The sequence below is a fragment of the Anopheles cruzii genome, chromosome 2, assembly GCF_943734635.1.
Source record: "Anopheles cruzii chromosome 2, idAnoCruzAS_RS32_06, whole genome shotgun sequence".
NCBI lineage: Eukaryota > Metazoa > Arthropoda > Insecta > Diptera > Culicidae > Anopheles > Anopheles cruzii.
Genome location: NC_069144.1, coordinates 12989257 through 13127336, shown reverse-complemented (window position 1 = coordinate 13127336; position 138080 = coordinate 12989257). Strand labels below are relative to the sequence as shown.

The window sequence follows — 138080 nt, the reverse complement described above, 5'->3', positions numbered from 1 at the left end:
AGGCGCCTGGTTGTCCTGGATTCCCGACCCGACCCCGCCCGGCACGGCACAACTTTAAATCGTGACGGGACCACGGGGAGACCACCGACCACTGCTGCGATTGCTATGTCGGGCCGATGGTATCTTTCTCGCCAGTCGCCCATAAGCAAGATAAAGGCTTTAATCTAATTAACCCACAAAACCACTGCTCCACAGCGGGAGCCGGCCGTGCGCCGTTGTTCCAGATTCTTAATTAAAAAATACTACACACACTAACTCCACTTCACGGCGTGACGATGCGCATGTTGATGATCGCCAGGCGGACGATGCCGAAACTAGGACATCTGCCGCCTGGAGCTGGAATGGAATAATCAATTTTGCTCCCACGTTTCAATGTTATCAGTGCTTCCCGCTTCCTGTCCCGCTCTGGGTACCAGGCTCTTCGCCGTACAATGTCACGGCTTGGCTCTACAGGTCCACCGGGCCAGTCGTTATGGCGTGTCTATTGCTTAATTATTTGCGGTGGAATGATTAATGGATTTTTGGGAAGATTTTGGTCGGGCAAATGGGACTGCGATGGGCGAGCGAGGATCCGGGACGGGCCCCCGGATAAGGACATTCTATAGATAGCTCCCAACGAACTTCTGGAGCCGGATGTCCTTCGAATGCTTTTACTATGCCCGACCCGGGGTGCATATGTCGATTGCAAAGCTCTGCGCTGCGCTTGACAGACGGCACGGGTTCGGGATGAGCGATCAATCTCTTCATTGCCGTGTGTGTGGCCCCGGATTTGTGCCGACTCGTGGTCATGCTGCTTTTGGTTCCGAGTACCGCCCAATCACGACCACGAACTGCGTTGTGGGGAAAACTTTTCTCCCACAGCGAAAGATATGCGCATGAATTAGTGCGTCGCTCGCGGTCGGAGGCAAAACTGTCACGTCATACATTTATTCATCGACCACTCGGAGCTCCGATTTGAGTCGGAGTCACGTCGTTCTGGCATGTTGTTGTCAAGGGATTACTCGATGCTCGAAGTTAGTTTTTCGAAGTGCGGAGCGAATGAATGCGATCTGCCTCCTCATAAATTGACCATCCACGAGAGTTATTGACTTGAACGACCCGTAGTTGCGCTTGAATGGGTTTTGTCTAAGCACTTGAGACCACATGACATACCTTTAGGCATTCACTGGGTGCGATACCATCAAGGAACAGCAATCCGTGGGATGCTTCAGTTTCAAAGGAAACCACAGAATCGCTCATCGCGTATTGTCTGTTAGTTTGGTTTAATGAATGTTAGTTTAGCCTAATGAATTCAATTAGTAGAGTTTACTTCGCCGGCGGGTTTGCTTCCAATTATTACGCCACAAAATGGGTTTAGGCGTTTACTTCAAACTAATTGTTTTGCATTCGAAGTTAGCTACGAGGTGCAAAGGTTAGAACATGATCCCTGGCTTGCTCAATCGAAATGGCTGCCACAGTTCACCACAATTGTGATAGCAATTCGAATAATGTTGTGTAATATGAGCGAGTGCGCAATACAACATCGTTTCCGAAAAACGAATTAATTTTCATCCCATACAGAACAGTGCCCGGCGGCTTCGGTTGGCTTCCGTCTGTTGGTTTAATGTAAATTTAAATTGAGTTATAACGTACACAGTGCGGACCGGCCGGGCCCGGTAGACCACTGTTTACCCCTCCGATGGTGATGAGTTTGAAGTAAAAATCTAAAAAACAGAACCAACTGCGGGACCCGAGGGCTATTTCGTATCGTACGGTTTTCCTTTCCCCGTACACGTGTGTGTGTATTTCAAGCTGAAAGCTCCCTTTCTCGGTTTCAACTGTGGGCACGAAGTGTACGTGAAAAAGTGACTGGTTTTTTCCACCGACCTCGCCCAGACACGTCTCGGTGCCCGGCGTGGAAATGTTATTTCACTTTTCGCAACGTTTGCTTTTTCTACCTTCAAAATAGGTCCTCGCTGGCGCAGGTTCTCACAAGAACCGGCACCGGGTTGGTTACGGGGTAGGAACGAAAATCAAATAACCCGTTGGCCTCGCTAGGGGTAAGACAAGAACATGGAAAAAATGAGCAAATTCATCGCTATTCCCAGGCAGATGGATTGGGTGCAAAAATTGTGACTCCTGGCCGGGCCTGCAGTTCTGCTACGAGCTGCGCAAAACCGGGCTCCCAGTGGGGTCAGAAAACTGCAGGGCGACTGCATTTAACTCAGCATAAATCAACCGTGCAGGGACCCCACCCCCAAAACTCGGAAGTAGCACCGGACAGTAATCACTTTTTTGTGTGCGATGATTTATTATTTGCTCCGAACCTCCGGCTCCACGACACAAATGTCACGCCGTTCAATCGTGCCGTGTTGTGCTCCCACCCGGAAGGAACCGCTGGGCGAAAACGAGCCACCTCTAAACCCCCAACAAACAGATGACACCGTTCCGCGGTTCGGCACAAAAAGCGTTCAATTCGTTTGACTCGCGAAAGCGTGCTGTAGTGTAAGTGAAAAAGTGGGAATTCGTATGTTGGCCGAAAACAAAAAAGAAAGTGGCACACACCCGGATATAGATCCGGACACACGAACACGCCACTTAAGATTCTGCCATTGAGATAAGTGCTTCGTGGGAAGTGCTCGAATATTGGTTCGAGGCCGCAAAGCTCGGCAAAAACTCGTATGCTCCTGTTCCGGTTTTGCCTTGAGCGGCTTTTCTCGGCCACTCAGGCAAGGATAAGGAGGCCGGCCCAACCCGCCCGGTGGGTGGCTGGAAAAAGGACACACTCGATTTAATAGATTGCTACCACCGGTGGCAATGGCGCGCTATTTGTTTGGTCTCCGGCGTTCTAATTTCAATACCCCGCATGTGGGGCCCAACGCGTTCTTGGAAAAGCCAAGCCGAGAAGCTTCCGCCCCGTGGTGGGGGCCTATCGGGAAAAACGGCTCAAGTACGGTCCGCAGCTCAGGAACGGTTTGTCGGTTTGTTTTGTTGCCGATCGACAAAAAAGGCGAGCCGCCGAGGTCAAATATTCGATTGGCAGGCCGGCGGTGTTGTCCCTTTATGGTGGCCGCCACAACCTTGACATTGATTTATGGGGAAAAGCCAATCAAAAACCGGGCACCGGGAACTGAGGCCAGTATTTTATTTTCCCAAAACGTCCCTCGCTCAAGGTTCTGTCATTGTGAGTATTTCCGGTTTTTTTCTGTCTGGACTGGGTTCGTGTTCAGGAAACCCCTCAAACAACGGAATCGGAATCGAAAGAGCCCGAAGAGGTCTTTATTTAAATAGAATGAATTAATTTTATTCCTCCACGAACATGTCACAATGTGGGGCACTTGAAGGGATTGCACGAAAATTCACTGGTGCAAACCACTGTCAATCGGCTTATGCTGAATCGATGCCATTAGAAAATGGACAGCTTCAAAAAATATTTATATAATAACCAATATTGTCTGCCAATTATTTAACCTAAATCACGCTCCTGTGGTATGGCAACACCGAAAAGCCCGGCGTTAAAATGACCGCCCCCTGCAAATAGGGGATTAAGAGCGATGAATTTGATAAAAATTTAAATAATTTTAATCTTTCACGCCATTGCCTTCGGACCGAGCCCCGGGCCAGACAAATTAATCTTCCATCAATCTCATACCGTGAGGGGATTTTTTTGGGTGCTCTCTTCACCGTCTCATCTCCAAATTTTTATATCCTGACACCGATTGTTTTCACGGACAATTTACGGCTTCATTTATGCCGGGCTGAGTACCCTCCGGAACGGAAGCGCACATAAAATATGCAGCCATTACCGCCCTTGAGCTCATCCTGAAAAAAGCACGTCACGTACGAGCATTTATTATTGTTGGGCACCCCCCCTGTACTGGCTGGCTTGTTAACTCCTGCCGAAGAGTAGCCTCTTTGTGTCCGGGACAGACCCGGGTAGCATATAGCGTCTCGGAGGCGCAGCATGATACAACATACTCGCACCCAGCAGGAACATAAACCGGTGTCTAGACAGTTTCTACAATTAAATTCAAATTTCGATACCTTTTTATTTCCTCGCGCCCCGCACGTCGTCGTCGTCGATGTTTGTTTCGATCGTCCCGCGGGGGTTTCTTCTATAATTTGGACCGCTTTATCTTGCGCCCCGTCGGGAACTGCATCCGGTACCGGAACGGAAGTCGAGACGTTCACAGCGAGATCTCCGGCGGGAGACGGTGCCGTCTGCCGATAGCAGGTGGTTGCATTCCCAATTCCGCTGCCGACACGACCCACGGCAATCACGGACTTGGGCGGCATTGGGCATCATCATCGAGCGCGGAATGTTCTTTCTACGATCCCATCCCAGCATCCAAAGTTCACCGGGAGCTTTTATCGTGCCATCGTGTGAACCCGGTGACCATAAAAGCAGCGGCAGACGGTAAGCACACCGCGATGGTAAGTACCGGACCGGATTTTCGCGAGGGCACAAATATGGCGAAGCGCTTCTAGAAGTTTTCGCGCCAACATGGTTGTGCGAAAAATCTAGATTCCAAAATGGTTCCCTATTCCATTGGTCCCACGCAGAACGTTTTGAATGTGCCTTGCCATGGCACCGGAGCACCGGAAATGATGCCGGCTCGAGGCTCAAAGTTTTGGTGCAATTTTGGCGCGACTCGGTTTGAATTTTGTACGGAAGCTGTGAGAATTTTCCGCCCCGGGCACGAAACTCATTTGAATAAATGAGAAAACATTACGAAACGGAAGCAGCGTCACGTTTTTGGCTAATTTTTGGGGTTGATTAGTTTCAAATTTTAAACCTCATTCGGATGCAAGGATGCAATAAGGATGTAATTTGGAGTTTCGTCACATTATCTCCTACCATGTTCATATGTTTGAATTCATAATTTGTTTGGATAGACCAATGCTGTGTTCCTTTACAAAACTAAAAAGTAAACATATCGATTGCCTGGTACCGTGTGACTTACCACTTTGGGTTGCTCCCATCTTGAAGAAACGCAAATTTCCGACTTACGTTGGATCCTTCGGCTGCCTGGCGGCATCATCAAAGCGCCATCAGATCAAAGCCAAAGGCTTCGGTGTTTCAGTTCCAGCTCCCAACAGCGCTTCAAGCGAGTGAATCGATTTTTCCGTGACGCCGGACCGGACTTGCGAAGCTTAGTTTACCGTATTCGCCTTCTCCTGGGGTGCTCTCTGGCTCCGGCGATGGTCGAATATTTACGCCGAATGCACGACGAACGATGACGATTCTGTTACGATGCGGAACAAAAACATTCGCGTCCGACGCAATCCATCATTTCCGGAAAACGGGTTTTACGCTCGCCATCCTCCGGGGATTGCCCGGCAATCCACTATGTCCCCTTATCGCTTGGTCGCCGATACAGGTGGAAGGATCTTGTTTACTTCGGGTTGTTTTTACGGGCTATATTCTGCAACTAGCGAGACATGGTTAGGCATTCCGGTTCGGTCTATTTGGCCAGCCACTAACAACTCTTAGTTATTCAAACAGAATCATTCGAAAAATTCCTTATTTCCTAGTATTTCTTAAAACATTAAGTCCTCGTTATGAGTCATTTACGTGCCGCATCTCTCTTTTCTTGTTTGGATGTCCGAAGCAGAACGCTTCTCGCCGCCCATTGTCTCGCTAGAAAATTGCCAACAAAAGTGACACCAGCATTATGTCGTTTATTATCCTGTCCTCTCCAGGGCAAGATTGTTGGCAGAGAGGCCCTAGAGGGCGCCACCCGCGATGAAAGGAATGAAGCCGGCCGTCCATCCTCTCCGCAAAGTGCCCGCGGAGGCAAATTGTTCCGCGAAATCGAAATTGTTCACCGAAATTGAATTCACCTGACTAAGGGGCAATCTGGGTGTGCCTTTCAAACGCCGAACGCATGCCAAAGACAAGATATTAAATTTGCCAAAATCATCCTTCAAAGGGGCATAGACTGGGCCCATTTCTTGCGCGCAATTTAGCCAAACAGGCGCGCCACATCCTGAGATTTCAATATTCGATTTGTGTGATGTTCCAAAGGAAAATTGGCCCACTTTTCTACTACGGTGGCGATGGCCGGCTCCTTGGCAACCCACTGGGATCGGCATCAGAAACCGGCAAGGGGGCCTCCTTGTGAGTCTTGCGAATAATTATGCCAAACGATTGATGCCGAGCGCGCACACCAAGTTCGGAGAAAATGATCGAGCGAATCAGGCGGAACCATTTACCGTGGGCCGCCGGCGTTGCCAGCGGGGCCCACAATCTGGGCCACCAATATTCATCTGCGGGGTCTTTGAACTTTGCTTTTCCCGAAGAGGCCGCTGCCGTTTTCCCAGCTGACCGCCGTCGATGATTCATCGAGTTTCCTCCTCGGGGGTGACCAAAGCAACGGCCACAGACGTCCTCTAGTCAGCCTCGGGAGTCTATCGGGGCAGGAGGAGTCTCTCACCGAGGAGGACGTTAATTTTAGTGTCCCTCCTGTGTATGTGTGATTAATTGGTGTTGGCCAAATTTATCGGGAAATTAATCATTTTTCTCTCGTGTTTTTTTCCTCCGAAGCGCCACCAAAGAGAGATGATGGATGAGACGGGAAATTTAATGGCCACTTGCCACTTGATGCCACACCACGCATAATCGCACCGGAGCCGATCAAACAAATGGACAAACTTTGCGAAAGAAACGCACATTTTTGCCAACAAATTTGCAGCAAAATCGTCGGAGTTATTTTTGGGACGCGTGGCGGCGTCTTTGTTGGCGGGGCGCTATGCGGGCCGCGGCCGGTAGCCACGAGGAGAGTCTTATGATTTTTGTAAATTATTTTTACTTACCAAACTCTCGCCAAGTGCTCCCGCCTTCGGCGTATACCTTTTTGTTTATCTTTGCCCCATCGCGTTCGGTAAAGATAATTAAATAAAGTTGTTTCTATCACGGCGTACGACGACGACGACGACGACGAGGACGAAAGTTTTATGTTGCTCTTCCCATGGCTTCGTGCCCGACGCCAAAAGCGGAGGGCACCCTTTGTAAGGTAGGACTTTTACAGCTAGTAACGGAAGTGTTTGGAGTGTTTCGAGTCTTTGTTTCCCTTCTGAGCCGATGACGAAGACAAGACAGAGAGCCAACTACAGGACTACAGGAGATATGTTCATTTATCCTGTTTTTGTGCTGCACGCCATGTTGATTCCTTGTGTGTTTCGTGTTGTTATCACTTTGCGAAAGTGTCATCTGCTGTTGTGCTGTGGTAAGTAGCTGACTCCGTAGGACACGAACTGCATTGCCTTAGTGAAGGACGGTACATTGTAAGTGCAAAATTGCTCAATTGAAAGGTAACATTCTGCAACAAAGCCCAAGAACTGTCTACCAACTTTCACAAGAAACCGGGTGCTCAGTTTCCACAGCAACCAGAGCCCGGGCATGCAATTTCCTGTCGGTAAACATCCTTGTTGGTACACGAATTTTCACGCACGAAAGCCTCCCAATTTACTATTAATAGTCTCTTTCCGCCTCCCACAACGATCAGCTTTCCTCAAATAAGCCAATCAATCGCGGAACGCGAACCCCCGTCCGTGGAAAGGTCCCCAGCACAAAAGCTTTAAAAGAAAATCGGTCGGAATAAAAAATAAACAAACCGTTCGGAACAGAAACGATCGGAAATGTTGCCACCGAGCCCCGACATACTCGATAATTGAACAACGGAAGTCACGCCACCGGAATCGCGGCGGCCATTTCTGGACCAACATTTGCTATCACTTAATGCGTATCCTAGAACCTCCATTTGTTGATCTTTCCGATTATGTACTTCTACCGAAGTCTGCCGGACGAAAATAGGACGAAAGCCACCAGAATGGGCCTCTTCCAGGTTATCGGTGTCACCCAGAACCGGATCTGGGTGTATGAAATAAACATCCAATGTTTTGTGTAACGACCACCACTCTTGCCCGTTCCGTCCTCAATGATGCTGATGGATTGACTTGGGCAAATTTAATCCAATTACAGCGATAATGTTTGGCTACGCTCGTGCACCATGTAACATATTTTTGGGCGTCTCGTCCGCGACAGCTAATCGCCAGCGACACCACATTTCTCTCTATCTCTCTGGGAGGAGGGAATCGATCGATCGATCGGGGCACTCAGTGGGCGTTTAAGATATTAGCATGGCACACGAGAATGGCGCGCGAGTTCTGCGAACCAAGTGAAGCCCGTTTGCTGATTCCCGTCTACATTGCGATGATTGATTGAAATTGGTTTTGCTGGAAAGAAATAAGGACCCCGGCGTGTGTGTGTGACGAAATTTCGTTCCGTAAATCGATTCCGCGCCCTTTCTGGAAGTACGAAAATATCCCGGCCCCGTGTGTAGTGTTGCCCGATGGCAGTAGGAGGGATTTAGTTTTACTTCCTTCGCCACACCAAACAAAACGAGGCTGAAACTTAATCCCCCTATACATCCTTTGCCGTCGGCAACCCAACTGAAGTCCTGATAGTCGTAGTCGAGTAGAGTATTCGGCGGGAAAAGAACGGACCAACGAAAGGCTCCCATTCCGGGAAGGTCCCACAAGCATTCCAAGCATACTATGCTAACACCCCGGAGGACCCGACACCAAACGGACGGCGGTGGCTGAAATGCGGACTGAGCTTTCACCAATCCGGATCCCAGGAATCACACCCGGATTGAATGTCCCCGGAACCCCGGCCAGAAACGGGAGCACTGATGAATTTTCCAATCCGGGACCCCAAAAGATTACTGTCGGCGTTCGTGAAATCGTATTAACGCGTCAAGTGACGTCAAGCGTTTGTAGTGTGAAGCTTTGTGCCGGTAAGTTATATTATTTAAACAAAATAGTTAGTTAAGTGAATGGACTTTATGTATTGGAAAAGCACAATCCTTTTCGGTAGTTGTTGAAATAACTTTCATCATAAGCCTCGCCACTGGTGCACACACGATTCCAGTCATTAATCCCTTTTGGTTCATCATATTTCACCTTCATTTTGCAATAACTTTGGATAATATTAACCCAGAGGTGAATCGCATTGCGAAAGCAATAACTCAGCATTTCGCGAGCAGCACCGGGGACCGGACTGCAAATAAGGATTGCGCCCCGTGAACGGGGTGATGCGTCGACTCGTTCTTATTTGCACACTGGTGCTTCAAAGTCCTTGTCTTTAGGCGAGGCCATTAAACTAACGCCCCGCTGCTCATCCTGAGCCTTCCATTAACCTCCGACCGCTCACTCGTTGCAACCCACCTCGTAACGAAGTGATAATGATGACGGCGATCGCCGGCCGAGACCACGTGATTGTTCCGGTTGCACCATTTTGCACCGTCGCGATGAGTCCCGCGTCGAGAAGGATTCGACACACCAGAAGGTCCTCTGGTCTCCTCGATAAGGGACGGTGAGTGAGCTTATCGAGACAGTTTGCGCTGATGGCGTGCCGAGCACACGCCCTTTCGCAATGTCAACACGGACAAGAAAAACGTTATCCGCGCGAAGTCAAACAGTTGGCGATTTCTCTTCCGAGAAACTCACTAAACATAATTTCAGTTTGCGAAATAGTGTAACCCGGTTGCCGTCGTGGCGGACAACAATGTACGCTGCTCAATGTTGGCTGCTTTCGATCAATCTAATCACTTCGCAACCCCCCCTGGGACCACGGGTTGTTTGTGAGTCCCACCGCCTTCCCGGGGCATCCCGATATCCCGGACACGATGCAGCCCGTGTCGAAGCACGTGCAAATCATTCTGCTTTCAATTAACCCATCAGACGGAGCGAAATGGAGCCGGCACCAAACTAAACAACCTCTGCCGGCTGCGTCGCCACAAACGACGTCGTCCACGTCCAACACGATAGTTGATTCTCGGCGATGATTATGTTCGTTCTTCGAGCTTCCCAGTTGCGTGATGGGTTCCTCAACAGGCTGTCAAGAAGCAAGGGGCTCCAAAGAGCATTTAACTGCTGCCGTGGGCCATCGCCATGGCCCCTTTAGCCTTTCTACACCTTTAGCCTTTCTCGTGGCTAGAATGTATTTGTACGCTGAAAATTGGAAAAGAGCAATAAAATTAATGGTTATAATTCACGATTCACACGCACGTGTCTTATCCACGTCGAATCAGACACTCGCCACATTCAATCAGCGCAACGAGAAAAATGTGAAAAGTTTGCCATTATCGCCCTCTTTTTCAACTCGCCTCGGAGTCTCGGAGCCGACAGCGAAAAGAAAAATAATTCCCAAAAAAAATCATCGAGCGATATTTGTGCTTCCGTTCGGGCTCCCCAAACACCGGCTGCTAACAAGATTTGGGTGGCCCCCAGCAGTCCTTTGCGAGCCAAAGACCGCGATCTCCGCTGGCTTTTCTACTGATTTGAGTTTAATTAAAAACTAATAGACTAGCCCATTGACCATTACACGGCACGCCGGTCATCCGGACGTTGGTGTCGGGTGCCGGAAAAACGGAAGCTTAGGGAAAAAAGGCCAAAGAATTAGCACATAAAACGGAAATTCACAAGATGGACCTGAAGGCGGAATACCATCTCCTCTCAGCTCGGTATTTCATTTCAACCGGCCCCCCGGGCCCGAGGTGAGTGTATTCCGGTTCCGGTCCCCGGCGTTGCCTCGGTAGCGTACGGAAAACTTTTTCACCGCTCCTGGCAGTGGTACTACGCCACGACGAAAGCGCGGTTTAGAGCCTTCGGAGAAGGCTCCCTTTGGCCTTCTTAAAGTCTTACCGCGGACATTACCGGTCGACTACAGCTTGAAGAACTGCGGGCTCGAAGATCCGAGCGACGGCGAACGGGGAAGGACGAAAAACTTTACTTCTCCCGACAAAAGCATTCCTGTGGCGGGGCGTCGTCGTTGCACGTTGCACGGTGGCCCAGAGTAATGTGCAGTTTGCGGTGCCAACGGGTACCGGTGTCGAGTTTGCAAACTCTCCCTACAGAGTTCTCATTCCGTTCCGATTGTCGGGCGCGCGAATGGGTTTGGAGGGCGTTGTGTCTGTCCCTAGTCTGTCTAGTCTGGTTTATCGATTTTCCCGGCATTCGCCCACCGGTAGGACGGAAGCGGTTCCCCGGATGTTACGGCGGGAAGTGACACGTGAACTTCCAGAAGATTTACTTTCCCAACAACGTCGTGGCGCCGTGAGTGTCGAGTACCATTTCGATTGGCCGGATGAGTCGTTTCGGTAGTCACATTCCTGTGGCCCACTTTGCGGCCGCCACTGCCAGTGTTCGTGTGTGTGTTTATGGGTGCTAGTGCATCCAATCGGTCGGTTGAGATTTGAAAGTTTCCCCAAACGGAATCTATCCTGCGAGTGTGCAATACGAGCACTGTGTGGGAATTGTAATGCAAGCTTTCAGTATTAACCGGTGAGGCATTTAGGGACAACACCACAAGGGAAATTTTTGCATACCTTACCCTTTTTATTGGACTTCCGTTTTTATTCCGTACACTTCTAAAGGTGGCTCAAAGCTCCGCTTTCCGTTGCCCAATGTAAACTTACACCACAGAAAGAGGACCTCTGCGGTGGATCCGTGATTCCCGGGCATGGCGTACAGTTCGAAGCGCAGCGCAAGGTGAAGCATTGAAAAAGAGTAGAAAAGGTATGAAAAGGTTTCCACCTAATACCACGAATACGAGCCACGGGTACCGGGGATAACGAACGCGCAACCGGATGACGACAGTTGATGGTTAAAATTATGAAGCGAAAATTGCTTTTATCCTGAATCAATTTTATGTGAAACCGCGCAACCGCTTCCCTTTATTGGCCCCGTCTGCTGCCGCCAGTCGGTGCCGCAGTGTGTGCGAGTTTCCAAATCCCGTTCGCTCGGGTCGGTCGCACCAGAAATACCATTGTCTGAAGGTGTATCCTCGCGGAAGGAAAAAAGGACTTCAAGTGGGTGGATACCAGCATGAGATACTTCCTCGGTAGCTGCTCGCTCCGGCGTGTGTGGTAAGCGGACGGATTATGGACGGTGCTACTCGGATTCATTTTGGCACGACGGTTGGCCATCATCCTTCGACGATTGTGTTCTCATAATCATAAATCAATCGTCCATTACATGCCGTTGCTGGTTGCTTTTTTGCGTTGGTTCGTTCTGCTTTAACTTCTGCTTCTATTGAGCTACCGTTTTACGACGTGAGGTGACATAAAACAGGCACCGAGCATCGGGAACTCTGATCTCGGCTGAGGCTGAGGCGAGCGATCTATCGAATATTCGGCTTACGGTACTTTTAATATTGAATGATAAATTTTTATTACTATTTCATGGGGCGTAAGTAGTTCATTATGCTTCTCACGGACTGTTGCGTCTTGCAAAATAATATAATAATTAATATTTCATATTTTTTCTACCATCGAATGATACTCAAAACAGAAGTGCCCGAAGGCAATGGGACGGCCGAACAAACATTCATAAGCTTCTCTCTGTGGCAATGTAAAGAGAGATAGAAAAGATCATTTTTCAGGCTTATTCATCATTGGAATGAAAAGTAAAAATGGCCACTCAGAATGTCTCATGTGATTAGGTGCGCAGAATATTGTAGCAAAGCTGATTACCTAACTTCTCCGCTCATATTTCATCTGAATTTAAAAGGCGACCCAGCAGAGACGTGCCCCCAACATTCGTTACGTGTAAATAAAGTCGGATGGAGCGCGCGAACCATGTTCCACTCGAGACATTTTTTCAATTGCGCTCTCCCATGCGCTATGCCGACACTATGCGTTGACTAATGTTTTTCTTCCGTCGCTGAAATGTAACATCATTTGGTGCTTCCACGAAACCGTTCCGGCCACCCCAATGGAGCCCTAGACTTGAAGTACAGAGGTCGCGTTAGCTGCTGAATGTGAGCAAAGAAGGATGCGACCGTTATCATCGCCTCACATTTAGCCGCACAAGCAACTGGTGTTTGCCGAGCGCCTTAAAGGGCAATTTCCGACGTTACTTTTCGCTCTCCGAAATGAATCAATCATTAAAGTAGCTGTAATGGGCGGAATAAAAACACATCAAAAAGCCATCATCTACGAACCTTTCCCAAGTGAAGAAAATTGCCGCCTCGCTCAAAACTCATAGTGAAAATTGTGAAAAAGAAAACTTAGAGCGGACCCACTTCACGTACCGTTCGCTGCCATGGCAACCGATTGACTGGTTTGCACTTCGTCCCAAAAACCGGAATCCTGCCCATCGACGCCAGGATATTGAACGTAAACATACCCGGCGGTCGGCGGAGAAAATGGTCACCTCCGACGGGTAGATTCTGCGCCGTGCATCACTTTCTCCATCCAAAAACTTTTCACGACGACGACGACCACAACGACGACGAAACGCTGGGCTTAGAGAACTCCTTTTTTTACTTTCTGCCCATTACACTTCTTTGTCCGCCACTTATCAGCACCACCATCAAAACAATGGAAAAGTGGCCACCGGGATGGTGCAAAGCAATAAAAACATGTCACATTAAAACAGTTAGCGTCTCGCATTACATAAAGTAGTAGCATAAAGTAGTAGTCCCGAACGTAGCAGCCTTTGTGTTTGAGTCCCGCGTGCTTTTGGGCTGTGTTAAGTAAATAAACACAATTCAAATCCCGAACCTGTGTAAAAAACCGTTACGATGAGCCCAACCTTCAAACATCCTTTGCACCTGACCTGCTCTCTGAAGCGGTTCCTCCTCCGTAGACCTTCTTTGTGGAATACACAAAGCGAACACGGGGATCAAAACCGAACGGTATCCAACGGCGAGCTGATTCCATTCAATGTCTATTGGTTTTCCGCCGTCCATCGGGCCGGGTGACCTTGACAGCGGACCAGGACGAGCATTAATAATTCATAAGCCGGAATATTCAACAGCAACAGCAGGTTGCCATTATCCGATGCGATCCACCCGGGTAGCATCCACAGACATGCAGCCAGAAAAACACGTGAACCAACCGTTGTTGGCGGCCCGGTTTATGCACTTCTCTTGTCGGCAGGACCTTTCCCAACACCTGGCTTCCCGCCGCCGTAGTAGTTTGGGTGGCGCCCTTATTTATCACAAAGGTGTTCCGGATACGAACGAACTCACCGTTGCGTGGCCCCGTCATCGTCTGTCGGAAGCATGTTCATTCCGAAATCGACATTTGCTTCGATTGCTTTTCGCCCGCTTCGGCATCCGCTTTGAAGAAAGACGACGGAGCTTGATTAAAAAAGTTGCCTTTCACGGGGAGTGGAACTGCATCCTACGCAACCTACATTTCCGTCGTAGTAATTCCGGAACAGGGCGCAGAAGAAGAAAACCGTAAAGCACAACTACAATCGCTCCGAAGGCGTCCTTCACGGTGAAAACAGGGCTAAGGGAGCCAAAAAAATGGAGAGAAAAATTCAAATACGAATGCAGTTTGGCTTCAGCGTTTTAATTAGACCACATCCACAGGTGGATGGATAAGCTGGGGATGGATGCAGAAACATTAAGGGACTAGCACCGATGCACCGGTTCAGTTCGGTCGCGCTAATTAGAGCGGGGACGTAATTAGTTTTCTTATAAGGCACAGCACAACTCCGTACGACGTTACGTGTCTTTGTGTTTTCTAATGTCAGTCAAGGGGCCAGGTTTTAACACGGTAACCCAAGTGAAAGACGGTGGTGGAAGGCTGCTCCAGAAAAGTGTCACGAACAGAGGAGACAGAAGTTAAATTAATTAAATAATATGTGGAACCACCATTAATCGATCGGACGGGACAGGTCTAGGGACCGTCTATTAAAGTGGTATTAAATAATGCATTTCTATTAAGTATCTCAAAGTATTTCGGAAATCGATCTACATCGTTGTGAAATTGTCTATTGAAAATTAGTAGCAACAGCGATCGTACGGGTCTGAAAATCAGAAACCATTAGCGTACACTCGCACATAAGTTAATTGTTCTTTCAAAGTGCACTGAAGGAACGAACGCAAAACCTGTTCTTGTGTATAATCGCTGCGCAAGGCTCGCTTCCACCGTAATTAATCTCGGGCTCTGTATTCATTTATTAACCATTTGCCCCCCGACCCAATAAGTCACTGGATTTAAAACTATAGCTACTGGCCGCATGCTACGTTGTCACACACGGGACACCACCGTTTAAGTCGAGACCTGCACTGCTAAAACACTGACCACAGGTTCATCGCGATCGACGGCATCGCGATGCCAGTTATAATGCAAGATATGAGATTCACGCTATGATTGTCCAAAATCCGCACGCCACTAATGTGCTGCACGTTCTTACCGGGTCGCTCCACCACGAAACCCTGCTCGGTGTACCCGGAGTACTGCAGCGTGGCGCCCAGCAGCGAATCGACGAGTGATCCAAGCAACCCGGCAATCCCACCAAACACGATCAGTGGCCACTGGTTGGGGCTTCGCTCGTAAACGCTTGCCTCCACCGTGTAGCGCACTGTGAGGAAGTACACCAGGCCGACCAGTGTGCCGCCGAGAAAACTAGCCACCAGACCCACGAACGAAACGGCACCATTGGTACCGCGTGGCACACGCTTTCGGGTGGTGATAAGGAACGGATCGCCACTTCCAATCACAGTCCCCAGCTCGCTGGCCCACGTGTCTCCGTTGCAACAGGCAAATGAACCCATAATGCCCACCCCGAGCCAACTGGATCGGTATAGGCGCACGAAATCGATTGGCCGCTCGCCATAGCCACAATCGAGGAGGTACAGCAGCGCCAACTGTGTCGCCATTCCGGCGTTACAAATTACCTGTGCCCAATTCCGTTGGCCACCGTCGCGAAAGTCTTCCTCGATCTTGCGCTTCAAATGGCCCCGAAACTTGGTGGCACGGCTGGAGCTAAAAAAGAATGCAGCCAGACAGGCAAGAAAGGCGTGCGATGAAATGGAAAGTATGATGGCGCATAGCAACCCCAGCACAGCGCCGGAACGGTTTACGCCTTTCCGTCGCAACCCGTAAACCATCAGCAGAACCGGAACGAGCACGGAAAATAGCCAGCGTGTCGGTGGAACGACGCCATCTGGAAGCAAGGAGATGGTGAGAGTTATATCTTGACGCTTTTCGGCCGTGAACGTTCAGACTCACTTTCTCCGTCACTAGTAATCTTCGAGTATGCCACATTGCCGATCCACATAAACATGGACAGGGGCACCGACAGCCCGCACAGCAGCACGGGCAGGACTTTGTAGAATGGACTTTCTTGCATGTTACAATTTTAAAACAAGAACACCTGAAAATAAAAGAGAGATTAGTGCCTGCCAACGGTAAGGGAGTGGTTTTGCGCAGCTTACTTAGTGGGCGGGTTGTTAGAAATCGAGCGTCGAAAATCAACACCGAAAAGCTGTTAAGTAGACGCACCGCCGAAGTACACACGCAACTTACTTACGCGCGTTAACTAATTGCTTTCTCTTTAACGTTTTCTCTACACTCTACTCACATGCAACGGAAAATGGTTTATTTACCTTTGCGGTCATGTTTTGTTGTGTTTTCGTGTTGCATTTTGTTGGACTTTCACCCGTAGGTGTCAAATCCGCATTAAGGGGGTCTTCTAATGGTTATTGGGTGCTTGAAACATTTCAGTGGGGCAAAGCTACCTAAACTACTAGGAGAGTTAATACGTATGATTTTGCGCTTGAACAAAAAAACTAAGATTGTTTTATCCCCAAAACTACAATTTGCCTCCATTACGGTTTGTTGTTGCAATAGAATACCAATTTTCCCCCCTACGCCGCACGTACAGTGAAATATTTCACCACATTTGACAGCCTCAGCAATTTGAGTGACGTTTCATCTTGACGTTGTGAAAACTTTTGTAAATAAGAATTTCGTGTACAAAAGCCAACACTTCACACGGAACCAGCTGGAAAGGGGTTTGCTATCCCCCAGGAGAATTACGGACACAGATAGGGATAAGGGCGCTCCCCGAGGGCTATTCCACGATAGCACATTCCATCCGTCGCCAGCCACCACCGAGACAAAGTGGCGAACTTTGGCGGAAGCAGTGGCAGCAGCAGTGGAAAGATGCGCCGTTCGCAGGGCTACAACTACCAGCCCTTGCCCCAGCAGCCGCCGCCCGGGACCAGTGGGCAGGCCAGTGGCGATGCACTCGAGGAGGAAAACGAACGGATGGCCGAGGAGCTGAAGGGCAAAATCGGTGCCCTCAAATCGCTGACGATCGACATTGGAAACGAGGTAAATTATAATAAGTTATATTAATAAAATTAATTATCATAAAAAATTATCATCAAGGTACGCTACCAAGATCGGTTGCTGCGTGGCATGGACGAAGACATGGACCGGACCGGGGGCTTCATGTCCAACACGATCAATCGGGTGGTGCGGCTGGGGAAAGGCAGTCACCGTAACTACATGTGCTACATGTTTCTGTTCGTACTGGCCGTGTTCTTCGTGCTGTATCTCATCCTAAAACTGCGATAATAGTGAATTCCAGACTAGCTAACCACCCCATAATCGTCCCCGTTATGTATAAACACCCCACTTTTTGAGTATGTGTACCCCCGCGGAGTGTCCTTTGCCAATCGTGCTCGGTATTAAAGTTTTAAAAAATGTGAACTACCAAAAAACCCACCCAAGTGTTTTTCATACCATCGCCCAATGGCCACTTTTAATGTTTTGCAGCATTTATTTTCAACATTTCATCATTCGTCGTTTTTTTCCTAACCACACAACCGGCACTGCAGATAGAATTATTTTTACAAACGTGCCCTCGGGGGTTTGTGTTAGAAATCCTTTTACTAAACGATCCTGACTATTTCTTGACACACGGTGGCGCTTACAGTTCTACGAATTAAAAGTTACAAAAAGTAAAAACTTATCGCTCAATTGCATACTGCTTGCTACCTTCCCGACAGCAACTGTATCACGATATATTGCTGCACTTTCCACAATATCGCCCTTAAAATAGCCATTCTCTCTCTCTATTTCTCTTAAACCTAGGGTCTTAAACATTCCTTTTTTTAGTATTCGAAAAGGAGAAATCCAAAGACAACGTTTGTTTGGACTTTGCTCATAAATTGTTTTGTAAAAATAAGAAAAAGCTTTGTTATTCTTAACGTTAACTTTATACACAAGGGGCCAATTGCATTGCTGCGTTGAAAGTAAGGAAAGAACTCCTCTAGTCGCCAGATGCAGTTCCCAAGAAGAAAACCCCCCGCTACAATCGAAGGTTCATCCTTGTGAGCAGGGTATGACACAAAAAGGAGGGTCTTAAAACGTACCCTTCACCCTTATCACTGACCAACCGAAGATCCAAGGGCGAATCAGTCCTTTTCTAAAATCACATCCTGCCTATCTGTGTACAGAGAGTAGTCATTACTCGAGCTGGTGAGCTACTAACAATGGACTCAAAACTTAAAAGTTACTGCGTTACTCTGCGTGTGGGCTCTTCCCCTTAGCTACCTGTGCAAACCCCAATAATACTAACCACGGGCGGCCACCTAAAAACTGTTTGAATGAATGATTCATCTGCTCCGCGGCGCTGCCCTCCAAACGCAGTGATGCAGAATGGTGTTAAAATTTGAGCTATTCCGGCACCGTTTACGTTTTTTCTCGCTTCTTGAAGTTCCGCTTCGACGCGCACCGCAGAATGATGTCGGACACGCGCGGTTTGTGGTCGAAGATTTTCATGATCTGCGTGCGGGCCTCGTTAATGCCGTCCATCACGATCTTGCTGCGTTGCATGTTGCCCTGTGCCGGATGGAAAAGGACAGCGAGTTAATATGGGTGCGAACTAGCGCATCATTCACGACGCGACGCGGCGCCCTTACCTTCAGCAGATCGTTGATTCGTTCGATGTCGGTTGAAGACGACTTAATGGAACTGACACTACCGCTCGCTGAGCTGCTACTGCTGCTGCTGCCGCTCCCGCTCGCTTCCATCGAGCGTAGCATCTGCGCCAGCTTACCGTACGCCTGAGATTCCAAATCGCACTAGAAAGGCCAAGACGAAACGTGTTGAATGGCATGCTTCCCCCCCGCAAGACGGGCTCAGCAACTTACCAGCTCTTCAATCTGCGCGCTCAGATGATAGATCTTCCAGCCGTTCACCTTCTGCAGGATGTGCGATTGGTTCGCAATGTCCATCACGGTCGGTCGGCGCTCCTCGCGCTGCTTCACATCGGTGTATCGCTGAAAGTGGTTGTTGGCCGCTTTCCACGTTTGTTTGTACGACTAAGAAAGAGGGAGAAGGATGCGAATAATGACTGACCGAAGGGTGGCCACCGGGACGGGCTAGTACCAACCTGCAGTAAACTAACGTTATTCGTCTTTCTCGATGAGCTGACGATCGGTTTCGTGGATGGCACAGAACCACCACCGGGTTGCGGTGCTGGTGCCGCTCCAGCATCTTGCTGCTGCTGCTGCTGTTGGCCACTCGCCGCGGTCGGTGGTTCTAGTTTAACGTTGTTATGGAGACTGCTGCTACTATTACTACTGCCGGCACCACCAATCGGCTTCGGTACCGCTCCGGACACACTATTATGCTTATGACTACCGGTGGCCAGATGGTGCTGTGCACCGCCGGTCGTAAGTATGACGATTCCTGGCCCAGCCGTACTCATGGCGTACGATGAACCATCTGCACCGATCGTAACACCATCGACGTGATCTTGTGCCATAAACACTTGCTGCTGTTGCTGCGAGGACGTTTGTCCTGTGGCCATACCGGTGGTGGCGGCCGAGGAAGATGAAGACGATGAAGAGGAACTCGATTTCATCAAAGAACCGCCGGCAGCGCCAACCGTTCCGCTGTCGCCCATTGGTTGAAGCAGCTGTTTGCGCGCCTTCTTGCGCGCCGATGACTGTTCGTAGCTGCTACCGTTTCCAGCGGCACTGCTGCTGCCAACTGCCGCCATATGGTTCACAATCTGAGTGACCGTTTGCGCACTGCTGCTGGCAGCGCTCTGTGTTGTGATGAAGCCTTCCCCATGATGGTGATGGTGAGGGTAAGCTAGTTCCCGAGGCAGATGGTGTTGTTGCTGCTGCTGGAAGTGTGGCAGTTCTTCCTGAACCGGTTTAAAGTGTCCTCCATCGAGAACCAGAGCCGTCGATGTACCGCCGTGACTGTTGCGAAACGGTATCGGTCGCATTTCGCCATCCTCCTGATCATCCAGCCCCGGGGTGGACGTTGCACTGACCGTGGTGGACCCATCGCTGGACGGTGGCCTCGAGGGCGACATCGGAGAACCAATCAGCTCGCCACGCAGCTCCATCGGTTGGTGTTGCAGTGCCGAGTGTTGTTGCAACAGTTGGAGCGTGAGCTCCTGTTGCTGCTGCTGCTTCTCGACCGCTATCAGTGCCTGCGTGAGATCTCTACCCGCGGCCGGTGTGGCCAGCGTCTTCAGTGTCCCCTCGAGGGCCCGCTTGCGAAGGATGCTCGATTGGGGCGATTCCACCTGGTGCTGCTTGCTACCAGCGCCGGTCGTGCTTGTGCTGGTCACGTTAATCGACGTGGCGTTCACCGGTATCAAAGGGACAATATTCGTGGCCGTGCTTCCTCCCCCCGGTCCAGCGGAACTCGAGACAATGATCTGCTGCGCCTGGTGATGGCCACTAGCGTCGACCAGCAGCTGAGGATGGAAGCGAATCGGAACGATCTGTGTCGTTGTCGTAGTGCCACCGGTGGTTCCACCGCCGCCGCCACCGGCACCACCACTTCCCCCAACCACAACCGCTGCCGAAGGGTCCCGGGAAACCGAGACGATGCTTCCGCCGACGGTCGTACTGACGACGTTTCCACCGGCACCACCAGCACTGGCCAGCGAGGCCGGTACGAGGCCATGGATCGGTCCACTCGTGAGTGTAGCTCTTCCACCCTGGCCACCACCGGGCGCCGCTTGGACGATCGCAAACGAACCAGACGCTCCGTAGCTCGTCAGCGAAGACACAACCGAATGGTGGGGGCCACCGGATTGGCTCTGGATGGCGGAACTGACGGAACTATTGCTATTGCTGGCACTGCTGCTGATCACGCTCGAGGAAGAAGAGATCGAAAACACGGGCCCACTTATGGTACTCGTCGTGGTGATGGCCGTCGAAGAGGAGAGCGTTACGGCCGAGCCGGAAGTGCCACCGACGCCACTTGTGGCCGCCGCAATCGAGACAGGGCCCGCGGCAGGCGAAGAAGTTAACCGTTCGTAGTAGAAGGTCGAAGTGGGCAGGAACGTTGTGGCCGAAGCACCTGCACCGGAAGTGCCACCTCCAGTGCCACCTCCCGTTCCCGTCGATGACACTACACTGAGGGTCGCTCCAGCGGGGCCCTTTGGCACTCCGACACTACCGCTCGTGGCTACCGTCATTGTACCGCCCGATGCCACACCGGGCCGCGTTTGGATGTACAATGATGGGCCAGCTCCGACCACACCACTGGCGACCGAGTAATGGAGTGCCGCCGCCGCCGTGTTCGGGACATTCGTTTCGACTAAGCTCGTCACGAGGGGCTGTTGCTGCTGTTGGGGCGTCACCTTTGCTATGGGCAGAACGGACGCGATCGAAGTGGCCGTTCCGGTACCTACAACACCGGAGGTGCCACCGGTTCGCACGATTCCGCCTAATGACGCACCGCCCGTCGGTCCAGTCACGATACTGAGTGGACTATGGCCACTGGTCGCACCTACGGTCGCTTGACGGGCACCGGTCAGGGCGAGCGGGATCGGAATGACCGTCGTTGCCGTTCCAGCACCCCCGGCACCAACCGCACCGGCCGCTCCGGCACCCGTGGCCACCGAAACCACGGTCGGTGCGTTCATCCCTACGATTTGGTGCGTAATTTGTCCTCCATGATGCGTCGTGCCTCCACTTCCGATCAGATTGCCCGCTATCAGTGTGGCCGCAGGCGATGCACCTCCACCGGGGCCCGTAGTACTGACGACGATCTGTTGTCCGGAAGCCGTCTGCAAGGTGGCCGTAGCCGCCGATGTCGTTATCGGATCATTGCCCGCACCAGTGGCCACCTGTGTCAGCTTGCCAACCTGTGCGATCGTGAGGCCCGCTGCCGGCTGCAAACCTCCACCAGTTCCCGCTGGCCCAGCGCCAGCGAGGCGATTTTGGCTGCTCACAATCAGGGGCTGAATGTTGAGCAGATTGGTCTGTATCCGTCCGTTCACTATCTGCGCCGTTCCGGCCGTTCCGCTGGCGGGATTTTGCACCTGAATAATGCGCGCCGGAATGGCGTTCGAAATGTTCGGCGCCACGACGGTCCCGGTGGCCACCGTCCGTTGCTGTTGCAGCTGCTGTTGCCCGGCGGACTGGGAGGAATTAGTGACCGTTCCGGAAACGCCCGGAACACCGGAGGCGATCGTCGTGAGGACGGTGGTTGAAGCGAGCCCCGGTGGCCGGAAGTTACTCACGCGAATGCCGGCCGTCGGAAGGCGTTGTATCGTCGGACGGATGCCTCCCGTACCCGGGGTACTCAACCCGACGCCACCCAGCGTGGTGGGTCGCTGTGGCGACAGGGTGGTGGTGGCCAGCGCCAACCGGTGCTGCTGCTGCTGATTCGGACCGATCGTGTACTGCTGCGTGGCACTGTTGTTGGTGTACACGAGGGTCGAAACTTGACGCGGTGCCTGCAGGACGGTGGACAGGGTGGCGACAAACGCTTGGGGCGACGTGTTGCTCACGGCCACACCCGTCTGTTGTCCTCCGCCGCCACCGACCCCCTGTGAGCCGCCGACGGTTGGTGTCGAACTGTTTACCACGGCCAATGGGGTTGCCGTGCCTCCGCTGGCCACCACCACCGGATGGTGGTTGGTGGGTATGGTGGTTTGCGTCACAACACGTGCCCTCGGCACGCCTCCTCCCACGCCGGCAGCCCCACCGCCCGTCACGGCCACCGTTCCTGCGCCGGTGGCTCGTATAAGCTGGGCGGACATTTGAAAGTTTGGCACGAGCGTCGTCGTCGTGCTGTTGTTGTGGTTGCTTTGCGAGATAATGGTGGCCGTGGTTGCTGCTGCCGCCGCCTGCGCACTACTCCGTGCCGGCAACACATTCGGCGGCATCCGGACGTAGGTCGTGCTGCCTCCGGTGCTAACGACACCGGCACTGGTGCCACTGTTTGCGCCGCTAGCGCTATTGTTGGTGGCCACCTGAATCGGTGGCGTTGAGATACGGATCGGCCCGTTGATGGTCGTCGCCCGGACCGCTCCCGGGGGCAGGTTGGCCGTCACGATCGGTGTCGCCGGCACGCAGCGGTTCGAGACGTGATACGAAACGGTGGTCGGTGTGGTCGTTTGTGCCCGGGACACGGTCAGCGAAGCGGTCTGCGTGACGACGGTACGAGCCGCCGACAGGGCACTGATCTGTGTCCGATTTGTCGTCGTATCTGGAGCGGGTGGTGGATCGAGAAAAAAACGATTAATGCTTAATCCGCTGGCTTTTCTCTCTTTCTCTCTCTTTATTTACCTTGCTTAATGTTTGCCGGTTGCCGGTAGTACGTCTGCTGCGCTGCACTGCTCGGAATGACCACACGCATCTGGTTGCCGGGTGCGGAACCGATTCTAGAAGAAGAAAAAAATTGAAATAACTATTTTCGAACAAAGTCCTTCCCACGTCGAAGCTGAGTGATGATTCGAAAACGAACATAAAAAAACCACCGAACCAGGGGGAGTGCTGAATTATTCTCCCAAAAAGGAAATCGAACCAACGTCGAGATGGCCGCCGAGATCATCGAGAGCCGATCTGCACCTTTGCACCGCACACCTTGAAGTGTGGAAGGATGTTGGATTTTTCTTTTTGCGCAACGAGAAAAGTCTTGGCCACACAAAGAAACGTCGCAGAGAACAGGAGACAGCCCCCACCGGGGGAGCGGGGACACGACTCGTAGGCAAGAGAAAAAATATTTCCGCTACTACGCGGTTCGCGTTTGAAGCAAATTTTTCAACCGCCGCGCAGCAGCAAATAAAAAAACAGTAATAATAAAAATAAACCCGTGATAAGAGAAACTTTCGCTACGAGCACCTCTCTTTCGTACGCGATCGCACACACACACATGCACATTTACGAGAGCCAATCTCTCTGGCAGAGGGAAATCCATCGCCTAAAAGGCAACACAAAACCCGCGAATGGTGAGTCGCATCACGCATACACGCAATACGCCGTGTGCTTCTCACTTATTATGTTGCTGCCGCACGCTGCTTCTGGTATGCATTCTCGCTCTCACGCACACAGTGACCACAAGCGCGCTCGTATACGGCCTAAACATTGCGGGGCCCATCGCGTTGTCATCTCCTAGCACTCTTTCGTAACACATCACTCTGCCCTAACCGTAACCGGACGAGCAATGCAACCCACTCTCTCTCTCCCTCCCTCTCTCAATCGCGATTCCATTTTTCATCAAAGCAGCCTCACGCACACACACACACTTATCTCGTCATCAGCGCGCATACGAACCTGTACGTCGTTGTGGGCATCGTTGTTTTATCGGTGCGCACCAAAACTTTGGATGCCGAGGCCAAATCGATCGGTATCGTCGTAGTGGCCGCCGCCGCCACCGTTGCCGCACTCACACCAACTGCTCCCGCACCGCCAGCAACAGCCAGGGTGCCACTCAGCTGGCCAGCAGCAACGGATGTGCCGCCGCCACCACCACCGGATGACACCGGTTTGCCACCTCCACCGCCGACCGAGGACGAAGCTGAGGACGATTTATCCCCAATACCACCACCACCGGTACCCTCCGGTGCACTCATGACGCACCCCTTATAGTGTCTCTGCTCGTCCCTCTGTTGATTTTTCACCCGTTGGCGGCTCGGTTTGGTGTAGAGAAACACACGTTCGTTCGCGGGACACTCTGGACACGATTGGACGCGTTCGATTCAATTTTTCGTTTGCCACATTCGCCACCCAGCAGCGCGACACGCACCGCACCGCACACACCACTACACGCACTCGGTGCTGGTAAATAAAGAGGCAATTCTATCCCCCCAGAAGAGCGGGAGAAACAGTTCCACACGGCACGGCACTAACACACAACCGCTCACTCGTGTGCGAGCTTTGGCAACCGATTACTTTCTCGAAATTTATTTACGCGCCCTCTCACACACACTCACTCCGCCCGCGACATCGCACACACTCGTTTTCTCACTTGCTCAGTCACTAGGGCACTCCGGCTCACCTTCCACGTACCACACCGCCGAGGCCTGCTGTGAGCCCTCTCACTCTCGCCTGTGCTAATTTGCGAACACAAAGCCGCTCACCGTTCAAAAATGCAAACCTTCTTTCTGTGGCCTCCTCTGCACCCCGCCCTGTCGCTGCCCCGCGCGCGTCGTTCACCCACAAATGCGAGGATAATGAAAATGGTCCCGCGACTCACGGTTCGGTTTTTTTTTTTTCGGTGGTGAAAAATTCGCAATCACGGTGCAACTTTTCGTACTGTTTTTGTGCGGCTGGTGAAAAATCTGTGAGCAAGTCACAAGCGCACACGTACACACACACACACGGTTAAAAGAAACAATTTGAACGGTGCGAAATCACTTGCCGATGGCGGCAGCGGCGGCGGCGTAGCGCCATCGAAGTTTCTTCCGGTCCCACCAAACGCGACTTCCTTCGATCCACAGCATTTTACGATTGGCGCAACTGGCGAAACTGTGCTCCCGTGTCTCTGTGTCCTCTGCCTTCCGGTTGGGGAACGCAAGCGCTGCACACACGCAATCAAGCACACACACACTTACAGTCTAGAGCACGCACTGATCGTGGTGGTGGCGCTTGGCGTAGCAAACGCGGCGGAGGATCTAACCCAAATTGTGTGTTGTGCGGTCAGATTTCTCTCCCAACGATGATGGCGCGTCGCCACGCACCTCCCGAAATGATGAGCTAATCGCCTACTCGAGAGTCCTCGGGCACCTTTCGCTTGTCGTCCCTGCCACTTGCACAACCTGGCGCAAAAACCGGACCTCGCCAGATCGTGATCAACCTCAACGTTTTACTTTTCTTCCTTCCTTCCTTAGATGCAAGCGCACTGAAAATGGACACCACAAACTCGCGCCCGCTTTTTGATTGACTGTTTCAACCGCTCGGATATTGTGTTCACACAGCCGCACTCACACCCGAAAAGTGGCCCATCTGATTGTGGCGACGGCACGCACACACCGTGTCCAATAAGGGGTATTTTGTGCAAAGCTGAAAAAGCGCCAAGGAGGAGGGATATTTTTCATCGTTGAATGCGCGCGCGAAGGGATATTTTCGATGCTATTGCGTCGTTGTTTGGCGGGGAAACTATCACTGTGGTGCCACACGGCACGAAACAACGGATATAACAGCCTCCTACCGCGACAATTTTGACAGTAAAGCGATCAGTAGGTGTCAAAAGCGTTGTGGGTCAGCAGACCCTGTAACAGGGCGCAACAGACGAAAACAGAGGTTTGTTAACAAGCAAAGATTTTTATTTGTGATGTTTTTTAGAATTTTAACTATAAGTTTATCTCCATTTCAGCAATAAAATGGATAGCAAACCTGAGCAAAAAAGATGGTTATTGTGTCGTTGATCTGCTCTTGTTGTATGCGGTGGAGCAGAACGTTGCCGTCTTCTTTCCGATGAAAGAAGATTGGTCGCACCCACCATGTTCGTCGACCGCGTCTCCGCTCATCTCGACGCCTCTGCACATTGTTGATGATGATCCGTAAATTATGAGTCCACTCCGGATCGTTAACAATCAGTGCCATTTCTACTAACAAAATTTTTTAAATCAAATTCACTTTAAAACACTGTTGCCGAACTACCTAACTATAGAACAACAGCACCAACCTTTAACGTAGCGAGACGAAGAGAACGAAGTTCCACAATCGTAGTAACTGAAACTCTAAACTGAAACCAACAGCAAGTGCTTCTTTCGACTTCAGCATGAATAATGACGCGTATGTTATCCATGGAACCATCTCTCGCTCCTACCTGCGGTTTTTACCTACAAACCATTCACCGACGGACTCGGCGTCGCCCATCCCTTCGCGACGAGTAACAAGCTGCACGCCAGACGCCGTCCGGGATTTGCCCGAGGCATAGCTGGAAACACAAGCTTACAGATTCCTGTACAAAACAATCTTAGCAGAGAATAAACCAGCATAATTCCAAGCATGGCACCAAGCATTTATTTCTTCGTGATCACTCCCAGTATAATATGAATCCGGATGTTCGGGAAATAACGTGAATTAGTGTGGCTTTTTCGTAAACGCTACATCTATCGCCTTCATAATCCTGTTCGCCGTAATGGTCATCTCTTTCATCAGCTCTGTTTGGCTAGCAATGATCCTGGATGTGCGGTCCTGGTGCCGGACGATTGGCCTTTTGTCACTTTGTTCAATCCCATCTTGCCGGTACAGCAACAATATCTAAAAAAAGCGAAAAGATTATTCAGAAATCAACTTACCTCTCCGATTTCTATTTTCTCGGGCCAAAAACACGAATGTAAACAAGTTTGACATTTCTCTTACTAGTTGTTTCTGTTGCTGTTATATTTCAGACCTGCCACACGGCACGAAACAGATTTGACACCAAGTTACATGTTGCGCGTAACAGTTTCGTGCCGTGTGGCACCACAGTCAGAGAAAATTGTGGTGCGGTGAACTGATAGCACACCACTACCGCTTTTGAGTTGAAGAGAAGCAAATTGTTATAATAAACAATCGGCAGGGCTTACTTTAATTAGTATCCTTTTTCAACCTTTTAGCCGTACCTACCGAAAGCGGCAATGTCATCCACGCGACTTCCGAAGCGGTACCCAAGCGGGACAATTTATATCCCTTTTTCAGCATGAAATGTCAGCTTTGCACCAAAACATCATTTTTCCTTCATGCCAGCTGTCAGAAAGCATTCTACGCGAGGACCTTTTGGACGTGAAGAAATAGCGCCAGGCTTGCGGTCAATTTTTACCCTTTCAAATCCCCTTTCGAATGCCATTCAGCCGAGCGCTCGACAGCGGTTCAGTATCTCGCCGTTGAAGAAACTTCCGAGCTTCACGTTTTCCGTTTGTTGGCCGTAAATTTCAGTCCCATTCGGAGGGCCGTGTGGCGTGAAAAAGTGCGTCATGCATCGTACAAATCGCTCCCTTCGCGCAATGTAATTGATTAGTGAGGCAATCACTGCACAAGCACGCTTCAGCTAGCTTCGGAATCGGTTTACGCACGTCGTCGTCGGTCGAGTGAAAGTAACGGCCGTCCAGTTGGCGTCTTTGGCTGTCGAATTCGGTAACCCGTTTACGCCGGGAGCATTTCGGAGGGGTTCCATAATGCAGCATACGTGGTAAGGTTGTGTGCGTGGCTATACATCGCTCAACGCGCAAAGGGTGTTCCAGTCGTGGCTGTGTGTGACAGTGGTGCAGAGCGGAGGTCAACAAATCGTCCAGCATGGATACGTCAGCATCCAGCGCAGCATCAACGACGGGGTGCATCAAAAGTGAACCAGCTGCAGAAATGAAGGCGGCCGCGCCAGCGAAGAAGCGTGCCGGCACATTTTGCACTCCGCAACCAACTTGCACCAAACAGGCAGTTAATAAGTCGCCCCGTTCATGTTATGATCAACCCGCGCAGCGGCCCCTTGCGGAAGTGCCGCGGAAAAATATCGTTCGCACCATTCCCATCGACCCATCGAGGATGGGCGGCCTGCAGAGCGTGCTGATGGCGTCGATGGCTACAGGTAATTGGTGCAGTGATTACAGAAGTAGAATAGACTCGCGGAAACTTGACCGATGGAAGTGTACAAAAAAACTATAATGGTGAAAGTGACCGCAGTACTGGTCAATTTCCAACATGACCGGAAATTGCCTGAAGGGTTTTTTTTTAAAAATACATTTCCACCAGCCATCTGACAGCTCGGTGTATTTGACAGTAGGGTGGAAACGCTGGAGCTGTTCTATTTTTAGGAATGTCAAATCGATACAACTTCATGGTGTTTCGGTGGCATTGAAAGGTTGCTGGCTCGTGGCACATCGAGAAGTGTTTCAGTGCGCAACCACACAGGACAAAGGTTCGAATCTATGAAAATTTATTCTTTTACGTAAAGTGGCTTTTGCGGGTTGTTGAAGAAAAAACGACCAGTCGATTTGCTTGTGGGAGGATTTCGTTGCCTTTGCGCATCTGAGTAGAGCAGAAGCGAGTCCACGTGCTTTGATGATGGAGCGCACTGTCTAGAAGACGGTGTTCTTATCTTGGCCAGCCGGTAGCCTGTGAGTGAATGTGAGTTTTGCACCAATTTGATGTTTTTTGTTGCTCTGTTTTTGATGACGCTCGATAATGAATGCGTCGAATATCAATAAAAAAAAATGATCAACTTTCCGAAAATGAGTGATGTTGAATATATGTAGCGTGCGAGTTGACTGCGCTACGGTACTACTGGTCGGAAAGAAAGTTACATTAACTTCTTTTTCTCATCAATTCACAGCGCGAAACGCTAAGAGCATTTCTTTTGGTGGCGCCACTACTACTGCTGCTGCTGCTGCTGCTACTTCTGTCACTGGTGCTACTTTTGCTACTAGTGCCACCCTCAACATCAGCAATTCTTCTGTTCCTTACCACCCCTCCGCTGTCGAAATGAGCACACCCGTGCCCTCCAGCGGCATACAGTCGAACAATGATGTGCTCCTTTCGGAAGGAAGTACTGCCGCACAGGCTCCATCCACCGGTAATACGAAGAACTTCCGACGGAAAAAAGTTATCCCCGTTGTGGTAGCGAAAAACTTTCCTAAGAACCCAGCGAAAATCACAACTAGTACAGCGCATAAAGCTGCAGGAGAGCAGAAGGAACCCCATCCGGATCTAGACAGTGCACGGCAAAAGGAACCCGAGGAAGTGACTGAAACGACCACCAGCACACCATCCACAGATCCGGTGATCCCAGCAAAGCTGGATGAGGAAACGAAGCAAACACCCGTCGCGAAACCCTCTGCATTCCGAAGGATAAAACCTAAAGTGTCGATTGTACCAGCGGCAAAGAGTGCACGGACGATTCCGAAGAAATCAAGCCAATCGAAGGAATCTTCTGCGGAAACGAGTGTGAAAGTGAAATCTGGAGCACATAAATCGTTTGCTACTCATAGTGAGGCGGAATCGGAAAGTAGAAATACTGTGGACGATGTTGTTACAACAGCCGATGAATGTCTTAAACCCGCAGAACAGCCGGAAATGTCTGCCTCCAATACTATAGTGGACACACCGCTATCAAAAACAGTTGCTGCGACTGAATCGCAAGTATGTTTTAATGCTCAAACGACACCAGCATCTATAGCATCACCAGCTCTAAGCCCAGCGATCGTAGATGGCGATGTAGATCCTGTTAAAACGGTTCCCAGTGAGGCTGCAAAAGAAGCAACGGCCGCTAGTAATTTATTGTTAGATAGTCAAATAGAAGCGGTCGTTGCGCCCGGCCAGTCTGAGGGTCCACCCGCAGACGCCGAATGTGCCCTACCGGATAAGGAGAATTTACTTGATTCGCAAACGGTTGTGGTGCTGGAATCGACGAAAGTGGCACAAGGTTCGAAAAAAGTGCAACAACCGGAAGAAAGTTGGCCTCTTTCATCGAGCAATTCGAATCGAACAACGAACGATGACCAAATAAGCATGCTTCCGACCCATGTCCCTTCTCACGCAACTAGCACACTGGCACCCGCTGGCACACCCGTAACCGCGAACAAAACTATCAAACGGACCATCAGTTTGGGAAAGTTGCCTCCTGAGTTGGCAAAAAAATTAAAACTAAGCTTAAGTCAGACTGCATCTGCGCCGCGTCGATCGAATGAAAAATTAGTAAACGTGACTGAAACTAAAACCGAACCAACCACCGTGAAGAAACTTGCGAATACTCCCGGAAGCGACGGAGCCAACGTTGCTGCCGAAAAATCATGTACAGACAAAGTTCAGCCGGTGGACACATCGTTCCACCATCCGCTGGTTAGATCCCGAACAAGTCAAGCTGCTGACGTTTTAACGAAACCAGTGCCTACTGTGATAGAATCATCTTCGATTAGCAATACTCCTTCGACCGCCGTTGTTACGGCACCGTCGGTTCCTCATGCTTTAGAAATTCCACAAACGTTGAAAGCATCGAAAGAAGAACCAGTTTCACCCTGTATCGGTTCGGTTCCCGCGGAATCAGTGGCGTCACTATCCACAGCGTTGCCGGCAGGAAGCGGCAACAAACAAATTCGAAAGGTTCACTATCTCAGTGCATCGCAAAAACAACTTTTCATGCAATGCTTGTCGAAAGGAAAGCAAAACAGTACAACATGCGTCCCTACGGTTGTCAATGAAGTGTCCTCTGCGGATAAGGAAGTAAAAAGTACAACTCCTACTATTATCGCCTCGTCAAACAGTGAGAATGTGACCGCAACGAACCTGGATACCGCTTCCGTTGATCACATCTCAGTGATAAAGCGAGAAAGCCAAAATGATAGCTTGCCGGTTTCCATGACTGGTCTCAGTAGCCAAGCACCGTCTGCATCACAAGAGCTAATGTGGGAGCGACCACCTTGTTCAGCGTCACCATTTCCATCTCCACGGCCCGAAAACAAGGTTGAAATCATATCGCAAATCATTCTACCAAAAATTAAAATTACTCCAGCAAAGTTGGTCCCTCCTAGCGATCAGCAGCCAGTGCTTAGCACTTCCGGAGCTCCGTTAGGCAGCAGCACGTCAAGTGCCTTCGCAACGGTGGTACCACGCGTACAGACAAAGGTCGAGAGCTCTAATTTCATCATCGATCCGAGGAAGAATCCGATCGGACCTATGCTTCAAGTGCCTCTCATACTGTCTAAGGACGGTCGGTTATTTCACATACCACTGCAAGGTACACCAGGGACCTCCGGCATCCCTGGCACAGCCCTGACCTACCCCGGTGCTAGGAGTGAGCAGTACCCAAAAATTTTGGTTCTCCACCGTCCGGCTCCTTCAACTGCCTCCGTTTCTTCGATCGTGAGTGCAAACACCGTATCTTCTATATCGCAATCCGTTCTTCCAATAGCTCCGATACCGACCGTTCCTAAAATTGTGATCGATCGAAGCTACGTTGGCGGACAAACGCAGGAGTTGATCATACCTCAGTCGCCGGTCACACAGCAAGAAGGCAATTTTGGCCAGATTTCCAAATCGGAACCCAATGCCGGGAACGACAAATCTTCGTCGTTGCCGAAAAAAGCGGGCTGCTCCTCAGTCGTGCGCCATAAGTTGCGGCAAAAAGCGATAAAGAATCTATACGACAAAGGCCAAAGCGCGAATGCTGATAGCGTGTCTGAGCGACCGGCGGCGACCGAGTCATTATCGATTGCATCTGTGAAACAAAATCCCGCCAATCGATACGGGCGGAGTTACCCTGCTCAAACGACGAGTAGAAGTGGGAAGCAAGATTCGACCAACATTCCAAAACGCTTTATTGCTAACGATCCCAATAGAGTTATTATCGGCGACCGTCAAGAGATCGTGGGAGCGGTGGGCGACTCCGAATCATTGTGGAAGACGGTACGGAAATGTAATCCCACGGAGAATGCGCCAGAGATGCCAAGCGGGGATAGCAGCAGCAGCGATTCGTCGAGTAATACGACAAACAGTAGCATCGATGGAGCAGTGTTGCCCCGCACTGCAACTGTTGTTTCTGAGGTATCATCAGAACAGAGGAACAGTTCACGAGATTCGGGAGATTTTTGTGGTTACTCCAATGCAACACTCGCCGACGACGAAAGTAAAATGGTCGAAAAGATTCGTCTCATCGATGGCGCAATGGAACAGATGCTGAAGAGAAGCACGAGCGTGAAGCACGAGGACGCTGAGGCAGAAAGTTCCTCCAGCATCGAAGATGATAATGATGCGATCGCAGCCGATGATCAGGGAGATGACGTCCCTTGGGACGAAGGTTACGGGCCAGCCGAAACCGATATCGAGCCAATCTCGTATAATGTTACCGAGAAAGGCAGCGTCCCAGTGCCATCTATAAGTACGCTGGAGGTGGACATTCCCCAAATTACATCCCTGTCTGCAGCAGAAATGAATATTGCACCGTTGCAGGACACAGAAGAGATCGATATCAACAACACGCCCATTGTTATCTTATCAGACAATGCGGACGAACCGTTTTTGCTTCCTGCCCCGGTGGTACAGCAGGGGAAACCCGTTTTCCGCGGAAGCTCGCAGCCACCTTACTTTGCGGTGATGCCGTCAACCAGCTCAGTAGAAGTGCCAAGCCTCGGTAAACCAATACAGTACGATACAGCACCCGCCGTCGTCGACACGATAGAAGACACTTTAGTAGAAGAGGACACGACGACGAACGCAAAGGAATGGACAGCCGTCGATGCGATCCTTGCGCTGGAAGCAGCTAAACAAAATAGCGGCCGGAACGCATACCATAGCGACTCCGATTCCGGTACGATGTCGGATGACAGTCAAAGCGAAAGAGATACCAAAGATTTTCTACCGAACACCGGACCAAGCGATGAAAATGGAAAAACCTGTCGTGAGAAAGTGCCCGAGGAGAAACGGGACGATTTGGTTGATTTATTGTTGCGCCACGTAAATTACGACTCACTTATTGGGGAGTTAGTCGAACAGCAGAGACAAAAGTACGGTCTAGCCAACTCGTTGCCAGTCGGTGGCCCGATTAGGGATGGTTCACTACTTACTCCTCTGGAAACGTATCTGGAAACGAGAGAATTGCCTACGTGTTTGGCCAATGAAGCTGACGACGATGGTCTGGATAGGGAGTTAGTCGAGCGGGTCTTAAAACCGTACGTTACCAGAACTCATAGATCGAATGTTAAACTGGAGATTCAAGAGGATGGTTTAGATCCGACTTTAAGGGCAACCGTAAGCTCTCTAGATCGAATCACCCAGGACATCAATGTGACGGAGCAGATTTCCGAACCAACATACGTCACGCTTCCTGCTGAAAACGAAAACAATGTTATCGAACAAAAAGCCGACGTAGTCGATGAAACCCCAACTGCAGAGACTATCGCCGATGACGCTGATGGAAGCGGTGTTGTGGAAGAAGCTACCAACGTTGCTGAGAAAAGGGGCCAAGAACGGGGGGCCAAACGATCGCCTGTTGCTGATCGACCTTTAAAACGCGGAGCAACGGATGATACTGACGTTGATAGGGATTTGGATTTGAAAAGAGAAAAAACATCAATGGCAATCGATTCACAAGAACAACATTCTGAAGTGACCCACGAGACGCCATTTGTTAAACAAGAAATTGTCGATGTTTCCATAACGGACGAAGTTGCAAAGCGTGAAGAAACCTCGGAACCTATTGAAGAAGTCAAAATTAAAACGTTAGCTAAGGAAGCTTCAGAGCCAACGAAAGTCAGCGCTTCAACACACATTGACGAGCAGAGTCCATCCATCAGTGGCGCAGTCGGTGAAAGTTCGCTACCGTCAACTGCTGTGTGCAGGACGTCCAAGGATGGTCATGCCACCACCACAGATGTGATCAAAAACTCCGTTGACATCGATCCGCAACATAAAACCATTAACAGCAGCAAGGGCCTAAAGGGCCGTTCTACAAATTTATCTCCGGTGGCCGATCGCTCATCACAAAGGAGCGTAGAGGATGACGTTGTTATGCTTAACGAATCATCTGATGCCACCCGAGACACGATGGAAAAGGTTGATCCGGTGGCACCTTTCGTGTCAGCATGTTTGCCAACAGATGGGGAAGAAATGGTAAAATTCGATATCGAAAAACCCTCGGAGAGTACAAAACGCACAGAAGACAAGGCACTAGCGGAGGATACTTCCATTCAACAACAGTCTGCCGATGACAAACCTCCGGATGTTGTTATTAGTGCAGCCGCTACGAAGAAACGAGGTCGAAAGCGTACCGCAAAACGATCTCCTGTAGCGATCGCTGAAAGTGTAAGCTCCTCGTTGCATGATTCCAAACAGCGGGACATTTGTGAGGTCGTTTCCGACTGCTCGTCGGCTGGGTTTTCCAACTTTGAGGACACGCTTTGCGAGGCTCCCTCGAACTCACAGACGGTCGATTCGCCGATTCCGAAGGAAAGCGTTGCTGAGCTGACAAAGAAAACAGCTCGAAAGCAATCGACAGCCAAATCTTCTGGGAAAGATGAATCTCATCTTACGCCAGCCTCACGAAAATTACGTCCACGTCCCTCGTCGACACCAAAACCAGCGGCAAAGCGTCGAGGGAGGCCGCCAAAGGCCACAGTAAGCACAAGTGGTCACGAAGGTGGCGCTGATGGTGGCGAGGCCGATTCCAAGGCGAAGGAATCGCCCAAAGCAGCCGGAAGAGCTCGATCGGTGGCGGCTGTAGAAACTGCTTCCCACCCAAAGGGCCGTGGAAGAAAAAGCCGAAGAGACAACTCCTGTAGTAGCATCAGCAGCAGTAGCAGCAGCATCAGTCGCACTCGAAACAGCGGCCCCGACGATGGTGGTGGAGGGGACGTTACGTCCGATGATTCTGCGCCGGACGATCCGCACCGACAATCTGCGGTCGGAACGCAGAGTCGCAAGAAGGTGTTGCGCAAAAAGCGCCAACTGAATACGCACTCGAAACCACTTCTCGATATTGTTCGCAAGGCCGGCCTTAAGATTACGGTGGTCGTGCCGACCGAGAAGAGTGCCTCGCCAGTTGCCCCACCAGCCACTTCCGCTACTGATAATTCTAAACCTTCCAATCCAGATGAACAGTACGTCATCAGTGAGATCGTGGAACCGACCTTGGTCGGAAATTCCCAGCCGGCCACCGAGCGTATCCTGGAAGTTATCAACGTTCGAACAAATCATGTCTTTCCGGCCGACCAGCAGCATCTGGTGCCAGGCACGCCACCTGCACCAGCACCTAAGACCAGAGGAAGGAAACCGAAGCGGTGCAATACTGTGGCTCCCAGTCCTGTGGTTCCAATGGCTGCGCAATCCTCGCCAATAGCAGTAATGAAACAAGAGAGCGTAGTGGAGGAAACCGTGACCCGTGGCGAAGCGGGACCAACTTACCAATGCGGCAAATGTTCCAAAAACATCCCACACCCAGACTGGAACGCTCACTACAATCTGCACAACGGGCTAACGTTTCGCGTCGGCCTGGACCAGGCGCTCGATTTGAACGATTTCAACCTTGTGGCCGGACAGCTGTTCCGGTTCATGAAGTTAAACCGCCGAACGGAACTGGAGTGCGAAGCGTGTGGCGATCGTAAGAAGTCACACCTCGGGATGGCCTCGCACCTGAGTACGTGCGGTTTCACGAAGGAGGAGCTCGAAGCGCGGAAGGTAAGCTGTGAGCACTGCGATCGGCGCATGTTGGCCATCAGTTTGCCGGCCCATTTGGCATCCTTCTGCCGTGTACTGAAGAGCAAGCAAATGGAGTCGCTGAGCATGGCAAAAGCACAAACAGCGGTCGAGCAGAAACGGTTGGACCAGTCGCTGAACGCCAGCGGCCGACTGAAGCGCCAATCCGTTGCGTGGTAAGTGCGATGGCAGAGAAAAGGGTTGCATTTAGAGTGAAAGATTTCAAATTGGTACCATTGTTTTGCAGTGCCGAGCAGAAGATTAAAAAAATTGCCGAGGACATGACCAACATCTCGAAAGAGGTACGTTTCTCAGCAAACAGCTCGCCCGGGGTGGCGAAAGGAAACACGCCTCTAAACATGGTCTCCATTCTTACAGTTAATTCTTCAAATCGCTCCCGGCATGGTAAGCCCGGGTACGCTCAAACTTTGGCAAACGCAGCTTCAGTTCTCCAAACAACCGAAGTGTTGCTTCGACACGTGTACCTTCAGCGCGGGGACAGAAGAGGAACTGGTCGCCCACCACGGTCAGTGTCCGCTGGGTGTGGAGAAGCGCTCCACAACGTTCTTCGAGTGCGCCATTTGCTGCCAATTTTCTTCACGCCGAGAAGTTATCCGAAAACATGTGATAAGATGCCACTCGAAGGAGATGGCCCTACTATCGGCCAGCGAGAGCGGCGGTGACAGTGATAGGAGCGACGGAGCGCCGCCAGCGAGTGAAAGTGTCACGGACGATACTACGTCGGCGAGCAGCAGCGTGCCGGAAGACGAGGACGAAATGCAGCCCGAGAAACGTTCAAAGACAGTCGGCAGCAAGCGAGGAGCGCGTGGTGCTCAAAAATCACGGGCTGTCGGCCGTAAAAAGCCCGGGACGGAGCCAAGCCGCCAAGGGGGAAATAAATCGATCGACGCGATGGACGGGGAACCGTCCTACGTCATGGACGATTGGGATGTCTACCGGGACAGTAAGTTTGTTGGACGGGATCGACTGGTGATTGGTCAGTAACGCTTACCGGTGGTTTTGCTTTCCCACAGTGGTCCTCGAGGAAGCCAACGAGTATCGGATGAAAAAAATTGTCTTCCACGTAACGTGCACCGAAATGATGACGCGGTTTCGGAAGGTGCACTACAGCACACCAGGGCTTTTCGAGCACCTTCTGCCCGATGTGGACGTTCGGTTCCTAACGATGCTCTCCACAAGAGACTACCTTCCCAGGAGTGGCCACTCGATGCGGTTTCGTGTGAGAAGCGTGTCATCTTACGATACGCCATACAGCGACAGTATCACCGAGGGTTGGCAGCAGTTGCCAGTGTTTCAAGCGAAACAGCTTACCGGCCACGAGTCGGTGCTGTTCTGTGGGGGTCCGGTAACGGCGATCGAATGGCTTCCAGTGCCCGACCTAGCGCCCGATTCGGCTGCCGATCAGATTATGGCCCTGGCGTGCAAATCGAGCTTCGCCGAGTCATACAACTGCGAGCAGCTGGCGTTGCAACCGCAAAGAAAGTGTCTAATCCAAATCTGGAACGTTGGACCATTGCATAACAAGGAGTAAGTACTGTGGTCGTCCACCCGAAGGTCAATGTTTTCTATTCCCATCGTTTCTGTTGCAGCCTTCACCGCGCAATTCCTATGAGAAGTCCCCAGTTGACGTTCGCGATCGCTTGTGATTTTGGTCCCATCTGGCAGCTGGCATTCTGCCCGAGTGGTTGTTACAATGAGCGCCTGAAAGGGGATCGTATCGATCGTCTGGGGCTCCTCGCGGCAACCGGATCCGATGGGGATGTGTATATGTTTGCGCTTAGCCGGAGTATGGTGAGCGTTCCGGCCGGAAGTACTACCGCGACCACTGCAGCACCACGAGTCGTACACCTGCAGCCAGTTCTTCGGCTTTCCCTTACCTTGACCGTGTACGGCAGGTCAGCTGGACTGTCCTCAACGCCACCGGCTACCGATTTCACTGGCCACAGTGTAGTGAAGCTCGCTTGGACTCGTGCCCGAGGGCATGGTGCGTTTGCGGCTGGCTTCTCGAACGGTGTCGTTGCGGTGTGGAATCTAGAAACCCGTTCACCGTTGCTTACTGGTGTTAAGAACGGCATCCGGACGATTCTTCCGACACACAAAATGCTTCACACGAATAATGGCGCCGTGACGGCGCTTGATCTCCACTACGCCGAAGCCACCCGCTTTCTGGTGGTCTGCAATGCGGATCGACGACTGAAAGTGTACGATCTCCAATCGGGGCGCTATCAACCGCTCGAGGTGTGCAACATAGTGACCCGAAGCCGCTGTACGGCCGTTCGCTGGTTGGTGCACTTTCCGGTGCTGACCATGATCTACGACGATAGTTATGCGCTCGATCGGTGCGCCTACACCATCCACCAGCCGCGTGAGATTGGACTCCGCATGTTTCCCCTGTGTTCCATCGGCGCAGAAGCGACGGATATGAGCGCCAACGAATGGCTAGGCACGAACATGTTCGCCACCGACGGAGGCGACCTGCTGTATCACCGACCGATAGCGTTTGTGTGTAATACGCATGAGAGGAAATCGACGAATGTAAGTCAGGGCAGCGAACTAACCTACTAACAGTGGTCGTAATGGAAGAGGGTTGGAAATCCAAAGAAACAAATATTGAAAGGAATACATCGTACATCATGACCTCTCTTTTACATTCCTATATTTCATTATTTAATACGCTTGCTGCGGGATTCGAACTAGCGGCTGTTGAGTCGCTAACCCGAACACGCTGTCAAATAAACTACGAGTGCATCACTGTCCTAATTCATAGCGAAAGGCTCGGTTCGAATCCTGGACACAGCTTATGTTTTTCCAACCTTTATGAGTCTCTGTTTCTATTATTTATTATCCTTTTATTTACCTTTCCCAGATGCTAACATCTACGGTGACCATTCGTTTGGAGGAGAACGATGACAATTCCACCAATCTTTCATCCTACGAAGCTTTCTCCGGCCGGTTCGGGCTCTTATTCTCCGACACTGATGGGGTAAGTTGGCGCTTGTTTTCTTTCTCCCCGGCCTGCGGGTTAATGTGAAACTCAGCTGCTGCTGGTGCGTAACATTATTTATTAACGATCTTTTCGGCTCTATTCTTTTCCCTATTCCACACGGACAGTGTAAGAACAAAACGGACACGAAATCGCTACAGGTGAAAAGCCTCCGACGAGCCCCATTCGGTCAATACTCCGCCACCCGGATCACGCAGGTATGCTTCAACCCGAACAGTTCCTCGCATCAATACTACGCGATCGGCTACCAGGCCGGCTTTGTGCGTATCCGCGGGCTACGGTTGTAGCTCCGATTCCCTACTCAGCACGCCGACATCGTCCTTTCCGGTTCATCGTCGTCGTGCAAGTTTAGTTCAATGAGTGTAATGGAAATAAAAAGTCGGGTTTTGTTTTTTACCAACCTTCCCCATGCCATGTTTTTCTTCCACTATCGCTTCATGATGACCAAACAAAACTAGTAAATTGTGGCCAGGTGCCACTTAAGTGCCACCGCCGGCCGTTGCAGTACCTTCCTCCGGATCTCCGCCCGTCTTTTCCGGTGAGTTTTGTGACGAGGACGTTGTCTCACCCTCCTCGCCGGTCGATCCTTCCCCAATGGTGCCCAGTTCGCTCTGCCCGTCGGCTCCCGGTTCCGCCGACGGTGTCGTCGAAACGGCCGAATCGACGGTCGTCGTCGATGAACTGTCGCCCTTCTTGCCGCGCCGTTTCTTTTTGTGCTTCTTCTTCTCCACCTCGCCCGTTTCGTTTTCCTCCTCGACGAAGTTGTAGTTGGGCGGGAACAGGGTCGCACACTCTTCCTGACCTTCGACGGCATTCTGGCTCACGTAGCACGGACCCATCGCCGTCAGGGCCAGCATGGCGTGGCTCGTTGCCTTCGATACCTTCATGATGAGCTTGTCGTTCACGTTCGGCTTCTTGGTGAGGTACCGTTCGGTGGATTTGGCAATCAGTTCGGCCGTCTTCGGGTCACCCGTAGTAAAGTAGCCGAACGCCATGACCTGCGTCTTGTACTTTTCGTTCATCGCCACCTCCAGCACGTCCCGCTTTTTGTACGCATCGAAAACCATGCAGATGTGCGGCGGTTCCGGTACCGGATCCGGTGGCAGGAAGTGTTCCGTTAGCTGCGGGTAAACGTGGCGTGAATGTTAGGGTTTTTGTCCCCCCCAAGGTTACTCGAATTACTTACGTGCCGAAAGAGCAGATAGAAGAGGGCTGCATTCGCCCGTCGATTGCTCGGTGTCCACACGCCGGGAACGAACAGTCTCCTGCACGCTTCCTCGTCAAACGTTTCCTTCGATGCGTTCTGCGACGAATCGGACGAGGTGGTGGTGGCGATCGAGCTGCCGCTCTTCTGCGGTGGCAGTTTGGGTACCGCCTTCCACGTGTCATCGTTTGCGTTGTACAGCATCTCGAGTTGATCGATCATGCGCGGGATCACCTTCTCCACGTTCCCGTCCGCGTCCAGCACCTCTACCGGCTCGGTGATGATCTTTATGTAAGCGCCAATCACTTCCTCCGGTGGGCGCGTTTCGCCATCGTTCAGCTTCCACACGTACGCCTGGATGTCCTTGTAGTAGAGCTGCTCAAACACCTCGTCCGCCATCGGGTTTTCGCACTCAAAGTGCAGTATCTCGAGCATCTTCGGGTTCAGGTGGACCAAGCGTTTCTCCTTCATGTGCAGATCGTGCTTCTCGGCGTGATCGTGCAGCTTTTTGAACACGTCCTTGTGGACGTGCGGCATAAAGAGCGAGCAGCCCATGTCCGGTATGTTCGCCATAATCTCGTCCGTGACGTGCGTGATGTAGTCGATCCGCTTCTTGGCGGCCGCTTCCCGCTCGATCCTGGCCACCTCCTCTTCACGCTCCTGCCGCACGTCCTCCCGCTCTTGCTCGTCAGGAGTTAGCTCCCACAGCTCGTAGTAAGAACGTTCGATTTCGCCCGCCCGGCACTTCAGCTCCAGGTCCAGTTCCTCCGTGATCAGGTTGATCAGCTTTGGCACGTTCGTGCCAAACATGAGATTCACAATTTTACCGTGCTTTATTGTACGGACAGACAGTTGTAGACAAAATGAATAAATCTTTTCGCTTCATTTCGAAATAAAACATCCTTTCCATATCGTGTCCTTTTCCCCAAATCCGTTTCGCGCGCTTTTAACCCTAAACCGAAAACAACAATCTAAAGCCTTAGGCCCCGCGCTCTCGCGTAGCACGCGGGAAACGAGGTCACAATAAAAACACGGAACCGCCGAAGACACATTGTGGAACATCCAAACATCGGAACGTCATTTCGCGGCCGTTAACAGCGGTTTTACGATCGCTACAAGTGTATCCTCGCTGCCAGCGCGCGCGTGTGTGTGGCCAGGCTGGCAAACCAGAAAAAGGGCTAGGGCAAATTGATTCAATTTTATTGGTTTGCACAGCGCGCGCTGGTCTGGTCGCGGTTCATCAGTTCCGCCGTATTGTATTTATGGCATCGCATCGTAAACGGTTCCAATATATTCGGGGTGGCCACAAAGAAGGAACAATATTTACTTTCTTCCAGCGCCCTGGGCCCGGGCCAATGAATTCGAATTACTCATCCGCGGCCCTGTGGCCGGTCCGGTAGAAGTTTATCGATAGGTTCGTTAATGTGTTTTTGAAACGGCATCCTGCTTGGTCCGTTTGTCTGTCGGAAAAATTGATTTCCACCCATCACCGCCGTGATGCTTTGGTTGATCGATACCCAGTTTGCTTAATTATTATATAATTAGCTCGCAACAATGCCCGGGTTCGTGTTGTGATCAAATTACAATTTGCTGGCCCGAACCGACCCGTACTCCGGTGACCTTCGGAGCGTCCAGCGAGACTAAGATTATCCTAAACGGCCTCCCAGGCACTGGCAGTCAGCATTAAACGAATAAGGGACATTTTTTGCATTCCCAAACGCTTTAAATAACCTTACACCTCTTGCAACAAAACTAGGCTCTAAATGGTCGGTCCAACAACGGTCCGTCCGGTTGCCCTTCAAACTTTACGAAAATTACAGCAAACTTTGTAGCAGCTCGGAAGGTGCTTACATCGCGTGCCGAAGCATACCGTTCCGCCACCCGCCCCGACGACGACGCCGTTCAACTGCATCCCTTTAAACCTATCAACTATCCCGCGGGCGGGCGGGGCCAGGCCATTTAAATTGGCCAAAACCAGGTCGGCCAGCTTAGCAACATCATAAACTCGTCTTCTTTCGCCCTGATTGCGACCGCATTTTGCCCCATTTTTCATCGTTACGATACTACACTAGGACCTGGGCCCTAGTGGGCCCTAATATTGAAGAAGAGCAACAGTTTCTGATCCGATCCGTCCTCCGAGGACGAGTTTGGTCGGTGAGGGGGTTCTGTTCTCGGGTGGCTCCGCAAAATATCAAAGCATCAAGCGATTTGGCGATTGAATTAATGGGCCTCGTTTTGGCGAGGATGCTTGATTCTCTCTCTCTCTCTCTCGCCCTCTTGATGGGCCAGTACGCAAGCCTCGATGGGCCTTTGGCACGCAATCGTACTTTATGGTTTGTTATTAGCGTTCAAATCTGCTGCCAACGATCGGCAGTCCTTCGACGTAATGAGAAGTTGGTCTAATACCAATAGTATGGTACGGGTAGGTATTTCTACAATTTATCAACATTCTAAAACAATCGCCGTGATTGGCTGAATATTAAATAATCACACGATGTCACACTTACCGAAGAGAAAAGCCACGTGGGTTCACTTTTGTTCCGGAATCGTTTGAGGGCCGTAATTTCGTCGGATTTGCACTTTGGACGGAGAAAAGAAAATCATAAATTACACAGGGAACCTCTTCGGAACTGCGAAAACTGTGTGCATACGATGGTACGTACGATGGCCAGCTGCAAATTGTCTCCACCGAGCTCGAGTTTGATCTTCTTCAAACTGCCAATCATGCCTACGCACGGGCCACACCATTCCGTGTACACGTCCATCACTAAAGCAGGCGACGGAAAACATAAACATCGGCTCAACATAAACTGCTTAACCCCTCTGCTTAGAAGCCCAAACAAACCCAGTAGGCCGTCCCGTTCCAGAAACTTTTCGAACTCATCGTCCGAGTTGATCTCCGTCTGCAGCTGCTGAACTCCTCCCTTCTTGGCCATTTGCTGGATCGGTTACCTACACAGGGCCTCGAATCCAATTTTGGGCTTAACTCAATTAAAGAACCCGGTAGTTTTGACTGGAAATTTTGAAAGCCGAAACAAAATGGCTAACCGTTTGCCGTGTGTGGTGACTGCCGTTCACTGCCAGTGGTTTGCTGAGACTGACTGGTCGAAACGAACCTTTCGACGAAATAAACAATCGGTTCCCGGGTCGAGCAAACAAGGCACCCTGATGGATGGTTGCCCGGAGAAACGGTTACCAGCCGTTTCCTTTAGTCTATTTCATTTCGGCTTTTTAACCATAGCAACACTACGCTGCCCCAGCGTATGGCGAATTGGCCGGCCACCATTCTCGTGGGCTTTATTTTGTAAACACTCCAGCTTACTTGCTGCCGGTTCGTTTACCGGTCTAACCTCTAACCAGGCGTTTGACAGCGACCAGGCGTCCGCTTTGTTTTCTTCTGTCTCCCCTTTGCTTGGCTTTCCGCATATGTGACGCACGCGGGCATGCGGCAAACACCACGTGGTGCGAAATCACGTGCTTTGGTCTCGTTTTCGGGGAATTTTCACACGTTTTCTACGCACCGTCCGGTGGGTCGGTCGGCCAGAGGGGTATCATAAACTTATGAACGCATGCCAAGTAAGTACGTGCTCGTGTTGTGCGCGCTTCCGTTTTCCGCAATGCTGAGGACCGTCTGGTGAGGACCGTCTGGTTGAAGCGCATTGAGCGAGATTTATGCTGCTGCGATCCTGGACCTACAACAAGCTTCTTCGGCTGTGCGCCCTACTGCTTCTAACAATAGGCGAATAGGCAACGTCTAATCTTTCCGCACGCCTCCCCCGAGACCCAGGGCACTCTTATCACACGGGCCGAAAAAGGGGTTGCTTCGAATCGGCCATCGATAACGGGCAATAAAGCACCGTTCTACACCTGTCATTCTGTGGCGCGTGGCGATTGCGTTAGTCAATTGGGGGGGAAGTTTTGGGAAGAAACCCACAAACGACAACAAAAATTCTCACTCTGGGATGATAAGATGTGCCGAAAAAGGAAGGCCTGTCGGCCGCAGCCAACTCGCAAGAAGGTGATCGATTCTGGCCACCGGGGTTATCGATTCGCTGTGGTCTCGAACGTACCGGTGTATAGCGGTGTTTTCGTTCCGGTATTCGAGACCATACCGATTAATTCCGGGTTTTGTTTTTATCTTTTTTTCCGACCGGCGGTGGCCGTGATTTTTCGGCGTTTTCTTTTCATCCCCTAATCTTGACCGATCGGATCTTGCCGTTTTCGGTTATCGACCTCGCAACTATCTCGCACTTCTTCTGGGGATGATCGAAGGACAATCTGATCCGCGCAGGCGCCAACGATCAGAGAGGCAATCTTGTGGTTCTCATCCTTCAAATTAAGAAATGAATATTTGAATGATTAAATTTATCAACCTATTAGCGCCAGAAAAGTACAACGAAATGATGTACCTACGGAAAAAACATGGAGCTTATTGCACTTTGAGGACCAGCGTGAGTACTCCATAATGGTCCCCTCGCGTAACCGTACACAACCTGATAGGTCGCGGCGATGTGCACTAGTGCATGCAGTTTTAAGTGCATTTCTTATCGTGTTTGAAATGGTCTCGCCAACTACAGCATTTGCAAAAGTTCTCTCGGTAGACGGTCGTTCCTTTGAATAGTTGCTGGCGTTGCGATGCGCCCGCCCGTTCGACTTGAGCGTTCGAACCCAGCCGCCGATCGGTGATCGGTGAGCTTGAAAAATGAGGGTTTCAACTACTAGCGGGCCCGGTTCAATTCGTAACACAACACTATCAGAGAGAAGAGCGAGCTACGTTTACTGTAGCAGAAATCTGGCGCCTGGTAGTTTCGAGACCACTGCAAACTCTTGACCGCCGCCGCATGATATGCAAATGACGGCCAATTCTGTGTACCAATAAATGGTGGCTTTCAGCAGTTTTTTGTTGCTGTAATATTGCTCTGATGATAAGCCGACGAAAATTATGAAAATTATCTCTCGCAATTCCAACAAAACCATCTCCATTAATAAAACTAACGAACTAGGCATTTTTGCGGTTGCAGTACCCGGAAAAAGTGCATCGCACCAGGTCGACCCTACGTTGGTGTAAGTGGTGCATTTCACGCCAATCAAGGCAATCAGACGCGCTACTTGGGTGTACTCGGCCTCACTGATAAGGCAACACTGACTGCTATTTTTAGACTGTCGCCCCACAGAAACGACGACACAAGACGTCGTTGACGAATACCACCCTTTCAGATTAATCGAGCCGTGGAGTACGGCGATAGTGCCTTCAGCTTTCCTTCTCCCAACCTTAGCAAGTTGTAGGTCGGGTTCGCACAATTTGCTACAGAGTTCCGTTTTTTTGTTTGCTTCTGTAACCAAGTTACCGTATTTACAGTACTAAATTTAAAGACGCCTTTGAGGAGCCCATTGTGTACTGGATTTGACGCCCGATTAAACGCCCGAGAGCAGGACCCACTTTGGCGGGCCAAACCACAGAAGCTGGCATAACGAAACTATGAGCCGCGAGACTTTCTTCAGAGAAGAGATATTGGGAAACGGAAGCCTTCAAACAGTGGCTTAACTTCCAATATAATAAAAAGCTTATTCTGTGCACACCAAGGATGAACTGAGCTCCGACGTTGCAAGCCGCCGCGAGTGCCGGAATCATGGGGTCCCGAGGAGCAAATCTCCGCTAAATTCGACGCAATACCCTGAGCTGTTTGTTGTTTGGATGGCTTGAACCTAAACCGAGCCGACTGTACGAGAAAATAACGTTCAAATTGATTTGAAATTTTCAATTTTAGGCGAAACAAATGGCGCGGCGTGTTTACTCGACCCTTCATCACTAGTCTGCGCTCACTATCGCCTACAACCTTCCCGATCTCTGTCCAGCGTCCTCGCGGCCCTCTGTTGTGCCTTGCCCTGTGTGTTGCAAATTCGATCCGCTGGCGAGAAAAACATCGCGAAAACATCGATTGCTCCTTGTGTGTGGGATGTTTAAGTGAAAATGAGAACCACTGCCACCGAGTGAGTGTCCGTGGGGGGGAGCACTCCTACAGGAAGGATCTGGCTCACACACATACAGCCGTCGGGCAGAACGTCGAGACGGGCACGACGAGGACAGCAACAATAGCAGCAACAACATCTCCATAAAAATAGCCCACCCTGGACCGAGCCACCGACGTTCGGTGGCCGTGGTGGTCACCGTTTTTACTACTTAGCAGCAGTGAGCAGCGAGCGAGATTACGGCTCGCTGGCCTGGAATGGTGCCGCAACACGGAATGGTGGCGGTGAGCGGGGCATGCTGTCCACTTTTGGGTGGGCTGATGTGCGTAGACGTCGTCTGTATGTGTGTACGGCCTACGGTACGGAAAGAGAGACAGAGAGAGTCAGAGACAGAGTCGGAACGGCCGGAATTGTGTATTGCCGCCGTAAAATCGATCGTTTCACGCAATGCTACGCTAGGCGGCCTGTGGAGTATTAAGCTTCGGCGTCCGTGGGCAGCATAGACTTCTCGTTCGTTGCCCAGCCCTTGGCCCCACTCCTTCCTGGCATCCCCTTTCCTGTCTGCCCTGCACTGCTGCTGCACTGGGCGTCTTTGGGCGTTGCAGTGCAGCAGCAAGAATTGCATCTCGCGGCGGGTGCGCGCTGATGACGCAGAACACGCTGACGCTGTTTGAACGAGCATTTTATGGGGAAAACATTGTGTTTGCCAAAAAATAATCAACAGTAAATCGCCTAAAGTGAAGCGTCGCGTAGGTTTTACACTAAAAAAATTCTATTTTAGCTTCTTGAATCAATGCGTTTAATGGTTAATGCCCATAATAATAAGCCTTGCAATACCGGTCCTTTTTGCCCGATGCAACGTGGCCGCTATGCGTATTAAATCGCGCATTGAGGTCAACCAGGACCCAGAGGGATATGGTGTCACTGATTGGCGTTTTCATGCCGACTTTTTCCACCGCCCACCCGGTCGTAAGTATGTGAACTATTTCGACTTCGAAAGAAAATTCTTCTTTTAATCCTCTTTTGCAATGTAATTCACATTACGTGTGTTGCCGGCAAACGCACCAACGCGGGTGACCGGGTTGTCTGGGACTCGCGTCGAAGCCCAAGAAAAAAGCGGGCCGTGGAATGTTTGCGAGAATAATAAAATTTGTCTTTCGGCTCAGGGTCAGCAGCGGCGGTGGAATGTAATTGCACAAGTTTGTGGAGTTGTGTGTAAACTTTTGCGCTCCTTTTCCACGCGTTCGTTTCCACTTATAATTTCGCCCGACCACCACCACCACCCAACCCTCAGACCGGCAAAGGGTGGACGGCGTGGCGCGCGGAGCATCCGGGCGGGGTGGAAATTTTACGAGAAAATCCCACTCAAAAGCCGTCCCGCGGTCGTCGGCTACGGCCGACCCGGCCTACGACACACGGCCTACACGCCGATGAATTTTGCATTTTCATTCAATAACTCACACAACCGCACAACGCTCTGGCCTCCGTAGAGGAGGGGGGTCGCTTCAATAGACGCGTAAATATGCCAACCGGACGGGCGGACGGGCGGAAAATGAGCGGAGCGGACGGCACAGGGATCCCTGACTCTCAACACGCGGGCGTCTCACACGACTCTGGGTGTGTGTGTGTTTGCTCAGGTAACGATGTGTTTGCGTACGTCCGTGCCCGCGGCCATCCATCCGTGGTCCGTGGGCTGTCGTGGTGTGCGCCACAAGGACATGCGCAACAAGGACGAAAGGCGCTCTCGCGCACTCATCGTGTACCACTCATTTTCCGACTCACCCGGTGGGGTGAGTGGCACCGCGTTTTGTGCACCACGGGCACTCACGCGCTGCTTCAAGACGCGCGCTGGTCCTGGTTCGGACTTTTCGCCTTCTCAGTTGCTTTCTCGGACGCGCTGTAGCTGTTTGCATAACCGCTGTTTGGGACCGCACAGCAACGCTTCACGGGCACCACGGGCCACGGGCTGGGGCTCCCTGCAGCAGTGCCTGCCAGCGGCAAGCCGGTGGAGCTGCTCTCCAGCCTGGCCGCCAGGCTTTTGCCGCGGTCACCGCGTGATGTGTTGTGCAAAGTTCGAAGGAAAAGTGTAAAAATTGTGCGCCCCGGGAACTCCAGGGGTATCCTTCCCGTTCAAAAGGTGCACAACAATAATCCTGCCAAGTGAATTCAGTCCGCGCGTGTGTGTGTGGTAAATGTGGGACCAATGAGTAACTGCGTGAGGAACTGTGTTTTGTGATGTGGTTTGTTTGCGCTGCCAACTTCGAATGTCGTCCCTTCGTCCCGTCTAAGGAGTCTAAATTTGCTAACCTTCAAATTCTGGTTGCCGAGCAGTAGCAGGCTGTGTGAGGAGTTGTGTGAAGTAGCTAATCGGAAACCCCGCACCAGAAATTCTAAGCCCCCGTTCTGAGTCTGAGTGTACGAACGCTTGGGGAATTGGACCAACTCGAAAGTTGGGTCCCCTCCGCGTAGCCCATTAGGCAAACGCTTCGCGACACTTTTGTGTACTAGTTTTATCGATTTTTCTTCCACCATTACCATCGCCATCGCGGGAAAGCGGGGACTCGGTTGGAAGGAACGTACGGCGATGGCGCGCGTCCCCCCCCGCATCGGTGCCCACGAGTCCACGCGCATTTTCCGATTGCTTAACTTGCGGTGCTAACAGTTTCGAGCGTGCAAAACTACCGACAAGAAGAAGGTGTCCGAATCCCCCGTTACTTTGAAGTGTACAGGTAGCGGAACAGTAGCGGTGTGCGGTGTGACTCCGAAATAGTTTCCTTTTCTTTACTTGGTTACTTTTCACTTCGCTTCACGTCCCAGTTTAAAACGGGGTCGGCGATACGGGGACGGTACGTCGAATGTCTCTCCGACGTCTCGCGAGAGACCCAAATGTCCTGGCGCGCGCGCCCCCTCTGTCTATATGTATGCGCCGCCGCTGGGTGCGAGTGTGTGTGTGTGTGTGTGCATGGGGGACTCCGTAACAATAAGCTAGCCGTCATGTGTGTGGGGGGAGGGAAAACTGGCCCAGGTTGTGTGGTACACAAATTTTATGCCTTTTTACTTTCCAATCCTATGGCTAAGTTTTGTGTAAACATTGATTAGTTCCAAAAAGCTTCGTCCCTGCGGACCGACTGGAAAAGGAGAGCGCATCCGTTCGGGTCAGGTGAGTTTCCATTTCGGATAGTTTTAGATGTCGCATCGTCGCTGTCGTTTGTTTAATTTTCCTCCTTTTTATTTGCGACGGAATCGTGGGTTTTTCTGTTGGATCGCCTACGAGAGTGTCTTGGACCGAGAGACATCTGGGGTAATGAAGACTTTTGCGCGAGATGAGAGAGAATGTGAGCCTGGTGGACTGAAGAAATTGAATCTCGGTCAATTTCAAAGTCCTTTATTGATGAGCTTTTTTACTGTTGTTTTAAGACGTGAAAAAATGGAAAGCCAAATATCCAAAGCGTTCCTTTCCCGCCTATCGCTCTGACAAGCGTATTTGACACTCTGTACATTGTTATCAAACCATAAACATTCCGATATCCTGGAGAACTGATTGGTGGTGGTCGGTGTTATCTGAGACACGGCAGGTATCACGCGACATTCAATTTAAACTCGCCATTAACGCGTCCCGTGATTTGGGGACTCTTATTGTCCCCCAAAGAACAACCACTTCGTTCCCGCTCAGTGCGAGAGAACTTTTCGTCGAGAAAGAAGAGAGAAAAAGGAATAAAGAGATACAGAGAGAGAGAGCCTAGAACACAGACGACGGCAGCACTACCGTGGGGCGGTGAGTGTTGCGAAAAGGATTCATCTCGAGACCGCCATTGCCAAAACTGATTGGCGCTGCGTAAGCTGGGCGCTGGTGTATACTGGTGTGCGTGTGGCAGATACTAGTCCGCCCGCCAGGTGGTGGATACACGATGGTGGTCGTGCCGGGAACCGACCCGAACCGGTTCGGTAGCGGGCGATCCAGAAAAAAGAAACCAACCGAAATCATGTGAGTGCCCGTTCTCGCCAACTCTGCCCCGACCAAGTTCTCGGCAACCGGAAACGAATGACAAATTGACGAACGACGGGACACGGACGAGGCCGGACCCGACCGTCGGGGACCGATCGACCGAAACGGAATCGGAACGAAAACTCATTAAAATTATTGAGCAGAACCGTGCTCCGTCCGGCTCCGGCCTCCGGGGTCAGGGGCTGACCCGGCCGGTGGGGTGGCCGGTCGTGTGGTCCGGTTCGTTGCGCTGAAATCGAATAAAAATCGAAATTGTCAATTCGATTCACATCGTAAACCGTACGCCTGCAGCAGCGTGGCAACAACACGCCGTCTGGCACGGGACACACACGGGGCACTAGCGACGCAGTTGGGCAATCATTCACTTTTCTGGTCGATCGGGAGTTTGTTGGTTTTTCTCGTCGTGTCGGGTACAGGGGGCCGGCTAGACAGTATTGCGGAAAATCCTACGCAACTCTACGACGCGTATCTGGCGCACAGTTTTGTGCTCTAGATTAGGGACATCGCATCGCACGAATTCCAATTTCCAGATCTCAGAAGTTTCTCACCCTCGGCCAATGTTCCCGCCACAGCGGTCCGTGTTCGCAGTGCCTCAAAAGTAGCCCCGGTGTGGTGGTGCGCGCCGTAATCCCTAATAAACATTCATAATTCATTACCAGCCGTCGTCCGATAGCGGTGGTCCTCGCTCGACGTCCTCGCTATACGGGGTCCATGATGGCGCGAGGCATATATGAAGATAAATGGAGTCACCGTTCGCTGCTGGGCGGAAAAATGTGAGTGGCCGTTGCCACTCACGGCCAACGGGGGTAACCCAGTCTGCGCACCGTGCCGCTCATTTCCATGGTTTCCTGCGTGGATGTTTGTGCTGCCGCCAGCCAGCCGATATGGCGAGTTGCTTGCTGGTGGTGGTGGTGGTGGTGGCAGCGGTCCCTTTTTGGCCAGCTCGTCATTTGCTCCCGTTGTGTTGGGCCTCGCTCGAGCCTGCTCGACAAATCTGTTTCGCGTCAGGATTAAACAACACTCGTGAACTGATTGATTAATAAACTAATTCACTGTACGCACTAGCGGCATTTTATTGACTAATACGCTCGCTTCAATCAGTGCCTGACGTTCTTAATAGGTTGTAGAATTACCTCCAGTCGAATCGTAATGCACCAATATCATTCATTTTTCCCCGAAAATTTTTCCGCCCATTGAATCCCGTCTGCCAAAGCGGTACGGGATTGGGGCAAAAGTTTCCGAACCGGATTCATCTTTCACCAGCACTTTGTGACCTAATCTCATGTTTCCCTCCCCTTCCCCGGACCAAGTTGAAGTTTTATTTCTCGCCTTCACGGCTTCTACCTGAAAGCGGGCCAACGCGGGTGGTAGATTACACGGAGCATGGAGCAACTTTCGAGAATGCATCGAAAATCCCATAACCAAGAGCTCTGCGTAGCCCGCAGGGGACGTTACTTTGATTTATGCACTTTGAACTGATTTTAATATGCCAATGTTATCACGCTGAAGGTAGAAAAAAGTGAATCGTTCACTTACTCCTCGATAAAGGTGCGCCACGCAAAAGAAGCGTGTTTCCGGGCGTGGAAAGAACCACGTCCCCACGTGTTCGGCGCGCAAAGGAAAAGTCGTGGCTGAGCGCACGTTTGAACCAAAAAAAAAAAGAAAAAGCCCAACGAATCCCAAAATTGAGTTGCGATCAGGGAAGTTACATTTTTCCACTTGGCACACTGCTCCTGGGGGATACTTTTGGGGCCAGCAGAATGCAACACAAATCGAACGAACGTGGCCGGGAAACACTTCTGCCGACTCCGCGACTCGAAAGTGAAACGGAAATAAAATGCGGGTAAATTGGCCCAAAGTTTGGCCGCATACTTTTTGCCCGTTTTTTTGTGAAGTGAAGTTCGATGGCCATTTTTCGATATCTTTTTTTTCATGCTTTTCAATGTGTCCATCGTTAGCAAACTTTGGCGCGCTCCAGAACACCAGAATGGAGTCGGTTTTTTTTTAAGGAAAAGGCTGATAGTAGATATGAAAGAACGCAGTGTTAGGTTGCAAGTGTGTAAATGAATAATGCAACCCCAAAGCAACTGGCCATTCTTTAACGGCATGGTCACCTTTCGAATAAACGCTGCTCTCGGCACTTAACAAACGCGCCCTGCAGAGTGGCGGCGAGTCTTAAATATGGCAGCCTCTTACTCGATACTCTAATTATGACTTCCACTATGGCCCGCTCTTGAATTAACCGACCCCCTTTTACGTAGTCGGTAAACTTCGAACCAACACACACCCTTCATTCTACATTTATGGCGGGGGGAACTTGTCAGAGGAACTCTCGGCGTAATGAGCCAATGAACAATGGGTTCGTTTAACAAAACGTTCGCTTTCGAAGGCTTCGTGAAGCGAACCGTTTCAGATACTTACCGAAAGAGTCTCACGTTTTTATATTACTCTCAGCCGATGGTTCGGAGCCAGGATAACAGTATTAAAAAATAACAAATTTCAAGCAAATTGCATTTTGGTTGTTATGAAACTCACTCTGTGGCCCCGTGAGAAGCTCTTGCAGCCACCGGACAGGAGCGAGCACACCCCAAATGCCGGGCGGCACTTCAAACGGCAGCGCTGCTGCGGGTGAGCTTTGTGCTGCAACAACACTTGGCCTCCGCGCCTCATTGGGTGGACAGGAGAACGCTTCATGCTCTTCATGCGCTCCTGATATTTGCATTTCAATAGAACCGGTTCTTGCACTTCAACGCTCTCAACGCGGTTCTGGCGAGTGCTTCTGGTACGTTTTTGACCCGTGCATTTTACGCTTCTTTGACTTTATCAGAGGCAGGCAGAGACTCGCACTTTGATTTATTCGTTTGTTCATTTGCCTATTTTATATTTATATTTATTTATAACTTTACTTGTTTAGTTTGTCTTTGCTAAGCAATTGTTCATACGAAAGATTGAGATGTTATTGTCTCGAACTAATTAACCAATACAAAAGACAACATGGCGCATGGGCAAGAGGCAAGGCAACATAATCAAGATTTCTCCCCCATGACACGGGGCCTATTTTCCTCCCCCGGGAGCACCATACAAAGTAAGTCACCGAGCGTAAAATTGATCGCAAATGGTACCATTACAGCCGCCGACCTTTCTGTTACAGGTCATTAGAGTAATGCGGTGATAAACTGCGGCACGATTTATGTGCGCCAGATCGTTCAAGTCGATTTTAAGAACCCCAAAAAGGGAATCCAGCGCGCACCGCACCCAAAGCACAAACACGCCTTCAAACTGGGAGATGATAAATTTTCATTAAACTTTTCACAGCAACTTGAGCGCCATATTCATCACGCGCCGAGCGGGACCGGAGGATGCACAACTTTTGACACAAAATACCACCGATAAGAGGATACAATTAGGGGATACACTGGGGAAGGGAAATCCTTATCGCCCGCAATCGAAAACATTTTTCGCGAGACTGGCGCCAGTGGAGGTGCCAGGAAAAAAACATCATCATCACACCGCCATTTGAAAGTTATACAGAAGAATACAATTCGCTACCTCTCTCTCTCTCTCTCTGTCTCGCTTTCTCTCTGGCACAAGACGGTTTGCTGCGCGGCCAATATCCTTGCGCCCGACTGAGCACGTCACAATAATCCCCGGGGCGACGGAAAGTTGCCGCCGGAAGGCAGGTGTCCTGGGGCAAATCGAAACTTTTCCATTTCCTTACCCGCTGTGTGAGACTTCCTCCCGCCGCCCTTTCCCCCCCACCGGGCCTGCATAACGGGGACAGGTGTAACCTGCCGACGCTCTAAATAAGTTGTGACCGTCCGCGACCGTCCGACCGACCGCTTTTGGGCCAACTTCTGTCGACGGTAAATTGCTCCAGCGGCTCCGGCTATCGCCTATTGTTTGCTTATGCTCCCGTCACAAACAATTACCACCGCGAACGCGAACCGGTTCACGGTAGTCTCAGTCCCAGTGGACGTGTGTGTGTGCACACTCGCGCAAACCATGGCCAGCCTGGACTCAACTGGGTTCAACCGGTTGCTGGGTTCGTCTTACAGTAGATGCCTGGATGGCTTTGTTGAAAGTTAATCCGGCCTTTTCTTCTGTGACACCGCCACCCGAACCGGTTCGGAAAACAAACAAAACGTGTCGTGGAAATGGAAGGACGGAAAATTCGCGAACGCATTCGAGCGGATAGCATTTTGCATCGGAAAGCTATGGAAAGATCCCTGTGATATTCTGGCTAACTCTCGGGCCATAGATAGTGCTGTATGCAGATATGTAAACAGTGCAGTGATAAATCAGTGGATGAATCGAAAGTTGGATCGAACTTTTTACTCGAATCGAGCCATTTTAAATTAATTTTGCAAAATGTATTCCACCTTCTCTTTTTATGCCTTTTTATTTACTTATTTATTTAACATATTAAGCCACCGCCTCACAGAACCTAGTCCTTAGTCCCATTTAAAATCGGCTAACAATGAATTAGTTTTTAAATAATCATCAGACTTAAATGCAGAGACCAACTAATCAAAGTGTTTGTTTGTTTCAATTTCAGATCCCTCGACCCGACACCCGGGAGAGCCACAAATGCACAAGGCGATTAGAAATGGTGCCCAATTAGTGTGGCCGCGAAAAGAATGATGCCCATTGAATCGAATGGACCAAATTGGAACCACGAATCAGAAGGCTTGGGCCAAAGCTTCGGCAATCTTCTTCGAGCTTCCCGCGCAGTGGAATAGCTTCAGGGTCACTAAATACAAATTAACGACCTCCTCCACGGCCCCCCGGGTGGGGAGGAAAGTTCCCCCCAGGTTGCTGCTAAATTGTGGCCGGGCCGGGCGAATTGGTGACTTGCGTCAGGCCGCCTGCTGCGGGCAAAACGAGGGCCACCTGTCGTCGACCGCGTCTTAATTTAGTCTGTGCCCGATAAATAACGCTTCAGCGATCCGGAGCCGGAGCGTGATGGATTCGAATGACGTCGACTCGAAGAAGAGAAGAACCATTTACCTAACCTCCAACGCACGGAACGCAAACAAAAAAGGGGGAAACGCACACACACACACACACACACAGCATTGTGGTCCACCTCCGAGCACCACCAGCCCGGTCCGGCCCGGCGGGAGCTTCCTTACGCGAGCAAGAAGTAATTTCAATTTCGATGCGACTTAATTGGATCCGGGGTGACGCCGCCGCCGACCTGGCGGAAGAGAGAAATTCGGAAGCGGCCAGAGCGGTCCAGGGAAAGCATCCCCGTCGACCGGAGACTGACCAGACGCCGCCCCCTCCGGAACCGCCAAGAAGACCGCCACCGAGTGGAAAATCAATTTTCCATGCAATTTATTTTAAATTTGTGTGTGAGAACAATCCGATTCGAGCTCCGTGAGCGGATAAAGATAGCGGCAGGTCGGCAGCGGGCAACCGAAACCGGCATCCTTCTGATGTTCCTGGGTCGCGCCGGTGATAACGTGCGCACGCAAAACCAATTAGTGTGTCGTGCGTGCGTGCGTGCGCGCGTTCGTTTGCGGAACGTGTGTGCGGCGCCAGCGGACGGAGAATTAATTCCATTTTCCGATTTGCCCATTTGTTTTGCACATGTGTTTCCTTCCTTTTTTAATTACAAACACTTTAGGCTATTTGTTTGCATTAATTTTTATCATTTGCTCACATCACCACAACACTCGGGATCGGGAAAGGCTTACCATATCCTTATTACGGACTTCCTACCGCGAGTTACATGTTGGAAAAGCAAACAAACCAAACCCGGCACAGCACATTGACATTCCATAATTCCACAGAATTACTTCAAACGTATGCAAAACTCGGCAGCGAAGCAGAAAAAAACAAAACCAGAGCGCCGGAGCGGCAAATGTAGCAAAACTTTTGTGGCGAAGTGTAATTATATGAGTTAAGGGCAAACTTGCCATTAAAGGGAAACGCAGTGACTGGGTCCTGGGCGGCCCCCCGTTAAAGTTTGGTGTGCCGAATGCGCCCGGCACGGAACGCTGCCCGGGGGTGGTGTGGAAACATGAATTGGGTGAACTTTTCCAATTGCAAAAAAGGCGGAAGTGGTTTAGCAAATTTATTATCCTCCCGCGGACCAGTGCGAACCAGATTTGCAATTAACCGCTGCCAAACCAAATACAGCCGGCCGGCTTGGGCTTGTGGAGTTTTGCAATTTTGTATAATTGTGTGTTTGTGCGCTTACGCTTTCTGTCTCTCTCTCTCTCCTTTTCAAAACCAGTAACGCGACGCGGGAAAGTGCTGCGCTGTTGTAACGAAAAACGAACTGAAAACCCCAAAAACCCGGTGAAAACCGTGGAGTGCTTGCCGAAATCCGAGTGAAAATCGATCGTGGAACAGAGTGTCCGCCTTTGTGATTGGTGTGGCTGTGTGTGTGTGTGTGTGTACGTTCGGTTCCGGGGGTGGTTTCCTAGCTTTTCCGATCCGGTTCCCCGAAACACGATGCCGATGATTATGATGATGACAACCCACCGACGACAGCGTGAATCCTTGCGGGTTGTGCACCGCCCGGTGCAAGTGCAACGGCGAGCAGCGCAGCAATAGGCAGCGACGACGACGACACCCGATCCGACCGCTCGCGGGGACCCGCTCACACCACGATGGGTGCCCCGACGTCGGAAGTGAGGTTCTGCGGTCCCGGAAGACCACCACCGCCCGATCCGAGGACCGTGGCCGGTGGCAGCGGACGGACGGGCCGCTGGACACAGCCCGGACTCGGCACCGTTTGGCTCGCGCTGCTGCTACTGTTGACCGTGGCCAGCCTCGGCACGGTGCAGGGCGAGAAAACGAAGACATGTAAGTACGCCGGGACTGAAAGTAGTCGGAACGGGGCGGGTTGTGTCAGTGACTGTGCCCTTTGAACCGCCGCAAAGCCGCAAGCAACTCGTAAAAGAGTATCCTAAATCTATGGTTTCCAGTCCGGAGTTTGCCCCGTTTATGGCTTCCATTTTGCTGGCTGGCGATCGATATTTTTCATTTCTTTTGTCCAGGACCAAACGTTGAGATTATTTTGGAAAACAATCCTAGCCTTGCTGAATCAATCTAGCTAACTTGAAAGTAGCTCCTCAACCAACAAGGGTCTGGGTTTGCTGAGGGAGCAGAGTATTTACTCGAACACTTTATGAAATATCAATGAATGTGGTGTCATTATGTTCTTCTTTTCAGCGAGCAATTGATATGTTTACTATTGCGACATGCACATTTGGAACCAAACATTCGATGCTTCATTGCCAAAAATGATTGGTCTGATTTACTTCGAAAAACGGGCTAAAATATGCAGATCATAACGAGCACATGCTCACATTCGTATTATAATTTCACAAACCTTTCTAACGATAACATTTTCATTGATACTTTCGAGAAATTTCGATGTTTCATTTTTGTTCAATGTCTCACAGCTCAAGCTACAATACCCTGTAGTTCCAGTTGTTGTATTAAAAAATAGTTAAACAACACAGGTAGTAATTCACAAAAATCTTGTGCCGTTGCCGAACGCAACAACGCAGCAGGCTGCAAACCCAACTGCAGCCCAATCAATACTTGACAAAAGTCATTAATGTTTGTAAAGTACCTTTTCGGCAGTATAAAAAAGTCACAAAATCCAATCCAAGTAGGGGTTCAACTCCGAATTGTCAATTGTTGATTTGTTTCCGGGTTGTTTTGGTTCATCGTCGTCTCAACAAACTTTTCCTTGCAAAACACAAAATAACGGTGCTTTGGCGGACATTTTCTGAGAATTGCATCGCGCACCTTCGACAATGGTACCTGACTCCCGGAAACACGCCAAATCCTTCCAATTCTCGTGACAGAGAGAGAGAGAGGGAGAGCGCGCTCACACGCAGGACGACTGTGTCGCACCCCGGGTGAGCTCTTCCGCGGTAATTCCGGTCAGTGGCGGCGGGTTGGTTGAAACATATGCCCCAAAACAGTACATCGATTACCGGCCGCAGCAGCTCGTTGAGGCTGAGGCCGGTTCGCTGCTCGGTTCGCCTCAAATCGTCATCATTAGTGTTATTAGTGCCGCCATTGGCCGCCATTGGCCGCCATTGCCGCCGTCATCGTCGACGCCGCAGACAGTTAGCTTTCGTGTCTGGGGCCAATAAAACATACCTCCCATGCGCGCTACACTCCCACACACACAAGGACAGGGTCACGGGGAGGGCCCCGGGACGGCACGGGAAAACGGTAATAGGTTGTGTCGAACAAGTGAACAACAGCAACAACACCGCATCGCACCGCACCGCACCGCACCACAACCGACCCGGAGCGACGTCGCGGCTGGTTGGAACCTACTTGAGTTGTCTTGGGGCTGGTCGGGTTGCCGTTGCCCTGACCGCTAAGTTCTCCAACCCCCCGGGAGGAGAAGGACGGTTCCGCTGAAAAGTCGAGCCGGTGCCCGGGTTCGCCCTTTTGATTGGCCCCCGATATCAAAGCAAATCCTCAACGCGCGGAACTGACTCTGACGGCTTCTTTTCGGTCGTACGCTAAGGACCCGCTTTGGTGGTCCCTTAATACCACCTGAGCTCGTGACTGGCACTCCCTTTAATTACAGCACGATGAAATGAGGCTCAATGTTGCCGCGAGAAATGATAGCCCTCATTGTGGCCATTTTACGTTTGACTTTGCATAAGCATCTAACTTGGGCTCAGTGAACAATATAAATTTGGTGAACAAAAAACCGATAAGTTAAGCGGATTGGTAAACGTGAAAATAAAATGGAACTAATCAAACTAACGCTGCTAACGTAAGGCTCCAGTAATTCAGTTTCAGCCGTCGTTAGCTTAACTTCCTGCAACAGCCATTTTTTGTCCCTCGGCTCCCGGGACACCGGAAACGTTCTCGAAGTTCCGCTTCCTGGTGGTGGCCTTCCGTCGGGTCTCGGGTCTCGTAAGTTAATTTGTAAGCTGACCGGTTGGCTGGAGATTTACCGTAGCCATCGCGCGATGACGGGCACCGGTCCCGGCTCGGGCTCCTCGAGTGGCGCATTTAATTGAATGTTGGTGTATCTAATTAGCATTCGAGGCGGAAGTGGGCGGGCGGTGTGCGAAAACTGAGTGGCTGGCACCGGAAGCGTGCTCCTTGGAGGTTCGGAGCGAGAGTGTCGGGAACACTGGAGCTCGTTGCAGTCGCCATTTGCGTGTCGTAAACCTTGTTACTATTTTTATTCGACCACTTGTTCTCCTTCTGTTGGCCTCGCCTCTTCGAAGCGTCCGCCATCTTTCACTCCGTGACCGAAGGTGGACGCGATGGAAGCTTCACTTGAACGTCGCAGACCATTCGATTGTGTCCTGTGAGAGTTACTCCACTTCAGCGAGATGCATAAAATCACCATCTTAGAAAACCGGTCGTATCGAACCGTGACCGTGGTTCGGTCCGGATGGCCTGTTCCGTGCAAACACACTGGCTAGCTGGCCGGCTGGGATACGAAACTTTATCTACTTGGCTGCGCGGCTACCCCTCATCGACGAGGAACTATCGGGCCCTTGGCCACGCCGCTTTGGTTGCTTGTGACAAGGCGCTATTTACTTACTTGTTGATTTGCCGTCGGCGACTTCATTTATTGGGAGCTTTTATTTGTTTATAGATCGCACTAAATCACGTCGTGCGGCCGGTTCTAGTCGTGCCTAAGCTGCCGGCTGCTTTGCCTTCCGGCCAAAGTTCCGGTTTGTTGCGGCCCGGAACTTCCTCGGACCACTACCGATCGCTACAATCATTGCGCAAAGTGGCAATAAAGTATGATGGATAGGAGTTTAGCCAACCCGGTCACGTAGCGCCCGGAACGAGTCGTCGAGCACGACTAATTGCTGCTCCTGGTGGTGCTGCTGCTGCTGCTGCTGAATGGAAATCTAGCGACCCTGGACCCGATCCCGATCCGATGGGGACGTGTGTGGGATGGCGGGATGGCGGCAATCGAATTCTGGCGAAACGTAATTTTGCCGCCACCAATTGGACTCCGGGCCGATCCGGCCATCGGCCCGGAACTACCTGGGGTGTCCAACAATATAAAAGGACATTTGCCAATTGCGTTTGCCAATCAATGGCATCCGGTGCGCTCCGGACGCCTAGCCCCTAGCTCTCACTGCGGCACGTCTATTGGTTGGCGTCGGTTCTTGAAGTGTATCGGAAGGTACAAGATTCCGGTCCACAACTTCACTCCACGGCTGGCAATTCTCCAGTACGTGAGCTGCACGAAATCTTCACCACGCAGAGAACAGAGCAGGCTCGTCGTCGTCGTCGTTGTTGTTGTTGTTGGGTAAATGTTCCTTTCCCCGACAACGGGACACATGTGACCTCCACGGGTGTTCTCCGAATCACCGGGTGTCCTGGTCCGATTCGGACGACTCCTTCCAAAACGTACACTTTCCGGCTGCCCGCCGGAGTTTTGTTTGTTTGTCGTTTGTGTGCTGCAAAAGCGGCCTGTTCGGCGGGGCCACCACCCGGTCCGATCGCCCGACCACATTCTGTGTCAAGATAGTCCTTGTTCTCCTTTGCCCAGCGAGAGGAAAGCTAGCCCACAGGCCTCGGTAGCCGGAAAACAAAAAAGGGAACAGAGGGTGCGCCCCCGAGAGGGAGAGAACGGCCCTGTGGCTGTGTGGCTGCGGAAACATGTGTGATCTTTCCGGAAGAGTCATTAAACGGATGAAGAGCAGCAGCGTCGCAGCGCATCGCACTCTAGAGGGACTCCTGGCAGTGTGTGTACTTTCCCAGTATGAACTTGTTGCGGGGGGCGACCGACTGTCCAAATGTCCGCTCGCTATCCCCAAAAAAGGATGTGCCACCTCGTGGCACGGTGCGGGCCCAACAAAACCGCATGGGAACTTTTCTTGGTCATCACCACCATCCTGCTCTATCCCTGCAACGGTGCTTCCGATTGCAGCACAACCGGTACACACCCAAGCACACACACATAGACACGTTCGAGAGACCCTCGGGGCCTCGGGTAAACAGACGAATTAATGTTATTCCTGTGTTTTGTCGAAACACATAGAGGCGTCCGGGACCCGTCCTCCCACCGGTGCGCAACTTGACTCTCGACAGTCCGGTCAAGTGTTGAGCCCACTTCGACCCAGGGTTGGGGGCCGGTCATTCTTTCGATTCTGGGCCGAAAGGACTGCTCTTCGATGACAACATTTGGCTCGGTTCGACCCCGGCGAAAGGTGTTACCACGATCGATCCGTCCGTCGACGCCAATCCTAGTAGCCGTTGCCCGCAACTGTCAGTTACAGAGTATGAAGACGCTGCCAACACACACGGATGGGGCTACTTTGTGGATAAAGCAAGTGTGTGTATGTGTGTGTGTGTGTGTGTGTGTGCGTGGTGCAAAATGTCATTTCCTGGCGCAGGGCTACCAGGAGGACCTCAGATGCTCCATCACCTCTCTAGAGGCTAATACAATTATAATGGAAATAAATTCCTTGCCCGTGCTCTCTCTCGCTCACACCGGTCGCTGTCATCGGGTCTCAATATGTGGTTCGATTATAGCAAATCAGTCTCCGATTGGCAAGCGTGTTGATGAAATTTGCCCCATTCTCCGGTACAACCTGAGACAAGGGTTTCGACGACGAGGACGACGATGGCGCGCATTCCTGGTGCTGATGAGGTGAGCTCTTGCCTTATTCCTAGCGGTGGTGACAGCGAGACGGCGGCCAAAGGAGCCGTGCCAAAGATCGAGTTGGAAAGTTTCTTTTCCAAGAAAGATACCGACACCGGCTGCCGGCAGCTGCCGACCCCCGGCCACAAATGCAGTTTTCATTTGCATATAAATTAGATAAGCGCAGTGCAATTTTCGTCCACCGATAGGACGCCCGGCGCAGATTCAATTTCATCCGCTTCCCCAGGTCAGACCGCGCGCGCGGACTTATTCGATTGTGGCCGCAGAGTGAGTTGGCCGCCAGATTCATCAGGCTCCGACCGCCATTTTGTCGGCGAAGCTTTCAGTTGCCAATGTATATACGATGATAACGAACGCGCGGTGGTAGTGTATTTGGAACATCGACACACGGGAAGCAACGTGACACAAAGGCGTACACAGACACACACACAGGCGATGGCCACCTTAGAACTCTTTCGCCTTCACAACCACCGTCGTCGGGTCGTAAAACACGTTCGACTCACGCCGTTTCGCCCGGTAGCCGCGCAGTATGGTGAACGGACGGATCGAGCAGAAGTAGATCAGCTCGGCGAGGCTCAGCAGGCTGACGCCCATGAACAACCCGAGCAGTCCGCCACAGTTGGCCAGGAAGTCCGTCACCCCGAACAGCTCGCTGCGCTTGGACGTGATGAACTGGGCCTCCTTGAAGTAGATCGTGAGCCGCGCAAACTGAACCCCTGAGTTCTCGTCGTCGAGCGACTGTCGGAATGCCGTGAACAGACTCTTCCAGTCGAGGTCGGCCTGCGAGATCTCGGCGTCGTACTGGATGGAGGTGCAGCCGGGCAGACAGTTGCACTTGGCCCGAAAGTCGTACGATTTGTTGACGATGTACTTCACGTCCTCCTCGAGCAGCTCGTCCTCGGCCTCGTTGTAGCAGTCGATCATGCTGGCCCCGCACACCTCCGTCCGGTCGTCCCGGGGCATCGAGAACTTGACGCACCCGCACCGACGCAGCGTGTAGTTGGCGATGCACTCCATCTCGCAGTTCTGCTGCGTGTACACCTTGAAGAACCTCAGGTAGCGCTCGTGGTTGAAGAAACACTGCCGCCTGTCGGAGCGAAAGGAAGGTTAAGTCGTAGGGTTTAAGGCACCGGCTCCAGTGCTGCGTACCTATCGGGCGTGTATTCACGCAGCCCGTCGGACGTACTGATCATCTGCGGTTTGACCGATATGATCACCTCCTGGTGGAGCGGCACCCGGTAGTACTGCTTCGATACCTGCGGGTACTCGCTCGACGAGTGGAGCAGAATTTTGAACCCCTGCACGGGACCCTACAACGGAAGCACACAGACAGGTTGAACAGGATGTTTCCACTTTGGCCTTTCTTGGCCCTTGTGGCTTACCCGACAGATAAAATCCGTGTCGCTCTCGTAGAGGTTCAGCAGAATGAACAGACCAGCCCGGGCACCGGCACCGAGCACTCGGACCGGGTACGTGTCGAGGTCCGTGTTCTCCGCATAACCCTGCTCCAGCGACCACAGCGGGGCCTGCCGCTTCTCCGAGATGTACTCGTAGTCCCGGTGCAGCTCGTCCACCCGTAGCATCTCCTCGGCGGACTGCGAGTTGAACGTGAAGCAGATACCTTCGTCGGTGATGGTCTCGGTGAAGTGATCGCTGCACTTGCCGGGCTCATTCCGCCACCGGCAGAAGAACAGGGCCGACTCGAGTGGCATCGACACGTTGCGCAGCAGATCGACACACTGCGGGTCGGACGTTTGGTTGAGCGGCACGTCGCGCAGGATGTGCGCATCGCAAACCTGCGCCACCGCCCGGAACCGATCGTAGCTTTGAGGGAAAAGGCACCACCGAGCTTGTTAGTTAAAGCACCATTTTGAATTGAGGCACAGATACACACACGGACACGAATACGGACACGGAGAGCTTGATATGTCAATTTACGTTTCATTGGCCATCGCGTCGCGGTAGGTATCGTTCATCTGGAAGTATACCTGGGTGAAGTTCAGGTACTCGCTGCGCGCCTTCGTCTCCGGGCAGACGGTGACGGCCGGGAACGGGATCTGCCAGACCGGGGTTGACTTCTCGGCGAAGCTCACGATGACCGGCGTCTGTTCCCACTTCCGGTACACGTTCTGTATCAGCCGGCAGCACCCGTACAGCGACAGGAGAAACACGACCACCCACCAGATCCTGCGGACGAAACGATTCGTCGGCACGATTAGTCTCACCCGGTCCAGGGGTTCAGGGCGATCCGCGTCTCACTTTTCGAACAGTGTTCGCCGCCGGCACCCAAAGTACTTGACACCGTGCACCGAGCTGTTGGAGCAGTACTCCAGGAACAGGCTCTTGAAGCCGCGCGTAAAGTTCCGCTTGTCCCACGCGTTGATTGCCTTCAGCTCGAAGTTGCTGACGGAGCGCGAATCCATCGCGGTTCTGGGGGTGCGTTGCGGCCACCAGCACGGTATCGGGCCGATAACCGTGAAGTCGCGGCCCGGCTGCCCTATTTATACTGGGATCGGCTTGCTCGCTCGTCTCGCCCCGGGTGTCCCCGTTGGTGTGTCCGACCCAGTCCCGGAATTCCCTTGCGGGGTGCGTACACACCCAGAATGTGGCGCCACCGAGCGAGAATTGGAATATTAATTTGGAAGCGTAACTGGCGGTGGCCCGTACCCGGGTGGTGAGCCCTTTCGCGAGCCACATGGGGCCACACGCGGCTACCGTTGCTTCCACGGAAGTCACGGAAGCAGGGCGTGTACGTCCTGGTACTCCCACCTGCTGTGCGCTTCGTTCCTTACTGCTGGCCGCGTCCTTTACTCCCATTACTCATCGTGCCGCTTCGAGGTTTAAAGTTTTACCGTGACCCCGAGCATTAGAAAACTTATCACAAATATACCGCCCAATCATGAAACTCAATCACTTGACTACTCAAACTCAAGTGCCGGCATCACAGTTTTCGGTTAGAGAAGCTCCGAAGCTAAAAGCTTAAACGTGAAAGCTTGTCAAGCTCTTTGAGTACGAACTGTCATTCTGGTGCATTTTGTAAACATTGAAGGGGTAAACAGATAACATTGCGATGTAAATCCACCCCATTGAATTTTTCATCACCAAATTTGCCAAACAAATTTGGAAAATATAACTATCATTGCACGGCACAACATAAACAATACAAACTAATTGATAAAATCAAAGACATCCTAACAGAACGGCTCTTTCCTTTGCAAAAAGTTGACAGAAGCCGGCATGTCAAATTCGAATCTCCGTTTGAAAACCTTGATGCGAGGACTACTCGATCAATCGATAGGAAGGGTTCATCCAGTTGAAGGCTTTCCAAACGGAAGCTCAAACGGTGCGCAGATAGCAAAATGACACTCGAGTGAACATTTGAGTGAACGTTTGAGTCTCATGACCCAATAATTAGATGTTGCGTTTGGCGAAAAAATTGGCGCTGAAAAGCTGATCCCAACAGCGCCACGAGGCCTCTCCCTCGCGGGGGGTGGGTGTTTTTACGGCCCACGCCGCGTTTTATTTTCGCGCCACAATTAATCATCGCACCCGCCGGTTGCTGCGCATTCTCGTTGACAGACAGGCTCGGTCCGGTCCACTGGTCAGTCCCGAGTTCCGGATCCATCGCAATAGAACTCGGCGCGCGTTTCAATAAATCAACCAGACCGTGACCGACCGTGACACTCCGCAGCGAGCAAGTGCAGTGTGCAGTGCGTGAAACACAAAACCCGGACCAAAAACTGTGACCAGGACCCGGTCAGGCAGGATGATTTCTTCTTCTTCTTCTTTGGCGCTACAACCGCTGAGCAGTCTTGGCCAGCACCAGAGACAATGTTAATCTCTGGTGCTCTCTGTAACATTTAATTTTTACGGGCGGGATTGTTAGCCCCGCGCCAACCCCCCTATCACGCCGGTATCGGAAATCGAAACCATGGCCGGTTGAGTGACAACCGATCCCGGGATTCGAAACCCAGGCCAGCTGCGTGACAGCGAAGAGCACTACCGACTGCTCTATCAGCGGGGGGCAGGATGATTTATTCAATCGATAAACACACGCACTCTGCGGCAGCTAAATAGTTGTGCCCGACACCCGCGGGGTTCTTTTATTGGAACAAATTTATTCACTTCAGCCCTGTCTTTGCTTTATCCTTTCGCGGGAGGAGGGCAAAGGCTTCAGGCCGCAGCGCAGCGCCAGGTTCTTCGTGGTTCGTCGGAGTCTGCACATTCCGAAGAAATCCATTAAAACCCTGAGATGCTGGATTTTGCGTTTTTGCTCCTCCACATAAAAAGTAAATCGCCCTTACCTCTTCGTTCAATCGCCGTACGTCTTGCAAACGAACCCCGCCCTCTGGATCGGCCGCAGCCTTCGGATAGCGGCCTAACGCAGGCTTACCGGCACCGGAGGCAGGTGAAGAAAGTGGGCCCTCTCGTTTGTGCTGATGCGGAGGGCGCCCAACGGTGAAATGAAGCCCAGGCCCCGGAGCAAATGGTATGGAAGCCGAAACCTAAGGCACGAGGCTCGTACACAAAGAAATGAAATCTGAAAAGAAAGGTTTCTCAATCAAATGTTACATTTCTTTTCGTTTTCGGTGGCCCGCGTGTACTCGTCGACCAAGCCGTCCTGGGTGGGTCCGTTTCGGCGAACTCGCGCCCACCGGGCCCGTTCTGGGGCGGTTGTGTTCTTTTAATTTATTTTTATATTCTACTTTTTCGCCGTACCTTCGCCGGCACCGGAACGTTGCTCTCTTTCTTGTTGATTACAAACATGTCACGAGTGACTAACCATGACCATGATGGGCAATGATGACCACCACCAGCATGGCGGCGGTGATGATGATGATGATTATGCTGATGTAAGCCACAAGAATCACTGCAAAAGTGCAACCATCCGACTATTGGTCCGCGCTCTCTGCTCTGGCCAGACACCGAGTTTGGAAGGAAGTGAAGCCGTTTCTTCCAGATTCCTTCAGCCGGTCGTTTGGATGACCTATTTTCCAGGACACACAAATGTCCTACAATTTTACTCGAGATAGCATTAATTTTAATTTTCATAAGACATCAAACCATTTAGCCGGGAACCGACGGAGCCGAGTCGCCAGTCCTTACATCAGAACGGGCCATTTGCCGCACGAGAGCGTGCGGACCCCGGAACGTGTTGTTTTGTTTTTTGTTAATTCAATTTATGTTATTTGCCGCTTCCGTGGTGGCCAAAGGTAGCGATTCCCGGTAGCGATGATATTACTAAACGGAGCCGGCCCACCGCAGAACCAAATTGAAACTGAAAGACCGCGACGGGCAAATCTTGACCAATGCCAAGCCGCTACGCTGTGACCCGGCGGGAGGAAAACCTGATTGAGGAAAACTTTTGCAGATCACCAAAATCCCAGTTCTCTGTCTTTCGTTAGTTTCGATAGTAAAACCTGATCCCGGGCTACGGACGGAGTTGACCAAGTTTTCTGTCGCCGTCCGCCGGCTTCATCTGCGCTCCACTGCGGCGGATTTAACGAAAGGCCAAAGAAAACAGAAAGATTGGGAAAATATTAATGGAAGTTGAAATTAGATTTATCTCCTGCCGTCGCTTCCATTCGCAAAGAGCTGGTGGCGCTGGTGGTGGTCATTACCATTGCGAAGCGTGTTGCATTACGCCCAGGCGCTCAGAAAAACTCCGGCGCCAGCGCAGAAAGCAGAGAGAAGTCCTCGAATCCATTTTGTGCTCCTTACGCACGCTGCCTTACGCGCTGCAAAACAAGTGCCAAGCGTCTGGCAGTCGGATCAGCTTGATGTTGGGCAGGAAACAGAAACTAAACACAATGATTTCCAACAATGAGCTTTGGCAAACACGAATCACGTTCAGGATCTTCGAATGGAGGCGCCCACGGTTGCTCCTGATGGAGGCGCCCACCGTTGCCCCTGATGGAGGCGCCTGATGGAGGCGCCTGGTGGTGCGTGATTTTTCTTTTCATAAAATTCAACAGAAAGTAATGTTTTGTCCACCCCAACAGGCATTATCAAGTTCTTGCTGGCTGTGCTGGCAAAATGTCGATGGCCAACAGGCCTTCGTAACAAACACCGGTTCCCGAAAACCACAGGCGTGCGCGAGCGAGTGAAGCCGGATGCCGACACAAAATCGTAACAAAACGGTTAATAAATTACCCCTTTTTCACCCATAAAATCCCACTTCACCGGGGTGGGGCGAGGCTTGCAAATTATCCCCCCAGCGCATCCCCACTGGCGGCCGGAAATGGGGCTTCCGGCGCGCGGGTCTCGGGCACGACCTGGCACATTACATTCTCATCACGGCCCCAGCACCAGTAGCGGTGGCAGCAAAAACACGGAATCTGATTAATGCTCGCAGCCACGGGCGCACGATGTAAGAGGATTCTATCGCGCCACCGGAACTCGGAAAGCGGAAACGAGAATATCGCCCCGACGGGGTCGATCCGGGGTCAAGAGAGAGAGAGAGAGAGAGAGCGATAAAGCGAGAGAGGTGGCGCAAAAACAAATGAGACATTAAGTGGATGTGTACGAAGGGCAAATTGTATGTAAGGCTTTTGTTCTTTGTTTTACTTTTATTATTGGCTTCCGGTACGTACTCCTCCCGGTACTGCACCCCAATCGAGCGCGGCTCGGCCGGCGGTCATCGCTTTGACGGCGGGGTCCCCTTTTTGAATGAGGTGCTTGAAATGAACTTTTAAGCCACCCTCAGCGCCCGAGAGCCTACCCGAAGTGAACGGTAGTCACTCAATGGGGTGATAAATGGTGGGCTTTGCATCAATAATGATTAGCTCCCGGGCGCGCCCCGGGTCAGGTACCGGACCAATGGGCAACAATGTATGGTTTGGAACATTGGAACAGTTTTTCTGTTAGCATTTTACTGACTTTCTTTTTCGCAACTTACAAGAATAGAAACTTACTTTCTGCCGCAATCGCATCCATCACTTTACTTACACGCTGTGCTCCACATTTTAATTATATTTTCAAATCAATTCGTTCAAGACAAACAGGCGGCTCCCGGACCCGTCCGGGAGTCTGCAAAGGCATCCGTCTTATATTCCATTCGACTGCATTCGCCCCTCGGGTGCCGTGGGCTCCACCAGCGTGGCAGCAATTGTGCAGCGTCTGTTTGCAACAGCGGCACTAAATTTAACTTCCATCGTTAATTGGCACCGGCCAGCGCCAGCGCCGGGCTCCGCTCCGCAAAAGGATCCACGTTCGGGAAACCGAAAACCGGAACCTCGACACCGCGCGCGCGCTGGCACTCGGTTAGCGCCAGAGCGAAGAGCAATAATAACAGTAATAAACCAACTTGCGAACAATTGCGAAACTTCATTCGGTTGTTAAATTTATCGCCCATCGCCCGCTGTGCTCGGCAAACGGTTCGGGACTACGGGTGCCAGCGAACGAGCGAAGGATCCTCGAATTTTCGTTGCAACCGTGGCGTCGTCAGCGCGAGGAGCACTGAACGTGTCGGTGTAAACGGTGAGCGCAAGGCACGCAGTAGAGTGCAGCAGTAGGCCACCGGCGGACCGGCTCCAATCGGTTGGCATTAATTACTGCAACTCATTTCTTGGCCGCACTGCGCTTACGCTCCACAGGACTCCCGGTAAACAGAGGTTTTATTGAAAATTATGAAAAAAGTTATTCCTTTAACACTGTATCGATGGTCTAAATTTTTGGTTAAGAAAATGTCTGCCCTCCATTGGCCTACTAATAAATTGAAAAAAGGATATTTAAAAGTGAACAACAATTAGCGGTAGCCTTATCTAACTGTCACTCCGTTTTTTTTGGAAACCCCATTTCTGCAGTGTTTGCCAATTTAATTCACAGTCTCATGCTAAGATACGCGCTAACCGCTAGCGGGCCGCTTCCGATACTTTGGAGGCCGAAGTATTATAAAACTGCTTCTGTATCGTATCACACGCGCCGTTGGCAGCATCCCGGCGTCAGCGTCGCAAACAACGCAAACTGCGCTAAATTGATGATAAATTTGAACCATCGCTCATTTCCTACAAAATGTGTCAAAAAATGTGTGTACGAGTCTGTGTGTGTGTGTGTGTGTGTGTGTGTGCAGGAAATTGCTAGAGGTCGCGAGCGGACGGGCGTCCGTTTTTTCCGCATCCAGTGGCAGGCACCGAGCGCAGCGAAGGGCAAAGATTGAGACATTGTCAACATGCTCATGTCGTCCGTTCTCTCAAGTGCTGAGGCTGTGGCCCCGTCTTGGCCCTTCTTCTATTTGGCGTTTCTTTTCCATTTTTCTGCCGGATGCTATCCTCTTTTTCGCACGTAAGCCGAAGTGCTCGTGTTGTGTTGTGCTGTGTGTGTGTGACAAGAGGACACACTCGGCCGGGGGCTGAAATGCTGCTGACGGGCTGGCAATCAATCGTCATTAAACGTGGCTGGCTGCTTCGGTTACGTTCGTGACATGCTCGAGCCTGGAGCCGTACGTTGGGCCAATAAATTTTGCAACGATAATTTTGCCAACCAAATTTTGATTAACCACTAACCGCTGTTCTGCTTCTGAGCGCCAGTCAGGCAGCCTTGGGAAACAAGTTCCCACTGGAGCCCCGGACGGACGGAAAAATCCTACATTATTTAAGTGTAAACAGGTTTACTGCACAGCGCTTAAAAGAAAGCTGCCCCAAGTCTTGCCGGCCGGTGCCACGACGAATGCCTCACATTCTTCAAACTTCTGTCTGTTCTTCTCTTTTTTCGGGACAGAAAATTCATGCCCGCGCCCGTGTGAGTGTGTGTGACCACCGAAACGGATGTGGGGTGACGGGCACTTCAACGGGACACACATTTTCGGCATTACCCCCATTCACGAACGGAACATTCGTCAAAAATTCGGCTGTCTTGAGGCGGTAAACCGTTTCGTTTGCTGGCGAGATTTTTGGCCCAAGCTTCGCTTTTGGCTTCCTTTTCTTTGCAGGGAGTGACGATTTCTTGTTCGCCAGGACAGGGTTCGATGTCAACCAAGTGAAGAACCATCCAAGGGTTAAGGTGCAAGAGTTCAACGGTTCGAACATGTCGGGAAAGAGCAATCGAAGGCAATTGGCACAACATCACGCCCTACGTCTATGAGGCGTATTGAAACCATGGCCCGCCAGGATTTAGTGGCCCTACCAGGCCCACAACGCCAGGCATTAGCGCGCCGCGCCCGGGGTCCGATATATTTATCACACTTTGCGTTTTCTCTACTTTTCCATTACGAAAGCATAAATCTTCTTCCTTCGTTCCACGGATGATGATGGGCGGTTTTCACTCTGATTATGATGTAGACACATTCGCGGAAACGGTTGAGACTCCCGGCCACCTCTTATCCTGGTGGTGGTGGACGTACTAAAAAATGCAATATCTTTGGATTTTACTGCTCCGTTCGCGGGGCCGCGAGGAGGATAATAATAATAGGTAGAGACCAAGCGGCCGGCAGCACGCAGGAAAAGCGCGCTCCAGACGCTTCTTTATTAGCTATTTGAGTTGTTTTTATATCCATCGGTGACGTTGGTATCTTCGAGTGGCGCCCTGATGCCCTTCCTGCTTCCGGTTGGACAAACACTCCCCGATTCCGCCACGGCTCCGGTCGTCTGGCATATTTGCCCCCCGATCCACTCCCCGAACTAACCAAGACTTCCTGGGTGAGGCTCCGTTTTTGTTGTGATGGCATTTTTTTGCTCTCTCTCTCTCTCTCTCTCTCTCTCTCTCTCTCTCTCTATCTCTCTCTTTCTCTCTCTGTGTATCTTTTTTGCGCACACCTACATTCCTTCCGGTTGCGGGGCGCGTTCATCTCCGGCCGACAAAAAAGGAGGTCCTTTTCGGATGGTTTTGCACTCTGGTTACAGCTTCCTGGCCACAGTTGGCTTCCGCCGCCGCCGCCGCTTCGCCTTCGTTCCGGTGGTCACGGGACGGGATCCAACTGCCTCCTGTTTTTCCGCACCTCCTTTTTGTGTGTTTGCTGCGTGCGTTGGTGGGCCAACATTTGGCAACATTTTCTGCATCTGTCTCTCTCTCGGCCTCGAGGGGCTTGTAAAGTGAAAACTTGTTGAATAGCGAATCACACGGGGCATGCGGGGCTGCCAAATCCTGCGGGCCAAAATCCCCGGCCCAACCGGAGCCGAAAGTAACCGTGAACATCTCCTTCTATCTCACTCTGAGCCCGTGCGAAAATTCTACAGCCATGCTCATTTCAATTCCCGTTCCCGGTTGGCTGCGTTTTCGGCGTCTTAAGTGGCGGAGGTTTGCTTCTTTTAATTTCAAACCACCATTTGCCTGTCTCGCATTGAAACGGAACCGCTACCAGTATGGAGCACAACAGACAAAGCGGTACCCTTTCGGATTGTGCCCATCCTAAGAAGGCCGGTAGCTTTGGAAGGTTTTTTGCCCCTGGCCCCCGGAGAAGGAACCAAAAAACGCAACAGCTCGGGGTCCTACCATTTTCCGACCATTTTTTACGGTGCTGTTTTGTTTCAATTAAAATTCGCTCACACACAAACAGGGTTCGAGCAGCCCGTCCCGGGTAACCCAGGATGGTGGAAAATAAACAGAGCCGATTAAACGGGGAACACGGCAGCCCAAATTTAAACTACTCGAGATTAGTGGGCTAAGACGGCAGCCGATGGTCCTCAAAAATCTCGGCCTACTCCGCGAACGCAACTCGCTTGACTGCTGCTTGACACATCGCAGCTTGGCGGTGGCACCACCGTCGCCGCCAGAATGTCGTCGGAACACCGGAACACTGCGCGGCGCATAGCGGGAGCTCTCGCCGGGGAGCCCCAGGGCATTCCATCACTCTCACGGTTTCGTGTGTGGAATTTCGGTGCAGCTGCTCGTCAAGTTCCTGTGTAGCACTTTTCGCCAGCCGGCCGAACCGAACCGACGTCGTCCCCGCCACGGTGCTGGTGCTACGTGATTACGGTTGTCACGGGCCCTCCCCCCTAAAAACCGTTGGGCAAACGTTGGTGAATCCAGAAATTCCTGATACGCCAAGATTGAATAAAACATGCAGCTTAAACCCCCCGGGCTATCGCCACGAAACTCGCCCACTCGCCCTTCGGTGCCCGCATGTATCCACATTCCATCCTCGCATCCATTCCGGCTACGGCGGCCACGGAATGGAACGCCAGAGTGTAGCGATTTCCTTGCTCAAAATTCCACGGATTTCCGGCTGCGATTCCCGAGCGGGTTCCGCAGCACCGGGGCGGGTAGTTGGTTACGTTACGGCGCGAAGGATTATATGCGGTGTATCCTAACGAAGCTGAACGGCTCGTCACAAGGAGGGTCACACTCGCGGACCCGCAGACCGACCACACCGACCCCACGGGACCGTTACGCGTTACGGGCGCTTCCGAAACGGGGGGACATTTTTCCAACATGGCATTCGGCATGGAATCGTCGGTTTATCGTGTTTTCGGCGCAGATCTTATCTGACGCTGGGGCTGCTGATAAGATCGGCGCCATCACGGGTTTGGGAGTTGGCCAACGAAGTCGTGTTCGTCTACGTCGACCAAAAACTGCGACTTCAAAAGAAGTCATAGTCAGAAGTGGCATAAAACAAAACACGAACAGCGCCGTAACGACGAATCAAACGACATCTCTCGGCACGGCTTAGCGGAAGCTGTGCCGTCGTACGATCGGGCGAAAAAAGTTTGTCCTTATGGAACCCACACATACACACAATGATGCGAAGTAAATAAAATAGTTTTCATTTCCCCGCCGATGGAGGCGCCCTCAGCACCGGGATCTAGTTTCTATTTCACACGCCCGCCATTACGGAGGGAGAAGTTTCGTCCATCGACGAGCTAGAGAGACACTCCCGGTCCCAGTGGGGCCGTTTGGCCCCGGGAATGATAACGAAGTGAAAATATGTTTGTCATCGTATCCCCGCGTCCGGGAACACACCGGGGGCCTCCGCGGACACTTTGTCGAATCAACACACGTAGGGGGTCCATCGAAATACATCACATGCACGACCGACCTACCGGCCGCAGTGGCCACACCGGACTGGACCGAGCGGGCGGCCATTGGCCACTTACGGCCACGACGGAAACTTGTGGAGTTTGTTGACATTTCTCAAATTCCCCCCCGGAAAGTCGGAGCGGGAGTTGAAATTGGGAGTCGCTTCGGGTTGGGACGATTTTTATTCTGCCGTCTGCGCCGGGCGAAACGTCGCGTCTTTATCGCACAAAATGGCCCGGGAATGGGGTGCTTAGCGGAAGCGGAGAATGGGATTCGCTGGGACCCTTTTTGGGCATCCTCAATTTTTTTTTATAGGTGGCCCTACCCTAACGATTCCTAGAGAGCGTGAACGTGCGGTAATCTGTAGGGCGGTCTGTAAGGTTCTTTGGGGGAGGATCGAAACCGGAAGCGGACAGAAAACGGGCGGGTCGATTAGAAGTCGAGTCGTGGCGCGACTCGAAAATGCAATTTAACCATTTGTCGCCACGGTTACCACGCCCCGATGTGGCCCGGTACGTGGAAGGACTCGCTTACTTTGCATGATGCATCGCCGCCGCTACCGACGTGTGTCGATCAACCTCGTGCGGGGACCGCCGGCGGAGGAGCGATGGTCACCGACACCACGTATGCGCTGTTTGGCGTAATGCATCGTAAGGACTTCCGACGACGGGACGGTGGCAACACTCGGAACGGAATCTCACGACTTCAATAATCTAATCCGTGTATTTGGCGGTGGCTGCATAAAGGAACATGTTCGCCATGTCGCGATGGCCGTTTTCTTTCCTTTTTTTTCGGTTGGTGAATATTTTACACGATTCCTGGGTAGTGCCGCCACAGTGACACAATAATAATGGCCACACAACACAAACTCGGCCGGCCCGCTCGGCGAATCTCCGAATCGCCGACGTTCGGGGTCCGCACACAATAAAGTTTAATATTGTAAATGGGATGTCTATGCTGTCTGCTTTGGGTGGCCCGCTCTGCCGAAAACCCGCTCTGGGCCTTCGGGCTTCGGCCGAAGCAATAGATGTCACACAAGGGTCAATGCTGCGTGGAATTGAATTTCCATATCAATAGCGCGGGGGGTTCCGTGAAGAAAACTCATGCGCATTGCGGTGACGATTATTGGAAAAAGCAGCAAGGCACCGGGTCGTGTGTAGGAAAGTTGGCCACCAGCAACGCCGAAAGTCGCCCGAAATGAAACCGTCCATTGTGTGGTTCGTTATTCGCATTTTGGAAGGATAACAACACACATTATTTAGACTTCGCAGTAACCTTTGCATCATTACACCGGTTTTTTTTTTTTTGCTGTTGCTTGACGTCACCCCGGACGAATCGCGTCATAGTTCACGTTGGAATCTATATTTAAATTTCCCGCGACAATATTCTACCGTGCGTTAAAATGGGCCTCCACCCCGCCGGAAAAGCCGCTTTAAGCCGAGGAATAAATAACGTCACACCGTGAGCGCCAACAGGATCATCAAATATTAACGCGCGCTAAGTGCGGTTTCCGGTTTAAAATAAAGGATCGCCCAAAAATAGGTCGTTTGAGACAGTTGTTGGCCCCACCTGGAACGTGCGAATGGGGTACGCTGGTGGTGAATGCTGTGTTTGATTCGCTACTTATTTCACCTTAACTGTCGGGGAACTCGGCTAAAAATACGCGCCCCAGCAGCACTTTAAAACGCGAAACAAATCGGAGTTAATTGCGCGATAATGAACACCCCATAAATGTTGGGGGGTCTCCTTCGTCTTCTCTCGATTTTTTACTACCACGCGGTCGCAACTTCATCTTTCGCTTAACCTGCCCGGTCGGGAAGATTTTTTCGCTCCCATTAAATTCCTGTTCCGTTTTTGCTTCCTTAGTCACTCGGTCGTGTCTATCTTTTACAAATCCATTAGTACTCATCACGTACAATTAGGTTAACCGCATCGCGTGCATGGGGCACAGCGGGAAAAAAAATCCCGGAGTGGGATACGAAAAAAGCGACGGGTCGGGCCAGCCGGGCCGCGCCAAGCGTTCGTTTCAATCAGCGCACCGGAGCGCAGAGCAGCTTGCGTTTTAACGCGCTGAACGCTGAGTTGAAGACACTTAGCGAAGACCAAGGACTCATCAGTTCGCGTGTACCGCGATGGGATAGTTATGCGAAACACTGTTCCTTTGCTCCTGCTCCTGGTTCGGTCACGGGGTTTCGGGCCCCCCAGGAAAGTCAATCAGCTTCACGTGGCCCGAGGCTGGACGATGTTCCTTCTGTTCGATGGGGGATTTTTGTCTCTCACTCACAGCATCGCAGGCGTGGCCCGACACACGAACGCATCAGGGGTCGGATCCAATTTGCATTCACAATGCACCCCACACCCACCAGAAGTGCCTGCTCGGGACGACGGTGACCGCAGTCGAACGGCGCACGGGCACGTGTCTGATTTACGCGCAAACCCATTTCGCGCACGGATCTTGTTACGCTAATAGGAAAACAATCCACTCGGCCCCGGCTCTGACAGAAGCGATGCTTTCAGCGGTCCAAGCAACCCGCTTACAACCCACAGTCTAGCGGTGGGGCGCCCTCTGGCGGCGTTCTCGCTAGGACTTCTTTTCCCGACTACGCGCCGTACATTTGGTCCAGGTCCGGGGCACCGAGGATTCGACACCATTATCATCGGGAAGGGCCACGGGCCCGGTTGGCAGGGTGCTTGGGGGGCACCCCGAAACCTGACACTCCTCCCGGGTTTTCCGTGTGGCGCGAAATATCATAAATCGAGTGCCGCAAAAAGATATCACGTTTCATCCTGTATTATTGGAAAATGAAATTGCTTTTCAAATGAGTCATACATCGGCCGGTCACCGGCACCGGAACGAAGGATACGAAATGCGTGCTACGTCCGTCCGTCCGTCCGTCCGATCGCTATTCGGGACGGCCCTGGCGGCGGGAATGGAGAGTAGAAATAAAAACGCACACGACGCCGGCGTCGATTGATGGTGTTATCGGGGGCGCCCGTGCTGACGTGTGGCGCGGGAAAGCCGGAATTGGCGGGAAAGAAAATATCGCTCCATTAGACATCCGGGGCTTAGTGGTTCGGGGAGCGTCTTGTCTTTCCGGCACGTCGACCCGACCGTGTCGACACCTCGGGGGAACGGCGAACCGCCCCCGGGTTATAATGTGAAACCTAAGACTCGAGCCCCCCCCCCCCCCACCGGGCTTTTGGGGGCTCTTTCTCTGACCGAATGGTTTCCCTCCGGTATCCTCCGGTCTCGCCCCACGGGTTGGGTATAATTTATCATTTCGGTACATAATTCTGCACACACACACACCCAATCAAAGCCGCACTCACGGAAAGGGAGGTACTTTACGCGTACGCGGCTCTCTGGGACGGTTGTGTCGATTTCTGGATAATTAATTCCTTTCCGGCGCCCGCCGGCCACATTTTTGGCCTTTATTGACGGGCGCTGCTAAGGGTGCGTTGACAGGCATTTCGTGCCGTTGCGAATCCGATCCGGTTGCCCGGGCCTTCTTACATTTCTCTGACACCAAATCAGCGCCCGGAACCCCGGGTTTCATAAGGGAGCTACCGAGAATGGGGTTGATATTTGTTGTTATTCGACCAGGTAGCGGCTTCGCAAGCTCCCCAGGCGAAAGCTCCCTTCTCACGAAACGGCCGCTCTAGTTCCTTTGCTGCTCGAACCGTGTGTTTCTGACGGCTGCGGGTTCAAAGTGAATAACTTGGCCGCAAGTTAGCGTGCGCCATCTTGCCCGGCCGTCTTTTTACGATCGTTTGCACCGTCAAGTGCAGAGCTGCCGCCTGCTGCATAGCGGCGCTACAATACAACTAGGCCACCGGTGGAACCAAGGCAGCCCAAGACATCCTCCCACCACAATGCCCGAACCGGGTGTAACCGTCGGTGTGTGCAAAATGTGCATTTCCGGGCGCATACGGCAGCTGCAACTGATAAGAACCGGCCGAGCGGTCGAACACGGGTTCGGTTGTCGTTGCCAGAAAGAAAACCTGCCCCCCTCGCCACAGAACAGAACTGCGTTATGTGGCTGTGCCGGCCAAAGCAAAGGAAATAGGGACTTCCTTCCGTTCCTGTTCCGCTTCCACCGCGGCACAGTTGGCTAGTTGTGTTTCCGTTTCCGGTTCGTAATCGGTGCCGCCGGAACGGAACGGAACGAGGAAAAAACGCACAGGACGCCCTGGCTCCGAAGACGGAGGTGCAAATCTTATTTTTGCCGGTGGTTCTTGGCCGAGCCGAGAAGGTGCTTTATGTGTTAATGCACTGCCCCGGCATCGCAGTTAGTCGTTTACACTCAATTAACGAAATCGTCCGCTCGCCCCACTCGTAACTGTCCGTTATGGGCCACCCGATCACACAGCATCAGCATCACGGGCGGTGAGCTGAGCATTGCCGCTTCGAAATCGTCCGTAGCGACCGTGACCTTTTCTTCTCTCTGGTGGGCCTCCGGCGAACATGCTTTTTCGGAATGCTTGTCCCCCCCATTAAGAAAGTGGTTCTTTCGTTCGACGAAAACCCAACAGGTACCCGGGGGACAACAATAGAGACCGAGAGAGAGAGGGAGAGAAAGAGAGCTGAGTGACCCCCCGCGGGGGTCTGGGTTTACAAAAGCCACACAAAGGCCGTGGGCGCGTCTCAAAAGGTCACCCAAAATCTAATGTTCGAAGGTTTCATGTTAATGTTTAATTAATGTTTTGCTCGACCGCATCTCGGCGCGCCTACACGGTGGTCACGGTCCTAAAAATGTAAAGCGTACAAAACTCTCACGCTCATCAAGCCGCCCGCCCCACCCACTGTCACCCTACGGAGCGATCCGGCGAACTGGAGATTTATGCGAGTCGAACATTGCGCCTGGTCCGACCTAGTCCGAGCTCACTACAATCATCACCCGCCCCGGTAGCACCCGGATTGAATCGGAGGATTATCAGCAGCCCTGCGAGAGTGAGAGTCAATTTGTTGCCGCCGATCACCGGAAGGGATTAGACGGCCACATCCCGACTCGCTGGCTGCGTACTCGCGGATTTTTTACTACACACACTCCACCCAAAGCTGGACAAATTGGAGCTGGAACTTCTTCTCGGCGGCGGTCGATATAATTTTACTCCAAACGAGTTCCTTGATTAAAGAGAAACTTTCCACCGGGAACACTTTCTTTTCCCACACCAGAAAGGCGACGTCACGGGGACGAGCATCTGCATAATGGACCGACTCTCGGAACTCTAATATGACGAAATTTCCATCAGAATACCCGGTCATCCTTATCCGGCAGCCGGGCGCTTCCTGGCGCTAGAACGGGACCCGACGTCCCGGTAAATCTACCACTGCCCACCCCGGCCGTGGTCCAAGATTGATTGGCAGCCATTTTTCTTCGACAGGTGAGCGCAGTCTAACGGGCAGGTAACGATCCGAATGGAGACCACGATGATCAGCCTCCCGGACCACGGACGCGCGGTGGCTCATAATTTGAAATACATAAGGAAACGGGCGGGCGGGCGGTCGGCGAACCACTAACCGGGAGCTGCCATTTTTAATATTCTGCTTTCAATCGATTCCTCCGCTCGGTTCTCCGAGCCGCTTCGCCCGTGCGAAAGCGATCCCGGAATTAGGCGGTTCCTTAGCGTTCGCTCGAGATTGATTGAAAGTGTAAAGTGATTTGCGGGTCGGAATAAATTTCTCGACGGAAGCCCTGCGCTGCGCTTTTACTCTGATTGCGAGGGGCGCGACTTTAAGACTTGGCCTCGAGACAGATCTCGGCAGGGGGCGATCGTGTCGGGTCTCGTGTCCCGACCCACTACATAAACACACACACACACACACACACACACCAAATGGTGGCTATCCATTTTTAATCAGCTACACATTCGTTGGTGCCGCCATCCCTGGGCCACCTTGAGCTGTGACTACGTCGTTGACCTCTTGCGCCGGCGACCGACGACGATTGTCAAAACTATGTGTTCGCCTAATTGACAGCCCAACATCCGCGGAACATGGCAGGACGACGAGCAACATAACCGGCAAGCGGCCATCTTCCAAGGCCGTTCGGCCCAATCCGGCAAAGTGCCTGGTACGCCACGGAGTCACGTTTCAGGGCGGACGACTTCTTGATTGCGCCCACTCTGGCCCCACTCCGATGTCGCTCGTGCGCCTCGTGGCCATTGTTTCGGACGTTTTGTGGTACTTTTTCGCTGTCCTAACCACCGGGCGGAACAAGTGTGACCAATTAATAAGTGTCGATAATGTCGAAGCACCCGAGCGACCCGAGGACGCCGAGCACCACCGAGACAGAGTGTAGTAGTCAGGCAGCAGTCATTAATTACTGGACTAAAACTTTTACATCCACGACCGAAAGTTGGCCACCCCTTTCGCACGGTCTGCCCACTGAAGTCGGGACTCCGACTTCCGGCTAGGGCTGCCACTTAGCAAGTCAAGACACACAGGCACCGGTCCCTCCCGCAACCATGTCTGGTGGGGCGCTAATTCCTCCTTTTTTTGAAGTGTCTCACACTGGGACACTCGGGCGCGCACAGGTCGGAGCTTCTTTTCGGGTAGTTCCGTGGGAACGGGAAGAAGAAAAACTTCTTCCTTCCTCGGTTTGCAGTGGGCCCCGGTGCGATAGGTCCCTCCCGGCCGACGGGGAGCATCCAGGGGCCGGTTATTAATTGCGTATCTTTCAGCACTTAGTGCGCGACGGAACCAGACGGACCTAAGCGGGGGTTGAGAAGTTTTCGTTGTCGTCGCTGCCGGCCCGCGAACTGCAATATTAACTTTCTCATGCCACTTACCCGATGCAGTTGGCGACCCTTCCCTCGGGTTACTTCCTTGGTCTCGGTGTGATCGCGGTGATATGACACAGCACCCCGGCACCAGGGGGGGCAGAAAAAACGGGGTGGCCACTTTAGAAGTTCGCAAGCAGAGCCCCCCGAATGTCGTCGCGGTACGTGAGCTGCGCCTCGATTACTAGACTACGTCCCTGCCAGGCAGGCAGGATGGCTTTTCGGAGGTATCCGTTAACGGAACCCAGTGCAGCGTCACTTCGGAACTAATATCAGGTGTTTATTCGGTTTCGATGCACGCCCTCGGGATGCACGGCCCCTTATAAAGGCCGACATTAGACAGAGGTCCTCGGAGCGGTCCTGGAGAATATGTTTAGCGGGAGCTAACTACCTTCGGGCGCGGACTAACTTTTCGCGTCCGGGCCAACTTTTATCTCACAACTCACGGTGACGCCCTGGGCACGAACAAATGGACGGAACGTGATCGGTTTCATCACACACCTACGGGCGAAATGAATTTCGAAGCGCTTGAAACGGTTCTTCTAATATTAGACTCATCAGGCGTGGCCTCAGCAGCGATGGCGGAAACTTTCTCCACACGGGGCGGACTGCTGCCCAGATGGCTTCCGTTGCTTACTCTAAAAATAGTGATCTAGGTCAGGCTCCAAACTCGGTTCGGTTGGATCCCATGTTGAGACTCCAGCCGCAGTGTCGAAAAGGAACGCCAATCGCCATCGCCATTGTATCGTGATGCGAGATGTCCAGGGCAGCAAATTAGAACGGAACGAAATAATGTACATAACGCACATCGCATCCCGGTCGATTTCGCGACCCGATCTGCTAGGGACACAAACCGCGAGGCAAACCGACAACACAGACCGAGCTACAAGCGCCCGCGGTTCGCAAGTTCTTAAGCAAACTCAGCACCGGCAACGGAGCCGTGCGAGCCTCCGCTGCGAGGCTTTTCCGAACATCCGGTGCGCGTACTCGCAGCCCCGGATGTGGCTGAGGGTGCTGTTTGGGGAAATGGAAATTGAATATGATTGTATGTATTATTTATGATGATGTTTATAATGGAACAGCACGCGCCAAAAAAAGGCGACTTCTGAGACGCGTCCCTGTTGAGCTGGGACCGTCGCTGGAGACGATCGTGTGCTGGCCGGAGACTTCCGGGTCCCGGGGAGAGTCACACAGACATCGGTAAAGGATTACGATGTGTTGTGCCCCATTACGGCCACAACGTACATCTCGTTCTGTTGCGGACTCGTTTTCCTTTAAGTAGTTGCGGCCACATTCTCCATGTTCCGTCCGAAGGCGTAGTAATTTTTTGTCCCTTCGTGTGTTGCGGAACGTGGTTCCCCCCACCCGCCGCTGTGCTGTGATGATGTTGAACCAAGATTTTCTTGAGGAACTCGACGTAGGAACTCTTGACGCCCGGTGTGGAGCACCGCCTGGGGCAAGCATAAAACACACCAAAGTCGGAGCTGAGTGGAGGTTTCGCTGGAGAGAAAGTTTTCCTTTGCGATTGGTAAATATGATTTCTGGCTTTTCTGGTGTACGGGGACGGGTTGGTAGCTAGCAAGACCAACAAAAACAGGGAGGGAAAAAGGTCCCACAAGAAGGGCGAACATGGACGCCCACGATCGGGAGCATATTTGCAAAATTCAAACTATTAGTGAAACGGCGCGCATGTTCCTCTGCGTGTGGGTCGAGCATATGCATTCGTTGCCCGTAGCAACATCTGCGCTCGTGTTACTCAGCCTACTCGTCGCCGCCGGGAAGAAGTATGCAAAAGGCAGCCCAGCTCAGGCGCAGGGTTTTTCTTATCCCAAGCCCTGAAGGAGCGCCCCACAATCGGGCGCCCACATTCCTTCGCTAATGTCTTGCGATGCTCGGAACGATTATTAATTTGATCATCTCGCGAAAGTCTCTCTAACCCACACAGACACACACACACACAGACACGTGTGGGTTGTGGGTACGTCGTAACCGTAGCCCATTCCGGGCCGCTCGTGCGGTCATGTATCTTCGAACTTGGATCGATTTTCCCAGCACCGACACCGACACACACACGGGGCAACCCGTCAGCGCCATTAGGCGGCAAAACCGGCAGGGCAGATGGGAAAATGTGATTGCCCCGCCCCGGCCCTGGCCCCGGGCACCCGAGCCGGAAAAAGGGATCGGGACGGATGGTGTGCGCGCCGGATGGTGAAAGGTCTCCCGCCACCCCACCCCACCGATGCACTAATGGAATGGCCCAAATGAGAGTGGATTATTCGTTCTAATTTAAGCTCATTACGCGCACGACGGGCCCCGATATACTGGCTATGGATTTTTGGCCTAACGAAACGAGGCCAAACGAGCTGGCTGGCTGGCTGACTGGCGTTGGCGTTAAATTTTACTGAACACTTTTATGTGTCCTCGCCCGAACCGGGGTCGTATCCGTCCGCCGTCGTTAGGACCGAAAAAACCGAGGCACATTAATGCTTCTTAAGCGCTTTCCGATAAGATGTCGATATCTGCCCGAACTGTGAAGCCGAAGATAGTTTAAACACCCTCCTGGGCGTCCGTCATTTTGTTCGTCGCCTTACAACGCCCGAACCAATTGCATTTCGGGCTAATCTCCTCCGGACGATCCGATCCGTTCGAATTGTTTAAATTTCGGTGTTCGGTTCGACTACGCGAACCGCAGTGGCGCCAGATGCGCCATTGGTCCGTAATCCGTGGGCCACACGAAAAAGGATATGCTGGGTGGCTGGGCCTGGACCTGGGCTGGAGACACTCAAATTGAATCGTCTTCGCTGCGACGCAGCGAGTCTAATTTGGACCACTGACCCATGCCCCGCTGCCATATGGAGATACCCGGTGGTGGCCATCGAAAGACCCTTACCGAAGCCCGCTCCGTATCGAGCGAGGGTCGCGTGTTCCGTAGCGGTAACAACGGCGCCAGCGGCGCTCCTCCACCGGCTGGTATAGAAATTTATAAATTGCTACGATTAAAGGGATTTCGCCGCAGAAGCCGTCTTCGGAGAGAACCATACACACACATGCATGCACGCGCGAAACATTGCGCCAACCCGGGGAGACACCTCGAGTATAGATGGTGGATCCATTCCGGTCGAACTCGACATCAATGCGAAGCGAAATATACGCACCGGGCTGTCACGTGTTCGTCAGCGCACCTCCCCGTTTGTCAGTGCGCAGTGTGTGTGTGTGCTGACGTATGTACGGCGGGAAAGGTCCACGGGGACGACGGCATCCTTCCGAGTTTCCCGAGCTTCGCCACACACCACCCCACGGCCAGCCGCAATCGTTAAGCCATGCAGAAAAGTAGGAAGAGAATCGAGAATGGCACATTAGTCCTTTGATCATTCCGGTGTCGCACTCTAAGACCCTCGCCGCCCGTGCCGGTTTGCCGGCCGGGCCGCCTTGCGCTCGCTGGCTCGCTTGCGAAAGGAGATAAAATGGAGTTTTCCCACTGATGAAATTCACGCAACGATGATTTCGGGGACACGACCGGGTTCCGGGCTTGCGCTTGCCGGTGTTGTTGTTCTTGTGACCCCGGCATCCGGCATTTCCTGTGCGCCGGCCGCGAACGGAGACCGAAAACCCACTCAACACACACACACACAGAGAGAGAGACCGTGTGGGTCTTATCAGGCGGCGTCCGTCCGGGTGACGATCTTTGTTCACCTTTCGCTTTCGGTTCGGTGGCCGGGAACTGTTGGGTGGGGAAGAAAATCAACAATCCTCGAGGTCCCGGGGCAAGAGTGGGCGGAACCGGAAATGCGCTGTGGTTATGTCGTGGCACCACATTAAATCCGATGATAGTGGGGCTGCCCAGCGAGCGGATGATGCTTTCTGAGCTCTCCCTTCGCCGTACGGGGCTACCCCTTTCCGAAGGCAGCATTACGATTTGTGGTGGACTCTTAATAGACACCGGGGAAACAAAAGAAAGCCCCAAAGGTCCTCGTCGATCCTTTGATTACAATTGATCTGTACAATCTTATTGAAGTACGGACAAAAACATGGATCTTCATTCACTTGCGCTCCGCCATTATCCATTTTGACCATGAAGTTAACAGCGAAACTTTGGGACCATCACGGGGAGAGTTGGAGACGAATAAAGCATAACAAAAGTCCTTCCTTCCTATCCCGACCACTAAACCCTACTATGGTGGGAAAAAGGAGTTTAAATTCTAATCGTTCTCTAAAGGTCAGCGAAGCGACTAATAGCAGGGCAGCCTCGTCCATAACCTAGAACAACATTTGGGGCGTCCCCCCCGCGCGGTCCCAGAGAAATTAGTTGTAGTGGGTCGCTAATTGGTGATCTTTTCACTTTCAAGCGCCCCTGAACCGAGCGCTGAAGTGGGCCACTTCAACAACAGAAAACAGAAACAGATTAGCCCAGACCCGGTGGAGGAACCGGTGGCCAACGAATCCTCCCCCTCTTCGGGCATTGGGAGCACCGAAATGAAGGACATGAAAACACGGCACGAATGTAGGGCCTCAAAAAACGGCATCATATCACGACATCCTTCGCCTCAGCGTTGTGCTGCGTGTGAAGGATTAGAACGGAGCCGAGCAGTGGAAAAAGAGTAAAAGAGAAAGCGAGAGAGCGAGAGAGTGCCCGACAGAAAGGTTAGAGTAAAGTGTCCACTTGAGCCGGAAGCCCGTTCTTTCGTTCTTTCGGTTGTTGGCTTCTCTGTTTTGGGTCTCGGCGTCGTCGTCTGCGCGCCGTCTTCTCCTGGGGGCGGACTGCTAAAAGGACGCCCAGAGGACGCAAAAGCACCCCGTGCTATTGTTTCGGTCGCTATTAATTTTTCGCGCCACCACCGGCAGGGCGATGCAGAAGGAAACGCACGTTCAGACCCTTATCGTGTCGCCGCCATCACGTTCCGGGGTTTCGGTCTCGGGAAGTGGAAGGACGCGCCCTGTTTTCGAAGCTCAAATTGTGCCAGTCGCGGGTGGTGGTGCCAAGTGTGCCACGAGTGCCCTTTGGCCCACACTGACACAGACACTGGCGCCTGGCCTGGCATCGCACGGCTCGCCTGTGTCAAGTGTCAACAGCCCCGGAAGATGCTCACCTAGAGACAGCAAAAACGCCAGCAGCCTCCAAATGGACGCATGTTGGTGGCGATGGCGTACGTGAGCGTACGCCGCGTCGCGTCCCAACAATGTCTTCACCGAGGCACTCCTTGGCGCATCCCGGCGAGGTACTAATTCCCGGCGGCCGGGCGTAATGTAATCGATAAGATCTTGATGATGCGGTTGGCGCTACCGGAAACGTGATTTGCCTCATCACCTTAGCCTGAGAGAGAGAGAGAGAGGCGCAACGGAATCGGGGCACGTTCGTGTCAAGTGCACCGACACCGGCGACATCTGACCGGCATCCTTTCTAATGTGACATGCGCCCGGGACCTGGGCTCGAGCCGGTGGATTGTAATTACTTTTTAATTGAGCATAATTGAGCGCGGGTGCGAAGCTTTTTGTATTATTTACGAATCGTAATCAGCAATCGGCTAGCGGAAGGAAGGCACATTCGGGTTGGTCCGTGTTCGTGTGTGTTGTGGTTTTTGATGTTCCAAAAACCACAACCTGCAGTGTGACACCGTTTTGCGTGGTGCCCATTAGCATGCGGAATCCGGCAGTGGGCTGGAAAATAAGCACCCTTCGCGGAAGCTAATGAAGCTTTCGTTCTGAAGGAATTACTATGTAAAGCGTGTCACTACATGGTAAGCTTATTTAGACATTTTTTTTCGGCAACTTATTGGCCAAGATTGAATGGCTGCCTGGCGATAGGTTTATTTGTAACAGCCCGATTTGTAGTGTTGAGTCTCTTTCAAAGGAATTTTTGGTGCTTGATTCTTGGTGAAACGTTCTGGAAGACCGAAAGCGACTCAGTTCAATATAATATGCTTACATTGGAACAGTATAAGCATTTAGAAATATTGTCCACTATTGATTTGCCTTACGATGCAAGATTTTGTGCAAAAGCTCCACTACAAAAAACAAATGGTCTCCATGGCAACCCCCCTATATGGGCTTCTGTGATTTTTTCCCATTCCCGTAGCCCGTAAACTGTCACACTGTTTGAGTCGAATAGAAAACAAAAGGACCAAAATCGAAAGATTAGCTTAAGTCGATAACGGCCAAAACGCAATGGAAAATGTAGGTACGGTAAATTTGCCAAATCGTTGACGTATCTACACGGTACTGTAGTACGGGAGTTTTCCCGAGGTCAATATTTTCAGTTAATAAAACATCAGCCCATCGATTCGTGCGCACTCGTTGCCGGTGACAGCGCGATATCTGGCCGAACCACAAAATGAAATATGAAAAAATAACCAACTTCACCGTTGACCGACGGACCGATGGAGGTATCATCGGAAAAGCTCCCGCAGGGCTATCGCATCCTGGCCTCCCGGTCTGCTCCCCGTCTGCTGTCAATTCCGGTGAAACTTTCATTAACTTCGGCGACCCAATCGATCCGCGCGTCGATCCGGGAACCGAGATCCGATCTATCGTGCTTCCGGGCGACTTCGCTGCGATTTACACAGCCCGCCCGTTCCCCCACCGGAACGGGGGCCCAAAACTTCAAACTTGACTTCCCAGTTTGGCGCGAAGTTCGCAAAGCAGAATCCTCTTCAGCAAGCCGCAGGGCATGAGGGCGGTCAACTTGGGCGGGGAACCGGCGAGATAGTTGTGTACAGCGCGAAACCACAAAACCATCCATCGGAAGCGGATTGCAAATCTGAAGAAGGGTCCATATTGTCGCACGGATATATTGGCCTTTTACGGCATCATTTTCCCCTCTGTTGCTTTTGGCGTCATTTTGTTTAATCACAACGGAGCGGATTGTTTTGCGGTATTGTTTCGCGGTTTCGCACAAAAAGACCCCGCGGGGTTCCATTTTTATTCACAACCTGTCAGTATCCGGGGCGCCTTTAAAAGTTAGTTCGCTGTCCATTTTGAGCCTCAGTTTACGTTCCGAACAACCGATCGATAAGCGTAGCCTAACCTATTCTCTTTCTCTCTTTTTCAGATTACGTGGAATCGATCTGTAAAAATCATTTTCTACAGTTACTTTATAGAAAAATAGATGGTGCTACCCTCGTGTCGAGGAACGAGCGGAACCTAAACTGTGGGTTCACGTTTCAAACACACTCCATACTGCAGCGCTTTATGTTGCGCTTCGATACGCTGCAACTAGACTGTAACGACCATTTGTATGTATATGACGGTGCGCACGCCGTCGGGACGTATAAGGTAAGTAAGGGCTACTGTCTGGAAAGTGTCGGGTTTATCATTCCTTATAGAGAGAGATAGATCATGAGTCCACGGGGTCACCGGGGGCCGTCATCCGGAGCAGCAAAAGAAGCATGATTAATGAAATCTCCGGTTCTCGCCGAGTGATAGTTTCAACTTTTTAACTTTACGCTTTTCGCCCCACTCGCCCTTCGCGTTGAGTGGGGCAAAGTTTTCGCGGAAAAACTGACGTATTAAGTATCGTGCCAACCATCGCGGGAGCGCGATCTAGTGCGCCATCCATCGTCTGGCATAGTGGCAGCAGTAACCAGCGCCGGGTCACCGTTTCTCCTTCGTCATTACGATTACAAGCAGCTTAAACAACAATTATGGCCAAGCTTATCGCCATTAACGTCCGGAAAGGGCGCCCACAGACCGCGCGGCCAAGACAATGGCGTCGGGCCAGCGTTTTAAATATGGCGCCCCAATCAGCCCATCATTATCTCCGAAAGAGACAGAAAGAAAGAGAGAGAGTGCAGATTGTGCTGTGGGAGCCAAACAATTCGGGAGCCGCCGCGTTTGTCATCTGCCCCATTCGCCCTGGAGTGACATCCCGGAGCTCGGACGGACGGAGATGACATATTCTTTGCCTAACTTATCTCATTTATTATCTACCGCCCAGCCAGGGGCCAGGCAAAAATTATTAAAGTTCTGCTTCACCCCCCTTTCCCCCTTCCAGGCGGATCTGACCTGCAAGGACACAAAACAATCAGTGGGAGTGTTGCTCACGAAGACGAACTTTCTCACCTTTAAGTACGTGACCGACAACTGGGGCACGGAGACGAACGGTTTCAAGATGGTCATCACATCCTTCAAGGATTCCAGTAAGTGACCGAGCGAGCGCGCGCGGTCGTTCCTTCGGAATTGCTTTGCCCTGCAACCCTAACCTGCCGCTTTTTAGAACTCAACTGTGCCGACTTCCGGTGCGCGCTGCAGGACTACTGCATACACCAGGACCTCCGGTGCGACGGTGTGAACCACTGTGCGGACGGGTCGGACGAAACGATCGGGCTGTGCCCCGGGCCCGATCGCTACATGAACACGATCTTCGGCATGGACCTGACGTGGGTCGTGCTGATCGGGGTCAGCAGTTTGGTCGTGTGCGGGTGCATCGCCGGCGTCGCGATCTGCGTGTACGCGCGGAACTCACGCAGCACCCCAAACCAGCTGCACTCTTCGATACAATGTAAGTGTGTGTGTGCCACAACCGTAGGTCCCAATGCTCTCTGTTGCAGTGATCGGGCGATGTTTAGGCCGTCGCGGTAGTAGCATTGTCGGTAGCATTGTTTTCCGTTCCGTTTTGAATTTTGTAGACGGTTACCTGTGCTGCTTGCTCGTTAGTCGAATGAATTGTTATCGATTTGCATCATAGTGGTATATGTTGTGTGTGTGTGTGTGCGCGTTTGTGCCCAGTTGGCACTAAGACAGCCTGTGGCGCATCCAGCCAGGACCGCGCCCGTATCTCTAGATTGCTTTTGAATCAAATTAAAGCGTGTCGTTGGTGTTCCGTAGGCCGCTGGCTGTAAACCATCGCTCGATCATCTACTTGTTTCGTCTTTCTTTCCACACTGGCTCATGGTTTCGGTTTTCTCATCATTCGTTTTTTGTTTGTACTTTTATGGTAAACCCGCAATCTGAATGCTGAACCAAACGATCAATCCCAACGCGAACCGAACCCGTCTCTGAACAACGGCAACCCGAACCCGAACGTGATCCATCGGCAACCCCATCGAAATTCGATCACCACTCGCAATCGCACGTTTCGCGTGTCACCGTGCCCTGGTACGACACCTTGGCGTGTGCGTGAGCTCAGTGAACCAGATGATCGAATCGAACGGTTCATCGAAGCATCTACAAGGAACTCTGCCGCGGGAAACAACAACGCTACCTGCTTCGGGAAACTTGCATCACCCTGCGGGACCATTAGGTAATTGATTTCTTGCACCCGACGTCACACCCATGTCCCACCTTCCCTGTTAACCCGATTTCCAATCGCGGTTCCACCGTTCCTTTGCATTTCCGGCCCGACCCACCAACGACTAACTGTAACCTTCGCCATCTTTTGCAGGGTACCTCCGCATTCCACACAAATTGATGGCCAAAGTCCGTCCCATTTGGTGCCTGGCAAATTACGACAATTAGGTCCGGATTTATCGCAACAAACCTCACAGAAAGACGAGTGGTTTGTCTGATGAGCGAGTGACAGAGAGAGAGAGCAAGAGAATGGTAATGACAGAGAGAGAGCGAGCGAGCGAACGAGCGTGTGATGATGTGAGTGTAAGAGAGAGAGAGAGCGAAAGCGAGTGAGTGAACGAGCGAACGATAGAAAGAGCGAGAGAGGAAAGCGAGCGACAGGAAGAGAACGGGGAAAGAGAGACTAAAACAAAATCAAAAGCAATGGTAAAACAACAACAACAACAACAACAGTAATGCTATGCAGCGCGGTACCGGACCGGATGGGGCAGCACGCGCGGAAGGAGTCGCGCGTCCCTTCGATCGGACGATCGTGAGGCCGAGGCCACCTTCCCGAGCAGCAACAGCAGCGACGGCGCGTGCACGCCATCAACATCCGGTACGATGCGGGTTCGCGGTCCGGTACCGCGCTAGCCTAGCGGCCAAGGAGCGTGAAGCATGAAGTTGATGAAAATGATGAAGAGCACAACACAAACGGAACGACGGATTGTCCACTAAACAGTTACGACGCTTGAGCGAGCACCACTTACCGCCAGAGATGCAGCTGCCTGAGCCCTGGGACGACCACCGGGTCGCGGCTACTAGCCGCTGGAGCGTCTCTGGCGGAAGTGAGACCCACGAACCACACGTCCATCCAGACATCCAGCAGAATGCAAAGCAAAGCAACAACCACTGTCGCCACCGTCACTACTACCAACACTACTACCATCACTACTACCACCACCAACACCAACACCACTACACGACGACTGAATAACGACGCCAAATGTCTCTTACCAAACATCATTCATTCAAACGAACGACGCTAACGCAAAAATCACGCAAATTGGAGAACAATTTTTTCGGCACTATATGAAGTAAGTAACCCAACACCGGCCCGGTTCCGTGTTCCGGTTGGCCGCCTGTGGTGTGGTTTTACTCCTTTGGTTTATCATTTTCCACATGCACACACACACACACGCACATACGCGCACTGATTCCTGCCATTCCAATGTCAGTGTCAAGTAGAACGTTCGTTGGGCCCAAGCCAACCCAAGTTAGTTTGCAGCGCTTAGTACTCGTTTCTGGCCACTACAATTCGATTCGCTTCAATGCTTTATTTGGATCTTTGTTTTATCACCGGCGCTTACTTACGGCGCCAAGTACGCTTTTTTTAGTGCCCGTTGCTGCTCGTGGTTAATGTTCTTTCCGTTCTCTACACTTTGCAGGACTGTCTGGTTGGTCATCAAAAACCGCGCAGGGTGTATATTGAAACAAAAGGGAGTTAAACAGTGTACCCACAACTAAAGCAAACGAACAAACGGAAGCAACGCGAAGAAGCGACAGGTGAAAACCCAAGAGCAACAACAACAACAACTCGAACACTAGCAATTAACTGAAAACAATTATACCATATAATGCATACGGTAAACATAAAGAAGAACAAAAAACATTAAAGAATGAGAAAAAAAACCTAAAACTTTGCAGCTATCTTAGCGGCAGCAATTAAGATTAACGAGAATAAGGAGAAGTCAAATCTTACTATAGCATAATTAGAGAAAAAAAAGAAAGAAAGAGAGAAAATGAACAATCGAAGATTTAAAAAAAAGTGTAGCACACAGATTATAAAGCGAGCATCGGATCGATGTGCGGATCCTGTGGAAAAGCGAAACAGAAAAGGGCAGAACTAAAGTAACCAAATTTTTAATGTTAATCGTGTACAGCTCTGCGAAGAGAAGGAAGCTTAGCTTAATAATTAATGTAATGTAATAGGAATGCAAACCCTGTCCTTCCTGCTTTATGTCCTTCGTTCGGGTTCATACGGTATGCGAGCTCTGGTGGCTACGAATAATGTTATACATACCGTAGAGGCGCGTCCCGCGTCTCCCGAGTCTCAAAGTTTATTTTGTTGCCGCTTGCGCTGCAGGATCCCGCGCGCGCAGCATTGTAGAGCGGGGAATGATGGGTGTTTTTCTGTCAACCTCGGCGTTGTAAATTGTACAATATCGTAAAGTGAAAACGATCCGGCACAAGCGGCAACCGGCAGCAGTAGCTGCTGGCCTGCTGCTTACGGAACGAATGGAATGGAAGCTATTGGATACACGGTGTGTAGAAAAACAAAAGTCTTAATCTAACTTAGGGTATGTAGCTAAACGAACAAGAAAACCAAACAAACCAACCAATGAAACATACGCAGTGAAAGCGTTTACTGTGTGACTCTACTTTCATACACTGTCGGTAGCAGCCTCCATACGCCACCATGCGCCTCCATGCACCGCCCGTTGGTAAGCCGTTTATGGGACTTGTAAACAGCATTTGCACAACGACAACGAACATTGAGAAGCCAGTTCCAACATCACATACTTTTTGTGGCCAGTTCGACGCACAGTTCACGACACTCACCGACCACGAAGGTGGACAACAAAGCTGGTTTATTTCTCAAACTATCTCAATTCTGTACCTAAGCGAATCTCTTGAAGCAAACCACACCGCAGTCACGAGCGTAACGCACGTAACGCGTAACGAGTGTTTGACATTTTGAACCTTTGCGAAAGGGAAACGTAAACCAGAACTTCCTAGAAAACAGGGAACTCAGATCATCGGCGTAGCCCGTCACTATCGATCCCGTTGCGCCACTCCCCATTCATTGTAGGTTGCATTTTATGCTCGGTTTTCGTTCACCGTCTCTGCCAATTTCGGCACACACACACACACACACGCACGCATACACACTTGGCACACGTTGCATCTGTAGAAGAAGAGATCGTGTGGGGAATCTTAACGTAGCGTATCGGATTAGCTTTTGCGAGGTTTTTTGGGTGGCGACCGGCGAACGAGAGAGACTGCAACTGTAGACGGCAAAATACAATCATTAGCTAAAACTGCGCACGCGGCCGGGATGTGTTACAGGCACTTCCGTTCTAGCCCCGGTGGCTCGGTGAATCACGATCTCACTCGCCACACTCATCGCTGCCGAGCGGAAGTTGCGCACCAAACCCGAGTGTACTACATCTTCTTCCTTTAGGACCCCTCCCTCCAACAGCTCCCGCAACTTTTAGGCTGATCAAGGCTGATCGAGAGTTTGCAGTTTTTAGAATTTTTACAACCTGACGGCAACGGTGAACAGCTGAACTGTTGTGGCAAGGCGCGCAGGGTACACACGGCACGGTGTGTCCCTCCGAAAACATCCTTTTTCCCCATTTTCCGCAAGCAAGCAAACAAAAACGCAAAAAAGGCATTCACATAGTAACAGAGAGAAGGTAAAAAAAGAAACCATTCCGCCACGCGATCGCGGCGGACGAACGGATTTTACGACCACTTTTTTCCATTCGCTTCGAAGCTTCTAAGGCTAGGGCAGACAGAACTACCCAGAACGCAACCCAGAGAAACTAGAACAATAACGCATGATAACGCTGCATACATTATATAAACAAAAATTATAGATATATATACATATACCCTCGCCCTCCTCCCAAACTCTACACCCCTCGAACCGAGAAACAATTAATAGTGCGACCCGATGCAGGTGTATGTAGTCAAACCAGCGTACTTTTAGTCGGTAAAATGGTAGGCAAAAATTTAAACATAAAATCCCCACAGAGAAGGGAAGAAGGAGAGAGTGGCCACGAACTACGAGCGACGATCGCGAAGACAGGGGCATCCCACGATCGCAGGCGTAATGGAGGTGCCAGCCAGAGCTTAGGGCTGCAAGCATTTTGAATTTTATCTAACCATACATAGTCTATCGTCATTATGACGAGCTTCGTTTGGTGATTCGGTTGATTTGTGTTTTTTGTCTGCACACAGCATCCTTTGCGGGGTTAATAGTGAAGCACATGTAAACAAGATGGGTGTGCTAATAGGGATGGCAATGCGAGTATGTTTCTGTCTGTGTAGTGCGTGTTAATCCAGTTCGCAAACCGAATTTTTCGTTTAACTAGGGCAGAACAACATTTAACTGCAGCAATGGCACAATTTTCAATAGAAACACCGGTAGCTGCGTCATACTGTTTAAATTTTGACGCGTAATTTGCGGCTATGGTTGATGCATCCAACAGCAAAACAAAGCCAAAGGTTGCCGAGCATAAGTGAACCTCTGAACTTCTGCAACGTAGCACCTAGCGAACTCATCGTGGGTCGGGAACGCAGCCATTAGTCAACTGAAGCTTAATACAAACGAGGGAACATCCGCGGCAACTCTCTTACTTCACCGATTCGATTCATCAATTCACTGAGACAATAGTAATATTTAAAAATACGAACACATTGGAAAGTATTAATGGGTGGGACGTACGGGAGAATCTCTTTTTCGAATAGTTGAAGCTAGTCCTTATCGAACCGTACGACAACTTAAACCAACAACAAATAGAATATTGAAAGGAAAAGATCCTGCTTTCCGCGGTAACTGCCAAGCTGGACGAGAGGGACAAACTACGTAAACTACTAAGCAAAGATAAGAAGGCAACGCGCGAGCTCTCGAGAGTTGAGGCGAAGGCGCATCAAGAGTATCCGAACTTATGGTTTGACTGTCAAACGATTTTACAAAACTGTCATTCCCTTAAAGGAAAATAGGAGAAATCATTTTCACACGATGAACGGACGCACAGTATCTCTCGACACAGAATGTCTCTGTGAACCGTGATCGTGTACAACAAACAAAGAAAAAAGAAAACCAAACCCCTAGGTCTATAAAAGGTCAACTATATCATGCATTTATTCCCACATATCGGAACACAGGATTACAGGACATATTGAACCGGAGGAGGCAACAAAAATCATCAGCAACATTATATCATGGCCACAGTGTAGCATAACAACAACCCCAACCCCGCCGGGCCACTGGAGTCCAACATATCCAAAACCTACCAGCCCGTTCTCGGCCAAGGGAAGAAGGAGGATGACGCTTCCTACTTCCGACTGGCCGGTGCCGGTACCATTTCGAATTACAGAAAACAGAAGGGAGGAAAGCGTGTTCAACAAATCATTTCCTTCCATCGCTCTCTCCCTTTTTGAATTCGGCGACCATACGAATAGTTATTGAAATAGTCAATGAATGAATAGTCAAATATAAGATAATGTAAAACAAAACGTAGGCTCGAGGCTCGTTTTTTCGCCTTCATTTTCCTGTACCGCCCCGATCTGGGCACCAAATCCTCTTTTTTCCGTTGTTTGATTACGGTCTGAAGTCTGCTAATGGATACTTTCAAGTTTCAAAGAATAAGTGTATGTTTTTTGAAGCACACCTTTTCCAAAACTGTAGTGTAACGTCACCAACGCCGTGAAAACCCGCTGCCTTTTCCCATTATTCACTGTGTCAGTACGTCTAATTGGAACGTTTTCTTTGCGAAGTAGTGTGCTGTACTCTGTTTCGTTTTACGTTTCGCTAAACAGTTGACGGCAAGGCCGTATTTTACTGAGATTAACAATTAGAGAAAAAACACGTCGCTTGGGGAAGGAACAACAGCTTCAGTTAATCAGAAACACACACACCCCGATTGTACATAATTTTATACAACTCCGACGATACATATAAATATATATAAAAATTATTAACATAGAAGCATATATCTAAATAGAAAAATTATTAGATCCATATGTTATGTCCACTACAGCGACAGCGGAACTGTAGCACCGAAATGCGGTATGGAAGGAAAAATCACACGCTTTTGTTAGTGTTTCTTATTTGTATCAGTTCATGGTGGCAGTTAGGCAAGCACTAGAAACCACTGTTGAAGCCAACGTTCGAAAACAAAACATTTACAATTGAATAACTTCTGAGCATTGGCTACAATCGACACGTAGTTCCAAATTCCATTACAGCATTTTCAACCAAAAGCAGAAAACAAAGGAAAAATCTCTAACCCAACCTTAATTAGAAACCTGAAAAGAAAACACTGAAACTATCTCAATCCGAAAACGAATTGCCATTGTAGTTTGACGTCAACACCATCAGCAGAGTAGCGAAAGCCATACGTGTTGGAGATGGAGAAACTAAACACAAAGCAGAACCTAACAGAACCATCAGAAAAGTAAATCCAAAACACTATCGTAATGCTATCGAAATAAAAGAAAACCAAAACCTGTAACATTGTCCGTGTGTGTGTATGGTGATAAACAATGGAAGAAAAAATAAAACCAGAAGAAATAAATCTATTAAACCAATATATTTTATCGGTACGCAAACGGTTCAAGCGTGTGCGTTGAAGTTTGCGCCCAGGCACCGAACGCAACTAGAAAGATCAGCAAACGCGGGCAGAGCGTGCTGAGTGGGCTCGTGCAAAGCAAATTAATGGTTAAATTTTGGAAATCGCGAGCTGGATCGAAGTGAAAAACGCACGACAAAGTAGCGCAAAGTGCAAAAACACGAGAAAGTAGTGCAAAAGAACGAGTAAAACTGAGTTAATGGAATCGCTGGGACTGGCAACTAAACACGTGCGCACGGTTCTCGATGGAGCTATCGTAGGATGTAAACCCTTAGAGCAATTTTCGAAACACGACAAGACGAGACGAGACCAGAAAAGATTGAACGAACAAATGAATGGCAAAAAAGGAAAAATAAATATTGACATATAAAGCGAATGGTACCCGTGTTCCTCGTGTGATGAATGATGACTGTACCATACGTTGTTAAACGTTTTTGCCAAAAATGCTGATTCCCGTTTTTATTTTTAGCAAGGACTCCTCCTCCTCCCGTTCTACATATCAGTAAGCAGCAAAGATGTCTTATTATGCCTTCAATAATTGTGTATTTTTTCATTTGCCCTTTTCCGAGAACAGTTTCCGTTATTACTACGAACGATTATTTTCAAAGTGCGCGAAGTTTTAAGCAATCGTGAAATATTTCATTCCGTTGAGAGTGTGTGCGTGAAGTTTTGCCGCACGGGCGAAACCTAGCGGCCAAAAAACGAACGAAAAACGAAAAAAAGAATAAAAAGAAGAATTTGAATAAAATTGAAGAATTTGAATAAAATTGAAGATTTTGTTTTGGATTCGAACGATAAACAATTCAGCGTTTCTGAAGGGTTTCATCGAACGTTCCGCTAGGGATGCAGTGCCGCAAATGTCAAACCGTAAACGTCACTTGAACGTCGCTCTTTTTCTGAACTTAGCTTTCGTCTTTGCGACGTGTTGGTCCGTTTGTAGTGCAAAAATATCATCTAAAGCCTGCACAATGCAAGGTCCAGCCGTTTTCATCGATGCCGAGATCGAGGATCAGGTAACGGTTCGCCCATAGCGGGCGGAAACCATTCGAACGGACGTTGATTCACCGGCCAAACAAGCCGCCCTATGTCGGCGACCAGCTAATGAGGTTATGTTTCCCCCCCCCATTTGTTGTAGGCGCAAGAGCTGCGGAAATTCTTCAAGAAGCTAGGTGCCGAAATCAGCGAAGAAAAGTCTAGCAAGGGCATCGAAGATGATTTGCACAAGATCATCGGTGTTTGCGATGTGTGCTTCAAGGACAACACGCACACACCGGAGGAAATCGATGCCGTCCTGAACAGCGTCGTGTCGATCGTTGTTTCCATTCCACTGGAGCGCGGAGAGAACCTGATTCTGTCCTTTTGCGACAAGATGACCAAGGCGAAGGAGCCGAATCTGGCCCGTGTTTGTTTGCAATCGTGAGTGTCAGACGGTGGTGCAATTTTTGTAAAACATAAGTAGCGACTGCCATTCATCGCGTTTCTTTCGTCCCACAGTTTGTGGCGTCTGTTTACCAATCTGGAGGTGACTTCGCCGTTGCGCTACCACGTCTACTATCACCTGGTACAAGTGGCCAAACAGGTGAATCAGGTGAAGGAAGTGTTTACCGGGGTCGATCAGCTGAAGGCCCAGTTTGCCCAGTGCCCACCGTCGAACGAGCAGATGCAGAAGCTTTACCGTTTGCTCCATGACGTACTGAAGGACACCAACAGTGAGCTGGCGTCGAAGGTAATGATCGAACTGCTCGGAACGTATACTGCCGAGAACGCGTCTTACGCGCGTGAAGATGCAATGAAGTGCATTGTTACGGCGCTGGCCGATCCCAACACCTTCCTGCTCGATCCGTTGCTTTCGCTGAAACCGGTCCGTTTCTTGGAGGGCGAACTGATCCATGATCTGCTGTCGGTGTTTGTCTCGGAAAAGCTCCCCAGCTATCTGCAGTTCTACAAGAACCACAAGGAATTCGTCAACTCTCAGGGTAAATGGGTCGGTTAGGTGGTACGTTCCGTGGGTTGGTTGTAACCGTTCCCTTCGTCTGTCTAGGATTGAACCACGAACAGAACATTAAGAAGATGCGCCTGCTGTCGTTTATGCAGCTGGCTGAGAGCAACCCAGATATGACGTTCAGCCAACTGCAGGAGGAGCTGCAGATCAGCGAAGAGGAAGTGGAACCGTTCATCATTGAGGTGCTGAAAACCAAGCTGGTCCGTGCCCGGATGGACCAGCGTGCCCGCAAGGTTCACATTTCCAGCACCATGCACCGGACGTTCAGTCGACCTCAGTGGCAGCAGCTGCGTGATTTGCTGCTCTCGTGGAAAAGCAATCTTACTCTCGTTCAAGACAACATCAACTCGGTCGCCGCCGCTCAGTCTGAGCTGGCGCAACGGCAGTGAAGTGTGCGTGTGATTTGCTATTTAACAAGGTTTTACCGGTGCCGAATCGAACGAGCGCGGTAGAAGCGACAAACGAAGAGACACGAAGTATTTCAGACCTAGAGACAATTCCGAGGATCATATTCGACAGAGGGGGTGTCCAAGAAGAGTGATTTTTTTCGCACTTGCAGCGAGTGAAAGATTTGCGGTACTGTCCCCACAGCAACAACAGCCCAGGAGGCCCCGGCGAACTCCGGTCCGCTGGCGTGCCTCGAGGGCCGCAGAGTTCATACTAGTTCGCCATCAAACAAAAAAGAGACTTCGTCAACAGCTGAAGCGGAATTTCGTTCCAATAAACTCTTTGACATGAACCACCTGAACGCGAATGGCTTATTTCGGTTTCTTTAAATTACGACGAAAGAATAACAAACATTACTTCGGTGCCACGGGCGAAAGATGGCGCTGCTTTGCAGCCATCGGTCAACTTTTTCTATTTGCCTTTACAAAACAGCTGTCAAATGTTTATGTTGCCCTTTTCGAGTTCGATCCTGCTCGGTTCGTGGTTAGAACAGAATTCGGTTGTTTTGCAGACAATTTAAAGAATTTTGTTAAACTTTACAATGCATTTTTGTTCTCGCTTGCTGGAACGGAACTTTTAACACCCGATGCGACCGAATGGAAATGAATCAAAGCAGCTCGAACGCGAGTGAAACTGCTCGACAAACTCAATCAGCTGCTCGAAAGGAAGACAAAAAAGCAAAACACACAAAGAGAAGTCACGCACAGCAGCTTCGTCCGGTTGTGTTTAGCTCTCGTCGTCGTAGTCGTCGTAGCGGCACGCGTTTTCCGACAGGCAGAATTCTCCAGCAGCCGGCTCGTTTCACTAAATTTCCCGCATCCTTGCAACCTGAATTCGGCACGCGGTCGATCACTCGGGACTCGATCGCAGCATTCGCGAATAAGCTCAGAGGAAGCGTGAAAGAGGCGAGTGAGTGGAAGAGAAGGGTCACCACCACCACCACCATCAACACCAGTGTGTCCGGTTGTAGTTGTGCAGTTGTTGCGGCCCGTGTGTGTGCACGCAGCAAGCAAGTTTAATCGAGGACTCTGTTCTTGGTTGGTAAAAAATAAGGGCCAACCTGAAACGAACCTGCTACCACACACAAAGTGCATCCGGTACGCACGTCTCTCCGCTAGCGCTCCCCGGCTCCCCTCCGATGGTGTTGTGCTGCTCGCCGGAACCATCTCGGGACGACCCCTAAGACTACCGCACGGGAACGGGACGGGTGCTCCGAGGCCTTGGAAGCCTTCATCCTATCGTAACAGTTCGGCCAGCAGCTTCAAGAAAACAATCTTCCGCCCCCCTGTAGCGTGCGCGTCGCGTTCCTTGGCCAGCAGCCATCTCGCCGCCCGAGTACTGCGATCCGCCGCAGCGCGAGGAAGTGGGGTCGAAAAGGTTTTAGTTGACTTTTTTTGTTGTTTTTGCTCGCCGAGAGGTGTGTTGTTGTTTGCGAGAGCGTGTGACTTCGAAAAGGGTGTGTGGCAAGGAACTCCCGGAGGAAGTGATTTCACAGTTTCGTGCCAGGACCGGGTGCGTGTGTGTGTGTGTGTGCGCACGCCATAGAATCAGGAGAAGGGTTAGCGATGTTTACTTGCCACTGCCTAAACGTGTCGATAGCCATAAACGATGAAACTGTGCTGGAAAGGTTGAAATCAAACTCTAATCTGCCGCGTCCGGTCATTGCCGGCAACACCGGTGCCGTGGCGGAGCTGCAAACGCCGCGAGAGCTAGCGAACTTCTTCAAGGAGGTAAGTAATGATCAATAATTTTGTTTGCGAATCTCTGAACCGCTTTTACGGCCAACACTTACGGGGCCAAATAGGATCCGGTGAAGGTGGCCGGATTGAAAAATCCCTTCCAGCTCCTAGTCGGAATGGCTGCTTTACCGGAGCCCTAGAGTGTTATCCTAGCTAATGGACGCACCGGAAGAGGGTGCCTTTAGCGGCACATTTGATTATTGCGTCGCAGTGCCGCAACGCGTACACAAGGAAAGGTTCTGAGTTGAAGGCTCGGTTTCCGTGCCCGTGTGTTCGCACCGGTCACACCGTAAGAGAGAACTTCTATTTCCACAATTTGCACATCGAAGGATTCTGTTGAAGTTTGACATGTTTTTCGTTTTTTTCGTCATCTAGCAACCTGTTAGTTTGAAGGATGTGCGCCAAACAAAGGAATGAATGACTTCTTGTCCTTTCTGGAGGGCGTTCTAAAGGGCCAATTCAAATCTGCTATTTTTAACTCAAGCTCCACACGCGTCCGTCTGATCGACCGGTGGTTCGTGTGTTCACGCTGGCCCTCCCCTAGCGCACTGCTCCAATCATTCATCGGAATCGGTCCAATCGCAATGCCGCGATGTTCCTCACGGGAACAGCGACGCGGCTCTAATCTTCCCCCTGGACGCTGGTGGTGAATAATGTACAAACATAATCGGTTTGTTGCACGTCATTCCGAGACAGCAAAAGCGCACACGGTGCACGATGGAAGAAGGAACACCGGAGCTTGGCACGCCGGCCGGCTGGTCGGCCGGCCGGCAGACCGGCCGGTTAATCGTTCGTAGCCATAATCACTTTCCCTGTCGCTACCCTTTGGGCGCATCGGGGCCGAAGGAAAGCAATTGTTGTTATCAACCGTCCCGGTCTAGCCGATTAGCCGCGAGAAGTGAACGATTCTCGAAGGCAAATATGGATCGATCGAAATACGGTGGTGCGGCCATCGTAAAACGTGCAACGGCTCTCCGTTGGTTTGGAAAGGCATTTGGAATCCATTTAGCGAAGGGTGCCATGAATTTCTCAGCCAAACTCTTTGATGGGAACCCTGTCAAACGTAGCAACCACTTGCAGCGGGGCTCCAATAAACGCACGATTATGCCTCACCGATTTGCTGCAAGCCATAATAAAATATTCCAGAACCGTCTCTGCCTCTTCCGAGACACGACAGAGAACAAAAAATAGCATTCTGCCGCTTCGCTTCCCTATCCGCATGCGGCTCACGTTTGCGCGAGTGTGTTTGGGTGGACGGACGGCGTTGTGTCCGTTGTGTGTGTGGTTCCTGGGCGTGCGCCAGCCCCGACGTGGGTTGCCAGCGCTTTGTGCGCACTTATCGCGCACACCCGGCCGGCCGGCCGCCACTGCGCAAACGAACGCGAGCGATAAAAACTGTGCGCGCGGCCCACCGCTGCTGTGGGCAATGGTCGTGAAAAACAACAACAAATTGGCCCGGTCACACCACCATCTTGGGCATTTTGTTTTTCCTTTTTTAACCATTTTATGAGTGCCAGAATGACTCCTCTCGCCGCACACTTACGTACGATCGATCGTTCGCGCCTGCTGGGCCACCGTCTTCAGGGGAACATATTTTCCGACCCTATGTCGATACGACGATCCAGTTAATCCCAGTACGCGACGCGGGCAAATATATGATCGACCTTAAAATCCCTTGAACCGCACGCTTCACGGTAAAATGTTGGAGAAATGCCCAAAAAAGGAGACCGTGCCTTCTTATCGTCTTCTTATCAGCCATCGGTGGACCAAATCAATGTTCATTATCAGCGTGAAAAACAAACGGGACATATCGAAAATAGGCATATTTATAGCTCGGCAATGAAAACACGTTTGGTGCCGTGGCTTCGGCACTGCAGTGGGCCAGACAGTTTATGCAATGCTTGCAGTTTATCAAAAAGCCAACAATCCGGGTCGGTTCCGCCGGCGGTCAGGCCGGCCGTGCCCACGTCGTAAGCCAAGCGCAATCGACGCGCGCACCAGGAAGAAAAGTTGAAGCCAAAAAAGAAAATCCGCTCCCCCCGCCGCCGGTGGGGGGAAACTAAAATATGATCGCCCCACCGATATGATGACGCTCGCGCTTGTTGGGGGAGGTTGGTTTCGAAAGAATATCAGCGCCTGCGTGTGCTTGGTGCCCCCCCCTTGGTTCGGTTCGTATGCGAGCATAATGTATGGACGTAACCAGTTCGGTCGGCCAAAGATGGGGGCAATTCACAGAATGAAACATGAACTCTCCGCCGCCGCTGTGGCTCTGAAGCTTTGGTTTCAAAAGGCTGATTGGCTATTACAATAATTCTCAAACAATTAAAGCATCTTATCGATTCGAAAATGATCTGCCGATTGTTCCACACTGATGCCCGATCGACAGAGAAACGATTTACTCTCCCTTCCAGCTCCCGTTCGCCCCAATCTCCTGTCTCCTGGCCATGGTTCGGGCTTGATCTTGAAAACCGAAACCAATCCGTGGAATCATCAACACACAATGTAGCCACGACGGACGAAGCTAGAGAGCCAGTCGCTATTAAGAATAAATTATACAAATTATATAGCACACAAACGAAACACTACACCGCCGGGGGTTCCGACCAAACCCGAGCGGAGCATAAAATCAGAACATAAAAAGTAGGAAGCGTAGAGCAGATAAATTATGTGCTCAAAACAAACAACACAAAAAGGGCACCCCACGCCAAACACACCGGCATCGTCGTCATCTGCATGCGAAATATAGCGAATGTGTGCGCACAATGCTACAAATCTGAAACAGAACGACACACAAAAAAAAGAAACACACAAGCGGAACATGACGATCGCGCAAAACATTATGGCCAAACAACACAAAAAAGACGAACAGCAGCGGAGCCGGCGACGCGCATCATCATCAACCGGTGGGGTGTGTGCTTCTCAGCGTCAGCCCTCGACTGTGGGGGCCCTTACACGCGGAGCAAAAAAAGGGATTCGTGCTTCTAAATGCGCGACGATCGCCCGTAAGTTGATCGTAGGGGGAAGAGTTGGCCAAAAGAACTGATGATGTAAAAGTTTTAATCAGACGAGAATTGGCACTCTTTAAAACCACTCTTTGGGCCTTTTGATATTGAATTGCATCATCCGCGAAATCAAGAGTAACCAAAAGTGCAACAAATAAACAGTGCACTTTGTGTGTCTCTCTTTTGAGCGGATCTTTCAAGATCGCCGTGGCATCGGAAGAGAAAAAGAGAGAGAGAGAGAGAGAGAGAGAGAGAGCGGCCCGTGTATGTATTGTGCAAAAGCGACACACGCGATCGTTGCGTGATTGTGACCTTGAAATGGATGGAAGGAACGGTTTCTGACGACACCCGGCCACCGACGCGCTCGTTGGCGATTTCTTACAAGAGATATTCGAACAAAAAGTGCACTCCATGCCGCCAATCAACCACCCACCTAGCAACTCCGCGTGTAGACGCTAAAAAGCGACCGCGACCGCGAGGGCGACGGCTGTTTTTTGTCACTTTAATGTGTGTTTTCTTTAAAAATAAAAGCAACACCATCACCACGGCGAGAGTCTTATTATCTTTGGAGCGATTGGCGAGCGGCTGAAAAACAAAGTTTCCCTTCTTTTTGTTTGTATTGACAAATAATTTTCCTTTCACCCCGCCGTCGCGCGTCCCATAGGCCATCGGACCATTGGCGGAGGTCGACGTGCGCGTCCGGCTGACGACGCTGCTGAAGACAATCCCGTGCGAAGGATGGCAAATCGGGAAGTGTGTGAACTGTGACTGTCACGTGTTTGCGCGCGATGCGCGAAACCCGTCGAATCTCATCGTCAACGCGTCGCTTGTGGTAAGTGTTCTGGATTCGCTTCGGCTCCTTGCACCTTGTACTGACCCTTCCCCTCCCGTCTGGCTTCTGTAGACCACCAACGAAACGATTAGCCGGCTGGCGACGCTAGAGAACTACTCGCAAACCTACCAACTGGTGCTCGATCCACGCTCGAACGGCTTCCGGGGCTTCTTCCGGAAGGACCAGTACCGCGGCCTGTTCACCGCGACCGCCAACACCGTCGACAGTACGAACGATCGGAACGAGCTGCTGGAAACGTTCCGCGAGTTTATGCTCGCGCAAACGCAGGCCGTCAACGAGCGGATCGCTCGTTTCACTCAAGAGCAGAACGAGCTGCTGTCGGGCATCCGCGATCGGGCCGAGCAAGATTTTCTTTTCCTCGCGCAATCATTTGTACCTGAGCTAGTAGATAGCGCACGTGGCACCGCCGCCGCCGGGGTCGCTTTGTTGGCCCGCTCCGACAGTGATCGCCGCATGGTGGTAGAAGAGGAACAATCGCAACCGGCGATGGGCGACGACGGACAACAACGAACGGCGGACGGATCGACGGTGTTGAACCCGTCGAAAGCACTCGAGCAGCTGCTCGCTGCCGCCGCTACCGAACCAGTGACACCCAGTGCCGTCGGAAGTGAGATGGAAACGCCGCCACCGACACCGGAGTGTATGCCAATGTCGACTGGCAATAGTCCACCGTCCATCGCGGCCACTTCCGCTAGCGGTGGCAGCACCTCTTCGTCGGTGGCCTCGAAAACTAACGGAGCGCGCAGCGTCGTCGTCGGACCTCTCGATGGTGGTGGCGCCGCGAGCGTTTTTCAGAGCCGCGCGGCTGGTCCGTTCAACAGCAACGCAGGGAACACCATTAATAACAACCACGCGAAAACTACTACTAGTGGTAGTATCAACCTAGGTGCCATCAACAATAAAGCTACACTAGCGCAGCAGCTACATTCCACCAGTACAAATCGATTTGCCAATCACCCGTCACCGATGGCGGCGCCGGTGGTCAGTTCCGGCGGTGGTCTGACGATGACGGGCAGCGCGGGCTCTCACGCGCGGTTCAGTAGCGGACAGCAACAGCAGCAAAGTTCGCCCGACTCGGACTGCCTGTTCGATATCGATGGCATGGAGAACGACAAAACGCCGCCGCCGGATACCTTCTCCGACGAGGATGAGTGCGATTTCGACGGTAAATGGAGGGCAAGATCGATGATTCCCGGGACCTGCCCTTATCTCGAGATTCTTTTGTTTTTTTCTTCCCGCTACACAGACGCTACCGACAATAACAACCGGGAGGGTGGGGTGTGCATCCCGCGCTACCAACAGTACGGTCGGCAGCACAGCTCGATCGCGAAAAGTCTTCCCATTTCGGCGCCGAAGACAATGACACAGTTCCGCGCGAACGAAGATGATCTCGATGAGGTAAGGAAAAAGCGTGAACCAACTCGCAACTCGAGGTCGATCGCTAATTTGTTCTCTTTCGCGTTCTCGCACCCGCAGATGACGGAGGACAATGTAGATATTGCGGCCAGCATAAAGGCGCTGGCCAGAAGCGTCCATGGGGACGCCGTGTTCGGTGATCTGCCTCGGCCGCAGGTGCAACGATTCAACGATTCGCAAATCTGAAGCCAGCAAGCGACCGGAAGCAACAAAGGGTCGTGGGCCCGCGAAAACCACGTAACGGTTCACTCTACAACAACCACACACAGGCAACCGTGCAGGCCGGCTATACTGCACTTCTCTGAAGTTGGCCAAATAGTTTACCCGTATAGTTTGCTTCCGACTCAGTTCTGATTGTCTCTGATTGGGGAGAGCGTCGCCTTATGCTTACCACACTCTGCCCCACACAAACAGTTAAGAGATAAGGAGACGCGAATCACGACGACGAAAGTGAGTGGGAAAGCAGCAGCAGCTAATCGAAAACGTGTCGAATTAGTCGTGTAAAAGAAGCGCGTGTGCGTTAGAAGTCCGGAATTCGGACAGTCATTTGTTTCTATTTTAGATCCGCATCGTTCCGGTATCGATCATTGATTTCTTTGGATCTTTCTTTTCCCTCCCGCAAATACTCTCGAATCGAAGACAATTTACGGGAGAGCGTTTTTAAACTGTATCGTACGTGTTAAAAGGCGACCTTTTTTTAAATTTTAATCGAAAACTATTTTCTCTCTATGTTTTTTACTAATTGAATTCGGGTTTCGTAGTTTCGTGTTGAAATGTTGCCTGTCAATCGCTTCGTTTCGATTTGATTCGATTCGATTGTTTCTCGGCGACAATGATAACGCACCCGCTCCACACCCGCCTATCGCTACTACTATTATCACTAGCACGAATAGTGTACTCTACCGCGCTACTCCCCTACTATTCTTTTGATTATTAATCGTTACAATAATAGTGTTAAGAAGCGTCCTATATGGTGCCGCCGAATGTGGCAAAGGTATCCGTTGTCGGTTGAATCCGCGGACGAAGCGGACGAACGTCATAGAAGCAAGCACGACCGAAGCAGGAACTAGTAATACGGAGGCAATCACCACCGGCGTTGATGTTGAGTCACAATCGAATGGACAACAGAACGGAAGAATTTCATTTCGCCAAAGCAAGAACTATATATCCTGAAATCATTAAAGCAAGGTTCTCGTTTTTATTACTATACCCTCCATACCTTCGTATGCCGTCGTTCTACTTCTAATGCCAGCGTTCCGTTAGTAGATACTAATATCGTTGTTTGATGCGGATCCGATTGTTTTACCGGTCCCATCTTTGCCATCTTTGCGAGTACAATTCAAGGAGAAAACACCTTTACCACCACCACAGCCTACCACCTAATCGATCATTCACATGTTTAATGGGTCCAACCACGTACGAGAGAGAGAGAGACAGAGAGAGATATCGAGCGAAAGCGAAAGGAAGAAGTCAAGAAGAAGCACAAGGGTCTCGGCAGGACACGCCATGAAAGCGGGTCGACGAGCACAAGTTCTTTACGTCCGTTTTGGTTCTTCCCTGATTCCCTGACTGTGTCCACCGCATGATCCGGTTCTTCTTCTCAACCCACGAAACCTTAACTACCTCCAATCATCAACTGTTTGTGTTTGTACATCGAAAGGCAAACTCCCGCGGGTGGCCATGAGCCACAAGAACGAACAAGGATGCAATTTCCACGATCCCGTGCTCATGCTGGTCGGTGGAAGACCAACAACGATGCGTACTGCAGAAAACAATCTACAACTTAAGGCTCAACTCAAGCAATAGGTGTTTGGTGTGCTTCTCTGCCCTACCATCTTGAGCTCTTTCGCCCGAGTAGTCGTTTGTACTCTTCCACGATCGGGAGGGTCTTCTTTGCGATCGTTAACACCACTTCTCTCTAGCGGTCTGTGGGGTGCGGTCCTGTGCTTTCACATTCTCTCGCCACTGAAATCGACAACGAGTAGCGGACACCGAGAGGAGCGGAAGGCTTTCCTGCTGTGCCCCTCCGGACACACATCCCACTTTATAGAAAAGTGAAGATGTATATTATGTCGATGCCTAGAAACGCGTATATTTGAGCGAACTAAGCAATAAGCAATGTTTTAAGAAAAAATAACAAAAACGGATAAATACGGCCCGGTCCGTTCTTCTAAGATTAAAAAAAAACAAACAAAAAACAAAAAGAAACCCCTTTTTTTGTGCGAAAATATATACACATGCAAAACCAAGAAGAAACAACATGAAACGCGCGTTCTGTTTGGTGTTTTATTTTCGATAAGTTACGGTATAAAAAATGCGTTGATTGAGTGCTTAGTGTTGTATCGATCACGCCCGGCTCGACGCCAGATACTCCTGGTAGCGCTTCTCTTGCGCTTGTTGCAATTTCTGCAGCTTCTTCAGCTGACCCTTGCTAACTTCTTTCCCTTCTGCATCGTGCGTTGGCAGTCCGGTAGCCAAATCGAATGCCGAGTACTTGTCCGTCTCGCCGAGGAACATTTCCATCGGATTCACCTTTCGCTGGGCATCCTTTGCCGCTTGTGCCGCCGCTGTTTCCGCTCGTTTGCGTTCTTTTTCCTCCGCCCGACGCAGCTCTTCCGCTCGTTTTGTTTCACGTTCCTTCGCGAGCTGTTCGGCCGGAACCAGTTTAAGCGCGGACGGTGTCCCATCGTCGCGATCCTCGAGCCGCACGCCCAGCGCTGGCAGAAGATCATCGCGAAGGGTATCGCAAAGTTTAAGGATGTCGGTCGCCTTCAGCGTACGAGCCTGCTCGCGAACCGCCATGCGGAACTCGGCCAGTGTCGAGAGGTACGGCATAACGATCTGTTCGAGCTGTTTCGAAGAAGGAAAAACTCAAGTGTAAGTAGCTTTAGGCTAAACTTGGCACAAACACTTACATCACCCGTGGCAGTGCTGGCAGCTCCTCCGGAGCCGATCGGGAACCCGATGCCACCCCGTGGACCTTCGATGGCACCGAAGATGTGCAACAGATCCGTGCAGTACGCAGCGATACGCCGGAGAAGCAACGCGTTGAGGGCACCTCGGTGCTCCTTGATGTACACGTTGCTCAAAGACACGAGCCCTCGGATGGCATCGAGTGCGGTGCGCGTGTCAACGTTATCGCAGAGTGCTTCGTGGACGGCAGCTTTCGTCTCACCGAACTTACGCTCCAACGCGGCCTCAACCGGAGTCCACGGATCGAAGGTATCGCGTGGTTGCCCCGTCAGCACATGGCGCGTCAGATCCTTCACGTTGAGAAAGAACTCGTTCAACAGCCGCTCGTACTGGACGGCCATCTCCATCGTGTTGTCGGAGTAATCGAGCGTGTCCTTCCACGAGTGCAGCAAAAACGCTAACCGCAGCTGGGTGGCCGTGTGGCGTTCGAGTGCCTGCTGAATGGTGACGAAGTTTTTCAACGATTTCGACATCTTACAGCCAGCGATCGTGAGGTGACCCGTGTGCAGGAAGTACTTGACCCACTCGCTGCTCCCGTCGTGCGCCTCGCTCTGTGCCAGCTCGTTGTCGTGATGGGGAAACTTTAGATCCACGCCTCCGGTGTGGATGTCCAAGTAGTCACCGCAAATGTCCGAAGCCATGGCCGAGCACTCGATGTGCCATCCGGGACGGCCCTTACCCCAGGGGCTGGCCCACCACGGTTCGCCCGCTTTGCTTGCTTTCCAGAGTGCGAAATCATTCGGCGATCGCTTCTCGCCCAACCTATCTTCACCGGTGCTTAGATCGCCTTCGCCTTCCTGCAGCTGCTTCGCGTCCCCGTACGCTTCCGGGACGAGTTTCGCGTAATGGTGCTCGGGGCGACCATCGAAACGTGCCACATCAAAGTACACCGATCCGTTTGCTTCGTAAGCCAACCCGTTGGCGATGATGCGTTCGATGTACGCCACAATCTGCGGTACGTACTCGCTGACCCGCGTCAGTATGTCGGCTGGCCGCACGTTCAGCGCACACATATCCTTGTGAAACTCGTCCTCCCAGTACCGTGGTAACGTTTCGAAGATCGCATTCTCCGTCACCGTGGAGCCCCGTTTCGCATCGAGATGGTCCGAGAGGGGATCTTTAGAGTCGCGCAACAACTGCTCCTGCGCTTGATCGATCTTTGCTGCGTCACCAGTACTGACCGCAAGGCTGAGATTGTCCAGCGCCACCGAAAGCCGTTCCAACATCCGGTCCATCATCGCACGCTTGTCGGTATCGGTGGTGCGTGCGACGATCTCCCGGAAGGCGGCCATCACCTCCTGGCTATCGTCGAGTAACCGCTCGAGGGGAGCCACCTTCGCTTCCTCCAGGTACCGCTCGTACAGGTGGTTCTGTCGGGCCCGTTTGATGATCTTGTCGTCGATGTCGGTAATGTTCATCACGTACAGCACGTTGTAGCCGAAGTAATCGGCCAGCACACGGCGCAGTATGTCGAAGCTGATGTAGGATCGGGCGTGGCCCATGTGCGACGCATCGTACACGGTCGGACCACAGCTGTACCACCGCACGTTACGGCCATCCCGCGGCACAAACAGCTCCTTCCGGCGCGTCAAGCTGTTGTAAAGATGCAGCCGAGGGGCCGGCTTCTCTTCCGGCACCTGCCACGTCGGTTGGACACGTTTTGCCATTTGGCAAGATCCGGAGTCTATGGGAAGTTTATAACCGGGTCAACGATAAGATCGACGAAATTATCTACTTCCGGCGCTCGACGCTGTAAGTGAGAACTGTGTCCGTTAGGTCAATGAATCAGCTTGCTCTCGGAGGTGGATTAGCTTTTGCGGGCTTTCCCAACGAATGATGACATCCGGAGCTAATATTTTGATTTCAGTCAACCGCTCATACTTCACCAACACAACGGCCAATAAAACATCGCCAACCGGAGCCAGGTAATGTTACAAAAATGCGGACTATTAACGAAAATAGTGAACCATTTTGTTTGTTTGCAACCAAAATTATAATTTCAATCAAGCTACTTATACTAAAGCTCAACGGAACTTTGTTTCTGCGACCTATAAAGTCGAGTAAATGCGCATTCAAACACAAAACTATTTATTCGACACCGGCAACCCTGCCGTAAAACATCGCCGTCTTGATTAACGTTTGACAGCACGCTCCGTCAACGTCGGTTCAGCGTGCTGCTGTCAAAGTTCTTTTCCGTTTCCTCTTCAACGAAGCGCAGTCAAGATGAAAGCTAAAGGAGTGGTAAATTTACGATTTTTTGTACAATTTTATTGGTTTTCGCCACGAAATACGAGTGTGCATCGATGAATAAGCGCCGGAGATTGCATCGGGCAGTGAAATGTGTTGGATGCGATGCCTATTTCTGTCCAAAATTACCCTTTCGCCGTGTCTGGTGTTCATCGGTCCGGCAAAGTGACAGCGACTCGCCATCCCAACAATAACCATGTTGTGGGCAACGAATGCCGCCGGACACTTGCAGGAAGGATTGATGTGGCACCGTATTCCGTGGCTTTTGCTTTCACCTTCTCTTTGCGGGCTATTTGATTGTTGATTATATTATTCCAATTTTTTTTTGTAGCTGAAAGAATACCAGGTGATCGGGCGCAAGCTGCCCTCGGAGCGCGAACCGAACCCGCCGCTCTTCAAGATGCACATCTTCGCCCCGGACCAGATTGTGGCCAAGTCGCGTTTCTGGTACTTCCTGCGCCAGCTGCGCAAGTTCAAGAAGGCCACCGGCGAGATCGTGTCGGTGAAACGCATCATGGAGAAGACACCGCTGAAGGTGAAAAACTTTGGCATCTGGCTGCGGTACGATTCGCGTTCCGGAACGCACAACATGTACCGCGAGTATCGTGATCTGACCGTCGGTGGTGCCGTGACGCAGTGCTACAGCGACATGGCTTCCCGTCACCGTGCCCGTGCCCATTCGATTCAGGTTGGTATCGTTCCATGCACGCTGTGGAACCGCCCCGGCGCTTGCACTGCAACCGAGCTATCAATGTTCTTTCCTCTTTGAACAGGTTATCAAGGTGGAAGCGATCGCGGCTTCGAAGACGCGCCGTGCTCACATTAAGCAGTTCCACGATTCGAAGATTCGTTTTCCACTCGTCCAGCGCTATCACCACAAGCGCTACCGGAAGCTGTTCTCGTACCGTCGCCCGGTTACCTACTACATGTAAGGTGTGCCGCCCTGTTACACCACGGGAAACCTGCCACGGTGCGGTATGTGTTCTTGTTTGTGTGGTGCACGATGTGTAGAAAAGGAATCAATGCCGGTGGTCAGTGAGAACGGGAAAATCGCAGAGCCAGGGAGTGATGTGATACTGGCAGGAGACGCATGCAGCTTCAAGGGAGTCCCTGACGCTGCTGTAGCTGCACCGTGGTCATCACGTTTTTCAACGCATTAGCTACGGGGCCGCGACCTACCATCCGAGAGCGAACGTAAACAATGTGTGTGAAAAAGCTACGTGAAAAATAAAAAGAACAGTTTCAAGTGAAACTCCGCCAAAACAGCCAGATCTTTGTTTCGTATTCGTGTGAATCTCCGAAATAGTGGTCAATCAGAAGTTTAGTTTCGGCGGGATATGGCATCAAATCGTAGTATGCCGTGAGACGACAATCAACATAGCAATCGAGACCATAAAGTTGACACTTCAGATCGTTCTAACGGTTGCAACAAAGTCAACAGATTTCAAAGATCATAAGCCATGCACTCGAAATGGTTGTTACTACTAAAATTGACTACTTTATTGCAATGCGAAGAGTTTTCTTCGTTTCGATTGAGCCCTGACTGTTGCTAGAACGTGGACATAGACGACTTCAAATACGCTCTGTTTATTCAAATATTTGCATGCATGCAGCAGCAATAATATCTACTTTTAATACTAGTAAACACCTTAAACAAAAGCGATTAAAATTTGGCAGCAACGGTTTCGATCATCGGGCGCCCTCCTAGAGACAGTTCGGGCAAAGGTTTTCCCGCTGGCGGATCAAATGCTCGTCGCTGGCCTTTGGGTCGCTGAACTCGTGGCAATCGATGTGGTAGATGTTGCAACAGTTCATACATGAGCTTAGCTCTTCGGTGTATCCTAAAACAAGCGTGCAGATAGCTACATGTACCCGTATGTCTTACAGCGGTCATCGTGGCACTTACCCCGCTTGAGGCAAACGAAACAACTCGTGTCTTCCAATCCGCCTAGGATATGTTTAAATGATGCACTAGGTCCAGCAGCAGAACCACCACTGCTGCCGCCGGCAACTTGCACGGAGCTGGACGCCGTCGGAGCAGGAGGAAGAGCTTTGCGTTTCTTGGCCACCGTAACGGGCGGCGAGTACAGGACGGGACGTTGCGAGACGGTGCGTCGCTGTTGCTGTTCGTAATAATCGAAGCGTCCGTAGTGAAAATCTTTCCGCTCGGTGCTGTTGCAGCTGCGTCGCTTGCGTTCCCGTTTCCGTTCGCGCAATGCCTGCACCTCTTTGGGGGTGTATAGACCGAAAAATTTCAAAAACGCCGGCTGTTCCAGCTCGTAGATGCTGAGCGGCGTCGGGACGGGTGGTTCGCTAGCGATCGGCGGAAAGTCACTGACCGGTGAGCGGCGATCGAACGAATCGGCCGAAGAGGGCGACGAAGAGCGTGAGTTTGGAGAGGAACCACTCGAAATCTCGATCACGGTTGATGAGCTGTATCTGACGAGTTTGGCACCACCCGAAGAGGTGGTCGTTGTCGTAGGTTTAACGCGCTTCGCTAAGTTGGCGGCTGCGGTCAGCATGGGTCGCGCTGTCACAGCTTCGTCACATTTCCGATGACCGACCAGGTTGGCGAGCGCCTGCTGCAAATTACTGCGACTCTGTCGATAGGCGGCCGTCATCTCGACCGGTTCATCACCCGATGAATCATTGCTCGACTCCACGACCTCAACGACGACCTGTGGCTTTGGTACTTTAATTGCAATTGGTACTTTGGTTTGCAATTTTTGAGTCGCCTCTAGCAATGCTGCAGCCCTTTTGGCCGCATTTGGTGGCCTGCCGCGAGAACCTGGCTTCCACACGCCGCTCGGCAGCGGCCACTGTTGCTTCGGCTCGGGGTACTCCACCTTAACCTCAATCGATTCTTTCCGTGACTGCTTGCTTGGGGTGCCACTCGCCGCAACCGCTACAACCGATTTCTGCTTCACTTCCAGAGGAATTTGCTCTCGTGACTGTTGTTGTTTGCCGATTCCTTCAAATGGCCGTCGCTCTTGGCGAGAGGCAACATTTGTAACTAATGGCTCGGACTCGACGGGCCGATCCTGCCTGCGCTTCAGCAGCGACCGTGATGGACTAACCGTTACCGGTCGTTGGCTCGAAACGGTCGGTTTCTGCTTTTCTTCGTCTTCCTTCGAACCCGACGGCCACTGTGGATGCTTTGATTTACGGCCACACTCATCGCGGTATAGTTTGAGGATATTTTCAATACTAGATGGAAGGTCAAACATAAATTCAAATGTGTTCTCCGTCTTTGTCAACCATTCGCGCCATTTACCTGTAGTGCTCGGCAAGTTCAGCAGCGCTCCGACGAACTGTGACACCCGGTGGAAGTTTCTTCGGTACAGCGGGCATTTCCATGGACCGACGCAGGAGATATGTTACGTACCCGTCGGCCATTTCGTTCCCAATATTGACCATCTTCGTCACACGCACGTAAAGTTGGAAGCTGCGTAGGTTCTCCGTCAGCAAACCGACGAGGATTTTCTGTTCGCCTCCGATGCTGACAATTTCCTCTTCCAACTCCTTCAAATATTGTCGGGCTTTCGTACGCTAACAGACCGGAAGAAAACCGAAACAGCAAACCAGAAATTCAGCCAACATAAACAGAAAACGGTGAAAAACGGAAATTTTGAGAAAATGTATCATTTCCTTTTCCTGTGGCACGTTTTTACGTTGACCACCGATGAGCACACACACACGCGCGGTTGCTCACACATAAACAGCGAAGCAAATAAATACGCAGCGCCTTACCTGATTTCCGCCTAGCTTATTGATTTGGGCGGCCAAAGTCTCAATTAGCGCGGAGGAAGAGAAGGAAGAAAAACAATAGAAAATTAAATTTATTTAAAAATAAAACGGCACCGGAAACAAAGCGGTTTTTGTTGCTGGTGTCACGGGGAAATGGTAATCGATTTAGAGCTTCAATTTTTACTCCTTTCGCATACCTCGTGAAGTTTGACGAAATCGCGTAACGAACGCTGGCAGTACACAATGCCATCTTGCACCGCTTCCGGGATCGGGAACAGAAACATCATTTGCCATTGCTTTTCCTCGCTGTGCACCATTGTTTCTCGTTTATAGTACACTAAATTGTCGGACACTATTTGTTTTCTGCGACGAAACTCCAAACTGCCTTCACTCCGAACGTCTTCTCACGATGCGGTGCTTTCGCGCTTCGCTTAGACAGTTCAGCAAGAGCTGCGACGCGTTTGACGCTTCGACGCGACGCTTCGTGATTCTGCTGTCAAGCGGAAGGCGAAACAATTGTTTGAAATTGTTTTTAAAACAGAGAACATATTTTACCATTTTTAAACAGCAAACAGCATAGTTTTCTACCAAACAATTTACTGTATGGTAGATGTGGTAACATTTTCCCTCACAGCAGGAAGATGCGGTTTTAGGTGAAATATGGTGCCATTTTGTTTTCAAACATCAACAATCTTTTGAATATTTAGTGCGCAATAATTCATTAACGGCTGTTTCAAAGAGTTTCTCAGTACTAGCATTACTCAAAGCGTTTTTGCTCTAGTTAGTATCCGTTTCCTCTAAAACCGTTTAAACAGAATGCTTTAGTAATTTTACGTTTATTTAGAAACATGGCCACAAGTTTGATGTCATTAATTATCTCGACGTCGCTTCCCAGAGGTATGCTGACATCATTATGTGCAAAATGCAACCAAACTTCCAATTTAATTAATCTCGTTCCTCCAGAAAAAGAGGGTGTATAAACTTTTATTTTCTTCACACGTTTACACAATTATGGTTGCGGTAAGCTAATAACCCACTGTTGAGAAACAAAAAAATGTGTCTAACAATCTGTTCACTTAATTACGGATCGTCCACCAAACTGTTGCAAACCAATTGCCGAAAGCCGATCGATATGATGAAATCCTTCTAATGCCCGTCTGTCGTCATAGCTGCTTAACTTCCTACACAGAAATGTCTGTAAAAACATAAATAACCGCCACAAAAAAACGTACAAAGCGCAGCATTATATCCCCTGAAGACGGTAAGTAATAAAGCTAGCAGAATATACATTTTTTATCGCGATTCGCTAATTACTCTTAAGCACCCAAAATTGAAGCAGCCCGCGTCGGCTGCTGCTCTCCGCTTAGCTTCCTGAGACTGTATTTCGGTAGATTTTTTGTCCACGTTTTTTCGTTTGATCGTTTCCTGCTGCCTCCTGCCAGGTGATCTTCTTAGAGGATCATCTTGAGGGTTGAGAGTAAATGTAAGGAGACTATCCCCCGGTAGAGGTAATACAGGTTCAGTTTCAGTATGGACCACTGTTCCCGCAGGCAGATCGCGAGCTTGCTCCACGTATCCGGTGCGGTCAGATACTCTTGTGCGCCTATACTCTTGACGCAGCACTTTGACATCACCCAGAATGCCGTCATTCGGTTTTGGGTGCGCAGTGTCGTTTCGATGCCCCGTATGAGGTCGTTTGTTTTCAGCACTAGCAGCATCTGCCGATCTACCTTTTCCAGGACGTCGGAAATGTGTGGCAGAACGAGTTTTCCCTCTTTTTGCATCATTTCTTTCTGGAAGGAATGAGAAAAGGCATATTAATGACCACTAGCACGGTGAACCGTTCCGTATTCTACGCCCTACCTCTTCATCGTCTTGTTTCACTTTGTCCACGCCGTGAATGACCGAGTTCCAGGGTCGGCCCGTCACCATGCAAGCAAACAGGCCCCACATCGATCCCTCCACGCCGAGCGCGTGCGCGTATCGCTTCATGGCCGGTTGATCGACACGCAGAATGCTGAGCCACAGTTGCGAGTAGTTGTACCGGAACTTTTCCGTCAGCTCCGCGTACAGACCATGGTCGAGCAGCACAATCTCAGTCCCTCCGTTTCCCTCCGCCTTCCGCACCAGAATGTTTCCCGGATGCGGATCGCTGTGAACGAAGCCGTTCACAAAAATCATATTCGAGTAAAGCTGACCGATCTTGTTCGCGATATCGTAAGGGTCGAGCCGCTCCCGCTGAATGTACTCGATATCGTTCACCTGGCCGCCCGGCGTATACTCCATCATCAGCACCCGGGAGGTTGTGTACTCCCAGATCACGCCCGGTATCTTCAGCCACCGATAGTGGCGGAACATTTCGCGCACCTTCTCCGCATTGCGGCCTTCGTGGGCAAAGTCCAGCTCTACCGGCAGGTTGCGCTTCGATTCGTCCACCAACCACTGAAACTTAAAATCGGGAAACGTCCACGCGACCAGCTTCACAAGCACTTCCATCGTTTTGATGTCCACGATTGAATTGCCTTTGACATATGGGTGTTGGACCTTCACTGCCACCTCACGGCCATCTTTAAGCGTTGCCCTGTGGACCTGGGCCAGCGAGGCTGTACCGAGCGGTTCCGGATCGAACGAATCGAACAGTTCACTCGGTTCGATGCGCAAATCCTGGCGAATCACACGGTACAGATCTTCGACCGGGTTCTGGGGAGCGTTGCTGTGCAGAACTTTCATCGTGGTGACGTACTCGGCCGGCAACAGATACTCAAGCGCGCCGATGTGTTGGCCAACCTTGATGTAAACCCCGCGGTTCGTGCGACATAGTTCTAGCAACTTTTCGGCCGCCAATCTGTGCGTTTCACTCTTCAGTTTCAGGTACTCGGAGGCTTTTTTGTCTGGCCATGTGCCACTGTACAGGTTCGTTTTGTAGGTGGTGGCAATGTCGAAAACGGTCATCCCCGCCCGTGCCAGTCGCACGATTCCGACCGAGTTGAGGTCATAATCGTTTGCGTGCATACTCAGACCCGTCCCGAGGATGGCACTTCCGCCGATACCATACTTGAGGATGCGTCGAAAGGACATTTTCACTGCGTGTGCTAAATGAAACATAGCGAATGAGCAAATTAAAATTAATTTCGTGACGAGTTTGCGGTCGTGGGTGCGTCCGGGTGTGATAGGAATTACGGAGAAAGCGATCCACCCCGAGTTGACCGATGAGCCACGATGACGAAATCGAATCCTACCATACGGTAGGTCCGGATCGAAGGGCAAGGTAAACAAGTAAACATAACTTACGTAAATGAAGGTGCTACGGAGAAAATCCTGCCAGCGTCTTGGTTGATGAAATTGGCCTCGGTAAAACCTCGGTCTCCACCCTCGTGACGGAGCACTTAACACGCACGCACCGCACGCGGCTAGCGCAAGATGATAACGGGAACTGCGAACATTCGACTCACGCGCGTGAAAGCGAGCTAATGATCGGTTTGGAAGACAATGTTACGTGGGGAGGGAGGTCACACCTGTGCGCTAGCTAGCCTCACTATGTGTGTGTGTGTGCGAACGGGTTAGTGATTCGTCGTAACCCGAAACCCAACACCGAATCCGCATTCCACCAGCAGCATATTTCTCCAGCACCCCTCTGTTTCGTTGTCCGTCCGCGGATGTTTTGTTTGTGTACACAGACGGACCACGAACCTAGGGGTTTGAAATAATTCAGCCTCGAAATATTTCCCCGCAAACAGCTGCGCTTTGACGTTTGTCCGTAACTGTCAGTCAACGCCAGCTACGATTCTCGTCGTCTCGGAAGCGATTGGATTGCGTGTTGTGTTTAGTGAAAATTGCAGGTTTCAGCAACAATCGCAGTGGAACGTTCAATTTTTTGCCAACGAAGCGAACGGACACACCTTTCCGGTACGCAGGGTAGAGTGTGATTTGGGCGTACTCCCGCCACCGTCCGCCACATTGGTCGCTCGTCCGACAACTTCGTTACGTCGCGCCTTGCCCGCTGCTTGCACCGGTTTTCAATCGGGATTTTACGATCGTTAAACGATATCGTTACGGTACACGGCAATCCGTCTGCGGCGTGTCGCCAAGATAACGTCAAGATAACGAGGCCCTCCCGAACAGCACTGTTTCTCCATCAACACGGTTACTTGGATCCATCTCCATCCAATGTTCGGATTTGTTTGCCGGATTTGTTTGTTTACGTAGAGTGTTCCGTTTGGGCGTGTGTGTATGTGTACGTGGGTGAGTGGACGTAAATAGGCCGACCGCGAAACACAACCCTTTCCTCGTCCGTTTGGCCACTTCACCAACCAGTGTTGCTGTAGCATCGAAACGGACAACAATTGGTAGGGAACCGTTTCTCTCTCCTGTAACATCTTTGGCGGGTCAAAGTGAACGAACAGATTCGGTACAAACTTCGCGCATTGGCCATCGGCCCTCTCCCGCAAAGGCAACGGATTGCCAGTATGCTGAGGCCGCTGCGGTCGAATCCTTGAAGGAACCTCTTTCGGACTGTCTTGCGAGACACCTCATCCGCCATCTGTCTGCCGTCGCCTTCACGCCGCCGCCATGGACAACGCCACCGAGGGCAGCTCCAAAAGGAAGAAAAGGAAAGGTGAGTGAAAGTTTCGCGGGCAGGGCGGGAAGCAAATCATTACTTTTAGCCCTTTGGTTGTGCTCGTTCACGGGTGGTGTGGTGGAGCACCGCGGAGCATGATTTTTAATTGTGGCCCCATGATTCATGATGCAGCACTTTTTCGCCACCACACCACACCGCTCGGTTTCGTGTGAGGCACATCGATTAAATCTCCGCAAACGCGACGACGGCATTGGCTCTGCTGAACGCGGCCAGTCGCGGGTTCAAGGGGCTAATTGCGCGATTGCTCCGCCAAGAAGCGAACGGAGTGGCAAATGATCGCCACCGCGCACGGATCGCACTGTCGCAATTACTATGTTCCATCGTGTAACGGTCATTGAAAGGAGAATTAATCAAAACTCGCCGGCCGATTTATAGCCGTCGTCACCGAACTAAGAAGGAGAAAGTTCAACCCGGCCCCCGAGCAGCTGCTCGTATGTTGCAAAATTCACCAAAATTTGCTGTTTGATCAAACTGGCCACCGGAGAGTGATTGCGCACCTGTCACGATAAGCTAAACCAACACAAATTATTCCGTTTGCACAGTGTCCTCGCACTCGAACTGGGTCCGAGGGGCAGTTGCTATCGTGGAGAAGGCGTTATCTTCCACGCCACCACTTGACTGTCGGCCTCCAGGTTCCCTTGGGCGGCCTTGGGGACCCCGCGGGGGACCTACTTTCAGCATCACTGTGCCATTTCAGGGAGCCCCCTGTATCGTAATGTTTTCACTGAATTTTGTGCTCCCTTTTTGAAGTAGAAGTTCATGCTGATCGGATAATTATTGGGCGTACTTCATGTTCGCGACACTTCACTTTGTTCACTTCATAGGTAAGATAAGAGGCCATCAACGGCCTGCATAATAGGACATTTAGAGACAGAGGTTTGATTTGAGTGGATTTTGAATAATTAAAATGGCAACACAACCAGCGTGGGTAACTAATTTTCTCGTTTATGAATGAAACCAATTCCGGCACAAGAATCGTTTTGAGTTACAAACTTACGGAAACAATCAATAAAGGTTACAGAACAGCGCTTAAAATGGATAACAATCCGTCGTACCAACGCACTGAACCTCGCGACCTTCGCAGGAGAAAACATACGATCGCCGAACGATCATTCGGCGCGCGTGTTCATCGAACGCACATAATTTAGCTCCGATAACGCCCCGTAACGCACGTTACGCGAGCGCACAAACGGTCCGCGGGGCCGCTTCGGGAGTTTACTTCGGGGCCACGAATCCGCTCGGTCAGTTTCTATCGTTCGGTTGCCGTCGCAGACGCGAGAGCGCACTTGCACGCGTTTCTATCTCACTAGTCGCGTTTCCAGTGGCCACGGTCGGTCGTCGTAAGGGTCGTCGCGTGATAATCAGATGATCGCCGCAACCCGTTAGAAGTGGACAGCCCGGACCAAACCGCGAACCGATTCGCGAACGCTCTCTCTCGCGTCGAGTGTGTGGCGTGATACTCGCATAATTCCGGATCATCATCCCAAACGCGCGACGGTGGCGGCCGTGATTTCATCTGCGCGTCGCGTGTTCCGCTTTGTGTCATCGTCCAACCGTAGGTGTCAATCACAGTGTGTGGCCAAACTCCGCCATTTCTCTGACGTGGAGCCAAGTTTTCCTTGTTTACGTGCCACGCTCTTCCCGACCACTGGGGCGGCCGGGTGTGTTACGACGTTTGTGTGAAGAATTTAATGGGAAGTTTTCGACCGAAGATGACGACCCAAAGCCACGCACTCCGGCAGGGAGCGCAGGGTGTGGCGGTGAAATCTGCACACCGCGGCCAGCCGGCAACAAACCCGCGCTCGTGACCCTCCCCACCGATTGGAGATTGTGTAACAGCACTTTTGGCGCTATTTTCTGCCACTCCAACCCTGGACCGTGCGCGTCGAGTGTGCGTACGGGCGTCTGGTCTGGCGCGGCAGACCGTTTCCTTGTTGTTATGCGTGCGCCGCGCGCGCCACATCGCACATGAGGTGCAAAAACCTCTCTCCCTCCGCGGTGCTTATGATAGCTTAACAACTTGCCGCGCGCGCACGCTCGCAACGTCTTGCGTTGCCAACGGCCATTACTTTCGCGTTCAAAGGCCAATCGCACACACACATGCCTTGGGGCTCAATTTTCAATGATCTGTGCGAGAAATAGAGCGCATCGTGTCGTGGTGTGTTGCGGGGCGCAGTAAATCATTCAGCAACTCGCTACTGTGCCCAGTTCTCCAGCCAGGGACAGAAAGGGGTGTGCGTGGACAAGACACACCTTGCCTGCCGGCAAGGACACGCGCTGAGGAGAGTAGGTCACATCGCGCAATTGCGGAAGACACGCAATTGCAACTGGTGGTCACTATTGTTAACCGGTTTGTTAATTTACTGTCCCGAACCGGATGCGTAGGGGTGGTCAGTAGCCGGTCATCCGACCCGGCAACCGGAAGCGCCGGGGTCAGTGCGCGGTGGTGCCACACAGTATCGCACGACATGACACGTCATCGAATGTCAGCCGAGGTTGCCACAAAGAGTGATCGTGTCACACACCGTGCCTTCTCGGATGCGTTCAGTTTTCTGTGGACCGAACCGGGTGGAAAAGTGTGTCAAGCCCTTTAAGGAGCCCTTTAACCCCCGGGTGCGGGGTACCCGGAACCGGTGCGAAGGAGCACGCTTTTCTCAAGGTGCTTGCCGATCGCGGTGCGTGTTCTCAGCAGTTCATCACACTTCTGGTCGGACCGTGTGTGTGTGTGCGTGTGGGGCAGTTCCTGTTCTGTGATAAAAAGTGAGAAATCGCGTGGCAGTCCAGTACGAGGAAGGAAGCAATAAGGGTCAATTAAACTGTGACCCCGTAGAAGGTCAGGGTGGTGGAGATTTTGCTGAACATTTTGGGAGTTTCTGATGTCTCGCATTACTGCGCCACAACAGAAGATGATGTCATGCGACCCCGGTCCGGATGGGTTCGATTGTTTAACTGCACGTGGAGTGGACGCAATGGCCGAGGTGTTTTTTGTGCATTTCAGCACACGTCTACCAGCGCATTGTCCGGTTGGAGGAAGCATCTTCCGAGCCCGGTGGCCTGATCTTGCCCGTTGATTGCGCGGCGCAGTAGTTACCGAACTCTCGCTGTGTGCATCAGCCATATCAAGGTGAAGTGAACGCGCTTCGTAATTGTTCCTTGTTGTTTGTACACAGTGGTTCCGACCGACAGCCGCTTAAGTAACAGTTCAAGGCGGACGGTGGTCTGCGGTACGGTAGTGCGAATGTAAGCCAGGCCAGCGCGCTGCTGGCCAGCTGGTAGATTAGATTTCGAACCGAATGCCATCCATATACACGTCTCGCGCTACACGAATCGTACCGAAGGTATGATTTATGGTGAGCCAACCGATAATGGACTCGCACCGAGCACGCCCGTGTCAGGTGACCGCGGACTTCACCTTTGAGACGCGCTTCTGGAAGCCGCCAAAACATAGCTCCTTTCTTTCCGATTGCAGCCTCCAGTTGCCGCGGCGGCGGCGGCACGTCTGATCACTTTCATCGTGAGAGAGAGAGAGAGCGAGAAAGTAAGGTTATCTCGGGGACACGGCATAAAAAGCGATGCACGATCAGAGGATCGTTTTCTTGTTCTTACCGATGCCACCAACTTGCAAACGTGCTGGAGGTGTGTTCGCGATTTGTGTCCCTACTTTTCTTGTGTCCCGTGAGGCGAGTGTTACAGTTAGGGGGGTTGTCTCACAATCTCCTCTTTTGCCTCTCCGTAGAAACGACCAGAAACGCAGCAGGTGTAGCAATCCAACGGCCGAGGGGGTTAGAATACGATCGCGGCCAGTTGAACTCGCCACTAATTTCCATTTCCATTACTACCACCTCACCACCACCACGTAACGGCGCATTCTGACCTCCGGTGGCCTCTCATCGTTACAGGAGGACCTGGTAACGAAACCGCTGCTGAACGCGAAGGCACATTCGCGTTGGCATTTGTAGCATTTGGGTGGTAAAACAAAAACCACACAACCTCGATATTGTGACGGAAGCCTCGCCGCGATCGCGCCCCCGTTGCCGCTGGAATATCTTTACATTAATGCATGTAAAGTGTCAATACTCGGGCGAAAGGTTTTTGTAGCTGGGTGTCGTGTGTGTGTGCGCCATGGGCAGAGGATCCCAACAAGAAAAAGAACGGATAGATGCAAAAACTATCCTACGTCATTTACGTCACTTTACCTTGGCGTGTGCCAAGCCCTGCTGTCTCTTCATTGAAGTGCGCGCGAACGTCGCAATTGACTAAAGTTGTCGATCGGCGAGGCCCAATACCTTTAAACATGGAGGACGTGTGGACTCGCGGTTTCCGGGAGTGCAAATACGAAATACGACGAAATCGGAAACACGTTTTTTTTAAGGCTTTGGTGTTGTTACCACAATCTCAGTTGCTTTTGTGGCAATTGAACGCTTGCCCCTCTATCCTAAACTGCGTCATTATCGAAGGTTTCTCCTGTCGTGTTGTTTACCACAAGCAAGATCACGCCGTACGCCGCTGCAGGGTAGAGAGCATTTTGCATTATTTCCTGTTTTTTGGTCACTGGCTGCGTGCGTTTGCGATTAATGGCTGCGTACAGGAGTAATATTTTGTTTGGCTGCGTTTGTTGAGAGGTAACACGACGAGTTGATAACGAGAAGATAATTAGCACTCATTATTGTGCAGGAATTGATCGTGCTGCATGTTGCCAAAAGCATTTAGAGACTGCTCAGGGACAGTTAGGAAGTGGTCGGTGGCCAAGAAGATCGCCTTGGAACGATCACTCTTTGGTAACTTTTGCCGATCGATACATAATAATTCGCACCTGGTTAAGGCTGCAAACAAGCCACAGAAATAGCCCAACCTACGCAAATTGATTGTGTATGTTTTTCGCTGACTCACGACGACGATGGTGGTGAATGAAGAAGGAAAAGAAGCGCCACACTAATTGCCGGTAATGATGTGTGGTGATAATGACGCATTTTGGCTAGCAGCATGAATGTTGACCCGTGTTTCACTTGTTTGGAGTGGTTTCTTACCGAGGATCGCTTGCCCAAATGTTACCGGCACCGGACCGGAATGCTATAATCAATTGCCAAACATCAGATTGCGTTCAGATTGCATTATCACTCAGATTGTGTCATCCCGAATCACCTAAGAAAACAAAAGGGTGACCAACCGTTGAGTAATAGGGGTCTGTTCATTGAATGTAACGGTTGATAGTGACTTTGGCCATTGCGCTTTGGCCACAATTCGAATTCGGTGAAGGTTGTGTTGACACACAGTGTGATGATGGCCACGTGAATTAATTCGGAAACACCAAGCAAGGAAACAAGCTTCCGTCAGAACGAGGGGAGTTGGCCTCGTTTAGCTCGAGCCGTCTGAATAATGTAAGCCTTCTTGCGTGCCCCGCGCACTCCCCGACATCATCCGCAGGTGGCGCTGAACGCTGCAATCGCGAAGGGCATCCGGCTGCGGAAAGAGCGGGCTCTAGCACTGTACAAATGCGACCAGCCGGACTCGCTGGACGTGGTTCCGTACGTCGCTGCAGTACCGCCCGGTGGGCCCTTTAGTACGATCCGCTGCTGGATTCTGAGCGGCACCACCTCCACGACGACCGTTGCCGTGTCGCCGTTCCACAGTAATCGCAAGATCCGGCGCAAGATGTCGCCCACGACCGAGCAAGGGCCAGTGGGCTCCTCGGCCAGCGGTAGCGGCGCCAGCAGCCCCACAGTGCAACCGAAGCGAACTGGCAAGGGATCCCGGCACACACACCCGCGATCACTCCGGCATCGCTCGTCGACCGGTGCGTCATCGGTCGGCTCTTCGACCACCTCGATTCTATCCAGCTTGTCGTCCAGCAGTAACAGTGCTGGCGGTGGCCACAAACGACGCCCGCGGCGTCGCAAGCAGCGCAAGAGGGCGCCCACAACCAAAGACAATTCTCGCGACATTCCATCACCATCACCATCACCATCGCCGTCACCGCAGCCGTGCTCGGAGGACGCACCCGGCGAACATTCACTCCAAGGCCCTCTGTGTAAGAATCGTTCCAATATCGTTTGAAGGGAACCCTGCTACTGGTCTGCGGGGGGTCGTTAGATTTTTTTCCATTTCAGTTTTACGTTGTTGGGTTTAAGTTAGTATCAATTTGCTACAGTCCAAGACGCGCCTCAACATCCGGGTCGGCAAAACGAGAACCGCGGGCCCGAAAGATGTTTCACTGTTTTGGCAAGTTAATGATAGCTACCCGAGACATAATTTAGAAAACAAGTATCAATCGCCCCCAAGTGTCCACGTGCCGGGATCGGAGTCCAAACCTGGGAGCTGTACGGCTGCACGTGCGCGCGACGAGTGTTAGTGTTTAGAAGTTTTAGTTTGTTTGCTGAAAATCCGCAAACAGCCGGCTCGCGGCCGGCCGCGTAAAAGAAAGCGTTGTCGTGATCGGCAGATTGTGGGGTCAAGCACGTGAATAACCGGTTTACTACGCGATGATCGTGGGTTGAATCCAGCACCGCGGAATGTTTGTTTGGGTTCATGTTCGGTATCGGACCAGCCTCTCTTTCTCTGAATACCTGTTTCTGTTTCCAAGAATCAAAGATCGGTGGAGTATTTTTAGCAGCTATTGATTATTGGGTCGTTATCGGGGTTAAGCGCGAGTCTTGGCGGTGACTTGGACATGACCGCCGTGATAAGGTTGAAAAGATGAACCATTGCAACCAAGTCCCTGATAATGACATTTGCCAGGGCAGCATGGCGTGTGTAAGACGTCCGTTACGTGCGAGCGCGCCCGGCGCCCGTGTCGATAACCTAATCAAGGATTAGGATCGGGCCGATCGGGGACCATGTGGACCATGAACCCCACGCAGTCGGGCACGTGATCGATGATTTATCGGTGCCCAGTCGGTCAGCCGAAGTTGAAAAGAATGGAATTGATTAACCTTCGAACAAACGAGTCGAGACAGTGATAGCAAATCTAATCGTTTATTTTCAAACAAAATTGACCCCCCCTTTTTCTCTTTTCTTTCCCGGCCCGGCTCCTCGGTTTCCGGTCTGCAGCGATGCCATGGTTCGGCATGGACATTGGTGGCACGCTCACGAAGCTCGTGTACTTTGAACCGAAAGACATCACGCCCGGCGAGCTGGATCAGGAGGCGACGATACTGCGCAACATTCGGCGGTACCTGACTAAAAATTCCGCCTACGGCCGAACCGGCCACCGGGACATTCATCTGCAGATGGACGACGTGGTGATACGGGGGCGACGCGGGTCGCTTCACTTTATCCGCTTTCCCACCTCCGAGATGCTGAGCTTTCTGCTGCTGGCCAAATCCAAGGGCATGGCGCAGCTGGTGACGACGGTCTGTGCCACCGGTGGCGGAGCCTTCAAGTTCGAGCAAGACTTTCGGCGGCATGTCAACATGAAGCTGGCCAAGTTCGATGAACTGGACGCACTGATCAAGGGCATCCTGTTCACGGAGACGCACAACAAGTGCGAGTGCTACTACTGGGAGAACGCCAACGAAATCAGGTACACCTTCAGGACGGTCAATGGTTTCCGACTTTTAGATAAGAATCAAGGTGAAGGCCACTTCAAGCTTCACAGGCAACGAGTGGCGTCGAGCGCGACCCGCATTTCGTGAATTGCGGTCAAGAATTGCAGCTAATGGTTCGTTTCGATCTCTGCTCTCTCTCTCTCGGACCCTTTAGTAGCACGAAGAAGAAGTTCGACTTCAGTCAACCGTATCCGTTCATCCTGGTAAACGTCGGTTCCGGCGTGTCCGTGCTGGCCGTCCGCGGACCCGACAACTACAAGCGCATCTCCGGTACGAGCCTCGGCGGTGGAACATTCCTGGGCCTGTGCTGTTTGCTCACTGGCTGTGAAACGTTTGAAGAAGCAATACAACTGGCGACGAAGGGGGATCATAAGAAGGTAGATAAGTTAGTTAAAGACATTTACGGTGGCGACTACGAACGGTTCGGGCTTCCCGGTGATCTGGTGGCGTCGAGGTAAGCGCATTCGTTTTTTCGCCACGAATGGCCAGAAGGTTTCTGATCGATTTTTCTTTCTCCCTTCCAGCTTCGGCCAAATGCACCTACAGGAACGGCGGAACAGTGTCAGCAAGGAAGATCTGGCCCATTCCACACTGGTGACGATCACGAATAACATTGGTTCGATCGCGCGCATGTGCGCCAGCAATGAGAAGATAGAGAAGGTAAATGGGGAACGCAACTGATCGTTGGAAAAAAGAGGATTAATTGCATAATTGCCCTTTCCTTGTGTAGGTCGTGTTTGTCGGGAACTTTCTGCGCGTCAATCCGATCTCGATGAAGCTGCTGGCGTACGCGATGGACTACTGGTCGAAGGGCACCCTGAAAGCGCTGTTCCTCGAGCACGAAGGGTACTTTGGTGCCGTCGGTTGCCTTCTGCAGTTCAACGGGGAATTGAATGCACAAATCAGTGATCTACTTACCTAGGGAGTGATGATGTCTACGGAGAGGAAAGGATTCATTGAGTGATTAGACCAAGAGAGAGAGAGCAGAAAAGAGCAGGGCGCATATCGGTCAACGGTTTCTGGGGGGCCGGACGGTGCATAACAATAACGTAACATAACAAAATTTGACACTTAAACGATAATCATGTGTCTAAAGCTTTGTGGCTCAGCGGACCCTGTAAAACATAACACGTAACACGTAACAATGAGCGTTTGTTGACAAACGTAAGGATAATGTAAGTTCTTATTTGTGAAGTTTTTCTAAATTTTACTATAAATTTTTATTATATTGACACATGCTTATCGATTTTGTTACGTTATGTTTTCGTTTCGCTCCGTGTGGCCCCCCAGTTTCGTTGGCATTGTTTTTTTTATTAATTAATATTATTTTCCATCATCAATTAGCAGGTTGCGTTAGTGCAGGGAATGTAACACGGAAGGGTAATACCTATAGGAGCTAAGAGCAACTGGAGGGCAGACCACGTTCAGTTACGTTAGTGTTATTGCAACGAGTTATTTTCGTTCTTTGCTTTATTTTCCCATTCATCAATGGTTCGCTTTTCTCGATTTCCGTTTGTCTCTTTAAACCACACGCCAAGAATGTAATAATTTTAAATTCAGCGATCGCGATTGAAAATCGTGGCCAAGCAAGAAGACATTGCTGTTTGGTGGACCGTGACAAGATTCGAATGGAACGCACTAGGATTAAGGATTGCCTCAGTCAGTGGACCAGTGCACGGTGCGAAGGAACGAAAAAGTGTTGAAGAGCTGGTGGTTTCGTGTGGAAGTTGCAGTGGAATGGACGAGCATGTGTGCAGCCCCCATGACCGATATCTAGTATTTTAAGTGCATCAAGAAAAATCGAACGCAAACTATGCGCGGGAGTGAGATTCAATCGGAGCGAGCGGACGTGATCGGTGACGGATTCTTAAGCCCAAAACACACCGCAAGCGGAAATTTTGGAAAGCAATTGTGTGAAGTGTCCCATACAATCCCATACAAGAAAACGCGTTTTGACGTTCCGAAATTAGCTTTCCAAAATTTACGTCGGCGGTGTGTTTTGGCTTTTATGGTCCTTAAAGGTCTTGAAACAATCGCACTCGCTCGCCCCGCCAGAAAGAGAACCAACCTTTTTCTCTCCCTCTACCAAAGCTGTTTGGATAGGTTTTAAAACGATCGTTCAGTTACAATCCCACACACTCGTTGGGCTCGTTGTTTTTCCTTTGGCTTAGTCTCGTTTCGTAGGTAAGAATAGTGTTAGAGTCGCTCGACAGGCACAAACACATCCGGTTGATTGAACAGTGCAGCGCTCCCGTTCCCAAAATGTTGCTTGGTTTGTCGTCCGACTAGATTATCTGTCGAAGTTTGCGTTTACTTGGCGTTCGTTTCAATCGTAAGGAACCTGGGGTGGTTTAAACCCCGACTAGTGAAGAGCCTTCGGTCGACTGGTTCTGGATCTGCGCCGAAGTATTCGCCAATCAAGCTACAAATCTTTAAAACCAATAACGCAGATCGGCATCCCACTGGAGTAGATAACAGTTATTGCAATCAAAGCGAAACCAGAAAGAGGGCGAGTAAAATGGAAAAGACATTTTTTGATCGCATTCGATCGTTGCTAAACAACTATTTCCGCTATTGCTTTACCCCGTTGAATAAAAGCAAAACCAGAATATACACAGCGCGTGTGTGCAAAGCGTGTTACGATGTGGTATGGACTCCATTCTTTCTTCTTTAAAACTAAATTGAGAAATGACCCCAACGTTTGAATTGTGGTTGTTCGCGCAACAAGAGTGTCCGCGACCAACTAAGATTCTGGCAATAGCTTTGCTTTATTTGCTTCTTCTTGTGGCACTTCTTGAGTTTTAGTAGCGATAGTGGTCCGGTTTGTACGGTCCTTCCACCGGCAGGTTCAGGTACTCCGCCTGCCGGCCAGTGAGTTTGGTGAGCTTTACGCCAAGCTTATCCAGATGAAGGGCGGCCACTTCTTCGTCCAGCTTTTTTGGCAGGACGTGCACACCCACGGCGTACTTTTCACGATTCGTCCACAGTTCGATTTGGGCCAGCACTTGGTTCGTGAACGAGTTGGACATGACGAAGCTTGAGTGTCCCATGGCGCAACCCAGGTTCACCAGCCGTCCCTCGGCCAACAGAATGATGTGGTTGCCGTTCGCAAGACGATAGCGATCGACCTGAGGCTTGATGTTGACCTTTTCCTTCGCATTCTGCTCCAACCAAGACACGTTCACTTCGCAATCAAAATGGCCAATGTTGCACACGATCGAGTCGTCCTTCATGTTGAGAAAGTGCTCGCCCATTATGATGTCGGTGCAGCCGGTCGTCGTGACGAAGATCTGCGCCTCTTTGCTTGCGTCTTCCATCGTCGTCACCTCGTAGCCTTCCATCGCCGCCTGGAGCGCGTTGATCGGATCGATTTCCGTCACCAGCACGCGTCCACCCGAGCCACGCAGGGCCTGAGCGCAGCCCTTGCCCACGTCGCCGTACCCGGCCACGACGCACACCTTACCGGCGATCATCACATCCGTCGCCCGCTTGATGCCGTCCAGAAGCGACTCCCGGCAGCCGTACAGATTGTCGAACTTACTCTTCGTCACGGAATCGTTCACGTTGATCGCCGGCATGCCGAGACGGCCCTCGCGGAACATTTTGTACAGGTTGTGGACGCCGGTTGTCGTTTCTTCGCTCAGCCCGCGGATGTCCTTCAGCAGATCGGCATGCTCGGTGTGCACCAGATTCGTCAGATCGCCGCCATCGTCCAGGATCATGTTCAGCGGTTTGCCGTCCGGAAAGACGAGAGTCTGCCGGATGCACCACATATACTCCTCATCCGTTTCGCCCTTCCACGCGTACACCGGGACGCCCGCTTTGGCCATGGCGGCGGCCGCGTGATCCTGGGTGCTGAAAATGTTGCAACTACTCCACTGCACCTCGGCACCCAGCTCCAGAAGCGTTTCGATCAGGACTGCCGTCTGGATCGTCATGTGAAGGCAACCGGCGATGCGGGCCCCCTTCAGCACCTTGGATGGGCCGTACTTTTGCCGGCATGCCATCAGGCCCGGCATTTCGTTTTCGGCCAAAATAATCTCCTTGCGCCCAAACTCCGCCAACGCGATGTCGGCCACTTTATACTGAGGCTTTGCCATATTATAGAAACTTTCGGGGACCACGTTTTGCAAACCACGAGGAACGAGAATGATGCTCTCGAAATGTCAAATTGTTCCCAAAAAAAGTAAATAAACACAGTGAGTGGCCGTGTGCCGGGTTTCGGGGTGCGCAGAACACAAACGCACAGCAGATTAATCAGCGACCGTTGGTCAATTTATGCATCTTTCGCTGTCTTTCGGATGGCATTTCGTAATTCGGTTAATTTACATAGTATTTTCGAGCTTCAAACCTCTGCCAGCGGAGTAGTAATGCTGCCAAGTGTTTTTCAGCGCACTTTGCTGAAGCATGTAATGTAATGTAACGAAATTTACCATTGGTGGCTGGCATTCCTTCGGATTCTTTCCCGTAACCGCAACCGGGAGGGGGTTGTTCGATCATCGCGCTGCGATACGCAAAACATCATCGTCCCGTGGGATGTAATTTAATTCGCAGCCCCTTGCGGCTTCTCCCTCACACTCTCTCGCTGTCCCTGCTTCGCACCTTGGGGCAATTTGACTGCTGGCAACACTGCCCGGTTTTATGCGGCGCGCATTGCCGGCGCGAACCATTTTTGCGCAACAGAAGCGCTGAGCGCCGCATGCACCGCCAGTGAGTGACCGACCGCGATGCGTTCGGAGCACGGTGCAAATGAGTTACTTCGAAGGCGAGATAGAAAGGGATAGCGCGAGATGCGTGTGCTCCGGTGAGTGTGTGCGAACGGTGGGGCCATTTCGCACGCACGGATCGCCTGTGTCCGCGCGGAATCAATCGTTGTTTTGTCGTTGCCACGAATCCCCGTGGCGGTGCGGAATCCGTAGCCCCGTCGTCATCGCTCAGTCGGATTGTTCGTGTATTGTTTCTTTTCTCTTTTGTTTGAAGCGTCCACCGAACATTGCGTTGCGGTGGCGGGTGCGTGTGCGGGTGCAGGTTAGGTGTGCGTTCGTGCGGGGAAACATGGGAACAAGATAGCCAGCGAAGCGCGCGGGGGACCTGCACTTCCTCCCAGGTTTGTGTTTGTGTGGGTCTGTGTGGCCATTCCGTGACCGGCGTGCGATGAATCCGCGCGGGGTTGGCTACGTGCCGTGCAGCAGGAGTTTAGTACGACAGCAATACGACCGTGACCGCGCGTGAAGGTTCTGCTAGTTGATTGGCCCGCGAGTTCTAGCACCCCGCCGTGGCCTTGGCGGACGCGACGGATCGTGATCGTTCTTGTCATGCTTCGATCATTCTTTGACGGGTGCAGATCGTCTGCAAGCGTTTCGTGGGCAACGAGGGAAACAATGTCCGGTCGACAGATCGCGTTCAAGACAGATGTCAAGTAGCGAATTGTACGATCCAAAAGGATCGATTAAAATCTCGTGTCAAAGTGTTACGGCTTAGGTGCGCCTTATGACGTTGGGTTGGTTTTTCCATCTATTGTTCTTTTTCTACCAGTGATGACAGCGCCCAGATTTGAAACTAAGAGCGTTTACCACAGGAACTCTTTCTGACAGGCTATTTAACAGGCTTCGAATTTGTACAAATACATCCAAATCACGCACTATCAGTACATTAATCATAAATCCGCCATCCGAGTGTGTGATGGCTATAGCGTGCCGTAATCTATAGAAGAGGAGAGAAGATAAAAAGAGGGGCGATAATCTATCCATTTCCGTGTGTTCGTCTCGATCGACAGCCGTTGGTGTGTTGCCGCTGGTTTCGCTTAGTACGTGCGACTTTTTGGACCTCCGCTGAACGGGCTCTAGGCTCCTTGGTGGTTCCATTGTTTTGTTGTTGCTGATGTGAGTGTGTGATTTTTATCATTCGCGGCGCTAATCGCCAGTCGATAAGGCGGAAACGAGTAAGGAAGAAAAAGTGTGCACCGGAAAGCAACGGCGGCCACAACAACGGTGAGAAGAAAGTGAAACCACCCGCGGCCCCATAATAGAATGTTGCCCGGTTAGGCGTTCCACAGTTGGCAACCGCACGGGAAGTGCCCCGAAGAGTGTTTTGGAGTGTGTTTTTGCGAAAGAGAATACGAAACCATTAGTTTGCCGGCCGCAAACGGGGATCCAGCAAACAATCCGCGAGAGTGAGTATCGATTAAAAGATCGTTTAGCCTTTCAGGCAGTTTCAACAATAACTCAATCATTTGATTCCTAAAGGTTTCAGCATACCGTCCCGGTCTGTTTCGATTACCGCCCCGTGTCAGATGTGCGTGACACACGGCGAGTGACGTACTTTTCTCCGCCTGACACGAAGTCCGCCTTCGCCTACACGATAATTTATTACTCATTTTGGGCTGGTTTTGTTCGAATAGGAAGTTTCGCAAACTTTTAGCACATCAGCTATCGTCACCGTCTCCAGGTTGTTACATTTGTGGGCGGAAGAGCACACCAAGCAGTTGCTCTCGACGGTGCTCTAATTGAGGAAAACACCATTCTGGAACGTTTTTCTTTTGCGAGAAAGCAATAATCCCTCTTTTCGGATCACGTACACACACACAGAGCGACTCCTACTAGATGCTCCGAAAGAGACCGCGCGGAAAAATGTCTTTTTGTCTTTGGTTGTGTTTGAGCTTTGGGGTTTCTTTTTATTATGCACTACCTTGGGCCCAGACGACCTTGTTGGCCCATTTTCACGACCTTGCGAAATGGTCTTATGCGACACACTTGACGCTCTTGATGTTCCTTCGGTCTCGTCCTTATCAACCCGTTCCTTATTGCGCTTGTTATTGACTTGTGTGCTGTTGTAGCCTGTCTTTTCTATTGGAAGTCCCGACCTCATGTTCGACTGAAGAGCCTAGTATTTCTTGGTATTTGAGATTGTTAGAGAATAGAACTTTTTTTGTTATGTTCTGTTATGTTATGTTATGTTATGTTATGTTAAACTTCACTTTTTTTGTCAGTGTTTTGTTTGATTTGAGTATTTGTATTATCGGCCAAGTGAAATAAGTCTTTGGATCACTGTTCGAACAACAAAGAAACACGTTAGGACCCACTTTACTGTATGGCCCCATTCCTCCCGTGCTGCGAATAATTAATTGTTGGTGCACAGGAATCTCTCCCAGATAACTTGATGCTTCGTTTATGTCCCAAAATGCTCGCAAAGAAACGAACGAACAATGCAGAAAGTCACGGCATATTTCAGAGACCGCTGTGCCGTGCGGTGTGTCAACGCGACCGCCAAGTAGGTTGCCTCGTTGGCCGCGGGCAAAAAAACGCCACTTCCAAACCCCTGTACCCGTGTGGCCGTGGTGGTTTGCGTGTGCAAAAATGTGTCATTTTTATGCATAAGGCAAAATAAACCTCCACCAGATCCGAGTGCATCGGCGTGTTGCGTTTGGGTTGCCACGAAACTTTCACATTCACGCGATCGCTTCGGAGTGATTTTATATGTCTTTTCAGCGGCGCAGAAAGGCCGAAAAAAAGGCAACGATTTAAGTCCATGGTCCAGTGTGCCACTCCGATGTGTCGCCACCGGTGTCCCCCCTCCTCAGTCGTCTGCCTCTGAGTTCGCTTAACGTGTACATAGCGGGGAAATGTAATTAAAATTAATGTCCGGTGCGTAACCGGTGATCGGTGGTTGGCCGCCAGCTTTCAATTCCCTTCGAAGGATAACAACGGTGGGAAAGGTGGAGACGGTGCGCCGCCTCCGTAGAGCAGCATCTCTTGAGCGGGCAAAACCCGATTCCGGAGGAAGCCGTAAACTGCTGGCAGTCGAAAAAATAAAAATTAAGGTTGTGGAGGCCAGCTACTTTAGGGTTGTAGGGCTGATTGCCGTTCGAAACCTCTTTTTACCGTCGAAGAATCGGAACGGAAGCCGCCCGGCGAAGCACCTTCAGACTCCTCCGTCATAGTGGCCCGTGTCCCTCTCTCTCTGTGAAAGGTCATGCAATCAGCGCGCGAGAGAGAGAGGGAACCAAAGAGATGCCCCAAACCGACCGACAGTGATAGCAGACAGATATTATACGTCGTCGTCGCGGCCACCACGGTCGAAGCGGGACAAAAGTGCTCGCCGAAAAGGATGGAGACAACATGGATGGTCAAAAAAGCGGTCTGGCGAATCTCTAAATCGTTGCACAAAATCCGCTTCACAAGCACGCACACCACGGTACGGCGGCCCCGGGATCTCGAGGCCTGTGTGGCTTTTGGCGTTCGTTACAGCATCATCGAGAGATGTACACACGAGACACGGACGGCGGCCGCCGCCGTCGCCATCGTGCCGCGGGGTTTGGGAGCGAATCGAATTGACCACCATCCATTTCGAGCCGGCTTCGATGGTCGATTGGTCGTTTCCATTCGAGACGACGAGCTAAAAAAAACAGCAAGACCCCAAAAAAACCACGAAGACAAAAGAAATAACCAGTTTTCCAGTTCTTCCTGCTGCTGCCAGCCTCTCACACACCAGGGCTCTGGCCCACGATTTCGGACAGTGGATTTTATGCGCTCTGGCCCACTGACTGGCCCCACTGTGGCCGCCGCCTCGGGGAGGGGGAGGCATTATTTTCCGTGCCAATTGCTCGCTCCTCGCCACAGTCGGTGAAGGAAAGTGGTTCGGAGAGCAAATTGTTGCCTTTTGCTCGGGGATCGTTTGCGTAAATATGAAAAAGAACTGACTCCTTTACTTTCCCTGCATTAGTATGCATCAACCCATGTAGTAGCAAAAGTACGGCTCCTATTCCCTGCTATTTAATTTAATCATTCAGTTCAATATCCATGTAGACCTCGTATACTTGTTTTTTAAACAAAACGTGCTGAGCCTCTTTCGTGACGCACTGTAGACTGGCTGTGGTCGGCCTACGATCGTGAGGACGGGAGATGAAAATTGCCAGAGAAGCCCAACACACACTATAGGAGTTGTGACGACCACCAACTCCCCAAAAAAAATCGTAAGAAAACATTGTGCGTAGACCACATCCGCGATATTACCCTCTCGTAGCTGGCCGACTGGCTGGACCATTTGGGGCTCAATTTTCCCGAAAATGTCATCGCATTAGTGTGTGTGTTTGGCTGTGCGTAAATAATATCTCCGAAACGTGCCACGGCGGTACCTTTCGTTTTTTGTTTTTTCTTTTGTGTCCAACTGTCAGACATTGTGGTTTCTTTTGTGCCTCAGTTCAATGAAACGCACTGCGATTGAGATCAGACGAAACATATGATTTACGTCCTCTGACAGAAATATCGGGTTGTAGCAAACAAAAAGGGTAGACACTCGATATTTCATATAAATATACATAGTTTTTGCTCCAACCGTTGATGATATAAATTGAAGCCCGGTGTCCTTCTACCGAACCGTGCGCCAAGGAAGATTATGGTGTGCCAATTGCGTTGGCGTACATAAATGGTAAATGGCGGCCGGGAAACCGCTTTTCCCAAGGGCAATCTCGTCGATCCTACATCACTTTCACCTACACCCATAACTGTGTGTGGTGGCCGCTGCCCCCGATGTCACTGTGTGAGTGTCCGCAATTTCTCGTTCTTTCGGAAACTCCACCGCCGAAGCGTATAGCAAAAGGATTCATCTTCATCCTTCACTTCACGCTGCTGCTGCTCCCACAATTGCTGGGTTTTTTGGAGGCTAGCGAGCTTTTCAGTAGGTTAGCAGCAAAAGGTTGCTCCAGTTGGCTGCAAAACAGGACGTCGCGTCATCGTCGTCGTCGTCGTCGTCGTCGTCGTCGTGTCTTGCTTGTAGTGGGTGGCCGACGCTGGAAAGGACCCAAAAAGATTCACATAACAGGACGGCGCGCTAACCGAAGACGATGTCCTGCAGAAGAAAGCTCCTTCGTCCTGGGAGGTGATGGCTGTGTGGGGGCTGCAGCAAGGACGCAGTGTCAGCGGATTGGCATTGAAAACCGATCGCCTCCCGAAGGCTCCATTTTAAATCCACGTTCTGGTGTGCGGGGATCAAAGAGTGAAAGAGACAAAGCATCGCGGTGCGCTGCGATTGCGTGAGCGACTGAGTTACCGCGGGACGTGCTCTCACTTTCTTTTCGTGCCACGAATGGCGAGGTGCGGGCTTCTCTGTCTTTTTCCTGCTCGTGAGAAAAGTTTGTTTTGGAATGAATTCGTGCTTCCGGCGCTCGTTTTGTTTTGGTTCCTTTCGGAAAAATGGCCGCGAAATTGTGGGACTGGAGGCGGAACGGTGTTGGTTGGGAATATCATAAAAGTATTTATTTTATGCTCCCTATTGACATGCGTTTCTCAATCAAATACGGTGCTGCGGGTTTCTACTTCTCAACTGGCATCGTGTCTGGATTTATTGCGTTGCACTTATTGCGAGCAGCGACCCATGACTTATTGCCTTCTATGCTGCTTCCGCGCCCGGATTGCTTGCGAATTAGGGTGGTTGGTGCGGGATTCCAAGAAAACTGCGGGTCGGTGGGCGGCAAAATGTCAGCTATGTTTCTCGATGTTTATGCTCCAGTAAGCCGGAAACACCAACCTCGGTGCAGTGGCCGTGAGAATGCACCTCAGGAGAACTCAATGCAACGATTCTCTCGTTGACGTCACGCATTTTGCTTCGCTCTCGCACTCACTCTCCCGCTCCCGGGAGCAGTCTCGTTTTAGCGCTATGTTTTCCGACTCTCTCGCACGTGGTACGCGTCTCCCGGTGGCGCGAGTGGGACGTGTGTATCCATCCTCGCGCGCCCTGGTCAAAAACACTCTCAGCAGCGGCGGCCGAAGCAAACTCCTCTCGCGCGGACGACGACACTCCGGGCCACTGAATGTTTACGCGTGAAAATGTGTATGTGTTCGGAGGTGGCTTGACATTGAACTTGAGACGCCATTTCCAAATACAAAGTTTCTCCCGCACGGGCGCAAGCATTTAGAGCCGAGTACGACGAGCCAAACCAAAGCAAGCAAGTTTCCTGTGTGTCGCCGTCGCCTGCGTTCGGTGTGTTTTGGCCCTGGCCCTACCACCACCGGGGGCCGTGTGCGTGCGTGTGTGTGCGTTGGTGGTTTTTAGA

At 51.3% G+C, this 138080-nt stretch overlaps 15 protein-coding genes across 15 annotated transcripts; 7 read left to right on the top strand and 8 right to left on the bottom strand.

Annotated features, from left to right (window-relative positions):
* Positions 1-14980: 14980 nt before the first annotated feature.
* Positions 14981-16392, bottom strand: LOC128267571 (transmembrane protein 19). The gene is made up of 3 exons (XM_053004438.1): positions 16223-16392; positions 16017-16161; positions 14981-15951 (listed from the first exon to the last, which is right to left on the bottom strand). The coding sequence occupies exons 2-3, from the start codon at positions 16135-16137 to the stop codon at positions 15074-15076; spliced, it is 999 nt and encodes a 332-aa protein (XP_052860398.1). The 5' UTR covers positions 16138-16161; positions 16223-16392; the 3' UTR covers positions 14981-15073.
* Positions 16393-16781: 389 nt separating this feature from the next.
* Positions 16782-17502, top strand: LOC128267468 (BET1 homolog). Its single transcript, XM_053004304.1, has 2 exons — positions 16782-17123; positions 17181-17502. The coding sequence occupies exons 1-2, from the start codon at positions 16953-16955 to the stop codon at positions 17367-17369; spliced, it is 360 nt and encodes a 119-aa protein (XP_052860264.1). The 5' UTR covers positions 16782-16952; the 3' UTR covers positions 17370-17502.
* Positions 17503-17589: 87 nt separating this feature from the next.
* LOC128278469 (mucin-19) lies at positions 17590-32874 on the bottom strand. Its single transcript, XM_053017199.1, has 10 exons — positions 32780-32874; positions 29293-29396; positions 24521-24734; positions 24335-24433; positions 23348-23442; positions 20620-23267; positions 19192-20544; positions 18950-19120; positions 18719-18880; positions 17590-18638 (listed from the first exon to the last, which is right to left on the bottom strand). The coding sequence occupies exons 1-10, from the start codon at positions 32872-32874 to the stop codon at positions 18489-18491; spliced, it is 5091 nt and encodes a 1696-aa protein (XP_052873159.1). The 3' UTR covers positions 17590-18488.
* Positions 32875-38287: 5413 nt separating this feature from the next.
* LOC128278468 (uncharacterized) lies at positions 38288-39233 on the top strand. The gene is made up of 2 exons (XM_053017198.1): positions 38288-38722; positions 39054-39233. Exons 1-2 carry the CDS (start codon positions 38288-38290, stop codon positions 39216-39218), a joined length of 600 nt encoding a protein of 199 aa, XP_052873158.1. The 3' UTR covers positions 39219-39233.
* Positions 39234-39670: 437 nt separating this feature from the next.
* Positions 39671-43331, bottom strand: LOC128278467 (uncharacterized). Its single transcript, XM_053017196.1, has 5 exons — positions 43241-43331; positions 43059-43162; positions 42903-42974; positions 40378-41226; positions 39671-40312 (listed from the first exon to the last, which is right to left on the bottom strand). Exons 1-5 carry the CDS (start codon positions 43329-43331, stop codon positions 39671-39673), a joined length of 1758 nt encoding a protein of 585 aa, XP_052873156.1.
* A 13660-nt stretch (positions 43332-56991) lies between these two features.
* On the top strand, positions 56992-90188 carry LOC128278466 (uncharacterized). Its single transcript, XM_053017195.1, has 6 exons — positions 56992-57187; positions 87784-88007; positions 88726-88870; positions 88948-89232; positions 89860-89973; positions 90115-90188. Exons 1-6 carry the CDS (start codon positions 56992-56994, stop codon positions 90186-90188), a joined length of 1038 nt encoding a protein of 345 aa, XP_052873155.1.
* On the bottom strand, positions 62448-74503 carry LOC128269202 (pickpocket protein 28-like). The gene is made up of 6 exons (XM_053006598.1): positions 74490-74503; positions 64263-64433; positions 63942-64190; positions 63386-63827; positions 63153-63313; positions 62448-63090 (listed from the first exon to the last, which is right to left on the bottom strand). The coding sequence occupies exons 1-6, from the start codon at positions 74501-74503 to the stop codon at positions 62448-62450; spliced, it is 1680 nt and encodes a 559-aa protein (XP_052862558.1).
* A 7125-nt stretch (positions 90189-97313) lies between the features above and the next one.
* Positions 97314-99165, top strand: LOC128269155 (eukaryotic translation initiation factor 3 subunit M). The gene is made up of 4 exons (XM_053006532.1): positions 97314-97434; positions 97557-97837; positions 97916-98397; positions 98463-99165. Exons 1-4 carry the CDS (start codon positions 97390-97392, stop codon positions 98810-98812), a joined length of 1158 nt encoding a protein of 385 aa, XP_052862492.1. The 5' UTR covers positions 97314-97389; the 3' UTR covers positions 98813-99165.
* An 862-nt stretch (positions 99166-100027) lies between these two features.
* Positions 100028-106318, top strand: LOC128277012 (uncharacterized). The gene is made up of 5 exons (XM_053015466.1): positions 100028-100600; positions 104276-104443; positions 104516-105629; positions 105711-105862; positions 105941-106318. Exons 1-5 carry the CDS (start codon positions 100436-100438, stop codon positions 106064-106066), a joined length of 1725 nt encoding a protein of 574 aa, XP_052871426.1. The 5' UTR covers positions 100028-100435; the 3' UTR covers positions 106067-106318.
* A 1908-nt stretch (positions 106319-108226) lies between these two features.
* LOC128268743 (cysteine--tRNA ligase, cytoplasmic) lies at positions 108227-110520 on the bottom strand. The gene is made up of 2 exons (XM_053005938.1): positions 108796-110520; positions 108227-108730 (listed from the first exon to the last, which is right to left on the bottom strand). Exons 1-2 carry the CDS (start codon positions 110518-110520, stop codon positions 108227-108229), a joined length of 2229 nt encoding a protein of 742 aa, XP_052861898.1.
* Positions 110521-111044: 524 nt separating this feature from the next.
* On the top strand, positions 111045-112369 carry LOC128268744 (60S ribosomal protein L18a). The gene is made up of 3 exons (XM_053005939.1): positions 111045-111094; positions 111432-111788; positions 111874-112369. The coding sequence occupies exons 1-3, from the start codon at positions 111077-111079 to the stop codon at positions 112030-112032; spliced, it is 534 nt and encodes a 177-aa protein (XP_052861899.1). The 5' UTR covers positions 111045-111076; the 3' UTR covers positions 112033-112369.
* A 435-nt stretch (positions 112370-112804) lies between these two features.
* On the bottom strand, positions 112805-115164 carry LOC128278465 (uncharacterized). The gene is made up of 5 exons (XM_053017194.1): positions 115045-115164; positions 114851-114889; positions 114375-114649; positions 113007-114307; positions 112805-112941 (listed from the first exon to the last, which is right to left on the bottom strand). Exons 1-5 carry the CDS (start codon positions 115162-115164, stop codon positions 112805-112807), a joined length of 1872 nt encoding a protein of 623 aa, XP_052873154.1.
* A 634-nt stretch (positions 115165-115798) lies between these two features.
* LOC128277849 (aarF domain-containing kinase 1) lies at positions 115799-118494 on the bottom strand. The gene is made up of 3 exons (XM_053016428.1): positions 118139-118494; positions 116711-117939; positions 115799-116640 (listed from the first exon to the last, which is right to left on the bottom strand). The coding sequence occupies exons 2-3, from the start codon at positions 117923-117925 to the stop codon at positions 116299-116301; spliced, it is 1557 nt and encodes a 518-aa protein (XP_052872388.1). The 5' UTR covers positions 117926-117939; positions 118139-118494; the 3' UTR covers positions 115799-116298.
* A 697-nt stretch (positions 118495-119191) lies between these two features.
* Positions 119192-129643, top strand: LOC128269133 (pantothenate kinase 3). Its single transcript, XM_053006506.1, has 5 exons — positions 119192-119462; positions 126534-127005; positions 127185-127484; positions 127555-127690; positions 127761-129643. The coding sequence occupies exons 1-5, from the start codon at positions 119417-119419 to the stop codon at positions 127950-127952; spliced, it is 1146 nt and encodes a 381-aa protein (XP_052862466.1). The 5' UTR covers positions 119192-119416; the 3' UTR covers positions 127953-129643.
* A 126-nt stretch (positions 129644-129769) lies between these two features.
* Positions 129770-131154, bottom strand: LOC128277594 (adenosylhomocysteinase). The gene has a single exon (XM_053016074.1). The coding sequence runs from the start codon at positions 131128-131130 to the stop codon at positions 129832-129834; it is 1299 nt and encodes a 432-aa protein (XP_052872034.1). The 5' UTR covers positions 131131-131154; the 3' UTR covers positions 129770-129831.
* Between the last annotated feature and the right edge of the window lie 6926 nt (positions 131155-138080).

Coding starts and splice junctions, on each gene's coding strand:
- LOC128267571 (XM_053004438.1), bottom strand. CDS start 16,137: ATGCAAGAAAGTCCATTCTACAAAGTCCTGCCCGTGCTGCTGTGCGGG. Junction 15,952..16,016: donor GATTACTAGTGACGGAGAAA/GTGAGTCTGAAC, acceptor CCTTGCTTCCAG/ATGGCGTCGTTCCACCGACA.
- LOC128277012 (XM_053015466.1), top strand. CDS start 100,436: ATGTTTACTTGCCACTGCCTAAACGTGTCGATAGCCATAAACGATGAA. Junction 100,601..104,275: donor TAGCGAACTTCTTCAAGGAG/GTAAGTAATGAT, acceptor CGCGTCCCATAG/GCCATCGGACCATTGGCGGA. Junction 104,444..104,515: donor TCGTCAACGCGTCGCTTGTG/GTAAGTGTTCTG, acceptor TGGCTTCTGTAG/ACCACCAACGAAACGATTAG.
- LOC128277594 (XM_053016074.1), bottom strand. CDS start 131,130: ATGGCAAAGCCTCAGTATAAAGTGGCCGACATCGCGTTGGCGGAGTTT.
- LOC128278469 (XM_053017199.1), bottom strand. CDS start 32,874: ATGTCCACCTCCAGCGTACTTATAGATGGCACTGGGACGCTGCCTTTC. Junction 24,434..24,520: donor TCATCCGGTGGTGGTGGCGG/CGGCACATCCGT, acceptor TGCGGCAACGGT/GGCGGCGGCGGCCACTACGA. Junction 18,639..18,718: donor GAATCAACGATCTGCTGAAG/GTAAGGGCGCCG, acceptor CATCCGGCACAG/GGCAACATGCAACGCAGCAA.
- LOC128278467 (XM_053017196.1), bottom strand. CDS start 43,331: ATGGCCAAGAAGGGAGGAGTTCAGCAGCTGCAGACGGAGATCAACTCG. Junction 41,227..42,902: donor CCACGTGGCTTTTCTCTTCG/GTAAGTGTGACA, acceptor CGTACAATAAAG/CACGGTAAAATTGTGAATCT. Junction 40,313..40,377: donor TCTATCTGCTCTTTCGGCAC/GTAAGTAATTCG, acceptor GTTTACCCGCAG/CTAACGGAACACTTCCTGCC.
- LOC128268743 (XM_053005938.1), bottom strand. CDS start 110,520: ATGGCAAAACGTGTCCAACCGACGTGGCAGGTGCCGGAAGAGAAGCCG. Junction 108,731..108,795: donor CCAGCACTGCCACGGGTGAT/GTAAGTGTTTGT, acceptor TCTTCGAAACAG/CTCGAACAGATCGTTATGCC.
- LOC128278468 (XM_053017198.1), top strand. CDS start 38,288: ATGCTTCACACGAATAATGGCGCCGTGACGGCGCTTGATCTCCACTAC. Junction 38,723..39,053: donor ATGAGAGGAAATCGACGAAT/GTAAGTCAGGGC, acceptor TACCTTTCCCAG/ATGCTAACATCTACGGTGAC.
- LOC128278465 (XM_053017194.1), bottom strand. CDS start 115,164: ATGGTGCACAGCGAGGAAAAGCAATGGCAAATGATGTTTCTGTTCCCG. Junction 114,890..115,044: donor ATTTCGTCAAACTTCACGAG/GTATGCGAAAGG, acceptor GCGCTAATTGAG/ACTTTGGCCGCCCAAATCAA. Junction 112,942..113,006: donor TTTCGTTTGCCTCAAGCGGG/GTAAGTGCCACG, acceptor CGCTTGTTTTAG/GATACACCGAAGAGCTAAGC.
- LOC128277849 (XM_053016428.1), bottom strand. CDS start 117,925: ATGTCCTTTCGACGCATCCTCAAGTATGGTATCGGCGGAAGTGCCATC. Junction 116,641..116,710: donor TGAAACAAGACGATGAAGAG/GTAGGGCGTAGA, acceptor CATTCCTTCCAG/AAAGAAATGATGCAAAAAGA.
- LOC128267468 (XM_053004304.1), top strand. CDS start 16,953: ATGCGCCGTTCGCAGGGCTACAACTACCAGCCCTTGCCCCAGCAGCCG. Junction 17,124..17,180: donor CGATCGACATTGGAAACGAG/GTAAATTATAAT, acceptor ATTATCATCAAG/GTACGCTACCAAGATCGGTT.
- LOC128269133 (XM_053006506.1), top strand. CDS start 119,417: ATGGACAACGCCACCGAGGGCAGCTCCAAAAGGAAGAAAAGGAAAG. Junction 127,485..127,554: donor GGTGATCTGGTGGCGTCGAG/GTAAGCGCATTC, acceptor TCTCCCTTCCAG/CTTCGGCCAAATGCACCTAC. Junction 127,691..127,760: donor GCAATGAGAAGATAGAGAAG/GTAAATGGGGAA, acceptor TTCCTTGTGTAG/GTCGTGTTTGTCGGGAACTT.
- LOC128269155 (XM_053006532.1), top strand. CDS start 97,390: ATGCAAGGTCCAGCCGTTTTCATCGATGCCGAGATCGAGGATCAG. Junction 97,435..97,556: donor ATGCCGAGATCGAGGATCAG/GTAACGGTTCGC, acceptor CATTTGTTGTAG/GCGCAAGAGCTGCGGAAATT. Junction 98,398..98,462: donor GGAATTCGTCAACTCTCAGG/GTAAATGGGTCG, acceptor TCGTCTGTCTAG/GATTGAACCACGAACAGAAC.
- LOC128278466 (XM_053017195.1), top strand. CDS start 56,992: ATGGGTGCCCCGACGTCGGAAGTGAGGTTCTGCGGTCCCGGAAGACCA. Junction 89,233..89,859: donor GCTGCACTCTTCGATACAAT/GTAAGTGTGTGT, acceptor GCGTGAGCTCAG/TGAACCAGATGATCGAATCG. Junction 89,974..90,114: donor TCACCCTGCGGGACCATTAG/GTAATTGATTTC, acceptor CATCTTTTGCAG/GGTACCTCCGCATTCCACAC.
- LOC128268744 (XM_053005939.1), top strand. Junction 111,789..111,873: donor CCCGTGCCCATTCGATTCAG/GTTGGTATCGTT, acceptor CTCTTTGAACAG/GTTATCAAGGTGGAAGCGAT.
- LOC128269202 (XM_053006598.1), bottom strand. Junction 64,191..64,262: donor CGGCGAACACTGTTCGAAAA/GTGAGACGCGGA, acceptor TTTCGTCCGCAG/GATCTGGTGGGTGGTCGTGT. Junction 63,828..63,941: donor GACGCGATGGCCAATGAAAC/GTAAATTGACAT, acceptor TTTCCCTCAAAG/CTACGATCGGTTCCGGGCGG.